General features: G+C 41.0%; 2 protein-coding genes across 11 annotated transcripts in view; one reads left to right on the forward strand and one right to left on the reverse strand.

The window, feature by feature from the left end:
* Window positions 1-849: 849 nt before the first annotated feature.
* fstl5 (follistatin-like 5) lies at window positions 850-89,139 on the forward strand. The gene is made up of 16 exons (XM_061685821.1): window positions 850-1,121; window positions 8,617-8,764; window positions 14,806-14,836; window positions 25,838-26,086; window positions 42,405-42,604; window positions 44,410-44,530; window positions 54,511-54,677; window positions 61,418-61,538; window positions 66,506-66,667; window positions 67,252-67,386; window positions 73,904-73,930; window positions 74,098-74,216; window positions 77,403-77,552; window positions 79,786-79,893; window positions 82,770-82,894; window positions 87,375-89,139. Exons 2-16 carry the CDS (start codon window positions 8,627-8,629, stop codon window positions 88,075-88,077), a joined length of 2,556 nt encoding a protein of 851 aa, XP_061541805.1. The 5' UTR covers window positions 850-1,121; window positions 8,617-8,626; the 3' UTR covers window positions 88,078-89,139.
* Window positions 89,140-131,271: 42,132 nt separating this feature from the next.
* Window positions 131,272-141,225, reverse strand: part of rapgef2b (Rap guanine nucleotide exchange factor 2b) — a 104,163-nt gene continuing 94,209 nt past the window's right edge. For 9 of the 10 annotated variants that reach the window (XM_061685113.1, XM_061685118.1, XM_061685116.1 and 6 more), the window contains 6 exons: window positions 140,496-140,663; window positions 140,139-140,291; window positions 138,919-139,111; window positions 138,102-138,586; window positions 136,280-136,709; window positions 131,272-134,894 (listed from right to left, as the gene is read on the reverse strand). In XM_061685113.1, coding sequence (XP_061541097.1) covers window positions 136,324-136,709; window positions 138,102-138,586; window positions 138,919-139,111; window positions 140,139-140,291; window positions 140,496-140,663 — 1,385 coding nt within the window. In that variant the 3' untranslated portion in view covers window positions 131,272-134,894; window positions 136,280-136,323. The remainder of the gene's footprint in view (window positions 134,895-136,279; window positions 136,710-138,101; window positions 138,587-138,918; window positions 139,112-140,138; window positions 140,292-140,495; window positions 140,664-141,225) is intronic. The other variant, XM_061685117.1, reaches the window with a different exon arrangement.

A 141,225-nucleotide genomic window follows, 5' to 3' on the forward strand; every position in this document is an offset into this window, starting at 1 on the left:
TCGAAGGTCACGGGCATTCAATGTTGGTTTTCGGCCTTGCCGCTGACATGCAGTGATTTCTCCAGATTCTCTGAACCTTTTGATGATATTATGGACCGTAGATGATGAAATCCCTAAATTCCTTGCAATTGTACGTTGAGGAACATTGTCCTAAAACTGTTGGACTATTTTCTCACGCACTTGTTCACAAAGAGGTGAACCTCGCCCCATCTTTGCTTGTGAATGACTGAGCAATTCAGGGAAGCTCCTTTTCTACCCAATCATGGCACCCACCTGTTCCCAATGAGCCTGTTCACCTGTGGGATGTTCCAAACAGCTGTTTGATGAGCATTCCTCCACTTTCTCAGTCTTTTTTGCCACCTGTCGCAGCTTTTTTGGAACGTGTTGCAGCCATCAAATTCCAAGTTAATGCATATTTGCTAAAAACAATAAAGTTGATCAGTTTGATCATTACATATCTTGTCTTTGTAGTGTATTCAATATAGGTTGGACATGATTTGAAAATCATTGTATTCTGTTTTTATTTGTTTAACACAACGTCCCAACTCCATTGGAATTGGGGTTGTATTTTGTGCACACTTTATGTCTGCATTGTGGCTCCAGTTGAGTTTATTTCAAATCATTTTTGGGGCTCTTATTTTCGGTCAACAATCCAGCTCTTTTATTCCCCTCTCTGGCAGCATCCTGCTCAAGGACAGGCTGCCTGATCCGCTTCTGTCGCCTACTTCTGATTGGCTCCTCGCTCCCCTCATCCCTGCCTCCCTCCCTCCCTCCCTCCCTCCCTCCCTCTTCCCGCATGACGCGCCGCAAATCTCGCCGGAGGGGGTGTGCACGCGAGTGGAGGTGAGCTCGGCGTTTGTCTCCTCACTGGCGCACACGCGAGCGGCGCGCGGCCGAGGTGAGATCGCAGAATCGTGCTTCTTCTCGGTAGGAGCTGTCCATCCGCTAACACCTTGCACGGAACACCGTTACACTGCACCGTTATTGGGAATTACCGTTTGTGGATTGTTTGAAGCGCTTACTTGCACTTCCTTTTTTTTTTTTTTTTTTAAATTTTACTTTTATTTTGCGTGTTGTGGATTATTTCTTTTTCTGGATTCTCCACGAGTGGACACACACAGGTAAAAACATGCATTTTTTAAATTGTTTTTTACTTGTTTGCAGTCCTAAAGGCTCAGAAGTGATCTTTAATCTTTCTTTAATCTAAATAATGTGATGTGTGTGCTATATGTGCAACCTCAACCTTCATTTATCATCCCAATACTTTGTGCATGTGTGTGTCTGTTTGTTGTGGGGGTGGGTGGGGGCTATATAATCCTTGAGTGACACAGTTTTGCCGCACAGGAATTAAGACTTTTGTTTTTATCTTGTATTTTTTTTTGGGGGCGGGGGGTGTCTGCCGTGTGTTAGTGTGAATGTTTACGGGGTCACTTGATTGTTTTGATGATATCGCACGGTGCAACATTTTGAGAGCGTTTTAATCATTGCAGCAGATGGTAGTTGAAGTGTTCGTGTGTGTGGCGTTTAAAGCAGATTAACTTCTCACGGACGACAACATACACCCGACATCTTTCCTACACTTGTCATGGTGAATTTCAGTGGTGCCTTGAGATAGGAGTTTAATTTGTTCTGTGACAAATCACCTTTCCCCTGAAATGAATGGTAATGCCATTCATCCATTCCTGCCCCCCCCCCCCAAAAAAAAAAGAACAAAAAAAACCTACAAACATTTCTGTAGTGTGTGTTCTAGTCAGGAAAATAGCACTCTATTACATGGTACTTTATATAAAAAAAGATACAGTAATAACATTATTAAATAGAATATAAAAATCGGTTTATACATCATGATGAATTCATTGCTGCTCCTTCTGGTGTGTACGACTTGGCCACTGGGAGGCAGTATAACACAATCAATCAGACAAACGACGACACGTTCCAGAGGATAAAGAATATGCCTGTCTACATGTGTTGCACCACCACATAGATGCTATTTGTTAGCCCGTCTAGGACATTTTGCATCATTTGTTAGCATTAACCTAAGAGGATACAGTTTGTTTGATGTTTAGTTTGACAGTAAAATTTAGCTGGTTTTGAGAATGGATGGAATTAAACAGCTTGAAGAATCTTCTTTGAAGATTTTCACAATTTTATGCTCATAAGTGAAAGCAAAAAAAAATAAAATAAAAAAAAGAAAATCTTCCGTCGTATTTTGAAAAAGTCGTAAGTCGGGTCACTCAAATCTCACTCAAAAGTATCTACTGGTGACCTATATACTGTATAAATGCAAAATCTCCCAAACAGGTGGGAAAATGTATTATGGTCCGATGAAACCAAGTCTGTGCTTTTTGGCCATCGTTCCAAAAGGTATGTTGGGCACAAATATAACAGTGATCTCATTACCAAAAGAAGAACATACCGACAGTGAAGCATCATGCCTTGGTGATGTTTTTTCTTCTGCTCGCCTGAGACAAGGTGAAGGGAATTATGAACAGTTCCAAATACAAGTCAGTGTAAGACCAAAACCTTAAGGCTTCAGCTAGGAAGCTAAAATATGTCAGGAAAAGCCTACCAGAATATCTGGAATGTATATTGGGGTTAATCAAAGGCAATTTGATTTGATTGATACCATCCCAGCAGCAACTAGCACCTGATGACCCCCGACCTCATCATTTAGGCCCTCCTCCATCTGCCCCAAAAAGAGCCCTGACAAGGAGCAGGAGTTCACCCGTCCTTGACATGGAAAATGCGCTTTGTTTGGCCTTGGCTCCATTTCGGCGTGGAGTAAGGAAGGTCACGCTTGAAGACAAAAAGCCTCAGACGAGGGTTGATCCTCCAAAACACAGCGAGGAGGAAATACAACCTAAAAACATGACAGCGTGAGACAAACGCTTGTTATGATGCACGTTAAGTCAAACATGTTCAAGAGCAACACCGCTTCATTCTGCTTCTGTTTGTTTGCCTCCAGCAGCAAATGTATGAAGGCTTACAGTATAACACAAAAGGAGACATATTGTGCATTTTTTTTTTTGGGGGGACAATTTTTCAACGTTCCCAGGTGTCTTCTAACATGTCTGACATTTTTCATCAAAATATCCCAAGCAACACATATAAAGGTCTACTTTCCAGCCTCTTTCTTGTCTTCCTGAAAAAGAAACAACTGGAAAAGGTGGTGTGACAATAACCCCAAAACCCCGCTTTTGAGCGATCCCGTCCTATTAATACAATATTTACACGCTGATCATCCAGTTAAAGGTGTTTGATGCTCTGCTGGTGAATGCGAAGTGTCCAGGTAAAAGGTCTGAAGGGGAAATTCTTCCAGCCAATAGTGTGTAAACACAACTCGGCAGGCCTATTAAAAAGAGCACAAAGTTGCACCGCCGGAGTCGTTTCAGCTGTAATGAGTGCGTCGTTCCCCCCTCATGTGTGTGTGTGTGCGTGTGTGTGTGTGCGTGTGTGTGTGCGTGCGCCGGCAAATGTGAGGATTTGGTGGAGTAAGTGTAATTAAAGCTGCGAGCAATGATACATTTACATTTCTCTGACTGTGAATCATTTGACAAGCGGGATCTTTGGTCTGTCTGGCTTCGGCACTTGCCGAGTTGAATTATTAGAGTTTTGTGTTTTTATGGCAAGTCATCAAAGGTCACACAAAAAGTATGAATCTTTGCAATTTAACGTCACCCCTGTCTCATATACATGGTTCAAATTTGCTAGCAATTGGACAAAATCTTTAAGAGCAGTTTATAGGGATGGGTACCTTTCACATTTGAACCAGTACGGTATAGGTTCCAAGCTACCTGGACTCGGTACCAATGTTTGGTACTTTTATGTGTTTATGTAGTAATAAATATGAATTTGTTGCGAGTTTTGTGTTTTATGTCTAGCCATCAAGCTTTGCCGCCATGCCCCGCCCTCATGCAATGACCGAAACAAAAATTGTTCGCAATTTCAAGAACTCCTTCACGCTGCATTCTCATCTTACATATTTTAAGCATTGACATTCTCACAACTTTTTATGCATCCTTAGGTCACTGGGACCAGTAATCCAATTGTCTCTCTAAAAGCTATTTAAATTGAGTATTGTTGTTTATCCCTTACTTTTTCTTTTCTTTTTTTTTTTTATTCTTTTTTTTATTTTACAGCGCATCCATAGGATTTTCATTTCACGGTAGAGTAAGCGGAAAATGCTCTGCGGAGAATGTTGCTGTTGGAGCATATTTCCTCTCATGACTAATAAATCTTTCACAAAGCACTTGAACAGCTTGAAACCGTGAGCTGGCGGTAAACAACATCTTTTGTTTTGGTGATAACTACAAAAATCTGACACACAAATGCAGGCGGCGGCACGGCGGCCGACTGGTTAGCACGTCTGCCTCACAGTTCTGAGGACCGGGGTTCAATCCCCGGCCCCGCCTGTGCGGAGTTTGCATGTTCTCCCCGTACCTGCGTGGGTTTTCTCCGGGCACTCCGGTTTCCTCCCACATCCCAAAAACATGCACGGTAGGTTGATTGAAGACTCTAAATTGCCCGTAGGTGTGAATGTGAGTGCGAATGGTTGTTTGTTTCTATGTGCCCTGCGATTGGCTCGCGACCAGTTCAGGGTGTACCCCGCCTCCCGCCCGAATTTAGCTGGGATAGGCTCCAGCGCCCTCGTGAGGATAAGCGGAACGGAAGATGAATGAATGAATGCATGAATGAATGCAGGCTGAGGTTTAGAACAGACCTCGCAATCCTGCTGTTATCCAGAAGCTAGAGCCGCCTAAACATTAGGTACTCTTGCTTTCTAATGAGATCCAATACGGTAGCTGTATAAAAAGAAATTATTGCAGTATTGTGGTGCACTGCCTTAGGCTTCATGGATAACATCTAGCTTAAACTTGCTTTGCAATGTGAGATTTTAGATTACTTTAAGTTTCGAACAAAACAAATATAGATAAAACAGTCGTGCTAGCCAGTCGTCCACGGTGCCGGCTGGGCAATTACGCATTATTGAAAAAATATGAATTTGTTATCATAACATTACAACTTGTCCCCCCCCCTCAAAAATAGGCACTTTTTAATTCCTGTGGCATTTAGGGATACAAATAGATAGCTGCATTATGCACAGTTTGAATGATAACGAGGATTCCACATACACCCACACTTTGAGAATCATGCACTTTGAGATGTCAAACACTGGTGCTGTTGCCTCTGTGACATCCACTTAAACATGCAAGGATTCGGCCATGAGCCAAAATAAACATTAGATGGCAGTTTTAATAAAATGAGGAAACATTTTGTGGGTGTTAATTAGGAAGAAATTGGCAGGCAGCTGAGTTGAGTCTCTGTGAAGGACGGAGGAAAATAGGTTGCACTAAAAAAGACTCTCGCATGTTGGATCGGATATTATTGCATATTAATCTTGTGGTGACATTATGAGTTAATCCCTTCAAATTTGAACAAGATTCATTTGAGCCCGAGCAAGCTTGGTGCAAAGAAATATTGGGTGGGTGGCACCACTCTGAAGTTTTCGCTAATTCAGCCTCAGCAGCCAGTTTCACTGAGCAACGTGGCATTGAATAGCATTGTCAATTATGAGCCTCAAGAAGCCATGCCCGAAAAGATACAGGAACTCTGCAATTTTGATTTGAAGCAGCCATTTTAGGGTCATTTTGACCATTTTCAGGGGGTTTTCAAAGAAACTCCCCCTTGTTTATTAGTTTGATTGCTACCAAATTGAACTAACTCGACAGATGGACAACCCTACATAGCAAGGGGATTTCAGTTTTTGTCCTAACCTGTGAACATCAACAACAATTTGGGCGGAACGGTGGTCGAGGTTCAAATGGGTACGTTCAAATCCGGGCTCTGGCCTTCCTGCGTGGAGTTTGCATGTTCACCCCGCGCCTGTGTGGGTTTTCTCCGGGTACTCCAGCAACCCTATCAAGGATAAGCGCTACAGAAAAGGGATGGAAAATTTTGATTGAATTCCGAATTGTAAATAGCCTTAGGCTGTAGAACTTTAAAGGTTCCACTGTAGGAAACTACGGTATTTGTGTGTGTGAGTATTTGTGTGTGTACACGCAGCCCAGGAGCGGCTTCATTAATAAGTCATTTAACACAAAGAGATTGATTGGGCCGCTGCCGGGAGACGAGACTGAGGGGAAAAAGTAATCCGGCTCGCTTTTATCTCCGCCACTGCAGCTCCAGCGAGGTGGCGAAGCAGCAGCTGCGTGCGCCCCTCCCGACGGGGAGGGCTGCACCGCAACGCCGCGAAAGGGAACGCAACCGGGAATTGATAAAGGTGCAAGTCAGTCAGGCGAGCAGAGAACTTTCACAGCATTTTGCTGCAAGCAATCCCCAGAAAACTTTGTATTTTTGTTCTGCCATTTTTTTAAGAGGCAAATAAATAATCAAAAAAAAAAAATACATAAAATGTTGAACTTTGCACAAGTAGATACAAAATGCTCCCAAGGTACATTAAAACATAAATATGTATATGTATATATATATATATATATATATATATATATATATTTCAACATTTTATGTACCGTAATTTCTCGTGTATAATGCGCATTCCCTCCCCCCAAAAAATGGTCAAAAGTCAATAGTGCGCAAAAGTCAATAGTGCGCATTATATTTTATAATATATCATTATACTTAAAAAATGTGATACTGTTGTGACACATTTGAAGTAAAGGCAATGAAAAGTATATAAAGTAAGTAAAGTATATAAAGTATAAAAGTATATATATATATATATAATATATATTAAAAAAAAAAATTCCATAACCCAATAGCATTAAATATATTTATTTAACCCAATAGCATTAAATATATTTTTTAATATCAATAAAAGTAAATAAAATAATGTAAGTTATGATACAAATAAAGAAAAATTAGGCAGATTATTTAAATTTTTAAAAATATTTTAAAATACAAATATATTATAAATAAAAACAGAGTCAACCCCTGCTATTCGCAAGGGATAGGAGACCGCATGACCGCAAATACAAAAAATCTGCTAATAATTGATGGTCATGATAATTGCCTTAAATAAAAATACCAAAAAATGTAAATAAGTGGGTGATCAGATAAAAAAAAGTGAATAAGTGGGGTGATTGGGTAAAAAAAAAAAAAAAAGAAAAAAACACAAATACAGTAAGTTGCGGTTACCGCGATTAAAAAAAAAAAAAAAAACACAAAAAAATCATCAAATAAGTTAATTTGCAAATGTCACACCGCAAAGATGTCAGGGTTAAGAATCTTATATTAATGTTAAATTGAAAAAATATTTGAATTTAAAGTCAATAACAAATGAATAACGAAAGATTTACAAATAAATACAGGTGGAAGTGATGCTAACCTAAGCGACACGTTTAGCTGTTTTTGTTTTTAATTGTTAGAATTCTTTTCCACACAGCTTCTCCAGTTCCGGTGAGCTGGAGCCTATGCCAGGAGTCAATCACAGAAAGCGTCTTCAAGCAAACATTTTTTTCTTTTTTCTTGTAATGAAAACATTTCAGAATTCCTCGTGTGGGACTTGAAACGGAAATTCCCAGTTAGTGGCGGATTATCACAGCACCTTGAACGCGGAACCCTTCAGAGACACAATTTTATTGCGAAGGTTTTAACACTCCAACCTGCAACAGTTAGCTGGCATCATTTATTACCTTATTTTGTTGTTGTTGCTTAATTGCATTTAAAAAAAATGTTTTTAAGCTTGTCCTTTTTCTTAATTCTGTGCTAATTAGCGGTCGCGTCGCAAATATGCCTCTTCCCAGTTGGCGGGCGTCTGGGGACGGGCGAGGGAGGAGATGCTATCTGGTTTGTTTTAAGCTTCAGATGGAGAAAGTAATTGCTAAATGCCAATGAAAAGTGTGTGCGTGTGTGTGTGCGTGTGTGTGTGTGTGTGTGTGTCTGTGTCGCTTTCATCTGCAAACTCCAGATGAGATGTTCAAATGTCTTATGGAAATTTGAATTATGTTATTCTTCACAAAGAGGATGAAGAAAGTTGGCTAAAATCGCAACCATGTGTGTTTGTTTGACTTGTCGGCGTGATACTTCTCATAACTAGCAATATTTTGTATGACGATCCCCATATAATTTTCCATTAGGATAAATCATCGAAACGAAGCGTTAAATACTGGGAAACACTTTGGACGGCCCGAAATTGTTACAGATGTGACTTTTCATCATAAGCTAAATTTGCAGGTTGGAGAATATTAGTACCCGCCACCGGTGCGTCGGGTTGACATGAAATCCAACATGACATTTGCTTCCCGCCATTTACATGCTTATGTTTCACACTTGTTGCTACATTACATTTCCTCGGCGCGATGACGAATAGAGCGGATACCCGAGGACAAGTTGAAAGTGAATTCTCTGAGTGCTCGTATGAATAAATGTGTGTGCTCGCGACCGTGGAATCTGGGCCTCATTAAATCGGAAAGGCCTTGCTTTAATTGTCTTAATCCTTCGTCTGGTTGTCGTCCCCCAATCTCCAGCTCCTGGCGACACGTCTATTTTCTTGTAATTGATTCAAATGCAGATCTAATCTGTGGGATAGTATTGATAGCCTTGCTTTAAACAGGCGCAATGGCTAATTACTTTTTGTTTATGTTTTTTTCTCGACAGGACTAGACCAATGGCGGCGGGCAGATGCTGGTCAGCGGCCATTTTACTGGCGGCGTTGGGGGCTCTCCACGCAGACGGGAGGGCCGACGACGACAAGGGATCGCCGGGGTCGCAGCCTTATCGGCCCGTCTTGAGATTCCGACATAAGGTATTGTTTAGCCGAGCGTTTTTTTAGCATTACGAATGGCTGAATATCTGACTTTTCAGCCATGAGTTATATCAATTTCCATTTCTAAATAGCAGTGGCATCACTCAAAGGAAAAAATGTGCAGCTCAGGCAGGACTGTTCTGCAAAAACTGGGCTTCGAAAAACAAGAAAAAAAAACCTTGGTCAAAAAAAACAACAACAAAGACTGGTGTCTTAAAACTAGAGCATATCTACACCTGCAGAATTATGGTATTTCTTATTTGAGGATAAACTTACTCATAACCAGTAATGAACTCTCAATAGAAAAGGAAAAAATGCTTGAAGCAAGTGAAACGCTTTTCCACAAAAGCCAGGTGAGAAAGAACTATCTTGTCAGACTAAGATCAAGCAGATTTACCCTTGAGTTGAGAATTTTAATTTTGTTATATTTGACTTGCGGCGGGGGTGGGAGCTGGGGGGGCGGCACTGTGTCACTACTTTTCTCAGCGCACAAACACAAATCAAATGCTCAAAATTGGAAATTTCCTGCAAGGGGTTCAAAAGCAGCAGCATTGTCATTAAAATAACAGAAAAGACGGCATGCTTGCAAAGGAGATGAGAAAGAGAGGCTGTTTTGAGAGTTTCTGCCCATTTCCATAAAAAAAAACAAAAAACAAACACATGCATTTGTCCAACCTACTCTTTATGAGTCAGAAAAGAACAATAGAAGATCAGATTCGTTCATCCGTATGTGTGCGTTCAACAAATTATAACTTCCTCAGTTTCTTATTCACGGTGACAGCAATTGAGGCAAGCGTTCAAACTGATGCGATTGCGCGTTAACAAACAAGAACCAAAAAAAAGAATGTTCTTGTTTTGTCTCGCGTATTAGAAGTGCTGTCTCTCATCGTATACCAAATCAATCAACGGAATAAATGTGCAGTTTGGACAGGACTGCAGTCGTTACTTTTCTCAGCACAAACATAAATCGGCAGCTAGGTTTTCAACATTTTCTGCAAGGGGATCAAAAGAATATATATATATATATATATATATATATATATATATATACATATAGATCACAGCTGTCATTAAAATTCTAGAAAACCCAAACCAACTGTGCAAGACATGACGGATTTCTGCCCTTTTCCAAACAGTTTCCACCCCAAAGAAATCCATGCGGATTTGTCCGACGTGCTCTTTATCAAGAAAGGAACCAGCGTCCATCCATCGATTTTCTTCCGCTTATCCGCAAAAAAAAAAAAATAATCTGCTTTGATGTCACTTAATAGCTGCGCTGTCACTCATTGGCTACTGCATCAATCAAATGAAAAAAGTGTGTCGCAGACAGGACTGCTGTATCGCTGTCATAACTCTTCTCAGCCCCAACACAAATCGGAAGCTAAATATTAGACGAGATCAAAAGCAGCAAATAATTTTTTTTTTTTATCTGTGGTGGAAGATTTTTGGTAGAGATTTTGTCCTTTTCCAACAATTTTCCAAGCAAAACTCCATGTGGGTTTAAAAAAAACAAAACGTTTGTATCCTGCTAAACAGCAGTCCCATCACTCACTAGCTATCAATCAAGGGGGGAAAAAACGTGGGACTCAATGTTGTATCATTGCTTTTCTTAGTCCGAAGCGAAATATTGGGCATTTTCTGCTAGAGAATAAAAAGCAATCACAAAAGAAAACACACACACACCTGAAATCATTGGAGAAAAATTACATTGTTGTTAGTGAGAATGTCTGCCATTTTCCAAACAGTTTCTATCAAAATATCCCAATTTACAATATGTAGTGTAAACGAGCTTGTGCTTGCTGTCGAAGCTAGCAGCAACGACGACAACAACAAAAATCTATTTTGAGCTCACGTAATAGCGGTGCCATCGCTCATTGGATGCCACATCAATCAAATGGGAAACTATGCGGCTGTGTCGGTACTTTTCTCAGTTCAGAAACAAATCTGAAGCTAAATATTGGGCTTTTTCTGCAAGAAGATGAAAAACACACTGCGACTGCAATGGCGGAATCTTAGATTGTTGTTCTCGTCAATTCCTGCCCTTTTACAAACAGTTTCCGTCAAAAAACCCCACACTGGTTTATCAACCAAACGGGTTTTGTCGTCTTTTCTTTGCGACATCATGCAGTGATGTCAACACATGAACAAAATGGGGGCAAAAGTCCAGCCGTGCTCACGCAAAGCCCTCCGGTGGGCCGGCCGTGCCGCATTGGCTGGGCTACACGGCTAATCCAGATTAACATGAGCTAAAAGGGGATGGGGAAGAGGTGTGTGTGTGTGTGTGTGTGGGGGGGGGGGGGTGGGGGTTCGGGGCTGCGAAGAAGAGGATGATTGAGATGAAGTGGCCGACACGCGAGACAACATACAACAAGACTGAGGGCTCGATTTTCGTGACTAGCGCAAATCCAACATTGCGCTCGGCTTAACTCTACGAGGTGACGGACGAGACCCGGTTGGGGTCATTTCTTGGACTTCCGTACCCCCAGCGAATTTCGAAGTGGGACGTGTGCGCCGGTGTGGCCGTCATCGCGGCCGACTTTCGAAGCCGCTTCTTTCATCCCTTTTCAAAGTGCTGCAGTAGTCTCGCATGAAGATGCCTCGTAAATATGCCGAAGAGCACGCCGCAAATCCGTGCGCGACCCGAGCATTGAACGATAGCGTTATTAAATACAGAATGTCAAAACGTCCGGTGACTTAAATATCTGTAGAACTTGTATCTTTATCTCCTCCAACGATCCTGTACGTGGGATGGTTTAAAAAATAGAATAATAATAATGCGTTGGATGTAAATAAACGCGTGCTACTACTCATCTAAGACGCAACATTTTCACATTACCCACAATTCCACTTTTTACACCCAAAAAATTCCCAGTGACACTTTCAACAAAATGCTTTCACATCATTCTCTTTCACTTTTAAAACATTCACCTCATTCAGAACTTCTTCAACACACATTCCCGTATTCCCCACATTCCACATTTTCCACCCACATTTTACTGTTAAAACACCCACATTCTCCCCCATTCCACTCTACTCTGCCTTCTTCCCCCTTGCTTCCACATTTCCTCCCCAATTCAAACCATTCCACTTACTACATGTTTTCCACATTCCCCACATTCTGCACTCGTCCTTGTCATCTATCTAGCGGTCATCATTTTGAACCCATGTGCTTATTAGCTTGGAATTGTATGGACGCTGGATATGATGTCGTGCACGCGACGTCGAATAAACGAAGCATTCTCTTCGCATGAACCCGAAGGACTCTTGGACTTCTGCGGAGGACGTGTTGGTGGAGTGAGTGGGTTTTACAAAGCGATACAGCCAAAGTGAGAGCGCATGAGGACGTGGGCGGTCATCCAGGGGTTTTGGCTGGACCAAAGCTGAGAGGCTAGCTATTTCGCTGCCCCCCAGAGGTCCCAGGGCAAATCACTCTGTTTAAACAAATGGAGAGTAAATTGCGCGCGCGCGTGTGTGTGTGTGTCATATGCAAAAACGTAATATCGCTGCTACCTGTGGAGCTTTGCCAAATGTCAGCTGCTCAACACTGTGAGCGAGGAGGCAAGAATAGCGCAGGGCCACAGGGGGTCACTGCTCTGCTCAGCCAGCGAGGTGGCGAACTTGCATATTTTCTGCCAAGCTCTGGCCACACCTTATGATGAAAAGTCCCAATTTTAATAATTTAGGCTTGCCCATATGTCTAGTGAAGTTACTTTTACAGGACAATTCCCATTAAATCAACCGTTGTTACAGCTACTATACTGTATATTTTTGTCTTTTGAAATTTTGTACCCCTTGAAATCGGTTTACAATTGTCACAACCGAACTTGGTCGAAACCCAAATACACGACTCAAACACAGAAACAGTTCAAATAATAAGCAGTTTAATGCAGGGGTGTCAAACTGATTGTCTGATGTTTTGCTTCCACCCAGAGGACCGTTATGAATGTGAACCTCATATTATCATATATACACAACAAATGGATGGATAACAAGTTTTGAAATCAGAGGCCAGTAAAAAACAGTGTTCAACTATTATTCAATTTGTTTTAAAAGTGGGATTGGTAACAAAATGTATCATCGTTATTAAAGGTGAACACAATTTGCGATATCGGTATTTAAAAAAAATTGTTGCTGCGTGTAGAATGCCGCGGAAATCATCTCTCGTGACTGGTCCGTTTTAGTCACATGCTGTGATGACGTACTCAGCGTTCCCCTTGGTTCCACATACCACCTACACCGCTGCCTTCTTTATCAATTTTGCAGCATAATTAAACATATCATCTGGTCATCTAGGTCCATTTGTTCTAGCAGTTCTAGCGACACCCCCGACTTGGAGGAGAACTGCAGTACATTTTCAAAACTAAGCGCATGGGTTGCGCTCGAGTATAAAGGCAAACTGCATGTGGGATAGCCGCAGTGACGTCAGCGCGGTCGCCGCCCACGCGAGTATAAAGAAGCCTTAAGTCAACTCGCATGATTACCTTTTGCGAGTCACATAAAATGATGTGGCGGGCCGCATCTGGCCCCCGGGCCACGAGTTGGACTCCTGTGCAAAAATTCACTTCAAAAAGGAAAAAGGGCAGCGATGACATCAAACACCAGATCACTTTATTTAAGGGGAAAAAAAGTGCAGGTGAAAACAATAGCAAGTACCAACACAACTCAAATTGCCAGCGATTTAACGCGAGAGAATACAAATACAGCCACGCGAGTTAACGAGAAAACAGGTGCAAACAATCAGACTGGCAGGAAACACAGGGGGAAGGGCAAGTTACCCGAAACGAGAGTTGACACAAATAAAACAGATGTGACAGCACCGCTGTTACAAAACAATGTCCACTTGACTCGGCGGCGTCAGTTCAGTCTTTTAGCTGTACAGATATATTCCAAGTTCTTACGGTCATTCCAAAAATTCAGTGTCTCCACTCCACCAGGGCAATTTCCACCGCCAACAACTCACAATTCCCAACATTGTAGTAAATCGTATTATATTGGAGTTGAACTGAATTGTATCTGACTCATAGGGAATCACGTCATATCGTATTTGGAGTGAATTCCATTGTGCTTTAAAGTGGTCTCGCATTATCATCAGAGTGAATCATTTCAAATAATTGTAGTGAATCGTATCGAGTTGAAGAGAATCCTTTTGTTTGAGCGTGTGCGTTTGTGTTTTCCATTGCTATTTTCAGCAGGCATTCAGCTGTGGCTGTTGATTATTGACCTGTTGCATAATGCATCTTGTTCTTCATAACACCTCCCCAGCTAGCCAGCCTAGAATTTTCTGTGCAGGAACAAGAACAAGTGTTGCAGAAATCAAATATTTATGGCAGCTTCTTCCGCATTCATGCATCCATCACACTGGTGGAGATGTTGCAACCTGACTTTTCCAGCAGCAGTAAATACACCCCTCCCTCTTTTTGCGAGTTATTTTCTGCTGACGGGTGACTTGTCTGTTTTTCCCTTTGTGGGGAATAATCAGATGCGCTGTGGCAAAAATGGCATCCTGTTGAGTTGTTTGGATGATCGTCGGCCCGGCGTTCACTCCCTGACTTCACTGGAAAACGGCGACTGAAAGGAGAGGGGAAATACATGAGGAGGTCCAAGACTGTGTTCATATATATATATGCATTAAAATGTACTAAATTAAAATATATTTAATGTCTTTTTGTTTTTTCATATTTTTTTTGGGTAGGGGGGGAAACCAACCCCGATAACTATATACTAACAATTATAATGGCCATCAATTATCTGCGCATTTTCGGTATCTGCGGTCCGGCCCAGGCATCTCATTACCTAAAATGGTCTTTGTAGGATTTGGCGTTTATAGCACCACCTGTTGCTTTATAATTAGAGTCACCAAGCCTGCTAATGCATTGACTTCAGTTTCCTCATGATATTATAACAGTACAGCTAGCCGGCCAGGTCTACTGTATGTAGCGTAGCATAGCAGCAGGACCTTGTTTACTCCGATAAATCGAGAAAAATTGCTGCATGTCTCCTGGCATGGTTTATTTTAACTCAGATTTTTCTTCATCCCGCAGGACGGAATCCCCGAGAGCTTAAACATGAAGGGTAAGTTTCCAATTTGTGATTCTCTCATTCATTTTCCAGCCTGAACAACAAATGACACGTGAAGGTGCTCGTAGGCATGACATCATAAAAAGTACAGTACTTTTTGATTTGGACTTGATTACTTCCCACCACTGCCGGTCTCTCTGTGCTCTCGCTATGGAATCAGGTTATCGAGCTAACTTGGACGTACTAGTAGTCGTCTTTATGTTGGCGTAGCAGCCAATTAAAGAATCCAATTTAGCAGAAGCGTCCACTGTCCTCTGTCTTGATGCCAAAGCTCTCTTTAATTAACAGAAAATTATATAAGCACATATGCAGTATGTATGTGGCTCTTTAATTAGCCGGTGAAGCCTCCCATAGGAAATCATATAAATTCTTTCATCCAAAACCTCGTAAAACCTTTATTAATTAAATATACAGGCAGGTTTTAAGTAGTTAAGGACTGTATAAGAGCACTAAGTACAAATGAAATACAGTAAAACTACTCACCCTTTGAAGAGCTGCCAATGTAAGCAAATAAAAGTCAAATAAAGTAAAACTACTCCGGTTTGGAGACGTCCAACAGTCATGTAAAGGTAGAACGGACAGGCAAAGCAATACTGTCACCTAGTGTTACTTTATAGGTATTGCTGGTCAAAACTTCAAATTGTTTTTTTTTAATTTTTTTTTTTAATGATTTGACATAGGCGGCACGGTAGCCGACTGGTTAGCACATCTGCCACATAGTTCTGGGGACTGGCACTCGCCTGTGTGGAGTTTGCATGTTCTCCCCGTGCCTGCGTGGGTTTTCTCCGGGCACTCCGGTTTCCTCCCACATCCCAAAAACATGCAGGGTAGGTTCATCGAAGACTTTAAATTGTCTGTAGGTGCGAATGTGTGCGCGAATGGTTGTTTGTTTATGTCTGCCCTGCGATTGGCTGGCGACCAGTTCAGGGTGTACCGCGCCTTTCGCCCAAAGTTAGCTGGGATAGGCTCTAGCACGCCCGTGACCCTAGTGAGGCTAAGCGGTAAGGAAGATGAATTAATAAAAAAAAAAAAAAAAAAATTGACATACATCTCTAAAGGTGCAAAATGGTCAGAATTAGCAAGAAGTGGTTGTCTTATTTTTCCACTTAAGAATTCCTGTTTTGTAAATATTAACAGTGTTAGCTTCTTTTTACACTTAAAACGAAGAGTTTTCCTGCTTTATGTCAACTCATTCACTGCTGTGTACGTTTATATTTGCCAACTGGACTCGAACCCTTCACTGCCGCGGATGAATATATTCGTCAAGTTTCTCATTTTTACACTTATTAGTTAAGTTGAATTATGTCGTCTTCTCTCCTCATTACTTGCTAATGTAGGACAAGCCCTTTGGTTAGATGATCACATGATGGAGTTTTCTCTTTAGCCGATTGCCAATTGATCACTTTGAAAAATAAACAACCCTTCCTCAAGCAGGCTGTCTAAAAAGTAAAAATAAATAAATAAATAAATAAATAAATAAATAAATAAATTTGGGAAAATGTCCTCAAACGAGAGCGAGAATCTCCTTCCAGACTGGACGTCACCTCACCAAGGTCGCAGCGGTAATTTTGGATGCTGCATTAGCATAACGTGCCCAGAGGAGAGGTCTCACTCTGGTCTGTTTTTGGCAACTAGTTTGCAGCTCCGACGTTGACGAGGACAGGGAGGAGCAGGAGGAAGAGGAAGTCATGAATAATTCAGGCATCACCTCGCACACACATGCCGCCTTCAGATGATTACACGAGGTCAATTGAGCCTTAATGTCTCTCTTTTTACGAGAAGCGTCCACCTCTGAGGCAGGATTTCACAGCAAAGTCAGACAATAGAATTCACGCTGACAACAACAACAAAAAACATCTGAACAAAGGGCAAAGATCCTAACCAAGGCTTTGTATGGATGGATAAATGCCCAACTCAAAGAAATGCAGCTATTTCCCCCTTCAGTCAAATAATAACAGACTGTGACTTCAAATAGCTTTATCGGCAGTTGTTAATCTGTAAAGCTGAATATAAAAAACAAAGACAAATCTAATAAAAGGTTGCTTAACATCTACCCTTTGGTGATTGACACAATGTAGCAACGGTGGGATCTGTAAAGCTGAAAAAGGAAAATAATTTAAAAAATGCTGGTGAATTTCCACCCTTCTGTAAGTGACAATATAACGGAGGTGGCATCTGTAAAGCTGAAAAACAAAAGCTGGAAACAAAAGAGTGTCATTATCCACAGTGAAAAGAAGTACTGCACTGACATTGGTTAAAAGGCTACTCTCCAAAAGAAAACTAAAAAAGCTAGATTACACTTTATAAATGCTCACAAGGACAAAGACCGTCATTTTTACAGACATGTCCTGTGGTCTGACAAAACTAAAATTGAACTCTTTGGCCTTAACGAGCACCATTACATTTGGAGGAAAAAAAGGGAAGCTTCCAAGCCTGAGAACATCATCCCAACTGTGAAATATGGGGGTGGCAGCAGCATGTTGCAGGGTTGCTTTTCGACAGGAGGGACTGGTGCATTTCACAAAATAGATAGCATCATGAGGAAAAAAACATTCTGTGGAAATACTGAAGCAACATCTCAAGGCATCAGCCAGTAAGTCAAAGCTTGGGAGAAGCAGACTACCAAACTGCATACAAAGTGACTCAAGATTACAAAATCAATGTTTTGGAGTGGCCATCACAAACCCCAGTGAACATTGATCGGCAGACCTGAAAAGGCATGTGCAAGCAAGGCCGCCTACAAACTTGGTTCAAGTACATCAGTTCTGTCAGGAGGAATCGGCCAAAATTGTGTTGTTGTTGTTGTTGTGAGAAGCTTGTGGAAGGATATACCAAATGTTTGACCCAAGTCATACAGTTTAAAGGTAATGGTACCAAATACGAATTAAATGTATGTTTAAAAAAAGCAAAAACAAAAACTCATTATTCTGGCACATCGCAAAGACAAATAATTTTAGAACTCCTAATTGACCTAAAACAGGAAATGTTTAGTCTGTTTTCATCCCAGACAGTGAGGGGAAAAAAGTGTATGTTTTTTTATATCTGGTTCCGACTGTAAGTGCTTTTATGTAATACAGCGAGTTTGTGAGCAATACGAATGGAGACGAATGAGATGCTTCTACTTTTTTTGTCGTGCACAAAGACAAAAAAAGGCTTGGCTGACACACAAAAGCCGAAAAAAATGACAGCCGTTTGCCAGCAGGCTCGCTAATTGGGAGTTCCCGCACCGAGAGCTCGTCACGAAGGCCTGACTCATTAGTTTACAGGCAATATTTCGCTTGGCAGACCACCCAAAGGCTGGCTCGCTATCCTTACTCTGCCCACCGTCACACCAACCAAGCCACACTGGCCTGCTGTGATGTCATAGTATTGCTGATTTAAATAACCCCGCCCCGACTGCAAAGCTCTCCGTCCATGTGTTGGCAGCTACCTGAGTCACCGTTTCCAAACGACACAGAAACACTATCATGTCAAAGTGACAAAGTTAACTTGGCTCAACTCATTTGGATTTTGAGAACAATAAAAACAACCGCCGCAAAAAGCAAAGCGTTGGACACAATAAAAAAAACGAACATAAAATTTAAGACACTTGCACATGACATGAACTCCCAAGACCAGAATAGGAGCTATGTGCTCCCTCTGCTGTGTTCCAGTTAAGAGGGGCTGACTCCAAAGTCAAGTGCAATACAGTAATCTAGCCTAAATATGATGAAGGCGTTGATTACTGTTTCAAAGTGATACTGTGTAAGAAAAGACTTCAGCTCAAAACCGTCTGATTTGAGCAGGGCTGTTGAGAGAGCCCCATCTGCATATTTTGACTGAAACATGGGAAATACATGGGCATTGCTGTAATTTATGAAAAACAAAATTGGCATCATGCATCTGCTTTAATATGACAACATCCATCTGTCAAAGTGAAATTGGAAAGATGTAATCAACACCTTTTCAGCGGCGCACTCGAAAGCTTCTGTGTTGCCGCGTTGAGTTTAAGTAGCAATTTGAAATGAAAAAGACACCGCAATTACGCGTGACAAAGCCGCCGCCGCGTAATTGGAGATTGCACTCGGTGAATCGGGAAGCGTTTGCCGCCGTGATCTTGGCCCGGGAGCCAATCGATGTGACTAATATGTTCAAAGACCAGTCTTAATAGCGTCTGAACGTGGCCTCCCATGACACATCCTCCGATGACATCTTGTTTGCTCGCCGAGTCGACTTGTTCGTTCGTGCTCCTCTCATATGCTAGCCTCCCTCCCTCCCTTAACAGTTTCATTTGGAAGCTTGCACAGCGTCACTAGGCAGAGGTTGAGTATTCCAACCCAACACAGTATTTTCGTATTTTGACGCACTCATTTTTGTATTTTTCATGCATTTTTGAAAATGGTTTTTAGTTCTCACCTAGTATTTTGAGTGTATCGAGTTAGTGTTTTTCTATATTTTGTCTCATATTTTATCCACTTATAATTTTATGAAATATTTTAGCATTTTCTTTTCAGTTATTTTTCATCTATTTTATGTGTAGTATTTTTCAATTTTCCTGGCTAATATTTTATTTGTGTTTTTTTGTTGTTGTACTTTTTGTTGAATATTTCTATTTTTTCTTCGACTGTTTTGTGTTTCGTATTTTTGCCATTGTCTGATATTGTTTTTAGTAGTATTTGTTTTAGGGTTTTTTTGTCGACTATTTTTGCCCAATATTATTTTAAATTATGTAATACTTATGTATTTTCTAACATTGGATTCGAATACTTTGCTTGAAATTGTGTAGTGTTTTAAAAAATATAGAATTGTATTTTTTGTATCTAATATTCTCTTGTCTAATATTCTTGTTTACTACTTAGTAATATCTAATATTTTTGTATTTTCTCTTAAATATTTTAGCTGTTTTTCATCTGTCTTTTTTTAGTATTTTCTTGTCTAATATTGTCATACCTTTGTCAAATGTATATATTTTTAATTATTTAATGTCGTAGGATTTTCTATTTGTGTCTAATATTTGTCTATGAATATATTTGCATTTTTCCCCAATATTGTTGAAGTACATTTTTCAAATGACCATTTATTTTATTGTCCAGTTGCTTTGTATTATTCAAATATTTAAATGTTGTAATTTTTTTCACGTGTGATATTTTTTTGGATTGTCCAACATCATCCCACCCATTTCCATTTCCATTCATTTGTGCTGTGTGCGAGCAGAGGTTGAATCATTTAAAGTGAAACGTGGCGACCCCCCCCCCCCCCCCCCCCACAGCTTGGGTACAGGTTGCACCTTTAAATAAGCGCAGCCATCTGCGCTACTCCCTGTGGTTCTGTCACCGACCGCTTCTCCGTTTCCAAACAGCAAGTCAGCAGGCATCGCGACACAATGACAGCTTTAGTGACCCGCGACGGACTCTGGAGCAGTGATGTTTTTATACGGGGGGGGAAAAAAATACATACATACCAGGAAAAGACAAAGAAGGAGAAAAGTGATTGTTTGCCTTAATAGTTTTCTTTTTTATCAAGTATACTTGAATTTTTTGTCTTATAGATTTTTGTACTGTAGTAGTGTTTTTAATCAAAAGGTTTGTTATTCTACTATTTTGTATTTTTCATCTAATATTCTATTTCCGTTTGTATGAAATATTTGTATTTTCATTTTCTCTAATCGTTTTGTCTTGTATTCTTGATTTTCTTTATATCTTTCTGTATTTTTATAATATAATTTATAATAGTATTTTTCATCTAATACTTTTGCATTTTTTGGGTAATATTTTGTATCTAATATTATTGTTTTTTTAATCTAATATGTTTTATACCTTTTTCCAAATTCATGTATTTTTCATTTAGTAGGTTTGCTACATTTCTATATATCATTAATTAATTTCTTGTTTAATATTTTTGTATTTTTTATTTCCAATATTTGTTATTTTTTAAACGTGTAATTTCAATATGAAACTTTTTAATTTTTTCTCATTTTGTAATTTTGTCTTTCAACTTTGTGTTTTTTCTAATGTTTGTATTTTTCATCATTCTTTTCATTTAATGTTTTCTAATATGTTAGAAATTTTTACAAAAGTATTTTTTCCTAATATTTATGTAATTTCTAGTATTCTAATTCTTATATATATATATATATATATATATATATATATATATATATATTAAACAAAAAGAGATGAAAAAGCGATATTAGAAATTACATGAATATTAGGAAAATAAATACTTTTATAAAAAATTCCAAAATATTGCGTTTTGCTCGCGTGTTTGTTTGTCCTGCAGTTTCAATCGGTTTAATTATTTGCTATGGCTTTTATAGAACAAAGCATATTTGTATAAGACTGCACACATTTGCGCGGGATAATCTCCTCAAACAATTTTGGGGACACAAGGGCAATTAGTCTAATTAGAACAATAAACAACAGTTGAAACAGATGAGTGCGTCCCATTTTCATTTATGGTCGACAGCATACATAAATAAATATTATTTTTTGGCATGAATGGAAAACCTCCCGGGAGGAACAAAAAGTAACACTTTTTAACCATATGAATCCGACGTCTATTCGAGCCGAGGTGTTTTCTTGTTTTTTTATAAGGCCTGAAACACACCCTCTGACTCCACTTCTGACTCAAAAAATTAGTTTAGTTGCATGTAAAATTAAAAATCCATATTTAAAAATAATGGATCCCCATTTCTGGCAAAGAAGTTCAGTTGTATAAAAATAAGAAGCCATTTTAAAAATTGACCCAGTGATTTATTGCACGTAAAAATAAGAGCCATACATTTTTTTGAATGGATCCCCACTTCTGATGTCACTTTTGAGTTTAGTTTACTTAGACACAAAAAAATAAAAGGCCATCTTAAAAAAAAAAAAAAAAAATTCCCAACTTCTGATTAAATTTTTTTTTTTTAAATTGGGCATTAAAATATGAAAGCCATATATATATTTTTAATTAGTCACACTTGTGATACAACTTCTGACCAAAAAAAGTACTTTTATTGGGCCTAAAAAAAAAAAAAAGTATCTGGGACATAAAAAAAGAAAGCAAAATTTAAAAAAAAGAAACCCAATTTCTGTGAATTTTTATTAAAAATATAAAACTAGTCTGCAAAGGTTTGGGTTCACTTACTTTCGACAACAATTTGCGTCTTTACTGTGTGACACGGTTTACAAATCCAACAACTAATTCGCACCAAAGAGAAAGCAAAGTTCGGTGTTTTCTCACATTGAACTCAATGGAGAGTTGACTTTTTTTTTCCTGGGTAGAAAAAAAAAAATCAATCAAATAAAAATTCCGAATCTGTGAGTTGGAAGTCATGAATGTTTCAAAGCCGAGCGAGTGAGCGGCGTTTCTCCGAAGGGACGGAGAAAGCTCTTACGCCTCAAATAGCTTCTCATAAAAACTTCACGACTTGTTTATGCCAGCAGGAGCTCAAGTGTTGTCACTGGTGCAGCAATTAGGAGGGCGGGACTGCGCGAAGGGGTTTGCGTTTTCAGCCTCGGCTTGATATTTGTCTTCGCCCGAGTCAAAAAAAAACAAATTTCCATCTTTTCTTTGTCGGCAAAGTGGCGGCATGTAGATTCTGTCGAGGCAGGGGAGGGTGGGGGAAAAAAAAAAAAAAAACACGGCCTGTGGCGTCTTTAATGAAAGACGCGCATATATTAGCGCATCTTTGCATGACAACAGATGCGCTAAAAATACACCCTCTGTGCACCCCAGCTGAGACCTGCAAAGTGTCATTGTCAAGATATTCTCTGTTCTCCTGCATGTCTTATTAAAGGCGTGTAGGTAAACAGCCAAAGAAAACGAGTTTTCTCCACTGGCCGGCAGATGTGTCCGTCAAATGCCAGCTTCCTCTTCAGACCGTGCCTCCACCATTCACGTTACCGCTTTCAAAGGACTAACAATGAGACTGCAGTTTACTGATATTACCTAACGGGTGAAATAGTTTTTGTATTATTGTAACTACTGTATTTTGCAAACAGACGAATAAGGCACAAACTATGGAAGAAGACGTCAGATCTAGCATTAAACAACGCTTCCGTTTGAAATTGTAATGTTCGTCATGACCAAATTTGCTTTGTACCGTCTCTGAGAGTGCTTGTCGCTGTTTGCAACACTAAACTGTAGAAGAAGATGTCAGACGATATGTAATGGCTTATGATGTTGTCACGGTTTGAAGATATAACCGTTTAAAATTGTAATTATCATTACTGCCACATGGAGCAAACAGACAAAGACAAACCTGAAGGACAAGAACAAGAATAAGAAAACAAAAAAATAATAATAAGAAGGAGACGTTAATGTCGTTTCTGCCAATGGACAAATAAAGAGAAATAAATACAAGAAGAACAGACCTACGGTTTAGCGATGTTATTGTTTTAGAAGAAAAAGAAGACGATGACGACAATATGCTACTGACCTCTGGTGCGATTTCAAATCGTAATCATCATTTCTGCCGTATTTAGCGTTTCTGGGAGTAAGCGTTTTTCCATCTTCTCATATCTGGTGTGTATTGCAGCAGCAAACAGAAAGAAGAAGAAAAACCGGAACCGCAACAAATAAAAACTACTTTTGTTGCACTTTCCCATAAAAAAAAGATGTAAGCTGCTGTTATAAACGATTAAGTATTCATTCCGATACAGTACAGTATATCCATGCTGTGCCACAACTCTTCCAGACAGCATTCATCTGCTCAATACAACAATTCCCCATTGTCGAACGACAAAATGTAACATCTGAATTTGCACCGAAATGTAATCTTCTTGGCCCAGCTACCAAACACACCAACAAAAGGAAGGACCACAAAAAAAAAACACAAAAAAAAAGAAATACCCTTATGGTGGTGACAAAATTGGGGCATTATGATCTTAAATGAATACTTTAGCTCTCTTCTATTGGACCTCATCGGGTAATCTTGGGGCACACTAAAGAACGTGTCACGGGGAAACAAACATCTTCTCCCTGATGTTTTCCGACGAGCAGACGGTCATGCGAGCGTCCCGGTGACAAATGAGGGCGCCCTTCAACGACCCCGCCGGTGGCGCGGGATGCTCGCCCCTGCCGCCTCGCACAAATTCGCAGAATAATCAGTACGCCGGAGAGCCGCCGGGAATTAATAAAGTGGCAAATTGACTGTCTCCATTCAGGTCACAGCATGCTTGTTTGTGTGTTTGTGTGTGTGTGTGTGTGTGTGTGTGTGGAAGGAAGACGTCATAGGTTCTAAATCGGTTTGCGTACACCAGCATGCACGCACCGGAGGTGAGGCCTGCCATGTTAGCGAGCGCAGCTAGCTATTTTTCCAATCTGAAATCATGTAAAGTCGGTTCAGTTATTTCATTATCCCTTCCAGCGTCTTTGTTTCTTTGTTACACCAAAAACTTTCACAGGTCATGCATGTTGGATCATCCAAAAACAAATAAATGAATGAGTACCAACTGAAAATGAATCCACTACAACAACGTGACGAACTGTTCAGTCATAATTTAGTTTCACCCGGTTGGTGTTGACTTGGACTTGATCTTAGCTCCTCAAGGTCTTCATCCTGACCTGGTTTAAATGCCTCAAAATCTTGGTCATGACTCGACCTCGACCCATCAAAGTCTTGGCCTCGACTTGCTCTAAACGCCTCAAAGTCTTGGGCCTCTATTTTTGTGACTGACGTAAATCCAGTAACTTAACCAAAATCGCATTAGACCAGCGGTCTACCTTGTGCTAGTATTTAGACGTAGTCTGAGCAGCCATAAATTTAGAGCACCAAATTGTCACTTTGCATGTCTCCATTTCCAAGGACGGTCCCTGTACCGTGCCAGAATGCCCAGCGGGGCACAGACTGGTCTGCCAAATTGGCAAACGTGCACAAAAATCAGGATACGTCGGGATTTGCGCCCTGCCGCCGATGCGCCATCAATAAAAATAGAGCCCTTGGTCTTAACTCGGTCTACAGGCCCATCTTATTTAAAAACTTGATTTTGAACATCCAACCAAAGTGTTAGCTGAAGTCAATAGTAAAATTGCATTTGTTTATCATATCACCACCATGTGTCAACTTTTCAAGCAAGAACCCTATTTATTATGATTTGACATCCAAGTTCACTTTCTGGTCTTATTTTGGAGAACATTTTCTTTTTGGTGGAATAACAAACGACGCACATTTGCTGAAACATTAAACCGTCATGAAAGCGAAGGCTTTTACTTTCCGAAGTGGCAAACACAATGTTAAATAATTCATGAAATTTCGTGCGGGGCTTCTATTTGTGTTTTGTTCCATGTTTCGCCATCCAAGCCTGACTTATTTGGAATTTACCGGCTAAAATAAAGTACATCTGGCGTAGGAAAAAGAAGTGGGATTGCCTTCAGACAGATTTGTGTCTTCTCTTATCTGTGATCATAAAGGCAACAAATCTGTGTGATTTGAGTGGACTTCAAGTCCCTACCACTGAGGAGTCTTTGTAGTGTGATTCAATAGCATAAACGGCAGATGTGAAAAACACAAAACAGCTTGCGTTATTGATGAGGGGAGTGAGGGATTCCCTAAGGATGACAGAATAGGACCAGGTCAAGAACAGCCGCTTTAACCATGTTTTTTCTGGCAAAACTTGACTGATCTTCACGTTAGGTCACCAGTCAGCCTGTCACTCATGTTGTTGTTGTTGTTGTTGTTGTTTCTGTGTTGGAGTTGTGACAATTTACGACTGTTCGAACCTTCCGAGCAGAGTGAGTGGTATTGGAGGAAATACTCAAAAAAGTCTTCATTCAAACAAATGAACAAATACGAAAATACGGTCTGCTCCTCAAATTATTCATCTTGACTCTGTCTCAACCCCTCAAAGTCTTGTACTCGATCGCGGCTCCTTAAAGTTTTGCTCCTAACTCCAAGTTGTGGCATTGAGTTGGTGGGCTGTAGGTAAATTCACCCCGTATGACCATCTGTCGATATTTTCAAAGGCACAATCTGACCCTCACCGACGTTGCACAAGTACACGCCTAACTGTTCCTTCCCTTGTGTTTTTCCAGGTTTGATGGTCCCCCATAGCGACCCGCGTCCATGCCAGCAGAAGTACTGCGGCCTGGGCCGTCGCTGCACTGTCGACCTGCAGACGGGCCAAGGGGAGTGCAACTGCTTGGATCAGTGCAAAGCTCACTACAAGCCCGTGTGTGGCTCGGACGGAAAATTTTACCCCAACCACTGTGAGCTGCATCGCGCTTCCTGCTCGGAAGGGCGCAGGATTACCATCGTTCACGGCGAGGAGTGTTTCTACAAAGGTAGCGGCTTGTGTGACCTTTAGCGAAGGATACTTGGGATTCGGTGGATATCGTATGCAATGATTTATGATGTCGATGAGGAGCCAACGTTCTGGTAGCCTTTCGGACTGGATTATACAGGGATTTTCACTAATTCTGGCAATATAGCAACAGGAGGCCTAAATGTCATTGCTTTTAGTGCTCCCAAATGATGTGATTTTGAAACATAAAACTACTGTATTGTATTGTACAATTTGGAATTTGACCCTAATATTCACGGAGCAAATCGGGTCTAAAGTCACCCAAAAAAAAAACTTCAAACTATCTGAACATACCCGAGGTCTGACAATTCAAATTAGGCAAAATGTTTTTTGCGTATATATGCCTTGTGCAAAACCTTGGCGTGATAGGTTACACCAGTCAACATAATGTGTAAAAATAAATAACACCAAGAAAGTCAACACCATCTCGATCATCACTTGTTATCAAAGTTTGGCTCGGCTGTTTTTTTTTGTTTGTTTTTTTGTTTTTTACACAGTGCTACGAAAAAATTACGTTTGACCCAGGAACTTGACTAGAAGTTGACTTTTCAATGTAGACCACAAACATTACACGCAAAAAGCGACACACTTTGGAGCGAGAATTGATCAGCAGCCAAATGTCGGCTGCTCTGCTCGTCTGTTTGGCATCCTCCCAATTGTCATTACTGTCTAATCTTGGGTGCTGCTGCAAGGACATCCCAATTCTGGCATGGAGATAGAGAAAAGTGCAGACTTGGGGCCTTGCTGACTTATGGACTGGATAAAACGGCAACGCTCCAGTAAAGTTGATGATGTGATTTCACACGCAAGTCAAAGGCTTTTTTATGGCGCTTGCTGAAACAACCCATTACGGGAGGACTCTTGACTGCAGTTAAAGTAGAAAGAGACGAGACATTGCGCATGTAATGTTAGATTAGCACAACGGGAAGTGTCTGGATATCAACCAGCGCTAAATGGACGAAGCAGGTGTCGATCAATCCAAAAGCGACGTGGTACTTGGAGTGAAGGAAATGATAACCTTACACAGGCAAATGTGTCGTATTTGAGCACTGGAGAAAGCAAATTGCTCATTTAAAAAGAAAATGGGAGCCATTTTCAGTCATTCCATTTTTTTTTTTTAAATGCCGTTTTTAGAGTTTTCGTGTTTTACGAGCAGTCATTCAAATTAGTTTATTAGAATAAATAATTATTTAATTAAAATGTACTGCAGAAATGGTAAATAACAGATCAATGTTTAAAAAAAAAAGTTCTTAAAGGTTAAATGCAAATGTATCTAATTTAAAAGTTAAAAAAAAAAAAAACTTAACTGTGTTTAGGTAGTGATTCTTTCTTGCACCAATACACTTGACATGAACTAATCTAGCATTGTACACGTGGTTCAAATTCAGTAGCAATCAGACAAAATATCTCAGGCAAGTTTATCTTTGAAGAACCTTCATAATAGTCAAAATAATGTTAAACTGGGTGCAGTGATCCAAAGCCGTAGACTTTCTGTGATTTTTTGGGGGGAGGGAATTTGCTTCTTTAGCCTTTTGTGTGTGTGTGTGTGTGTGTGTGTGTGTGTGTGTGTGGCAGTACTCTTGATAGAGATTACACCGAATTTTATGTTGCTAAATTGCACTTGACTGTAGAGTTTCAGTCAAAGTTTTCCATGCCTGCAGCGTAAAAATCTTCTTTCCAATCCAAAATGTCCACAGGCGCCTTGAACCAAACATGATTTTGATATCAGGACGTGCTCGTGCTTCCCAGTGCCTCAAACTGCGTCCCATTTACAAAGAAAATATGATAGTGACCAGATGACGAAATCCTCATGTTTTAATCCACAACGAGGCAGATGTGCTTTACCTTCTATAATAGATAACTCGCGGCCGCATTTATTCCCAAAGATAGAAAGCACAAAACAACACGTTATGCATAAAGCAAGACATTTGTACTGCCGTGTTTGTATGGGATTTCCATATTTGCAGTCCCTCTTTTGGCACTTTACATGGCCTGCAATCTAGGTGCAAGAGCTCGTGTTGCTCCTTTTGGTTCTGCAGCGAGACAGTTACACAAGGCCAAAACAGTTGATTTGAGGTGAGGTGCATATTTGTTCAATTGGGTGATTCATGTGAATTCTCCTTTTTTTTTTAGTTTGGGAGACGATTATTATAGTTCATGCACACAGTTAGTGATCTGATGTCAATGTAACTGTTTCTGATGGCTTAATTGAATTGTCTTTTTTTATTCTGGAGAGGACAGCAGACATTTACTTGAGCCAAGATCCTGTATATGTTGTACCGTATTTCCTCAACTAGTGACTGGCGATGTGTAATATACTCAACTGTAGATGGAGCAGGCATTTGTTCGGTGGGAGGCCTTTATTTTGGAACAATAGTATTAAACAGTATTTCAATTTAAGTCACGTTAAACTGAAAAGAGTGGCGAAACACGAGTTTATTTGAGGTAAAGTGAATCTTTGTTCAAATGGACAATTAAGGTGAGTTGTCCGATGTTTTTGCACCATTCTTATCTTGAAACGGAACAAAGGAGGTTTACTTGAGGGGAGGCGTTTATTTTAGTTGTTGCATGTCGCGATTTGCGGCGTGGTAACTTAACTTTAATGTGAGGTGTTTATTTCCTCAACTGTAGACAGGGCTGGCGTCTGTTAAATGGAAAGGCCTTCATGTACCACATTTTGTTTTGCTATTAAACTATTAAGTTATGTCAAGAGACTGGCATTCAGAAAAAAAGAGTGGAGAATAAAAGAGGACGTTATTTGAGGTGAGGCGTCTATTTTTTTTAAATGGATGTGAATGGTGTTATTTTTGTGTGTGTCAATTGTATGATTTTGTGTGAAAACAACTAAAAACCCCGGCTGAATGGTGCATATTTGAATCAAACAGAGCGCATGCTGCACCACCACAACAACAATTATGAAGCGCCGTAATTAGAATCTGGGTACGAAGGTGTTGCTTCAAATTCCCCAGCCTGCGCCACCACCAATACCAAGAACAACAACTTCAACAACAAGAAGCAGAGGCCACTGGAGAGCCTCCGCTATAACGAGGTGTCTGTCTGTCCGTCCCTGTGGAGATTGGGAGGCAGGGGGGGGGGGGACGACGACTTACTCTCCTTTAACGACCCAGTGGCACTTGGTGCTTCAACACATTTCACAACACATTTCAATACAAATTTATATATCAGGGATTGAATAACCCGGCTAAGTCGTAAACTAACTGCCTTGAAACTCCACCGGGACCAAAAAACAACAACCCATGCAAAAAACAACAACCCCACATTTACTGCAGACGGACGCAGTGTTGGGCAATAATAAACTTTGCCAGAAACAACAACAGGAGCGTCTGTAAGTGATTTTCAAGACATTGTTAGATGTGTAATGTAAATATAACATGATAAGTATGAATGAGCCGAATGGGAGTTAGCGTTTTTTAATTTTTGTTTAGCTAAAATGGTCAGCGCTAGCGCGCTAATCCTAATCGCGATTGCTAACCATTAGCATTTATCATTTTGCCGTCTCATATTCTGTATACCAAATGTACACCATACACTCGGTACCAACATCCATCTATCCATTTTCCGTAGCGCTGATCCTCACACGGGGCGCGGGTGTGCTGGAGCCTATTCCAGCTGCTTCTTTAGCCTTTTTGTGTGTGTGTGGCAGTACTCTTGATAGAGATTACACCAAATTTGATGTTGCTAAATTGCTCTTGACTGTAGAGTTTCAGTCAAAGTTTTCCATCCCTGCAGCGTAAAAATCTTCTTTCCAATCCAAAATGTCCACAGGCGCCTTGAACCAAACATGGGTTTTCATATCAGGACGTGCTCGTGCATCCCAGTGCCTCAAACTGCGTCCCATTTACAAGAAAATATGATAGTGACCAGATGAATAAATCCTCATGTTTTAATCCACAACGAGGCAGATGTGCTTTGCCTTTATAATAGATAACTCGCGGCCGCATTTATTCCCAAAGATAGAAAGCACAAAACAACACGTTATGCATAAAGCAAGACATTTGTACTGCGGCGCTTGTATGGGATTTCCATATTTGCAGTCCCTTTCTGGCACTTTTCATGGCCTGCAATCTAAAAGACATACATAAATACATAAGGAGAGGCATTAACATACTACATGAGAATGGAATCACAGATGGAACATTATGTTGAAAGGACGGAGGAGTTTAGCATTTCATTTTTTTTATGCAAAAAAATAAATAAAAGGTGCAAGAGCTAATGTTGCTCCTTTTGGTTTTGCAGCTAGACAGTTACACAAGGCCGAAACAGTTGATTTGAGGTGAGGCGTTTATTTTAGTTGCTGCATGTAGCGATTTTCAGCGTGATAACTTAACTTTACTGTGAGGCGTTTATTTACTCAACTGTAGACCACAAGTATACCATGCACTCAGTACCAACATCCATCTATCCATTTTCCTCACACGGGGCGCGGGTGTGCTGGAGCCTCTTCCAGCTGTTTTCAGGCGAGCGGTGGGGTACACCCTGAACTGGTCGCCAGCCAATCGCAGCAGTACCAATTTATGCAGTTTAAGGCCTGAAGTCTATTAATCATAAATGAGAATAAAATGCATGTTAGTCGTAAAAAAAAATATATATATATATATTTGTTTTCAACTATTACAAAAAAATGAGATTTTTAAAAGATACACATTTTAAATATGAAATTAAATTTTTTACAGGTTACTGCCCACGATTTACTTTTAATCTTGAAAAACTAGACAGCACATTGACTAATATGAATCATATATCGTATAAATGAGTGAAAAATTATACACTTTAGTCCCAGTGCTCATCTGTCAATGTGCCTATAAAGACTGCGTATTCATGTTTACTTTTATTTTGTGAGCCCTTCGACTTTGTTTCGTTTTGCTTGAATGAATATTTCATGCGAGGTGCATTGATTCGGCATGCCTTTGAGATGCACTCGCTCGCAAAAGAAAACACATATACCATTCGGAATCATTTACGCTTTACATTTCGATCTGACAAGCCTGTAATCGTATTTGCTTTTAGTCTGAGGCATGTTAGATGATGAGTGCGTGTGTGCGTGTGTGTGTGTGTGTGTGTGTGTGTGATCAATAGGCTTATTTATAGCACACTGGGCTTCAGACCTGACCGTATCGATTTGCATGTTCATTACGGGTACGGAATGGGCCCATTATTCCTCGCGCCGAGCCCAAATAATCATATGACAAATTGGCCGATTAAGCGTCTTGGATGTTTGTTCCCTCCCTGAAGCACCGAGTGAGACGTTCATGACGCCGATGCACTGAATTCATTGACATTCATGAGAGAAGATTCCTGCATAGGATTAACATGGACATAAGGTTTTCATTGATTGTTCAGGAAATGTTTGAGTCACATTTTTAACAGTACTGTCATACAAGTGTCAAACTTGAGTTAACCATTTTTGTATGTTTTTTTCCCCCCCTTAGGAAGTAATGGAAATAGAACTGAAAGCAGTTTCACGGTCATAAAACCTTCATTAAAGACTAAATAAAGTGAATTCAGAGATTTGTTTCTAGATACATTTACATTTTGTACTCTTTCTGAATCACCCTACAGTGCAAAATGTCATATTTTCTTCCTGAATATTTTAGCAGGCGGTAAGTATGTATTCGTTGTGCTAGCGAGAGGAGCTCGGAGGAGGAGCTGCACGCACTCTCTGCCGACGTGCCTCACTTCTTATTATTCCAGAGTTAATGATTCAGAGTCATTCCCTCAGATGGCTTTTCTGGATAAGTAGGAGTGCTGTGATTGCAGCTGGTAGGGCGTCTCAGAGTCTCCAAAAGTCTCCAGTGACACAGCAGAAAACGTTGCAAGATTTGTCACCAGTCACACCAAAATCCTGATAAATATCTGATATTCTAGTTTTGCTGCTTTTGGCTTTGCATCACAAGGCACGGCCGGCGGATTTAATGTCAGTATGTATTCAATGTGCTAGCAATAAAAGGTAAGAGGAGGTGCGCATATTTCTGGCTGTGTTATTTCTCTTTGCTACCACACACTTGAGGTGGAGGATGAGAGCTTTGACTGGGTCACTGCGCCGTGGGCTGATTCTTATATCAAATCTACGAATAAATCCACTCGACACTTTTTTTTTTCCTTTTTTTCCCCTATAAATTTCTTATAATTATCATTCGGACATATTAAAAGCTTCCCACATATCATAGCATGAGTTCAATCTCCACGGAGACCAAGCCGAAAGTCCAAGATGCTTTCATGATTGGTCTACTAGCATTGATAAATAAACTATTGTTTAGTCTGTGATTTATGTAGGGTTGAACATTTAAAAAAAACAAAAACTTTTTGTCATATGTTAAAACTGTCTATACTGTCCTGACAGTGGAATATTATTAAAATTATGTTTAGAAAAATCATTCATCATTTAAAAATTATTTTTAATTATTATCTAACAACTGGGTATGATGCGACAGCAATAACCAATGAGACAGGAGGCATGACCAAATAGCCTGTCAATCTTTTGCTCACATGCGCTGGTGTGGTCACGAGCCTCGCTTGGACACACCAGCCTCGTACAAAAGGTCACTGTTGTAGTTTCTTGGCCGGATTATTTAAATCTGACGAGCAACAAAAGTTAAAAGAAGGAATTGACAGTGCTCTACTTCAAGTCAAGTGTAAACAGTGTCATATACAGTACGCGGCTGTATATTGCTGGGCTTGGAAAACCACCGACGCTGATGTACGAACGAACAGTGACGTCACCGTTCTCACCGGCTTGTCGGTTAAGTTGATCACCTCTTATATTTTCAACTGCTTGTACATTCCAAAAATACATCAAACTGGGAATATTTTGTTTTTGGCACACGCGTGCGTTAGTGAGTTTAGGGGCTTTCTTTGGGCAGAGACGTAGTTCATCCATAGCTATCATGTCAACATCATCAAATGATCAAATAGAGTGTGACTTGCACAAAACGCTACATCAAGCCGTCATCTTCTTTTCGGATATTTTGTTTAACAGTGTGCTCATAAAAGATACACAACAACGTATGACTCACTCTCACAAGGCAACAGCATCGATTGCACTGATGACAACACTGGAAGTGGAAAAGAATGGATGGATGGAAAGACAGATGGATAGATAGCGGATAGCTAGCAAGATGGATAGATACGCAATTGGATAGATGGTGTATCCAGGTCAACAGGATGGTAAAATATTGGGAGTCCAGAAGGTGCATTGATGAATGGTTGGAAATCGAAATGTTTGCTGATGTATGGAGTCATCTGCCGTATTGGCAGCCAGCTCGGTTACGATGCCCTCCCATTTGGCAGCGGGAGGACAACAAAGTCATTTATCTGCAAGCTTGCACCCCAGGAAGGCAGCAAGTTGAGACCCTAAGGACTTGGAACAAAGCAACCCTAAAATGAATGCAATGACCTATATTTCCATCATTAAAATACAAATTACAGATCTATTGCATCAAAACAAAATGGGAAAATGACTTTTCAATTCATGTCTGGCAAAAACATCAGAACAGTAATTAAGCTTATGGTGATGAATTTTGGTCTCAACTGTAGCCACACCAAACCCCAGTTAATGTAATATTTTCTAGTTTAGCAGCTTTGAGTTTATTTTATTTATCTATCTGAACCCTTATGTTGTGTTCTTGTCAAATTTGACCGATTTCAAAGTATTATCTCTGAAAATTGTTATTAATTTGTTCATTTTTTGTCGTTTTTACATGACTGTCTCCAAAGACGATGTTCACGCAGATTAAATTGTCAAAAATGACGGGGGAGATGGTGAGACAACAATTAGTTTAAAAGCTGAGCTCATGTACGTCTTCATATGTCAGATGTATATATGTAAATGTTAAATATATACAGTATGTAAATATAAATCTTACATCTAAATGTTTTGTATATGACTGCAAGATAACACCAGAAACAGTTGTTAGAATTGTCCCCTGTCACTTTAAAAAAAAAAAAAATGTTTGAAAAAAAGAGTCGCTACTATTCACCCTATTTTAGGAACTATTACCATATTGCTCACCAAACCACCACAGCGGAGGTGATACAGAATATGAAAGGCACGGCTGCCGAGATGGTGACACTTCCTGTTCGCATCACCTCTTTGTCAAGCCGACGGCTTTAGGAGGCGATCGATGAAGGCTGAGGAGGACGCCACATGCGGTTCAGTGGATCTATAGGATTACATCACTTTACGCTCGGATGCATGGTGATGATGATGCTATGAGAGCGTGCGTATTTGTGTGCGTGCGTGTGTGTATGTTCACCTGCTGCTGACCTCAGAGAGGATTACCAGTCCGCCTCAAGAGACTTTGTGATAATCAATGCGTTTGCCAGGTCTTCTCCTGCAGCCACCGAGTGTGTGTGTGCATGCGTACGTGCAAAGATGTGTGTGTGTGTGTGTGTGTGTGCGTAAAAAGCCAAGAGCGATGTTTCGATTGCCTGGTTTCAAAATACTGCCAAAAACATAACAGTGTTATTAATGAAGCATTTTCGACACCAAAACGCACCAAACAGGCACGTGTACAGACATTTCTGGGGGCAGGTGCTCAAGCCCATTTAAAAAAAAAAAAAAAAAGGACAACCGTTGCCAAAATTATTCATACATTTAAAAAAAAAAAACAACAGTAGTATATGTTTAACTTGTGTTTTTATTTCTAACACAATCAACAGTCAATATTACAACTATTAGCAAAAGAGGTGACTATTAACAAACATCAGGCTATTATTTTATACAAAAATGAGACCAAAATACAGTAAATATTTTCTCTTTTTTTTAAATTCCACTGTTAGTAAACATATAACTTGTACAACTAGGTTGAAAAAACTAATTTAGATAGGGGAAGTAAAAACAAACAACTGTGATAATGTGGTTGCAGAAGTGCACACACCCTTTTATACATGGTGACACAATTAAGCAATCACAGTCAAACTAAAATGGGGGTCAGCACACACCTGCCACCATTTAAAGCGCTTCTAATTAATCCCAAATAAATTCAGAAGGGAGCATATGTACAATTTTCCCAACGACTCAAATAAATCCCCCTCATATATCAAAACACTTTGGGTGGAATTGATGACAGAGTTTTCAGCTGCACTGTATAAAATAGTGGGTGAATCGCATAGCATTCATCGAAGTCCCTCGCTGGTCCCGCGCAGCGGCGAACCTTATTAAGTCTTTAAATCAAGTGGCGACCGTGCGACATTCCATCCCAGGAACGATTCCTTCCGCCGCTGAGAAGCTAACGAACACCACGCCGGTGTTTTTGTTTCAATCGCTTCGAGTGCCAATAAAGTTTATTTATAGTAATCAACGCGCGGCTACTTTGAAGGAGGTCTGAGCGCCGTTACGAGGCAGCGCATTAAAAGCTAGAGTGAAAGATGCTGCTCGGGCCTTTGTGGAAGTTAAGACAAGTGACTAACAGTCGTCAAGCGGTCAATTTGACGACGCTGTTACTCACCACTAACGCTACCGACAGAAGCGGGTAGATACGAATTACTGCGCATTAACAGTCGTCTTCATTTCCTCATATTGCCGGTGCTTTGACTGTATTTTGACAGATCTCTCAAGACCCACAGAATTTTTTTTTTTACTTTCACCAGGCAAAAAAGTGATTTTCTTGCGTGTTCCCTTCTTTAGTCATCAGCAAGGAACATATATTGGCTTCACCAAAAACACTGGTTTCTGACCAGTTAAGAAAATGAATTAAATGACGTTTGCCGTTTTTTTTTTTTTTTTTTTATTAAGGCAAAATGTCATACACCAAGAAAAAAAACATTTCAAAGTTTTTCCCCCCTAAGTATTTCCTTTTTCAAATAAAATCATCTTTATTCAAGAAAAACTCAATTAAATATTACGAAAATAAAGTTTCAATGAATGTGTGCCTTGGCTGCCTAAACGGACTGACGTAAAATCGAAAATATTAATTTGTTAGTTGTGTGAAATGACATCTTGAAGCAACAGAGACCAATTGGAGAGCCACTAGTTTGTTCGAGTCCAGTGATTCCCAAAGTGTAGTACGCCCTTCTAGTGGAACGCCGGCTCCCTCTAGTGGTACGCAAACGAATCACTTCCCAGTTCAGTTGTATTTAACTTTAAGGTTCATTACAAACTGAATGCCTTTTGATTTTAAGAACCATTTTGTCGCGTACAGATTTTATTTGACTTTTATGTGCATTACATTTGAATAGAATCTTTTTGAAATAGTTTATTTCCTATATTTAAGCATGATTTTAATGTCGACACTGTGCAAAATGTTACAGTTGATTACAATAATACATTCTATTTTTTTCTGCCTTCAATGTGCATGTTTTGGCAGGCAGATAAATGCTTTGATCCATCAATAAACCTGGAAAAACGACATTCAGCATCTTGATTGGATTAAAGCGCCTGTCAACTCATCTACAGCGCGCATTGAGGACACAACTTTTACTTTTTAGAAAAAAAAAAACGTCTATTTCGCTTTTGATGGACTACGCTGCTGTATTTTAATGTTGGTCATGACAGAACTTGGAGAGTATTTTTTTTTTTTTTTTTTTAGGTGGCACTTGGTGTAAAGATTTTGAAAAACCACTGTTCTAGTCAACTAGTTTGCTGTCCAGTGAATTCAATGTGCCCTCAGCAATGGGAAGTTGAGCTCCATCCACATCCGACGGCAATGTTGTCGCGGTCTTAAAAAGGTGACACGCTTGAGCTTTTTTAGCGTACTGTAAACGTGCGGCGTCACCCATTGCGTTACGGCTGAGTTCGTGTGTCGCGGCCCACGTTCGCCCTTCGAGATTGCCGTCGGTGACCTGTGCTCCGGGCCGGTCCGGTTGTCACGGTGCTGATGGATGACGGGAGCAGCGGCGGCCTAGGCCACGGGCGGCTGGGCGACTCCAGTTTCACTTTCCGCTGCTGAGCCGCCAATTTTTCGTGACAGAAATAAAAGAGCAATGAGGGATTTTAATAGTAGAGCGTCCTTGGTTTACGACCTTGTGCATTATGCTGGCGATGCCACACGTCGCAAAAAAGGACATCGACTGCCTTGTAATAGATTTTCTTTAGCAAGAAAAATAATGTGAAAATCGGGAATGAGGTTATTTCTTTCAGTAAAAAAAAACCAACCTATTCTTCAATATTTTTTTCTGTTTTTCTTACTTTTTCTTTCTAAAAAAGTTGCATTATTTTTTCACAAAATCACAGACATAATAGAAAAAAAGTCGTAATATTACAAGCGTGAAGTCATATATTTTTCAAGTAAGAAATAAAGCTACAGTGCCGTGAAAAAGTATTGGCCCCTTTCTAAAATTCTTATATTTTTGTATAGTTTCCCCAATTTAATGTTTAAGATCATCAAACAAAAGTAAATATCAGCCATCCTTAGCAGCAACAACTGCAATCAAGCATTTTCTATACCTGGAGGTGAGTCTTTCACATCGCTGTGGAGATATTTTGGCCCACTCTTACTTCCAGAATTGTTTGAATTAAGGGATTTCAAGCATGAACGGCCTTTTTAAGGTCACGCTACTGCATTTCTATTGGATTCGAGTCTGGACTTTGACAAGGCCACTGCAACCTTCATTTTGAATTTATTTTTTGAAGTTGTCTTGCTGGTGTGTTTTGGATCATTATCCTGCTGCAAAACCCAAGTGCGCTTCAGCACAGATCAGAAACTGATGGCTGAATATTGTCCTTCAGAATTTTCTGTTAAAGAGCAGAATTCATGGTTCCATCAATCATGTTGAGTTGTCCAGGTCCTGAAGGAGCTAAGCAGCCCAGGGCGATCACACTACCACCGCCATGTTTAACTGCTGATACGATGTTCTTTTTCTGAAATGCTATGCTACATTTACGCCAGATGTAACGAGTCACACACCTTCCAAAAAGATAATCTTTCATCTCGTCAGTCCATATAAAATTCTCCCAAAAGGCTTGGTAATCATTTTTTTTTTTTTTTGCAAAGGTAAGACAAGCCTTTGTGTTGTTTTTGGTCAGCAGTGGTTTATGCCTTGGAACTCTGCCACGGATGTCATTTTTGCCCAATCTCTTCCTTATTGTTGTGTAATGAACACTGACCTTAACTGAGGCAAGGGAGGCCTGCAGTTGTCTTGAGTTCCTTTGTGGCCTCTTGGATGAGTCATTGCTGTTCTCCACGGGTAATGTTTGTAGGCTGGCCATTGAAGGTTCACCACTGTTCCATGTTTTCTCCATGTGGGGATAATGACTCTCCCTGTGGTTCCCTGGAATCCCGGGGCTTTAAAAATGGCTTTTGTAACCCTTTCCAGACTAATAAATGGGAATTACTTCTTGACAGTTCTGGGATTTCTTTGGATCGTGTCATTTTGATGCAGCTTTTTTACATATTTTGTCTGACCTGAATTTGTCAGGACAGATTCTGTTTAAATGTTTTTTTATTTTTTATTTTATTGAACAGGTCTGGAGGTAATCAGGCTCGGGTGTGATCACTGAAAATTAACCAAAAATTGTGATTAGCCACAGTTTTTGGTCTCAATAGTATGACCCTTTTCTCTAAAAAAAAAAAGTCTCTTTTTTCTAAAAAATAAAAGTAAAAAATACAATTTTGTTTTACATTAGTAAGATTACAACTTACCCCTGTGTAAGGTTTACGTCATTCTCGTAGTGTAATTATTTTATGTTCAATGTGTGCCGAATAATACGTGCGCTGCATGTTTTCATGACACAATGCGGCAAATGGACGAGACACGAAACTCCTGTAGGGACGAAGCGTGTTCCCTGTGGAATTCCACCCGGGACGGTCGATGTTTGTCACCAACAGGGTCACCATGACGACTCGTTGCAGACATTCTGCTGTAAGAAAGAACAAGACTGTATAATAACGTTTCACGTGCAAATAAATGTGCTATTACACGAAAGAGCTCCGGTGGGAGTCGTACAGCGGACGCGTGTTCAGAACCTTTACCTGCTTTTGTCTGTATGTATCACTAGAATTTCCCATTTCAAGCTATCTCATTTTGGTCTGGGAGATCAAATATGAAGTCATTTATCTTGCAGATACGGCTGCTTTTCGACAAAGCATACGATTTACGGCTTGGTCTCATTTCAAGCTCCCATGAACAGCTTTTGGAAAAAAAACATCTACATCACTATCAGACATTGATGTTTTGTTTCCGTGCCCTCAATGAATCAGGTAATATTATAATTTTTTATTGAATGATACACATCACAGGTGATTTTTCTTTTTTTCCCGTTTTGCTTCTGTTCCCTGAATAATTCACCTATGCATATTTAATTGAAATGACAGTGGATGCGTTGTAGTCTGGGTGATTCCACACCAGTCCTGTAAATGGCGCTGATGCATGTTACATAATGGATAACAACTGCCAAACGTAGCTTAAAAAGGTTTAGTTCATGTTTACATAGATCATATTTGTATTGATCAATAATATACATGTATTTAACTTTGGTCCGAAGACACCAGCCATAAAGAAAAGAAAAATCTTCGCAAGTTCAGCTTCAAACGATCTTGTAATCAAACCGTAGTTATGCTCGTTAGCGTAGCACACACTCATCGGCTAACCTGATTCTCCGGTTTGGTTACGTGACGTTCAACATCTAGCCGATTGGGGAGTTTGCCCCCAAAAGTCACAATCTTGCGAGAATGCATTTGTAATTTTGCAAGAAATCTTTTGATTTCAAGCCACGCAAAAGTATTTTTTCCAAGAAGTAGCCAAAAAGTTGTCATTTTGCAAAAATAGTTAGCTTTTTGGGAAGACCGTTGTAATTTTCTTACGAGAACAGTTTTATGTTCTGAGAAAAAGTATGAAAACTGTATGAAAAGTTTTTTCAGAAAATTTTGACGTAAAAGTTTTTTTTTAATCTTCTTTGAATGAAGTCGGTAGTATTTTGTTTAAGATAAAAAGTTTATTTGTTATGAAAAGTGGAAAATAATGTGAATGAAGATTTTCTTTGAATATGACAAGAATGACAAGGTATTTCTTCAAAAGAAAGAAAAGGAGTTTTCCCCCAGGAAAAATGAGAAAAGAAATTTAAGATGAAAAATCAATATTTTAAGGGGAAAAAAAATCTTAATTTTAGGAACTTTGTTATATTTCTTTAAGAAATGTATTTTCGTAAGTAAAAATATTTTTTTTTTTTTAGAAAAAAGTTGATTGTAAAGACAAGTCATTATTTTCCAGTAATTGTTTTTAAATAAGAAAAAAGATGCAATGTTACATGAAAATAATCCGATTTTGTCAAGAAAATAGTCGTAATTTTTTAAGAAACATTCATCTCACAAAAAGTCACATTTTTTCGAGAGAAAAGGCAGACATCCCACAAGATTACGCATTTTTTAGAAAAAAGTTGCAATGTCAACAAATTCTTGAGACAAAGCATATATTTTTTTCCCAATTATGCTAAATCAAATTGATTGAAAAATCTACAGCGGAACCTCGGTTCACCAACTTAATTCGTTCTGTGACACTCGTTTGCAAACGGTGATAAGGTGAAAAGAATGGAAATGCAAGAAGTCCATTCTAACCCCAAAACAAAGTCAGAATTACCTTATTTTTATAGGTTGTATCATCAAAAAATACATTTGGTAAGACATAGAAATACAGTCAGTGAATACTTTTTTTATGAAGACTAACACGGCGTGTATGCTAGCAAATCACTGCGCGACATCTTAGACTTTTCGCACACAGTACTGTTTGCGCTCACCGTGGATAACGCGAGCCCAAAATGGCCGCCACATTCCACGATGTAACGAGGCTTTTGCGTGCACTGTTAGCATGCAAATAAACACATCAACATCACGCCGGATGAAATATTTCACCATGTCTGCATTCACAGTACCAGAAATCCTCGTAATTGCGGCTACTGTACTTCAGAGCGTGCGCGTGCGTGTCTGTGTGTGCGCCGCACCGTGATGGCCGTGACCTTCACGTCCCCGATGGTCCGCCGACAGCCATTTATCTTTTATTCATTGTGCCATTTGCGAAGCACGCTGCCCGTCTGCCGCCGACGCTTGTCAAAAGAGTCCAAACAGTCGCGTCACGGGCAACCCAACACGAGATGCTGTTTTTTTTTTTTTTGTTTGGTTTGTTTTTTTAAACACCTTTCCCTGCCCAAACCTCAAAAACACACCGTGACGACATATCGTACTGTACCTGCACTGATCATTTCAAGACGACACCATCCCATAAGTAAAATGTGACCATATGAATTTCAATATTAAAGATGGAACTGTCTACCTGAACAAAAACTAAGGAAAACTGCAATTGTCAAAAGGATACAACACCCTTTTGCATATTTACAACTTAAAAAAAAAACAAAAATCTTTAAGATCCAAGCCAAATTCTTTGGTCTCGTAAAATGACTTGTATTTTTTTTTTTAAATATACAATATTCTCCCCAAAATATGACTTTATGCTTGTAAGATAATTTTTTTTTTTCCTAAAAGTTACAACTTTTTTCCTGGAAGAAATACTTTATTCTCGTAGGATTACAATTTATGTTTTAAAATTACAACATTTTTCACACCCAAAAAATCTGGCTATTCTTATGCCATTCCAAGTTTTTTTTTCTAAATTATGACTTTTTTCTCGAATCTGATTTAATTTTTGTAAAATGATATTTTTTGTCCTCTAATATATATATATGGGGCTGCAACTTAAAAAATAAAAGTTTGAAAGAATTCTCCAAAAAATAACTATTCTTGGCAGATTGGATTTTTCCTACATTACATTTTTTTCCCCAAGCAACGTAACATTTTTCTCCTTAGATTACAACCTTTTTCTGAGAACCTTCGACTTTTTATTTTCCTTGTAAAAGCTCTCAATCAATCAAAAAAAATCTCGACCACAGTTCACCCGTGGAGGTTAAAAAAGGTAACTAACCTATTTTGACAAAGTAAGGAGTAGAAAGTACAGATATTTATTTTCTAATGTTGGGAGTAAAAGTGAAAAGTCGTCTGAAAAATAAACACTCAAACACCTGAAAAATCTACTTAGGTACAGTAATAATTTGTACTTCATACTTCCCATCACTGCAAATGAATCCCGGATGATAAATCAGTCATTGGCCAACTGGTTACCTTCAACGTTTTACATGACAAAAGCACTGAGTGAAGATGTAGACTGCTAGATTAGCTTCTCACGCGAGCTGTGGCGTTTTAAATGACTTCAGTGGTTGAGATTATTTAGCGTCATTTAGGACTCCTCTTGCATGTTTCAAGAGTATTGTATTGTTTTCAACATTATACTGGTGAAGTGGACCGCTTCAGCTTTCAGCAGTTGCGTTTAACCGTCATCGCCTTTGCTCCTTCCAGGTGACAGCTGCAGACTGAGCGACTACCGGCGCCTCAAGGCCAAGATGTTGGAGGCGCACGACAAAAGACACGCAGTGACGAAGGCGTCGCGTGGGGCCCATGAGTACAACATGGCCGCCAGGAAGCAGCTGGTGAACGCCATGTTCAGAGGTTTCGATGCGGACGGCAATGGGCAAATATCAATGGACGAACTTTCACAGGTAATTGGAAAGCAATTCATTTTGAGTTAAAGCTGCTCTTCGGAAATTCAACCAATCCCCAACCGAATTTTAATCCGATACCATTAGCCTAATAGCGTAGTTGCCCAAGTCATATTTTAACACAACAAATTTAACAATTGCCTCGATTCAACGGATTACAGATTACCATATTATGGATGACTGTGAATCTACACATAAAGAATAAGCAACAACATTTTTAGCAAGCACATTAGTATTTTTATTGATATTGTGACAATAGGTTAAAAATGGCCTGGGCAATTATGCTATTAGGGTAATGATACAGAATTTGAAAATTGATTGTTTTCAAAGAAAAAAGTTACAATTACGGGAATAATATTGAATTAAAGTTTAATTAAGAAAGTCGTAATACTATGAGAATAATACAATTTCTTCTTCTTTTTTTTAAGTCAGAATGTTTGGGGCAATTATAGCTGGAATCTTCCGAGAATAAAGCAGTATTTCCTAGGCGAAGAAAAACTTTTATATTACAATACATGGTGTATTCTTAAAAAAAAAGTTTTTCACAAAAAAAGTCAAAATTTTAAAGATTTTGTTAATCTTACTTTATTTTTTAAGGGAAAAAGTCCTAATTTTTGAGATTTTTTTGTTGTTGTTGTAATTTTCCGAGCGTAGCGTTTCTCGAGACCCTTTTTCATGTATTCGAGCTGGAGTTTAAAGTGCCTTAATAACTGTCTGCCAACTTGGACATCTCATCATAATATTAACATATTTTACATGTTTTTGCATACACACACTGCACCGTGTGACAGCATGCGAGGAGTGAACGCTTGTTAAGGTAAACGGCAAAAGAAGATGCGAAAGTGGAGGGTGTAATTCCTCGACATGACCTTAAAGATGACCTTCACAAGCCTGCTTGATGCATTGTGATGTTGATTTGGTATGATGCCAGTTAGCCACATAGTTACAATGTTGGTCAGTTACAGTAGCTATGACGTACAATGTCGGTTATTTTGAGTCTCAGTTACGCTTTCTGTTAGTTGTGATTTCGGTTAGCTTACGATGTCGGTCAGTTAAAATGTTAGTTATTTACAATCTGTTAGTCTCGATATTGCCTCGTTATGATGTTGGTTCGCAGCTATGTAAGTTAGGTATGATGTCGGTTGGCTACAATGTTGGTCAGTTATAAATACAGTTATTCACAATCTCGCTTAGTTATGATGGTGGTTAGTTATGATGTCGGTCAGTCAGAATGTCATTAGTTTTGATATTGGTTTGCTCTGATGCCTGTTAGCTGCAATGTCAGCTAAATACGGTGTCGGCAAGCAACAATGTTGTCTGCTGGAAGGTTAGTTAGTTGCAATGTCGGTTGGTTCTAATGATTTTGGTCAGTTACAATGTTGGTTAGTTTCGATGTCGGTTTGCTACAACGTTGTTTATTTACAATATTTGTCACTGTACAATGCAATTCAGCTATGATGTTGGTTAGCCTCGGTGTCTGTTAGTTAGTGTCCTAATATAAATTGAGAAGTTTTTCTTGGGCAATGCCAGATGTCAAAACGATAGAACGTTTAACAAATATATATGCTTTTAATGATTTATTAGTCCAATCATAAAGCTATTATGAACACAATCTCATGGGGAAACCCAGCATTCCACATGAAACCAAGCTGCCGTCTTAACACTCTCTCTCTCTCTCTCTCTCTCTCTCTCTCTCTCTCTCTCTCTCTCTCTCTCTCTCTCTCGCTCTCTCTCTCACACACACACACACACACACACACACACACACACACACACACACTCTCACTCTCACTCTCTCTCTCAAGGTGAACAAGCGCCAGGGTCTGTTCAAGGACTCTGGCAAGTGCACGTTGTTGGATCTGTTAAAGTACAACGACGTCGACGATGACAAACGCCTGACCAGGGAAGAATTCTACACTGCCTTCGGTAGGCTGACCGTCTTTCCGTGGCTACCATGACATAATCATAAACATTGGGAATAAGATGCTGACGGGTATACCAGTAGTGCCATTGAGTTAAATTAATGTCTGTTTGTTATGATGTTGATGCACTGCATCAAAAACCGACATCAATATCACCACATGGGCTCAGGAACCCTTCAGAAAACCAACATCAGTAAATACAGTTCGGCGCTACATCCGTAAGTGCAACCTGAAACTCTACTATGCAAAGCAAAAGCCATTTATCAACAACACCCAGAAACACTTCGGGCTTCTCTGGGCTCGAGCTAATCTAAAATGGACTGATGCAAAGTGGAAAAGTGTTATGTGGTCCGACGAGTCCACATTTGAAATTGTTTTTGGAAATTGTGGACGTCGTGTCCTCCGGGCCGAAGAGGAAAAGAACCATCCGGACAGTTATGGACGCAAAGTTCAAAAGCCAGCATCTGTGATGGTATGGGGATGTGTTAGTGCCAATGGTATGGGTAACTTACACATCTGTGAAGGCACCATTAATGCTGAAAGCTACATACAGGTTTTGGAGAAACATATGCTGCCATCCAAGCAACGTCTTTTTCATGGACGCCCCTGCTTATCTCAGCAAGACAATGCCAAACCACATTCTGCACGTGTTACAACAGCGTGGCTTCGTAGTAAAAGAGTGCGGGTACTAGACTGGCCTGCTTGTAGTCCAGACCTGCCTCCCATTGAAAATGTGTGGCTCATTATGAAGCGTAAAATACGACAACGGAGACCCCGGACTGTTGAACAGCTAAAGCTGTACATCAAGCAAGAATGGGAAAGAAATCCACCTACAAAGTTTCAATAATTAGTGTCCTCAGTTCCCAAATGTTTATTGAATGTTGTTAAAAGAAAAGGTGATGTAACACAGTGGTAAACATGACCCTGTCCCAGCTTTTTTGGAACGTGTTGCAGCCATAAAATTTGAAGTTAATGATTATTGGCTAAAAACAATAAAGTTGATCAGTTTGAACATTAAATATCTTGTCTTTGTAGTGTATTCAATTAAATATAGGTTGAACATGATTTGCAAATCATTGTGTTCTGTTTTTATTTCTGTTTAACACAACCTCCCAACTTCATTGGAATTGGGGTTATAGTTACGACATTGGATAGTTATGATGTTGGGTAGTTGTGATATCTACTACTTACTTCGGTTACTATGTTGGTTAGTCCCAACATGGGTTAGTCACAACATCAGTTACAATGTCTACCACTTACTGCACATGGGCTACGTAATATGTCAGATAGTCACAACATTGGTGAGTTAAGTCATTTAGCTACATCGGATAGTTATGGCGTTGGTTAGTTTCAATGTTGGCGACTACCGTTGGTTACTCACTATGTCAGTCAACGACAACGTCAGATAGTTATGGTGTTTGTTAGCTGTGACGTCTGACATTAACAGCATTGGTTAGTTGCAACATTGGTTAGCTCGGATGCCGGTTGGGTGCAGCGTCGGTCAGTGTTACAATGTTGGTTAGTTACGACGGCGGATCGTTCCAATGTCTGTTACTTACGATAGCAGTTAGCTATTTTCCATTTTAATTATGATTGCAGTTAGATAAAAGGCAAGTAGTAACTGTCACTTACGTCAGTGAATACCTACAATGATAGTTCGTTACAATGCTGGATAGTTAGGCCATTTAGCTACTAACAGTGATGCCAGGATGCATTACTAGCTAACGTTACTGTAATATGACCACTTTTTAAATAGCGAGTAATCTAATGCATTACTATTTATAATCAGATTGAAGTTACTCATCCAAGTCGCTGTATAAAACATTTTGGTTAAAAATGCAATTCCAAAAAGGGATTGATAAAACTGATTGGCATTTTTATGTTGAGGCGCTGTTGTCGGCAGCTGCTGAATGTAACGAATAGAGTAATTTGTAATCTAACTTCATTCAAGTAATCAGTAAAGTGATTAAGTGACTTTCAAATCAAATAATCAGTAAAGTAACTGAGTTACCTTTTCAAAGTCACCGTGGCAACACTGGCTACTAAGTCGACGAGTTAGTGTTACAGATAGTTATGTTGGCGGTAATGATGTCGATGAGGTACGACGTTGGTAAGCAGGAACCGTGTCGTAACGGTACATCAAAGCATATTGACTTCGGTCCTGGGGGGCAGGCAGAAGGAGTTTGAAAGCGTAGCACTTCCCAAAAAGAAAGCAGGTCACAAAACAACAAGTCATTAAGGGCGACGCAGGTGCTCGGCGAAGGCAAACAGGCGTGCACCGTTTTCCCATCCTCTTTGTTCCTCCTCCACCTCCTCGCCACCGTTATTGCTTTCATGACTCTTTTTCCCAGCTGACATTTTGCAGCCTGGCTTGATATCTTCTGACGGGATCTCTTCTGACATTTGGCTGGCGTGACACATTTAGCGGCGGGGGTGGGGGGGTGATGGGTGCATCGGCAGAATCTCCTGCTGCCGCCTTCATCTTATCGGGCGACACAAAGTTGCAAGTGTGTGTGTGAGAGAAAAGCTCTTTTGGATCAAACTGCAAACAGTGTGAATACTGCTACTGTGTTGCCTGGCCACTCCCAGTTAGCATTCCTGCGCTTGAAGCTTCCAAAGAAGTCGACACCGAATTTCCTATTTGGGCCTATCACCAAAGAGACGCAGTGCTCCAATCATTCGCCGGGTCCGTCATTACTTGACGCCTTTCTCCTAGTAGACATGGCAAGAAACCAGATAGTGTCTACTTACGAGTTAAGTGCGTGAACAGTGGTGCTTTGAGATAGTGAATTGAACTCACTTCACAACAAGCAGCAATTTGCAGATAGAGAGCAATTCTTCCCAGAAGAGCCTTCAAGCGGTCGAAGTTTACTGTCAAACTAAACATTAAACAAACGTTATGTAATTAAAGGACTTTGCCTTAAGAATGCCCCCGCTAGCTAAATGCTAACACGTAATGATAAACGGCATATTTGGGCCGACGAATATCACCGGTTTTGAGGTGTTAGAACCCTTTTAGCAACTGTTCAGATGTTTTCATTTTAAGCCCCCTGAAATGGTCATCAGGAAGCACACACTAATATAAATCGTGTTTCTATTTATTTTTTTGGAACAAATGGCCACAGGTCATAAACCAACGGGCTGTTGTGTTCCTGATTGATGGCCCGGGTGGAATTGACAGCTGACTATCAGCTGCTGTATGTAACCTTTCCAGCTCTGCAGGCACCATCACAGACATTCACATAGCTAAAAAAAGAAAAAGAAAAGGGAACTACATGAAAATTTAACAACGAAGAAACCACTCGTTCCCATGGAACTCAAATGGGATGGATGGATGGATGGATGGATATATGAAATCGTTGTCCTTTATCTATATGTATATTTGTCCATTAACTCAAAAGTCTTAACACTAACAGATGGAGCAAGACATGTAGACAGAATATATTCACACATTTTTTATTTTCATTGTTTTTTTTTTAATTAAGTCTCATCTCCGTTCGTAGACACTATTGATGTAAAGATGTAAAAGACTTAACTTCTGAGCCCATTTGCATCGTCTTGCTAACCAAAACAGCTGCACGACATGGCATCTTATCTATATATGTATATGTCATATCCTGTGTGGCGACGGCATCTTCAACAGTGATTCGCGCTTCAGTAAAGTCTGCTATGCGCTCACTCCAGAATGCATTTTCATGCAACATGTCAGGCTAAAGCTCCTTTTTCACTGCCTGCAAATTTGATATTTTGTCAGAGCTGTAACAGAGGCGGGAAGGCGATCTCTTTCAAATAGAGATCCCGCAGCTCTAATACAGAATGGCGGCTACAAAGGCGAACCGGCAATTTCCCAGTTCGGGCTGCAGTAGGAGAGCCGTAACAGAAGCGGGACGGCACCTGTGAAAGGTTAGCCGTCGTCGCCAGAGTTAATTTCAACATTTTTACATGATAACGGCACCTGTCGGGAGCGTTCCCTTAACAAGGCGGCCCTGGCGGACCTTTTGTAGGGCTTTAATCTCCGTGCATTATTTAAAGCGGCGCCGGAATCAGTGTGCCTGGAGGAAGGCGACAGGCACACACGTCACGGCTTTTGATTACTTGACGTCGTTGATATCAACACTGATGGTTGAAAAATTGCTTGAGTGATGGCCCCACTGCATCGTGGGTAAGCAGATCACGTGTCATCCAGTACCACGTGTTTGTCCGCCCGGTGCGAAACACGAATTTCAACTGCAATATGCTGGAAAAGAACCGGTGATGGTTCCAAAGTAAGGTTTCAAGTCAAGATTTGGGTTTCAAATGAGGTTTTCAAGTTCAATTTAGTCAGGCTTAGGTCAATTAGGATTATAAAAAATATTTTTATTTGCTAAATGCCAGAATATTGAGGGAGGTTTTTTTTTTTTGCCAGTTTTTCATTACTTTCTTTCAAGTCAAACATTCATTCAAAAAAATAAAAGTGTGGTGTCTTTTTATATAGTGTATGTGCAAACATAAATATGTGGTTTCAACTGCATTTCTCCATGAAATCCGTCATAAAGCACAGCAAGAGACGAGATTATCACCTCTGTTTGTGATCTCATTCATTTTAACGAAGTGATTCAGGTAGCACTGTAAAAATGAGACTAATTAGTATTCTTTTTCAGACTGGCCCTTGGGGGAATTCTCGCCACAGCTTGGAAAAAAACAGAGGCGCTACCCAGCTGTTTTCCATTCACACGAGGCTGTTTTTTGAATATATATATATTTTTTTATTTGAAATGGACGTTATTATGCGTGTCGTGTTTAAGGGAGGGGACACAAATTAGTCCACAAGCGTGATTGTGCATTCTAATGCACGCTTCCATCTGACTTTTCTGGTTTAAGGCAGACTGAAGATGCTGAGTTGATGTTTGTACCAGTAGATATGGCGGTGGAGTTGTACAGTATGTTCCCAAATTGCAGGTGAGAAAGTAGCTGGTGATTGGTGGAGAACCAGGAAGTGAGCATGGGTACATGCATGGCGGATGTCCAGTGCATCTGGAAGGTAGTCACAGTACTTCACTTTTTTTAAAAGAAAAAAAAGTCCAATGTATTGAATGGAGAAACAAAACGGTAGTGTCAAAGTATCAAAGGGGGACTTTTGTACTGAGTGAAGAATGTGTGCTTTAGCTACAGGTGTCCTTTTATCTATATAAGCAGCTCGGAACAGGGAACTCGAAGACGTGAAAGCAACAAGGGCAGGTGAGACGATGTCAACATGTGGGCAAGTGTTGCTCTTTATTTGGTCACGGTACACCACATCAAAGCCCAAAATACACGAAGGGAAGACAAAAGGGAGTGGAGCGCTTCTGTTCGAAACTTGCTTCTGTCTTTGTCAGAGATGTGGCATCAAAAACGTATCTTATATTTCTTCTTCTTCTGGGAACCGAGAAGCTCTCGCAAATCAACCGAGCCATCCAAGATCAGAGAAACCTCTTTTCTGATGTCGCTGTCTTTTTTCTTCTTCTTCCATTCCCCGCCTGCATGCCGACATGAGGAAAAAAGGCTTTTATCTGCACTCCGAGGCGTCAAACTGAGTGTTCGCGGGTAGCTTTGGTTGTTAATAATGGACCTGTCTGTTAGTACCACGAGGCGACTGGTCGAAGGAGATCATTTGTGGAAAGGTCAACAGGGTTTGGATAAAAGAAGATGTGCGTTAAGCAACCGCACTGTCATTTTTCTGCATGTCGACAAAGCGCTCGCGGCAATTTTAAATGTGACCGTGCCGCTGTATTCTTTAGTCGTGGTCCTTAATGGCCTGTTACAGGTTGATCATCCGAGGTCGATCTTATCCCGGACGGGTTAGGTCGAGTCATTTCTGTCTAGAAATCATAAAGAAGGACCGATCCGTGATATGCCGAATGTCACGTGACCAAACCTGGGAAGCAGGTTAGCTGACTTCCTGTGTATGCTACGCTAGCAAGCATGACTATGGTTTGATGACATGTTTGTTTCAAACCGAACTTGCTAAAATGTTGTTTGATTTATGGCTAGGATATATATATATAGCAAATGAAAAGTGCTGAACTCACATTATGAGTCACATTCAAAAGGCTTAGAATTAGGAGGGGTTCAGGATTTGGGAGTTTTGGAACCTATGCTCTTTCAATGGTTTTGCTTTGGTGCCATTTTGTGGCAACTCAGTCCCAAGGAACTATGTTGAAATGATTTGAGGTAGAGGTTGAAGTGCCTGTCCCATCTATAGGGCTAGGCAATTGTAAACTTTTGTTGTGGGGAGTCATTTATGTGCTGATTTTTGCTATTGTGTATATTTGGTGTATTTAGCAATATTTTTATCTCTCCCTTAAGGTCGAAGTCAACAGAGGCCCCGTAATCAGATGCCCCTAAAGCAGGGGTTCTCAAACCTTTTGGATCCAGGAATCCTTGACAGGAGAGACATTTTTTTCAAGGACCCCCCCCACATATTCCTAACGGCAATTATACAGAACTACCATATGGAACCTTAATTAACATGGGAATTGAAATGTTGCAATGTTATGATAACGAATTCATTTTTATTTTATTTTTTTCAAGAAAAAGGTATCTTTAACAAGAACGGACATTTTGTTGGCATAAAAAGCGCATTTTCCCGAGTGAATTTAAAAACGTTATATTTGTAATATTCCACTTTTTATTCTGGACTCTTGTGATTTTAGTTTTTCTTTTCATGTAATTTCTTCTGCTTTTATGTTGGGATTTTATCTGGATTTTTCTCTTTACTGACTTGCCTCGCGTATAATTGGTGCTACGTAAATGAATTTAGCAAATCATTGGCGATAGCGTCCGCTAGGTAGCACATGAGGTGCACTACGTTTGTTTACGGAGTCAACGTGCGGTGTAAGCGCGAACCAGTTACAGTTCCTTTCTCCTAACTTATACGTTCGGGGAGGGGAAAGTGAATACGGACAAATATCCTCTCCGAGAAGCTTTCCAGGCGCCCTCCCTCCGGGGATCAGCGGCAAATGAAGTTTGCATACCTGTCGCATATCCTGGCGGCGTTAGGCGACAAGATGGCGGTGATTGAACGGTTAGGGGATGACATTATGGGAATGAGATTTTGGATCAGCTGATCCACCAGGCAGCATCCGGCAAGACTCGCTTTGCCGGGATTTCGGTGTCCGGGGGGAAGAGGCGGCAAATGGACTGGCCCGAGCTCTTTGGACAACAGATCCAATTTCCTTGCGTCTTTACCGTCTAAATCTGGGCGAATGTCGGATGTGTGTTACTAGCCCAACGGTAAATTTGTGATGTATGCGCGGATTACAGAACATCATAGTTTGCTTTTTTTCTTATACACATTTGACTCTTTTCTCAGAAATAAGACTTTACACTGGTTAGATTTGGATTTTAATCCCATAATGCTACTTTTAAGACTGGAAGATTTTCCAGAACAAAATAAGTACAACTTTACAGTTACGAGTTTATTCTGATTTGGGGTTTAGAAAAATGACATTTAAAAAAAAAAATGTTTTGGCTTTTTTTTCTTATAATCAGTTTTTTTTCTCAAAATTGCATCACCATTCCCGTAATATGACTTTTCTTTTCCTCCGTTCCTCCTTTTGCCTCCATAACTTCATTTTGTAATATTGCTATTTTGTAATTATTTACGAGTGAAGTTGTACTTATATGATATATATATCATATATGATTGTCGTTGTACATTGGTCAAACTCTTGGTATAGAAATAATAGATGAATTAACTTTTATATCGCGAGGACAACTTGCTGAGGCTCTATCGCTGACGTTGGATCATCAGAATATGACATTTCTGAATCATTACAGCCGTACATGAACTACAACAACAGTAGTTCATGGAGAGGTGATGGAGGTTTCGACCACCGGGTGCTATTAATCCTCTAATTTCGCTGTGATCCCACCGCCGATTTGGTCGGCCAAGTGAGAGATTACCGGTTTTAGCTGTGAGCCTCACTGTTCTCTCTGCACTCTGCTCCGATTGGCCAGTTCGGCTCACGCGGTTCGGACGAGGTCGCCGACACGGGGAAGGTTCAGCGGGAAATGCTGAAGAAAAAAAAAGCGTCTTTAGCGCTTTGGATTTTACGCCTTCAGGAGCACAACTAATGGAGTCTGTTTTTGGAGAGAAGGCTTAGAGAAGGCTTTATTCCTGAGACTCCCGAGTCACATAAAACTACTCAAAGACTCCACCCAGCGGACTTGGAAACAGTACATCCTTGGACCTTTTTTCTTATTAGGAGCGCAGTGGCAGTTTTGTCACATAATAGACAAACGACACACCTGAAATACAGCAGTGTTTCCCACATATACATTTATTTGTGGCAGGCCGCCACAAATACATGTTGACCGCCACTAATAGATAGATTGTGTATAATAGATTGTGCGTCTGCTCTAATCTGTCTGCTCTCATCGATACTTTCCTTTCTGATACTGCAAGTATCAAAAGTATCAAGATTTTACTATCCAGGCTCCATGTTCTAGTATCGGAGGCGTCGACATTTCAGACCATATCGATCCTTCCCCACACGACTCCGGCGGGCGTTGGCGGCCGTCTCGTCACGGCACACCCTGTGCGGGTTTTCTTGTATTTGTGTGTATTTTTGCTTGGTAACGCCACTCCATGTTGGGCAAAGCCTACGTACAATTGTCAGGATCTTCTGGGTTTCGGATTACGCCGCGAAAGCACTACTGTATTACGGGAAGCAAAGCAAAGCAAAGCAATTTTACTTATATAGCGCATTTCATACACAAGGTAACTCAATGTGCTTTACACGATTTAAAAGCATTTAAAAACAAAGAACAGCTTATAAACATTTCAAACAAATGGAAAAAAAAGAAAAGAAAAATACAATTAAAACAGCATACAGTGCAAGAAATATCATTTAAAAGTGGAAATGCTCTAAAAAGCATGGGAAGCGAAAAGGATCTTTGTAAAACAAATAAAGATATGCATATACATATGCAACTGTTAAGTCACCTGTCCACCATTAATATAAGACCACTTATACAGCGTCAGCGTCCTAATTAAGTTCTTCATTAAAACTATTTTTCAATGGGTTCCAACTGAAGTATTTAGTTGTAATTTGACAGATTGCATGTTTTGAAAGCAGCTAAATTGTGAATAAAAATCAAGTTCTGTTCGTTTGTTAACGAAAGTGTTTTCTATTTCTGTATGCTGATATAATGTTAAAAGTTATGCTGCTAATTTACAGCATTTATGATAAGTGAAAAAACAGAAGACGTTTTGCTTTAATTTGAAAATGTCTTTGTTTCTTTTAAAATTATGTACAAGAAACTACTCGTTTTGTAAGCCACTGCTTCATATTTTTACAGTAAAATATTTTGCACATATAACTTGAACCACTCAATCGTTTTTTGTTTTTTTTTATTGCTGGCACTGTCACAAACTTGGGTCAAAGGGTGACCATTTTGGGACATTCTGGAGCTTTACTTTAGTGATAATTATGATAGTGTTTAGAGTAAGAGTTTCAGTTTTAGAGGTCGGGCTCAGAATAGGGTTCGGGTTAGTTTGTTGAAAGTGGTTAGGGCCCTAAACATTTATCTTCGAGTCCAATTCATAGCCCAAAAAGCCTGATTTGTGCGCCATTGGTCGATATTCTTCAATTGTTTAGGGATAATTGTCCTGTGTCTTAGCAAGAGCGCAATTCATTTTGAATGATTGAAGTCAAGATTGGCCTTGGTCCAGGTATACCTCGCGGAAAATTCCCTTCTTCAAACGTTCAGCAGTTGTTACATTATTTACCTTCTCTCCCTAATTAAATTGCAAGAGCAACATCGTTATTTGATCAACTAACCTTGTATTCATTAATAATCATATTTTGGGCCTGTCAGGATGGATTTGACATCGCGGGTCTCTATTCTGAGTTAGTGCATGTTTCCGATGGAATGCTGACGTAATCAATATCCGCAAACATCAAACAACTTTACAAAATCAAACTTGCCGTCCGTGACTCCGCACTGTCCTGTAATCAACAGACGTGTACCAGCTGGAGCTCGCGGACCACCAGAGGGTGACGGCGAAGACGGTGACGGTGGGCCAGAGCGCCGCGCTCACCTGCGCCATCACGGGCCAGCGCCGCCCGCCCATCCTGTGGAAGAGAAACAATCAGTATCTCAACGCCTTGAACCTGGATGACATCAATGTAAGTCTGATACCGGAAACGCGTCGCACGATTCCAAATTCATTCTCGTGGAGTAAAAAAAATAAAAATAAAAATACATTGAAATTGTTCAAATATAACATTTTTGTTTCCGATTTAAAACATTTTCTACATTTTTTTTTTGCATTTTGATTTCCCTGGAAAAACACCTTAAGACTTGGACAATAATGCAGCATGACAATAATGCAGCATGTCTTTTGCTCTTGCGCTGTTCTGAGATGACTGGGAGGGAATTCAGGGCCCGGGAAAGAAAATGAAGGTGGATACCGAGGGGGCTTCAAAGAAACATCACTGTGTGTGTGTGCGTGTGCGTGTGTGTGTGTATAAGCCTCAGTGAGTTCAGTGCAGAGGAGATACCAGCCAAGACGACCTTTTTCTTACATTCCCACTGTGTGTGTGTGTGTATGCCTGATGCATAATAAAGTCAACAGTGTCGCAGCAGATAAAGGGAGCCCCAGTGAAGCCGCCGATGTAAAACATTAAATCTTGATGACCCTTCAAGTGAGTCGCCCAGCTGTCCGCGGTCATCCTCCAACACTCCGGGAAACGACGTGATGCAGTTAAAAACGCTCCATTTTCACACTTTATATAACGCGTTGAGAAGTGTATTTTAAAAAAAAAAAAAGAAAGAAAAAAAAACTCTAGACGTAACAAAAAGGGAGACGTCAAGACAGATTATTTCTTCAGGCCGCTCTGAAGGATTTACGTGAGTGGAGAAAAAAAAAGAAGGTGCGAGGGTTTCTGTGAGGTTGCCAAACTTGAACGATAAATGGTTTTCTGTCTCCAGCAGCAGTTAAATGAAAATGTGTGAAAAGTCCTAAACCGCTAAGTGTATTGGAAGCGCTAGCTAATGTGTCCAAATTGAATTTAAAGGGGAATTATTATGGAAAATGGACTTACAAATACAAATAGTCAGGTCTTTGGAGTGCCTGTGCACTCATCAAGTGTGAAATTACACAACCAGATCAATCTTTTCTTAGCTGCCTATTACTGAAAATTGGAATTTTGCCAAATTGTGATGTCATCATCACACAACACCGATCCGTACACTGAGTTTATTTGCCCGTGACTTGGCTGCGAGGCTTGGCGAAGATCCGCCATTTTCAAGCGACTACACAGATGTTGTTTATTTTTGACTTGTTGTTTTTAAAGTTTTGTTTTTTAAAGTTTTGTATTTTTTTTTACCAATTTTTCTATTTTGCAAGACAAAAGCTCAGCCGAGCTGCAGCATTGTTGGGTGCTCTGATTAGCTTCTGATAAGCGACACATACTTGATTCTTCAGTAAAGTTGTCAACGCGGCGAGCCCGATTTTCTGAATATTGCTGTACAGTGTAGTATTGCACCAAGTACCGATACCAGTACCTTTACCTTTAGTGGTACCAGGCATTATAATGAACAAGAAATTGAAGAAACAAGGCTCTTCTAATTTTTTTTTCACGACATTGTATATCATACATATCCCGTTTATATAGACGTACAATTTTGTATCCAAACACACACCTATTCGTCATGTAATATATATATGATATAATGCAGGCGTTGATCTAATTATTTAAAAAAATGACTAACGTTAAGAAAAAATGAGCACCAATCAGAAGCAGGTTTCCTAGGGAGGATTTGATGAGGCCCTGAAAAAGGGGAGTGCGACAACCCATTCATAATTTTTGTCAACAGTGTCTTGATTACACTCACATCCACACGCCCCCCCCCCCCTCCCCCCGCGGGCTAATTTAAACTGTCTCTGTTGGCGTTTCGTGCTAGCTGACGGCGCGCTAATCCCCGTGCGTACGCCGGTGACAGGAAGTTCACCGGAGCCTCGCCGCGTTACGATAAAACGGCTTATGGCGTAATTCCACGCAACGTTTCTGGCTGTTGCATCATCACTCAAAGCTGTCAGCCCGGCAGAGCCGCGCTGATTGGACGACACTCAAGCACATTTGTGTGACTGAACGGCTCTGATTGAACGAAGGTCGCTGACCCTGCTGCTGGTGTTCCACATGCAGATTAGATAGGAATGTTAGAATATATAACAGGCTTTTTTTTTTTTTTTGGGACTAACGTAAACCTTTGTTTGCCCCCTTAGCAGATTCAATCTCAGGTTTGTTCTCTATTGTGCTCGACGTTGTCGTCACATATAAAAAAAACAACAACAAAAAAACAACCTCATTACGCATTAACAAGCATATTTGTGGTTGGATGAAAGTCATAAACACAAGTTGACGTACCGGTATTTGTTTTGAAATCGAGAAGGGTGACCGTAAATCAAGCATTTACTTGAAGAAAAAAAACGAGCCACTGAAACGGAACATGAACAACGACATTGAGGAGTGAACACATGTCAGATTCAGAGGGGTCATGGGAATCTACAAGAGCAGGCTGCTACATGTCTGGTGAAGAAGCACTTGGCTTCTCTCCGTGGTCATTTTTGTTGGTTAACTGTCAGCAATTGTATGTTTGTGAGGAGGGTGCGTTTTATTGCATTTTACGGTAATATGTCATATTTGTGTGTTTTAGTCGTTATTGTCCTAATAGTTGTGTTTTTGACTTATATTTTCTCTATTTTTGCCATGTTATTTTTTTTATTTAGTTCCCCTTTATATAAGTATATTTAAAGTATTCATGTATTTTTCATCTAAAATGTGATTTTTCAGTTTATCATATATTAGAAAATAAGAATATATAATAATATTTTTGCCATTTTTTAAATATTTGTATGTAATGTTTTATGTATTTCAATTTTATTTTATATTTTTTATTTTAATTTTCTGCCTTATATATATATATATATATATATATATATATATATATATAGTTTTACCCCAATATTTTTTTTGTTTTCATATCTGAGTATTTTGTTTATTTTTGACTTGTTGTTTTTAAAGTTTTGTATTTTTTTTTATTCTAATATTTGTGTGTTACTTCCTAATATTTTTTGCATGATAGAGTATGTGTGCATTTTATTGTAATATTTGTAAATTTTTCTTTCTAATTTTTGTCTATTTCTTTTGTCCAAATGTTTTCCCTAAATGAAATATACACAACATGAGGGGAAAAAAATATGCAATGTTAGAAAAATATGCAAAAGTATGACTAACCAATTTGAATATATGAAACTGAAAAGAAAAAGAGATGAAACTACACAAATATTAGGGGAAAAAAGAAATACTATTATGAAAAATATACAAATATATGTTTTGACTTATATTTGTGTCTTTTCTTTGTCTGGTATTTGTGTACTTTCGGGCTAATTTGTATTATGTTATAGTGCTGCCATAATTTTGATCCCCCCCGCCCAATATTACATTTTTTTTTCTCTAACATTTGTGCCGAGATATACTTTAAAAAGACAACTTCAGGTTTGCCAGTGTTTATTACAGTCATAGAGAAATATTGCCACAGCAAAAATGACACTTCCCATTTGAAGCAGCAGACTGCAGTTAAGGTAATGAAAAAAGGAAGATTTGCAGCACGACTCTAATGTGTCGGCATCTAAAGGAAGGTGAAAGGAAGTGACTTGCTCAGGCAATCCATCACGCAGTCCTTCAGTCTGTGAGCTTGATGAAGGCCAAGTGGCGCAAACGTGTTCCCTCCTGATTTTGACATTAAACATTCATGTGCACATCACAGAGTGCGGTGAACTTAAAAGTGCAACCAAACAGACCAAAAGAATATCTTGCAAATTTGACACATCACAGAAAAGATCACAACGTATGTGAAATCAGGCTTCAACACACATTCACATGCTTTCAGCTTTCAGATGCTGGGTGCTTGTCGCCGAATGCTCTGAAAATCCCGCCTCCCCGGAACTTTCAGCTGTCAATCGAAGACGTGCCTCTTCTCACAGCTCCTCCTAAGTGGGAAAAGAAGAATTCACAGCAATTGTAAATACTCTCACGGGCCGCAGAGAGGCATTCTGGGGCAGCCACCCCTTCAAGTTCATGAATGTGCAAGTGGCAATTCTGCCGAATGGCCACTGCATGGAATAAGGGCGCTTGGTGTTTATATAGTCAGGTAGGGCCACATGCTAGAAAGTATACGCCTCAGCCCGCTGATGTCACGGGCTAGTTTTTAGTCCTGCCCCAAAAGAAATCCAGCCAAAAGAGATGAAGATAAAGAATCGAAAGCTTGAGCTCAACGATGCAGTACTACATTGTTCTCAGTCTTTGCACATATTTTCAGGACTTATCTTCAAACATATTTAATGTATTTAGAAACAAAAGAAGGATATGAGTTTGGTTGCACTTCATTTTGTATTTTACCCAATATTAATGTATTTTCATCAAATATTTGTGTATTTTTCATCTAATAGTTTTTATTTTTCATCCATCGATTTTTTTTTAAATTCTCAATATTTGTGTACTGTATGTATTTTTCTGTCTTAAATTTTGCCCATAATATTTTTTTTAATTAAAAAGTGGCATAAACAGGTTCTCGCCTGATTGCGGCATAAAACAAGAGCAAATGGATGGCAACGTTCTGGCCGAGGGGGAAAAAAATTAACAAAAAATTGAAAAAAAAGTGGGGGAAGAAAATCTGCAACTAGGTGAATCCACAGGTGCTGAACCACAAGTATGCGGGGGTCCACTGTTTTGGATTTCCTTAAATAGAACATATAGCACATTGTGTCTCAAATGCTAACGTTCACACACAGACATTAATTTGCTCAACAAAACAACAGCACCGACCAGTTGCGGCAATATTTCTGTGACTGTAATAAACACTGGCAAATGCTGAGAATTTTCTTTTTATTTAATATAAGACTGCATCAATGTGAAAAGACAGAAATAAAATAGACAAATGTGGGGGGGGGGGGGGGGGGGGGGGGGGAGAGAGAAAAATAGGAAAATACAAATACTTTGCAAAGATATACAAATATTATACAAAACTATGGAAATACAAAAATATTTGATTTAAATAAATGTCGGGAAAAATGTGGATTAAAATACACAAACATTATAAAAAGTACAAAAATATTAGATTTAAAAACGTTAGGAACTATTTATATTAAGGACATACACAAATGTTGGAAGAAGAAAAAAAATATTTAAAATACCGCGTATGTTAGAAAAACGAAAAATACAGCAAAATGTTTGGAAAAAATACAGGAATATGGAAAAAATATTAAAGAATACAAAATAGATGGAAAAAACGACTACAATTTGGGAAAACTAAGACTTAAGACTGCACAGCCTTGTTCAAATGCCAGGTCGTGTGAACTATAACCTGCACAACTAAAGTAGTAAGTAAAGTACAAAAGGTAAGTAAACAACCAACAATGATAATGTGGTTGCATAAGTGTGCACACCCTCTTATAACTGAGGATATGGCTGTGTTCCAAATTAACTAATCACACTCAAACTCAAGTTAAAGGAGAGTCAGCACACACCTGCCACCATTTAAAGTGCCTCCAATTAACCCCAAATAAAGTTCAGATGTTCTAGTAGGCTTTTCCTGAGCGTGCACACAAACGTTATTCCTTACAGTTAGCTCGCGACCAGTGCAGTTTGTACCCAGCGTCATCTAGGATAGGCTCCGCCCCACTCACAAAGGAGGATAAGCGATATCGAAAATGGATGGATGGACAAAGGCTAATCCTCACGTGTCCTGGAAGGCAGTCCGAGCATGACAACGACAACATGATTAATTAATCTGCTTCGTTTTCCATTGCTTAAACAGTCAACATCAACAACGGAACGAACAGAACACCAAACATTTGCTAACACAGACAAAAGGCTCTGCAAGCTAATGAGCTTGTGAACAACGCGCCGAGGTCGCCTGGAAAAAAAGAAAAAAGGAGGAAATTTGTCCGCCTTGAGTTAAGAGTGGTTTGCATTATTTATCCAGTTCCCGAGGAATGTTTTACGTTTTTGACAAAAGCGAGCGTTGATTGTTTCCGACATGAATTCCCTTGTTTTGCAGGAAGATGTCTTTAGTGCTCCGGGAAGTCTTGGAAGTAATCACCTCACATGAATTATGGTTATTTTGTGCTTCTTGTGTTGCTGACTTACCCTCGTCGCACATTCCTTTCATTGTATACGTAGACCAGTGTGGCCAAGCCTTAGTTATTTGAAACATTTAACACTAAAAAACTTAGAGCAGAAATTGTGGGGAAAATAGTGATTTAAGTAAGAGGCCGTTTTTTTTCACATTTCTGATGCTTTGATGATAAATCAGAAAATACACAATTTAGACGCCGTCCCTCTAATGCAGTGATTGGCAAAGTGTGGTACGTGTACCACTAGCGAAACGCGAAAAAAAAAATCAGAATTAAATCAACAAATAACATCTGCAACATTTAAAACATGCTGTAGACGCAAACATAACAGAATGAAGCTTGTATGCATACATTTTAACCCAGTACATTCTATACTTTAAGCACACTACATTTTTGAAGTACAGTTCAGTTGTATTTAACTTCGAAGTAGAGTACAATACATTTGAATTTAAGCTTAAAGAACTGTTTTCACTTATGTGCAAAAAAAAAAAATGTGAAAAGGAGACTTTGTAATAGCGACCTCCCAATGTCACTGTATTTTTGAGAAAAAAGACAAGTCGAATAATTTTTTGTAATATGTTTAAGTGTATTTCACACTTGATGGGTGGTCAGACACTCCAGAGACCCAAATATTTGTATACAGGCCATTAAAAAGTCACTTTTCAATACCATGTCCATGCCTTGAAAGAGGTTTTATAGGTTTCAACTAGCTGTGTTCGTTTTCAGGACTTTGGCGACGACGGCTCCTTGTATTTCACCAAGGTGACCACCACCCACACGGGCAATTACACCTGCCACGCCGACGGCTACGAGAGACTCTTCCAGACGCACGTTCTCCACGTGGACGGTAAGAGGCGTCAAATCATTACTTTTTGTTCTTGAGCTTCTGAATCAATTAGGCGGCACATGTAGCAGATGGCCCATTCATCATTCGGGCCAACTTAAAGATGGATTTTGCGCTCCGACTGAGCGCCTTGGCAACGCTACGGCAGTAGTCTCCCAACGTTTATGGCAGGGATTTACAAGGTATTTACACGAATAGAAAGCTTTCCGACGGGAATCCCAAACATCTGCTGCCGTTGTAAATCTCACCCTCTTGTTCGGTCGCAATACAAATGCTTTACTGTTGCATTTTTGCCCGTGGTGTTCTTTTGATTAAGAGCCAGTCTCTGAACACATTTGCTGATTCTGAATTACAGAGTTAAAGCAATTTTCCAAGTTTTGGTCTTAAGAGTAGTTATAAAATAGCACCACCACTGTGTGGGATTGACACAGAAATCCAGCACACATGTTCAACGTGACAAAACCCGTGAAAATCAATAAAGAACCTACGCTATGAAACGCACAGATCGTTAGCCATTTTTCCGTAAAATTGTAATTGATGTCGACCCAGAAAGGTTTTGGTATAGCCTATAGAGGCCACAAAACCTTAAATAATCATGCTTTTATGATAGCGACAGTTACTTCACTTTCCATTATTTCCTCCGGGTTTTAAAGTGAGAAGTAAACCATCAAGTGGGAGGTTCTAATGTACCCATTCAAAAGTGAAACATCCCACTTGGTCTTCATTCAGCATGAGGTGAAGGGTTTAGCTCCTTTGCTAATTGGGCTAACTTTGCCAGTGAAATGAGCTCTTTTGAGATAAAGGTCACGGCTGTAGTGTGGAATACCTGCTTTCCGTCTGAATGAGCTGGCACGGAGTGGGGGAAACTTCTCTATACATTTGACAGACAGCTGCTTCATTAGCATTCATTCAAAGGAGGATCCCCGGGAGGTTAATTGAACCACTACTGGGAGACGACCAATTGTTCTGTTGATGAAAACGACGACGCCCGAGAGGGAGCGTTGAATCCCAGTCGTAATTGATTGCGGAGCGGAGCTTTTCAGCGTCACCGCTATGGATTTCACATTCCGGGGCGGAGACGCTATCGCCGCCGATAGGCGACGTGACGTTTTCTAAAACTCAATTAGGCAAGAGAACTCAATGTGTAAGTGGATTTGGAACGCTGTTCATAGTCGCCGACGTAGGAGACTGTGACGGACTCTATTGAGTTTAAAGTGAAAGTGGAGAATTGTTTGAGTTTCATATGTTTTACTTAATATAATAATGCAAAAAAAAACATTTCCTGACTGTAGAAAAATGTTTGACTTGACAAGAATATATTTTTGGACTAAAAAACAATTCTTAACTGAAAACAACTAAAACAAATTCTTAATTTAAAAAAAATGATTATTTTTTTAATTATTTGAATTTAAATAAATGGCAATTCAGTTCATATTTTTTTTATTAACTTTAAAAAAAAATACTTCAAACAATGGACCTAAAATGTTATTTAACTTCACAATTTAATTGTACATGTGACGTCAATCACCCAGGTTTCAACCTAAATGTGAGCGGGCCAAAATCTGATTGAATATCAATTATTTCAACAGAAAACAAGCTTAAAATAGTAAGTCTGTTTTGGGGGTATTGTTTTCCCAATATTAGACACTCCAGGTCCTTTAAGACCATTTATTTTCACGACCAGTTATACTGTAGTATTGTACAGTTTATAAACGCTTTTTAGCCACAGAATTAGCACATATCCTAACATTTGTCATTTGTTTCATTTCAAATGGGATCATTCGCTGTACCTTTTAACGTAATATACAACACATTAGTATTTGTATATTTGAGTGCATTAGTTAACCCCACACACGTTTTGTACAACTGAAGATTGTCTCTTCAAGAATGCTGTAGTACAGAGTAAATAAGGTAAACATGGGTGTGATAGATAATACATCACTTCATTTGTCCTGCTATTTTTAGTCTCGAACTAAAATGCCTTGCGTTACATAATGTGTGGTAATACCGTAAGAAAAACATGCAGTTGGATGTTGAAATGCCAGTAACGACAAGTTCTCAGTCTAAAAAGTTGTATATTTGAATGAAACGTCAATAAAAGTTGCGCTAATTGATTCAAATAAAACACAGTTAGTGTATCAGAATTGCAAGAAACATTATCATGTATGAAGTATTTGGTATCTGTGAGTACTCAAATGTTAGTACTTGTACATGGTCTGAAAACATTTGCGTTGGTGCCACCCTAGTATTTTTACAGTTTTGTGACAGTTAAACATGTTAAACCGCTACCTAGAACATTGCATGACAGTTAAGAAGGGTTTTTAATTCACTCTACATTATTTCCACTGGGGGAAATTGTTGTATGCTTGTTTTATTTGTAATTTTTTTCCTCAGCTTTTTGCATCTGCCTGTTGTACAGGCGGAGCGTGTAAGCGTCCGCGTTAACGTGCGTGTTGTGATTGGCGGCGCATGTCTCAGAGCTACCTGGTCTACGACTGGCCTCCAGCTCCTCTGGATGATCGAAGTGTCTGCTTGGAATTCCACAGTTTGAGAGCAAAAACACCCTGCTGCGTGTGTGTGCTCGTGTATGTGTGCAGACAGTGCCCTTGCTGAGTGATTGACGAGAGTCTGGTGAGCTGCATGAAGGGCCTGTCAGCAGCGCTATGTCGCAGTGGGCCTGCAGTGCACGTCTTATATATTTCATGTATAGAGCTCCATACAGGAGTAGACGAGGCGAGCTCGAAAAGGCTTTTCGTCGCTCTGTACAACATCTCATAAATGGATGGACTCAAGCGCACCGATCGCAGAAGATCCTCAACAAGAATTCTTTTTCCAGTGCAGTAAATGTGATGTTTCATGATGGCAACTGTTTCAGCATGGAACAGGTTATTTCTGTCCCATGGGGACAAATTGTTTCAAACACCACAGGAAAGAAAAAAAAACAGGTTTTTTGTTTTGTTTGTTTGTTTGTTTTCTAATGGTTTAGTTTTTTTAACTTATCTTCTCAAACTCCTGACATATTTTGGTTTTGGTTTTTTTTAATGTAAAAAAAATTATGTTCAAACCTAAATATGTATCTTTATTATTTTGTTTCAAAGTCACTCAGTACTCAAAGATATAATAATTTCTTTTTTTAAATAAAGGAACATTATTTTGTATTTATTTATTTATTTTTACATAGAATGAGCAAATTTCCATGTAAGAAAGACATTTGTGATTTTAATTTATTGAATATATTATTTCATTTTAAAAATCAAACTCATAGAAGGTACGTTTTTATTTATTATTTTTTCATTTTATACCATGAAGGTAGCTAAACCATTTACCATTTTTAAAATCCATCTTCTTAAACATTGAATTTTTGTTTTTTTTACTTTCTGTAAGCTTCATTTATACTTTTTCTGTTATCCATCCATCCATTTTCTGAGCCGCTTCTCCTCGCTCGGGTCGCGGGCGTGCTGGAGCCTATCCCAGCTGTCATCGGGCAGGAGGCGGGGTACACCCTGAACTGGTTGCCAGCCAATCGCAGGGCACATACGAACAAACACCCATTCGCACTCACAGTCACACCTACGGGCAATTTCAAGTCTTCAATTAATGCATGTTTTAGGGATGTGGGAGGAAACCGGAGTGCCCGGAGAAAACCCACACCGGCACGGGGAGAACATGCAAACTCCACACAGGCGGGGCCGGGGAGTTGAACCCCGGTCCCCAGAACTGTGAGGCAGATGTGCTAACCAGTCGGCGGCCGAAATGAATCCTTGACATGAAATTGGGAAAAACTTTGAAATCACCCAGTTACAAATTGTGTTCTTGAGTATTGTGGGCTGCTTTTGGTTGGGGTCGCATCATTGCAACTGCATAACGGCCTTGGCGTTGTGTTTGCGATTGTTAACGGCGGCCCATCTGTATGACGGCCAACACACCAACGGGACATTCCAAAGCCCACCAGTATGTGACGGTCCAGATGGCGGTGGCGGCCATTCCTGCAGGTCTTCATCCACCTGCCATGTACACAATGCATAAATGCATTTGATTATTATTGTATCGTGCTGCTTGGAAGTTCAGTATGCGTGTTATGCCATTGCCACAGGGTAAAGACTTTGTTTCTAAAAGTGTCAAGTCAGCTGCTAGACACGCTTCGTCTGCCTGCTGACAAAAGGTTGCGTGAAATCGATAGGAAGCAGGGAAAAAAAAGTCAATGACCTCCTAATGCTTCTCTCGCCCATTTATATGCATGATTTGTATACACTCGACCGTATGGGACCAATGGCTGCAACGAAACAAACGAAAACATTGATCGCGCTCTAAATACGCCACTCTACAGCTTACCTAAAAGGTGATACTAATGGAATACTCATAGTTTATTCAATTATACTGTAAATTGCAAGTGTACAGACCTGGCTCAGCTCTTACGGTGGTACAAACATGAAACAAAAAGCTGTAGTACATAGTACATTATCCTACGAGTATACAGCGGGCACTGTTGCGCTCGCTGATGGTCCTGGCAACTTGTGGTCAACTTAAAGTATTACATTGTGGTGATGTTCCCAGATGTATCAAATGAGATTACTCAGTAAGGTGTCTTTTACTTTTATGAAAAGGAGCCAGTTGACTTTATGTGAGTCATTGCTGTCACATTAAAATCACACAGCCAATAAAGCTAATTGGAGCAGAGATGTGCTTGTGAGTAACCGAAAAAAAGATGGGATGCATTGAGTGCGCAATAAGTCAACGGTGATATAGCAAGGGATTACAATACTGTAGAAATCCAGGAAACATTTGCGGTCTCGCTGCACCACGATGCAGCGAGACCGCAAATGTTCGATGAACTCGAGCTAGCGGCCGAGCGCTGTATTGACGAAATGGTTTCAGATCTAGAAAGCTCGCATCAGCTTCGACTTATAAAAGGTCGTAAAGGTTGTGAATACTAAAGACGTTTTGTGGTGATGCCGTCTTTGCCGCCACAGTTCCGCCCGTCATCCGGGTGTACCCGGAGAGCCAAGCCAGGGAGCCGGGCGTCACCGCCAGCCTCCGATGCCACGCCGAGGGCATCCCCCGCCCGCAGCTCACCTGGCTCAAGAACGGCATGGACATCACACCCAAGCTTTCCAAGCAACTCACCCTGCAAGGTACCACTTCTGCAGTATACCAGTCTTATTTATTATTATTTGTTTTATTTTAACCCCGCAAATTAAAACTGTAGTGTGATTTTATTTTTGTTCTTTTAATTTCGTGTCATTTTCGAGTGATTTATGTGCAAATCTGGGGCGGGGGGAATTGAAAGTGGTCTTTTTTTAACCTGTGCAATTCAGGGAAGATTTACAGTCGTCTTATTGTAACCTTTGGAGAATTTGAGGTACTTTTATTTCAACCTGTGCAATTTTGGGGGATTTTAGGGTACTCTTATTTTAACATGAGCTATTTTGACGGGTATTACAGTAGTCTTACCTGTGCAACTTTTTAGGAAATTTACAGTAGTTTTATTTTAACCTATGAAACTTTTAGGGTATTTACAGTAGTATTGTCAGTTTAATTTGGGGGCAGTTAAGGTAGTTTATTTATTTATTTTTTAACCTGTGCAACTATAAGGGGAGAATTAACGTAGTCTTATTTTATCCTTCACAATTTTGGGTGGGATTGAAGGTTGCCTCATTTCAACCAGCACGACTTTTGGTCGGAGAAGCATAATACTTTGCGCATCCGCTCTTCGCAGCTAATGGCAGCGAGGTGCACATCAGCAACGTGCGGTTTGAGGACACCGGCGCTTACACCTGCATCGCCAAAAACCAGGCGGGCGTGGACGAGGACATCTCCTCGTTGTTTGTGGAGGACTCTGCGCGCAAAACCTGTAAGTCGCCGTCAAGACCTCAAATGGAAATGTCCGCCCTTGATTTCCGGTGCACCGGCGCCTCGGTGAGGAAAATAAAAATTTGCGGCAGAGCGCATCGACAAAGCACAAACAATTGGCACACTGTGAAGGACATCTTTTGTGCCAGTTAGCAGCAGATTTGTCGCCGTCTGGGTCACAAAAGACCATTTAACAGGCCTGGAAAATAAGTCATCTGCTCCCAAACGTACTATATCGACAGCAAACTGGAGTGTGGCTCTCATGAAAAATGTTTTGACCTTCAGAGGCAGTGATATCATATTGTGTTGTTCAGATCTTTGCTACCTGCTTGCTGAATTAGCTAGGGTGTTAAAAATAGGTTTAATTGGCTGTTTTATAAGGAAAGCAGCCTTGAACGAGTGGGTTAAAGACTGTGTCAGATATTGAGGACAAAGGATGCAGTAACATTGAAACTGGCGACAAACGGAATGAAAAATTGACATCACAACTACTACTCATTTAATTTCACTCACTGGATGAGAAACTAAGTTTTTTGTTCCCCCCCATGTCCCTTTAGGGGCTCCGTAATAAAGCATTATAAGTTTAAAAAAAATAAATAAAGTCTTGACTCACCGTCCATTGTTTGCATAATAGCTGTGACAGGTACAGATAAGATGTTAGAATGTCTGGCCCGGAAAAAGAAGCTTTTGTAATTCACATCCTCCATTCATTAATCCCTCAAAAATTAAATAACCTGTCAATTCAACCCTGAGCTAGACATAGTTATTTAAAAAAAAAAGAAAACACAGGCATTCATCTAGCCATCTAAATACGGGGGTCCTCGGTTTACGAAGGAGTTCTGTTCCTACGGTGGCAACCAAACGTATCATAGACCATTACTAACCTACGCTAATGTCGTGATAAAGTCATAATTACAGTCAATATTTGTTTGAATAACTGCTTCTTGGCCATAATTGTGAAACAGTCAAATAGAAAAACAGTACCGTAATTTCTCGTGTATAATGCGCATTCCCCCCCCCACCCCCCACCCCAGAAAATAATGCCAAAGATTATACATAGGTATAGGGGGAAATGGGGGGAAAAAATTAACATTTTATAAATGTATGCCGCCATGTAGAGGTTATGAAAAGCTGTACACTTTGAGTCCAATATGCCACTGCCCCCTAGAGGTTATGAGAAGGTGTACACTTTCATTCCAATATGCCACCGCCACCTAGTGGTAATGAAAAAGGTGTAGCCTACACTTTCATTCCAATATGACAGGGGTAAGTATGACTGCATATATGTACAGTTGTGCTCATAAGTTTACATACCCTGGCAGAAATTGTGAAATATTGTTTTTTTTTTTTAAATATGAATGATGACTGGACAACAACCATCATTAATTTATTCATGGTTATGTTTTGTTTCATGATAATGCTTTTCTGAAATGCTTGACCGTTTAATTTGAATCCCATTAAAATAAAATGAAATGTGTTTTGCCTGGCCCTTCATTTTTTCTTTAAAGAATTGTAACCATCTTACAAATTCTGCCTGGCTAATCAAACATATGAGCACAACTTTGTGTTTTCTCATTTACTAAATAAAAGTAGTGCTGTGAATTGTGTTTTTTAACAGTGAAATAAGTGACAACACCGTGGGTGACTTCTCGGGACTCTCAGACACTAAACACGGTCGTCACGATTATTCAATTTTGAGACATTAACACCCACCACCTAAACTTTAATAGCGGTTTGTGCGCAAGGGATGTTTGTCTGTGTGCATGTGTGTGTTTTGGGAAGCTTAATTACCCTGAGGAGCGCCACCGCATGCTGACAACTGTTCTCCAACCCCCAAAGAATGAGTGACATTTGATAAAAAGGTCACTGTTAATTAGTGCCCGCCGTATTATTTAGAAAAAATGCATCCAAATTGGAGTGGAGTAGTCTTGGAATAATGTTGTTTGCTGACATATTGACTGGACTTATTATTCAAATAACCGCTGGCATTTAGAACTCATGCGGAGACACTCAAGCCCCTTTTCACACAGAGATCCTGCAAAATGGAGGCATGACACAGCATGTTATCTACATAACTACAATCTTATTTTAAGAAGTGCAACTTTTAGGGGATCTGTGCTGGCCCGCGGGCGTCTACTAGCTCCTAGCGCCGGTGGGCTGGCGTGAGGTGGCGGGGCTGTCCAATTTGACATCGCCTCACTCCGTGCCGCGCATGTGGGTGCACACGGCGGAACACTGTAGCCCAAATAACATAAAACACACAACACTTCAGGGAAGATGTATTTTTTCAGGTTGTAGGCATAGCATGATGGCTAACTGCACACCGTAGTGGTAGAAATTGCCGAAGGTTATTATTACTAAGGAACTGCCAAGGGCCGACTCATGCCAGAGAGCTCAAGTGCATCACCGGGCCCTTTTTTAGCCACGCTCCCAAAAATTCAGACAAGTGAGAAGGTGAAAAAGAACAAACATGAAAAAAATCCTGAAAAAAACTTTTGGTGTGTTTATGGTACACTTCCAAAAAATATATATTTTCATTACAGGCATCGCAAGCTTACCTTAAGGCCATCATCGGGCTGTAGCAAAGCCCCGCTCATCAAAGTTTTGGCACACCGGTGCTTGTGAACCACCGTCTGGTCTCACAACTGCACTAAATCCTCCCCATCAAACTTTATGACTCACAGTGAAGGTCTGTTAGATAAGAAATGACCTCAGCGGGAGCAGAACACGACGTCTTGGAAAGCTAGTGGGCTGACGTCGGGCGTTGTACTGCAAAGCTAAATACCGAAACAATGCGCCAGTCTTTGTTGCATTGTATTGTATGGAACCTGAAGATGGGCCAAGAGCTTCTTTTCTGTCTTTTTTTTCCTGTTGTTAAATGAGCTTGATTTGATTCAAGATATCTCATTAAGAAAATATTGAAATAGTGTTAGATATGTTTTAGTAGTTATCATTTATTTGCTTAGCTTGCATTAGTATTTTGCATTAGTAGCTTGCATTAGTATTATGGACAATATTTAGATAGAAAGATGTCTCGCCTTCAACAAGATGACTCAGCAACATTTGATGGAAGGGCGCCTTGACCAAGGACGTGATCGGATGTGGTCGGGGATGGGACAGGTGTCGTCTGGTCCCATGTTTTGTGTTGTGTCTTAATGCTTAGAACATTATGTCTTGTAGAACCCTCCTATTTTCAAATAAATGTAGGAGCGACGGGGGAGATTGTTTAGAGCGTGTTGAGAGGCTGTAACCTGAACAATCTCCCATGCGCCCTCCTCATGAGTAAAATGACCAACGTCTTCATTCCTTTTGTGTTTATTCATTATAATGTTTATTCATTATAATGTTTGGTGAGATAAATCCAATTCAATGCTTTCATTCAGCTTGGCGGCCTCTCTTATCCCGACAGATAACTGACAAAGACAAGGTTCCATTTAATCCATACTCATTTGGTTCAGTGCTCAACTGTTTTAGATGGAAGATTTGTGCTGTTTGTGTTGGATTGCACAGAACTGGCAGTAAAGAAGGGAGGGAGGGGGTGGGACACACACACACACACACACACACCACCACTGTGAGACACAACTGGGAGCTATTCTGTAGTCAGTGCACATATTTTTAAGTTTCTTACTACATGGAGTTTGTTTGCCAGGATGCGAAGACAATCATTTTTTTTTTTTTTTTTTTTTTGTTCCTTCCTTAAAAGACACAAATCAGCCCTTGACAATGTTTCATTAAAGGGCACCCGATATGTGTTGCGACGTACCATGGTGGCGCTACACAGCGGCACTGTGTGTATACCCCACAGTTTGTGAAACAAAAGCAGTGCTGATGACAACTATACTAAAGACGTGAAAGTGATATTTGTTCATGACTGATGATAATAGAAGAGCTAAAGCACGTTCTACGAGGCAAAAATGTCCACTTTTAGATTTATTACCCTTGCCGAGAAAGTTGTTTATTCCTTGTTTTGGCCCACCAACCATTTACATTGTCGAGAGTCCTGTTATATTCATCGCATTAATTTAGCCATTTTACACGCTAAAATGGGTATTTTACGTCAAATAAAGTTGATATAACCCTTCGTCACAAAAGAGTCTCGAAGCACTTTGCAGGACCACACTTCACAAAAATACAGTGTTATTTTTACACTGTATTTTGTGTCTTAAGTCAAGACTTAAACTATTTCTACAATGGTCTAATTTCACTCTAATATGATCAAACTTTGCAGTCCTTGTCCAGAGTCTTGCGGCAGCATTTTGTACTAACTGTTACCTTTTACTGCTAAAGATGGAAAGACCAGAAAGCAGCATGTTCCAAAGGCCAAGGCAAGACGTAACAACTGCACGAAGTATGGAGTCTGCGTAGAAACGGCCATATCCTCGGGATTTTGTGAAGATGGAAAAAAATCACGTTCTAATAATGTTCTTGATGTTGATGTATTTATGCATTTTGTTTGGTCAAATTAACACAAATGATTGTTGAATTTATTGATTGTAAATAATACAATAAAAGATTCGTGAAATAAATACTTTTACGTACACTCGGCGCTTGACATTAAAACCCACCGACAACGGTTTCAGCAGCAGCGGGTAATAGCGCCCCTCCCACTAGACACTTTGGCAGGTAGAAACCTTTTTTTAAAAAGTGACAATTGAAGATATACAAATATCAGTCATTCCAGTTTACATGGCCTACACAGTTTTTGTAATGCAATTCACAATGTTATCGTGGCGGTTTGAATTTTCTTGCGCCTGCAGCCTCAGAATGATTGCCACTTCCCTTCTCGTTCATCTGTCCCATTGTCGTCTTTTTCATTCACGCCCACAGCCATTCAATGAACCAATCACAACTCGTCTTTTTGCCCCGCGCAGTCCAAATCAGTCTTCCAGAATGTCATATGGACTGTCTTGGAAGTGCCGTCTGACGAAAGCGTTGCCGGAGTTTTCGCGTTATGTTGTTGTTCGTATTTTAGTATTTTCCCTTTTTATGATAACCAGTGCGAGGGATGCTGATTCTGCATAAAGTTCTTTTTTTTTTTTGCTTGTGGCGTTCTCGGCGTTCACGGCAAAGTCAGCACACACGGTGTTGTTTTTATTTCTTCAAATCTATCTGTGCAGCCCAGTACCGCATGGCCAGCGTCCCTGTACCGGTCCGCAGTTGGGGCCACTGACCTAGCCCATCTGTCCATGTAAAAATCGAATGTGGCCCCTGAGCACCAAAGTTTGCCTACACCTGCTCTATATCCTCACTGAGCTAATTACCGCCAGCGTAGTATGAGCGGTCTGTCCTGTGCCAGCCGTAACCTCGTAACCTTGCCCCCCGAGCATGACGTCCCTGAGCTTTGGCGTCCGGGACAAACAGCTATTACGAGCGGCGAGAGCCAAGCGATTGCCCGCCGCCGTTGTCCGCCTTGTTTTTGCAATATGAACGCTGAAGTTGATGTATGGGCCCCTTGCACGCGCCCAACAGCCGCAGTCTTTCCGACCCCGGGTGATGAATAGCATCAATATGGCGCTCGAGCAACTCCACTCTTTTTCCGTTTTGTTTCCATCCCTGGCAAGCGCTCACATGAAGGCTATTGTTCTTTCCATTTTCTGTCCGCCATCTATTTTGCTGACGACACAGTGCTCCTTTTGTGACGCTTTTTAATGAGCTGCAAAAGGTACGCAAGAGTGCACGAGGGTGGGGTGGGGGGGGGGGGGGGTGGGGGGGCACTTGACAAAGCACTTTTTTGCAAAGATTACACCCGAGCCCCGCCGCTTTGTCTCTTTCCCAGCACTGTTCTGCAGGAGAATGAGCGCAGGAGGACAGATTAGCATCTGCGCCAATTGGCCCGCAAATTGGACAGCGTGTCGGAAGATGGGAGCGGGTTGACGGAGGGACGGGCAGACAATAGGCAGCGAAGGTCGTCGTTAAGGACACAGTGTTGAATTTGCATGGAAACCAAGTTCGTAATGCCGTAGTAGTGTAGTGTGGCAGTAAACTCAACTCACTTTGCAACAAGCAGCGGTTTGGCAGGGAGCAATTATTAGGCCACACCCCTAAGAACAGAAAGATGGGCAATTAACCAACGTTAATGATGCATCAAAATCACCTCAGCCTGAAAGATGATGAATTGATCTTTCATACTTCTATAGTAGGACTGTGGTATATGCTGCACAAATGTGCACGAGCTAGCCACAGTGTTTGTCTATGCTTAACATACATTTTTAGAATAAGAATTGTTTGTTGTTCATGCGCAACATCGTGAGGGCAAATACCAAACAAGGCGGCCTAGCTGGTCTGTTGCTTTGCTAGCATTTCAAGCTCACGCTAAATCGTATTGTAGATTTCAGCCAGCATAAACACAGTTGGCTGTCTGAAAAAGCATCCTTATTTCCGAGCAGAAGACTCAATTATCGGTTGCACTGGATAGCGGGAGGGGCCGACCGTTCCTATAAAAGTCTCACAAATGTGATGTTATTGATTGTGGCGTTCTACATTCAATGTTCTCTTTCTCTTTTTCTCCCTGGCAGTGGCCAACATTCTGTGGCGGGATGAAGGTACGGCTCCATAGCTGCATTCATTAAAGTGGCTTAATTGAATTCCTGTAATAGGGTTAGCCAACTGTGACAAGAGGGATTAAATGATTTGACGCCGCCTTATTTACTCTATGGTGTATTGTGCAGGGCCTATTTCACCAGGCGGGTGATGTTCTTTGTTGTTGCAGGGCTCGGTATCGGAAACATGTTCTACGTGTTCTACCAGGACGGCATTAAAGTCATCCAGCCGGTGGCATGCGAGATACAGAGGCACATCAAGCCCAGCGAGAAACTGCTGGCTCTGAAGGTGAGATGTACTCCAAAACCCTTTCAAGAGTGTCCCCTGGAGTGTTAGGAAAAATAGATAAATCAGATAGAATAGATAAATAAAATAGATTAAAATGTCTCAAGGACCCGTGTCTAAATTTAAACTGAAAGACGGCCATTTTGGTGTCAATCAGTCATTTTGGGTCAAATCCAAAGGCTCCTATTTTGACAGGCTCCTATTAGAGAAGAAAACTCAGCCCTCGACACTAGTTCCATCGATCAACACCAAATTGGGTGGAGATGTCTACCATAACAGTACGTATGAAAAGGTCTCAAGAACCCACATTGGAAATTGTACAAGAAGTCATCAACTTTGGTATAAAGCAACCATTTGGGGCAAATTCCAAGGGTTCATACTTGACGAACTAGGGAAAAACAACTCGGGCACGGACAAGTTTAATCGATCGACACCAAATTGGGTAGCTACGGCTATCATGAAAGTCTTCTTTTCCTTTGGGCTTGTCGCCACAGCGCGTCATCCTTTTCCATGCAAGCCTATCTCCTGCATCCTCCTCTCGATCACCAACTGCCCTCATGTCTTCCCTCACGACATCCATCAACCTTCTCTTTGGTCTTCCTCTCCTCCGAGAGCGAACCTCAACATCTTCATCTCCGCCACCTCCAACTCTGCTTCCTGTTGTCTCTTCAGTGCCACTGTCTCGAATCCGTACATCATGGCTGGTTTTATAAACTTTGCCCTCCATCCTAGCAGAGACTATCATGACAGTATGTACGGAAAGGTCTCAAGGACATGCCTAAAATTAAACACGTTCTGCCTTTGGTTTGAAGCAGCTATTGTAGGCGAATTCGATCCCTCTCATACTTTGACTATATCCGACTATGGAAGGTATACTGGATGGATAGGCAACGCTAAACTGCTCAGCTTTTTGTCTTTGCTGTTGAACTTCGGTGGTGAATGGAGTCAAGGTTTGAGGATCACTTCAATGATTTGCCATGGGAAGCAAGCAAAAAAGAAATAATAATCAGTGCCCATAGCCATTTTCAATTGGAAACATGAATTGAGTGAACTGCTTTCCTTTTTTCTTTTTTTTTTTTAAATGTGCTACATTGGTAGAATGGCGATATTTTCTGTTTTTACATAATCAAGAGTTGTCTTGTTTGTTTGAATCTAGCAACAAAGATGAGGAAATAAGACCAGTGCACTAAGGATTTTGATAAATTCAAAACAAAAATTCAAAACAAAAATAATCTAAACTGGTGGCTTGTCCAAGGGAATTCCATACAGAACAAAAACAAGCATATTTAACTCACGCGCACACGTGCCCACACGATGTTGAGGTGATGTGCTGGGACGTAGCAGCCACCCCCGTTCACACCTCAGCTGTACCAACAAGGCTGTTGCTGGTAAAGGTGTATCCATCTTTTTTAGAGCCACTGACTAATTTGGATCGTCGATGACTACTGTTGGACATTTGAGTGCACGTGTTTGTGTTGTATGACAAGAACTGAGTGAAAATATAGACTGCTACAGCTAGCTTCCATTCATGTTGCCTTGTTAGTGACGAACTTCATGTGGGGAAAAAAATGACTGATTTAGATCTTCTGTGACTCTTGTCGTGCATTTGAGTGCATCTTTTTGTATATGATTGTAGATATTCGATATGAATTGATATTTATTGAAGATTATAAATGTACAATATAAAACAGACCCAGACAAAGCTGATTTACATGAAAACCAGATTTCTTTAACAATTATAAACATCACAAAGAAATATTTTTTTCCTGTAATTATTTAAAAATATATAATAATATTCAAAAAAAAAAAGAACCCACTGTAGCAACCTGACTTGATTCTCCTTATCCAGCTTCCAAGAATGTGAGGCAACTTTAAGACCTTGTGCATTTGTCTCGCCAGTGTAATCATCGGGTGCATACTGTAGCTGGTATGACTTTTCAACTTCCAGTTGTCAAGGTTGTAAACAGTGATACGGTTTCATTATGCCACGACTTAACACGTTTGGAGTCGTAGAAACGTATTTTACAGTCAACACACTTGCTGTAACTTTCTCCCTGGCATTGTAAAGTCCAGGCAGTGCTTCCTCTGCCAAATATTTCCTACTGGGCAACTCATATCCGGGGTCCAATGTAGTGAACAAATTCATTTGGATCTTCTGTGACCCTTAGCGTGCATTTCGGTCCTTTTGTTTGTGCTGTTGGAGCTCTAAATAAAGATATAGACTGATACGTTAGCTACTCTCTAGCTTCCATTCCTGTTGTTGGCTTGCTAGCCAGATGTGGTAGTGACCAACTTCTTGTGAACAAATTACTTTCATTTGGATCTGTGACTCCTGTAGCCAGTGCCTTTGAGTCCATCTGTTTGTGATATTTGACTAGGAGCACAAAGTGACAACGTAGACTCCTACGTTATCTTCTCTCACTAGCTGCCATATGTTGGTATTAACATTTGGTGGACAAAGGACTGCTTTTGGCCTTATGTAACTGCTGTCGTACATTTGAGACCACCTGTTTGTGATGTTTGACAAGATCTCAGACCAAGTATAAATGTAGACTTCTACCTTATCACACCAGCTGCCATATGTTGGTATTGAACAGATTTTGGTGAACAAAAGACTTTGCCTCGGAACTTCTGCGGCGGGTGTCACCCGCTGTTTGAAAAGGAGCACTGATGTCGACTCCTACATTTACATTAGCTTCTTGCACTAGCTGCCATCTACTGCTATAGTTCATAAGTCAGGACATTAGTACCAGTGTAGATTTACTGCCCTACTACAGAGGACAAGAGCGTCGTATGCCCGTTCTTAACCGAGACAAGCTGGCCAGGTGAAGGTACCTGTCACCGCACTGCCTCTGCGGTTATAAATACACACATGAGGCATTAATTCCAACACCCCGGAGCCTTTTTATTTCATCTCTCCTGGCCGGGAGCCGCTCTAAATCGCTCCACAGAGTCGGGAACAGACGGCTGGGCAGAGGATAGCAACGTCGGCCAGCCAGGCGAATAGCTGCCAGGGCCTGGAGGCTGAACATCCGGGGAACGTGCAGGCTTTGTTGTGTGGATTATGTGGTAGAAAGAAAGGAGGGGAAAAAAAAAAAAAAGCTCATTCGTCACGAGGAACAAACAGGAATACTGTTGATAAGGTAACTGCCAACTGTCTTGTGTGTGTGTGTCTCTCTCTTTCTCTAGGAGGAAGTGTGTCCCACCTCAGAAGACGACGAGGTGCAGAATTGTGTGTGGTCAGCGGCAGTCAACGTCAAAGACAAATTTATATACGCCGCGCAGCCCACTTTGGACCGTGTGCTCATCGTGGACGTCCAGTCGCAGAAGGCTGTCCAGGTAATTCAATTTACATATTAACACACAATTAACATGAATTCATGTCACTAGTTAAACAGTTGGTATGCAGTCAAACATAATAAGCCAATGCATCATTTAGCAAAAATGATAACTTATATAAAATACATTTCTTTTATATAAAAAGTGTATAATTTTTTACATTATGTGTTCATTATATTTAGTTTTATGACATATTTTATTTATAGAATTATATTATCGGTGAAGCTATATATTATTTTTATGATGTTATTATGTTCTATATTATTATAACATAATATTGTTATGTACAGTGGAAGCGCTACAGTTTGACAACCCCGAGGTTGGAGGATTTGGAATTTGAACAAAACGTCGACACTCGAACCTCCGTCACGAGTGACAATCACACTATACCTTCTGAGTCCCCAGTTTTAGGAGCATTGAAGGATTAATTGCACGTTTTGCTTTTTTTTTTTTTTTTTTTCTTTTCCCAACAACCTCATTGTGACCCTTCTCAGTCACACATGGTGCCATCACACTCGTTATAAAAAGGCCTTTTTCCTTCCCTGGGAGACTTTTTATTTTAATTTTTTCCATTGAGGCTGCCACTCAAAGTAGCATCCAACATGCTTGTTGTTGTCGTTTTTTAACTAAGTGGCTGTGAGTGCCGTCGTGTGTCGGTGGCGTTTCTAGGCGTGTCTCGCATCCCCCGCAGATGGCTGTTTACGCCTCGGCGGCCTCACGGGGGAGGAGAGCCTCCCAGTCGCCGCTAAGCAGGCTGAGCTCCCCCGAAAACTGTCAGCAGCTCATTTATTCAGGCCGCCTGGAGGTTGAGCTCCACCGCGTTATATTAGCAGCTGTTAATTAAAGCACCTGAACCTCCCGCTGCATCCACTTGCACACACTTTTACTGTGGTTTCGTTTTGTACTAAAGTGATGACACCAGCAATGTAACACTACCCAGAACGGGAATCAATGAATAATAAAATCCTAGATGTTGGTTGATTCCAGTGGCGGGCGGTGCATTCTGACTTAATGCGCCTCTTAGCACCACCACCATCACGTCGCAATTAGAGAAACCATCAATACTATGCAAAACGCTCTATACAGTAACAGCATGCAACTGTGCCACGAACATCCTCTGGAGCAGTTCCGAATCAATATTTATCTAATTACATAATAAAAAATGTAAATAAAATACATATGGCACCAGAGATGCGGACTATTAAATGTATTAATGTGTGTAGCTCATTACAGATGTGTTTTGCTTGTCGAATATATGAAATATGATTGTTTAAAAAAAAAAATTTAAAAAAAAAACAGTCCCATTGCTAATATAGTTTAAATTACATCAGCAAACTACTGATTCTGAAGTCCCGGGGCAGATTAGATTGACATAGCAACAGAGGAGCCGTAATCTGATTGGACAAAAATAACATCCACATACATGTGCAGCCAAGAGAAATGCTACGAAGTGAAGAAAATAGAGATGGGGAATAAAGTGGAATAAAGAGGAATTTTTTTTTTTTGGGGGGGGGGGGGGGGGGCTGATGCAGTAGATACTCCTCTCCAGTCATGTACCTGGCAGTAGTGTCTTTTACAGTACAAATATAGGGAGGATCATGTCCACAAGCATTGATAGCAAATGCAAAATTTCCCACAAAATTGTCACATCGGTGCCCTAACAGAAGATTTATTCGCTTATGCATTCTTAGCTAGTAACCCAGGCTCAACTTAGCTCCTCCCCAATACATATTTAAAAAAAAAGATTTTAGAACAGCTGAGATGAAGCGCTTCAACAGACTGTACTTCCTTTACACCAGTTACTATTCTCTTATTAGGCAGGGCTTTGCCGTCCTCTTTTACAGAAAGACCAAAAATAATCAGCCGAGAAAAGGGGTGTTATTCAGCAAATAGCTGAGGATCGATTCGACAGAATAAAATGCGACTAGGTAAATTCATAAATAACAAAACGCAACTAGCAGGGGCTTCACTATATCTGAAAAAAAAATGTCAAATTACGCGAACTTGAGACAGAAAATCAACAGCGTGAGATATTTCTGGATGCGAAAGTAGTCAGGAGGAAGACAACAAACCGCAACACCTGTTTTCTCCCAACAGCGGGATGAGAAGAATACTCCATAACAAATAGACCTTTCTATGTCTCCCTTAGCTACGCTGCGTGTTTTCTACAATCAAAAGCCGTGTGTATGTGTGTGTGTGTGTGTTTGTCTGTGTGTGTGTGTGTGTGTTACAGACGGTCAGCACTGACCCGTATCCCGTCAAGCTGCACTACGTCAAGTCTCGAGACCAGGTGTGGATCCTCAGCTGGGGGGACAGGCAGAAGAGCTTCCCCACACTGCAGGTAAAGGAAAGGAAAAGCTAAAGCTTCCATTTTAGTTTTGATCTTTTTTGTTTTTTTTCCTATGGATGAGAGAAAACAAGTAACATTGATATAAAAACACATTTAGATCAGGCACTACTGTAATTTCCCCATGTATAATGCGTGCCCCTAAAATGAGGAATTCCCTTCTACCTTTGTATAATACGCACCATTGATTTGCTTGTATCCATGCTCAAAACATTAAGTATTATCTGCATTTTATTAGGTTTTTCTAGGTATTTCAAGGCATTTGTATTTGAGTTATCATATTAGCAAAGAACAAAGACGGTGCTTGACTCAAATCACTGCTCAATGATATGGTAAGTATAACATTTTAATAATGCTGAAGCGTCTCGAATCACCACGGGAGACGCTAGTTCGTTAATTTTAGGGTTCACTGTGAAACAACAAAACACAGCTACTGTGGGCTGTAGCCAACGCCGGAAAAAAGCAAAAAAAACAAAGCTAAATAAGCTTTTCTCTGATAGACTGCTGTTATTCCTAATTTAAATACGGAAAACACCTTTGCTCTGATTGGCCTTTGGTGATATCGCGGCGTCTTGTGGCACCCAAGCGATCATAACGACGTCGCGTTTGAATCCTTTGATGTGGGGTCTTACTATCATGGTGAAGCAGAATTCACCAAGTGTTCGTTGGATTGTTGGCCCACTCATGGGGAACATGAGCTGAAAGGAGCCGTGGATGAAAATAAAAAGCGGTATTTTGAGGCTAGGCCGGTCCTGCGGTCCCATTCATTTCAACATAACCGGCGCATGATGTTCATTGCTTGCTTACTCACAATTTGTGGACAATGACCGCAGGCTTCGCTATTTCATCCACTGTTATATTATAAATTATCACTACTGCAGTTAAGTATGATGGTCAGACAAAATAATGTATGTATACTTTATAGACTGTATTTGTATGGCTTGGCGGCAGCTGAGACGCACTCGTTTAAAACCTGTAAATGCCGTGTTGCCGAATTATTAGTACTTGAATTATTAGTAACTATGTCACAAACACACGAAAATCTGATCCAGTGGTTTTGCGAGCCTTAGATCGTTTATTGTAGTCGACAAACCGCATAGATGTTCGACATAAATAGACTAATTTTGATCTACTTTATGCAGACGAAACCGTCTCCAGTAAATGCATTAATCACAGGCTTTACTGAACTCATAAGCATAATCTCAGACGCTGAATTAAAATAGCATCAAGAACAGTAACAGTAACAGAACAGTCCAGCCTAGAAACAGGTCTAGCACACGTAAACGTGAGAAGAGAGGGAGCGAAAGAAAGCCAACAGTGAGTACTTGACTGCAGGGTTTGGCTGGTATCCTCGATCACGGATGATGAGTGCCCGTAAAAACAAACAAAAATTGAGCAATATGTCAGTGGTTGAATATTAAAATATGAACAAGAATTTCCAGAGATAAGAATAACTTTTCCGTTTTCGTTCAACTCTGGATGGACCCTTCCGGTTGGAGTGATGAGGAGGCTTTGTTAAGACAGTCACATCTCACTCAAAAAGAAATTTAAATAAAAAGAGGACCGTAAGAAGTTTGATTAATTACAAAGTTTTGCCACCAAATTGAGACATAAGCCCTCAATCACCAGTAAAATGCCGATGGAATATCTCTGGACATGTGAAAGGAAGATGGCGCCCATTTCCATGACTTGAGAGAAAATACTACAACCCCAATTCCAATGAAGTTGGGACATTATGTTAAACATAAATATAAACAGCATACAATGATTTGCAAATCGACCTATATTTAATTGAATACACTAGAGAGACAAGATATTTAATGTTCAAACTGATCAACTTCATTGTTTTTAGCAAATAATCACTTGTTCCCAAAGAAGTGAACCTCGCCCCATCTTTGCTTGTGAATGACTGAGCGATTCAGGGAAGCTCCTTTTCTACCCAATCGTGGCACCCGCCTGTTCCCAATGAGCCTGTTCACCTGTGGGATGTTCCAAACAGCTGTTTGATGAGCCTTCCTCAACTTTTGTCACTCTTTTTTGCCACCTGTCCCAGCTTTTTTGGGAACATCTTGCAGCCATAAAATTCTAAGTTAATGGTTATTTGCTCAAAACAATCAAGTTGATCAGTTTGAACATTACATATCTTGTCTTTGTAGTGTATTCAATGAAATATAGGTTGGGCATGATTTGCAAATCCTTGTATTCTGTTTTTATTTATATTTAACACAACGTCCCAAGTTCATTGGAATTGGGCTTGTATTTCATGCTGTTAAATTACAGTTCGTCCATGTTAACCGAGCCTCTACTGTTAATTTGCCTGCGAGGGATGACTCTGTTAATTTACAGCTATTCATTAAAAATACTGTTTTGTGCTGTTAAATTACAGTTATTTACTGTTATTGTTAAATAGCCAATTGAACTGTTCATTTACCTACAGGGGATGACTATTTAACGGTATTTTAAAATTATTATCAAATACAGTAATATACTGTTGTAAATTCACCATAAATTAACAGCACTTCGTTACAGTGTGGCTTTGCCATGTTTTTCTTCCAGATCAAACTCTATTTTCCACATTCCAAAAAATGTGCATGTTAGGTTCATTTTAGGCTGTAAATTGTTTGACTGTGAATGGTTATTTGTCAATATATGTGCCCTGTGATTGGCCGGCAACCAGTCCAGGGTGTACTCGCTGGGATAAGCTCCAGCTCCCCTGCCACCTTAATGAAGACAAGCGCTATAGAAAATGGATGGATGGATACCATCCAACTTTTCCTCTTTGCCATCACTGGTACTCGTCTGAATAATCAAAAGAAAAAGCCAACACACGTACTCTATCTCGGTGTTAACCTTGTCAAATGTCTCCACAGGTGATCAGTGAGGCGAGCTTGAGGGTGTCCCACCACACGGTACACACGCAGCCGGTGGGCGGACGCTTCGACAGGGCGGACGACTTCTTCATCCCCTCGGCCAGCCTGATCGCGGACAGCGTGAGGTGCGCGAGTACACGTCATCCACGTACACTCTGGGTTTTTAGTCGCCCTTGGGAATGCTGAGGTGGTTTGTTCGCTCCCATCTCAAACTGGCCTGCTTTTACCCGCCTGTCTGTCAAGCCAAGAGCAGGTAGGCGGTGTAATTACGTTGCCAGGCATCTGGCGGGCAGAGTCCAGCACCATTACCGCGTTGACAACCTCACCGAGCAACAAAAATCAGTGCAGCTCTGCTTAGCTTTTGGCATTGACATGATAATGGGTATCCCCTCCGAGCCCACACTAAAACAAATGCTGCTTGTGCGAAGCAAGCGGTGGCTAATTGACCACAAAACAAAATTCATAAAAATGGAAATGAGAAGTCAACCAACATCTGACTTTTGGGGCAGAAGTTATGATACAGCTCTTGTATTCATCACATTTGATTGAGCCTAATGTTGCATATTATGTAACATACAGCGTATTGTTGTGTCCTTAACCATCATTCATAGACGTATCCACATGAGCAGACTTTCAGTCAAATCCCGTCAGTAAAACCGCACTGCTAGTTCTTATTTCTAAGCCTTTGGCTTCTGTCAAGAAGAACCAATCATTGCGCGGGAGACAGAGCATCAAAACAAGCAGAGCGGGATGTTCATTCAAATGTTTGGGGGAATGCAAGAAATGTCCAACGTGATAGTTTGGCCCTGTTCACAAATCAAAGCATTCAAAATCACATCATGATGAATGGTGCGGTGGTAAAAATGCAAACGAGGCTTTGTCTGAGCATTTTATGACTTATGCTTCCATAAATCAACCACTGTTAGGAAACGTCAAGCAGCATCTGTCAAGTGTAGCTGAAGAAACACGTTCCTTTTATTGCCGAATTAGGGGGGACTGGAAAATACACATGGTGTAGTTATATAAAATCAATAGGGTTCACTCCTTTAGATTTGAAGGAAAGTTTGAAGGCCATCAGTTGGGACTGCTCGAGCACCCAACATAATCACTGATCGATTTGAAATGTGATTGCAGCAACTTCAACCATTTTGCGACACCTCATTTAAAATCAATACAATTCAGGCTTGGATACTGGAAAAAAATCCATGAAATGTAGCACGGGTTAGTATCATGACTTGTTATGTGCCGAAGTGGTGCAAAAACTGTCAAATGGATGTAAGCTAAAGCTAAATTTACACTGTAATTCGGATGATGTAAATAAATTGAATAATGTGCGCCGCTGGTTAATAAAAAGTTAACTTTCCCTGAAGTGTCTTTGTTATGTGGACCCACACACAACAGCACCGAGCGAGGCACCGGTCTAGCGAGCTCACTAGCTCGTTACCCCACTAGCTCGTTAGCCCGCAGACTAGCGAGCGTAATAAACAGTTAACTTTCCCTGGTCCTCACACCAGAGACGCCGTACACCAAATAACACATCACAGGGAAGATGCATTTTTTTGGGAGTTGTAGGCTTATCTTGATGGCTAACCGACTCATGCCATACAAATCCGGACAATTGAAATGGTGCAAAAGAGTTTAACGCTATATCTCAACAATCCAGTACTAAATTATAATAGACAATGACTGGTGACTTTAATTCTCACTAAAGCTCACAACACAAGTAGATTTTCACATTTCCCTTGTGACAAGAAAGGAAGGCAATCAGATTCAATTGCACTGAGCATTTCCAAAGACATGGTGCCCAGTTAGATTGCAATAGCAGCGTTTGAACAACAAGGAACAAAGTTTTGACCCAAGGTATGTGCTTCCAAGACGCCTTGCCTCACCAGTACAATGAAAAGAGCGTGAGAGCACAACAAATGCTGCACATATTCAGGGATGTCAGATTGATGTGATTGCGTCACAATCATGTCAGCGCTTTTAAGGAGCAATCGGTTTGTTTTATTGCCGCCAGTCCCCATATATTGGTATGCACTTTATGAAATGACGTGACATAACTCACCCTGTGGACCACTGTGGGACCAGTTTGAGGACCACAGATCTAAGGATTGTTCCAGCCTGTCAAACCAATAGTTCCTCACTATTGTTAGCGACGTTCCATCTTTACATCCATTTTCCGTACCGCTTATCTTCACTAGGGTTGCGGGCGTGCTGGAGCCTATTCCAGCTGACTCTACGCGAGAGCTGGGGTTCACCCCGCTTTAGTTCACTTATTTATTTATTTTATTTACTGAAGACCCAAGATGACGAACCCAAAGCATGATTGAAATTATAGATTTGACCAGCGTTCTGTCCATGTAAGATTGTTTACAGCCCAATAAATCTGTTTCTTATCTGTCCGTGACGCATACAAATAAAGAGTTCTGGCGCCCCGTCACATGACGCAATCTGTGGATTGATGATTACCTCGACAGCGACGTTGATCACGTGCTCGCCATGTGTGCCCCACTGGCTGCCGAATGTTCAAACAGCATAAAAAGATGATAAATGAAGCCGAGATTGAGACGCCCGTTAGCCTCCGTCAGAAGCATGCATATCTCGCGCAGCCGTCAGAATGTAATGTGCCATTAGCAGATTCTTTGGAGTTTTTAAAGGTGTGTTTTTAAATGATACATGCATATGCAACGTCTTCTTGTGACAATGGAGGTCAGACGGTTGCTCAATTGAAGAGCATCAGGGGCCACGTTAAAAATCAGACAATGGATTTTCTACAGTCTTACAGTCCAGTTCTCAAAAGTCAAGGTATACATTTTTATTGTTCTTAATGTTATTCAGTGGGTTTACTTCGATGGCATCCAGAAAATTGTTTGGGAGTATTCCCCTAATCCTCAAAGTCTGAAGACTTTTGGGATTCTGAGCCTTTCAACTGATAGAGGTTGAAGATCAAAACATACTGATCTTTGATCACCTTGGGAATCGCATCATAGGTATTCAAAATGAATTGGATTCATGCTTAGATAAAGACAAACTCTGAAACTTGGATGAATGTCAGTAAGGTGTCTGAAGGCTTAAAGAAGTTGAATTTTCCCATTACAGAATGAATACATGCTTATTGTATACTACTCTAAACCCGTAAAGTGTATTCCTGAAATTAACGCAGTCATTCGCAACCAAGTGATTTTTGACTAAATATAGCGCGTAGTTCACTTTGAGATCAAAGTCAACGCTGTTATCAGTCCATAGTGTAATAGTACAGTATAATTATTTTTAATATAGGAGTAATAATAATAGGCATAATAATATATATATAATAATGTAATAATAAAATAAAGAAATAATAAAGAAATAATGTAATAATGTTATGTCAATAATTCTTACAAACAACAGTATAATTCGCCTTCAGCATTAAAGTCAGCCCTATGATCGACTTTGTTAAACAAATTTGTAAACTGTTGAAAGTTAGCAATTTTGTCTTTGTTTTTTGATTCGGTTTTAAACAATGGATTACCGGATGAAGTGTCATTCTTAAGCATAATGAAGGTCTACTTTTTGGAAACTCAATTTAAGGTTTTTTAGGTGGAGAACCTCTATCCAACCAGAAACATTATGAACCAGGTCTGAATAAGCAGATGCAGCAGTGTCGCATTGCAGGGACAATAACTAATGTTCCTTAGCGCTAGTCTGTTTGCTTGAATAAATGTATATGTAATTTAAAAAAAAAAAAAAAAAAAAATGCATTATCACTTTTACTTCAGCCTCGTGCATTATTCCTCTGGATGGGATTCTACGTGCCAGTATACTCAGTGCTGAATGTTGATGTTGGTTACCCCTACGTAATTAGAATTAAGCTCGGAGGCGTCTCGGATACATGCGCAGAAGGATTAGACGTAGAAGAACGTCAGAAGATCAGAGTCAGGACTGATCCAATTCTGGTGATTTGTCACTCAAGAGTCACAGCCCGGCGTTTGTAACAATGGTGACGGCTGACTTCTATGTATAGTAATCCAGTCCTACTCAGTGGCCGCAAGTGTGAATATTTGTCCCTCTTTCTATGTGCCCTGTGACTGACTGACGACAAAGTCCAGGGTGTTTTCCAACTTTTAAAAAACACGGATAAATGGGTGAATGGTCTAGTATATGACCCAAGTCTGTAGTTTTTACTGCCGTTGTCTGTCATTCCAAAATATGATTGGGATCCATGCAAACAGTTGAAACGAAGTAGCAACTGGTCCAGTCATCACAGGATACTGGTATGAGCACAGAGATAATAATGCATACCACTTTTCAAGGCACTCAAAGACACTTTACAATTGCACACATTGTTCATTCACTCCACAGTCACAACCTGTGTCTGACAAACATTCCACCACATTCATTCATGGGCAAATATGAGTTAAGGGACACAATGACACAATGATGACATGCACATAGGCGGGGATACGAACCGGCGACCTTCCGGTTGCAGGGTGTTCACTTTACTGCTGCACCACCCCATGATGTCAGGATGACTATTGATTCAATTGTCTGGGTTGTTTCTCTTGATGATGTCAGGATGACTATTGATTCAGTTGTCTGGGTTGTTTCTTGTGAAATTGCCAACAGATATGGCCTCATCTTTCACGAAAATGAGCCTGTCCTACACAAGATCGACTTGGAGACGATGGCCTACGTGAAGAACATCAGCCTACGGGACTTTAACTGTGTCCCCAAGTCAGCGGCCTACACCCAGCTTGGCGGCTACTACTTTGTCAACTGCCGCTCGGACTCCGCCGGCGCCACGCAAACTCAGGTCATCGTGGACAGCGTGACAGACAGCGTGGTCGGGCAGAATCGCGATGTCAACGGAACGCCCCACGTATCCCCGGATGGCCGCTACCTGGTCACCGTTGACGACGATGATGGCCTGATGCGGATCCAGACCGTCTCGGAGCACGGCGAGATCGGGGAGCCCTTTGACATCCACACCAACTTGCACATCTCCGACCTGGCCTTCCAGCGCTCCTTTACTGAGGCCCACCAGTACAACGTGTTCGGTAGCTCCGGCCGCCAGACGGACGTGCTGTTCGTGGAGTTGCGCACCGGCAAGGTGAAGATGATCAAGAGCTTGAAAGAGGCCATCAAGCCCTATGAGTGGCCATGGAGCGCCAAGAACCGGGCGGTGGTGGGCGGCGGGACGTTCGGCCAGTACCTCATGACCCCTTCCCGTGAGTCCCTGTTTATCCTGGACGGGCGGCTCAACAAGCTTAACTGCGAGATCACTGACGTGGTCAAAGGCAACGTGTTGGTCTGGGTTGGGGAGTCTTAGGAACGAGTCGAGTTCTGGGACTGTTTCACTTAAGTTCACCGCGGAATTGCAAAATTTTGTGAGGGAGAATGTCAAGTATTTAAAAATGCTAATTGACCATTCACGTTATGAGATGTAAAAGTAATTGGAGTCATGAATATATATCTCTTTGCTGTACCTTTTGAAAATCGATGGACCTTTTGAAAAATCCAACACAGATCCGGACTGTCACTCGTAATTTACCCCCAGCTTTTCTCCCGTGCCTTCAAGGAAAATTAATGTCATTTTTTTCCAGCCCCTTAACTTCAATGCTATGTCATCTATGGCTTGATCCTGTCTGGTTTGAAATGAGACTCATTACGGTCAGACACTCACTAACCTTTAATAGAGAATTATAAAACAGCATTTGGTAAATTCAGATTTGATTTGATTTTTTTTTTTTTTTTTTTAATTCTGGCCCAAAGCAGGAAAGTCAAAAGTCGCTTATTTTAGCTTTAGGAAGGGAATTAATACATTACTTCAAAGAGTGTTCCTTGAGGAAGAGTCAATAGAGCACCAGTCCGTTTGAAGGATTAAAACTTTGGACCAAACAAAAGGGAAGGAAATTAGACTAGACTAGGCTGTACTGTATCCTAGTGATATTAGAGATTGTTGTGCGCTACTTGTGGTATATTGTGTTGAAGACAAGGTTGGATGATGACAATGGACACCTTTCTATGCATTAACAATCCCAATGACAACTGCATCTGAAAAATTTACAATGGACTTCTGGCGTGTTAATAACAAATGAAAACTGTCTTTCCTCTCTCACCATATGTCATGCATCACCCTCACTTTTGCTGCCACATTACGTTCTCTTTGTGTTTCTTTAAATCCAGAGCGGCTGGTTCAATTGGTTCATTCCGATTGTACAGGTAAAAACACAAGTGATGATCGTTCACTGAGCACATAGCGATCACCGCTTTCCACGTCCACAGTAGTCATGTCTCGTATGTGTCCCCCCCCTTGGTGCGATTGCTATTTATACATAAATACAAACAACGCTTGTCATTTTACCCAACAATAAAATCTATACCAATGAAACCCAGTGTAATATCTGTTCTTTCAATCATGACTGCAATCTTGCCTGCTAGGTGGAACACAACTCAATTTAATGCCTGCCGGTTATCATGGCAACAACACTCATGCTGAATAGCCATTCATCTGGCAGCCAAGGCATGTGATGTAATGTGTGATAATAGCACAGGAGATTGCAATTACTTTGGAAACGTTATTATTAAACGGTAATAATCCTGACCTTTGGCTCAAGACTGGCATAGTGCAAATCGATGGAGCCATGAATTCTGCCTGAAAATCCTGAAGGAGAATATTCGGCCATCAGTTTGGGACTTCAAGCTGAAATTAATTACTTTTTCAAACAGGCCCAGGTAGCTTTGAAGATTTTATTTTCCCCTTAATAAATCACCATTTAAAAGCTGCCTTTTATGCTTACTTGGGTTATCGATGTCTAATATTTACATTCATTTGATGATCTTAAACATTAAAGAGAAGAAAAACTGCACACAAAAAAGATCGAATTTGAGAACGGTGACAATACTTTTTCATATTATTCAGCACAGTACAAAATGCTGTTTTTGCTGACAAGCAAAGTAATGAGATAATTTTGGAGAAAAAGGAAAAATCGCACTGTTTGTGCACAAAACGGAAACTATTCCAAACCGTGGCCCAACGTATCGTGGTTTTCATAGACCATCCCAACCATACTTACGTATGTCGCTAAACTTCCCATAGCTGCATACACCATATAATAATAACTGAAGAATGCAACTATTTTAGAAATTGATTAAAATGGCTTGATTAATCAATAATTATGCACACCCGCAGTAGCAACCTAGTAACTCTGGGCAAATCGATGTACAGTGATCGATCACTATCAAACCACGACACTGCAAATCGCTCTCCCAATAACATCACAGAACAGATAAATCACATCAAATCGGGCTGAGATAAAAACAAAACAAAAATGTTTTGACGTACAATATTAGTTTAAATTGTTATTCACGTAAAAAAAATATTTAAAAAAGCAATTAAACTGAAGGAAATGTTCAGTAGCCACCTTCATACAAAATGTATCCAAAATACAAATAATATATGCTGGATTTTATTTTATTTTTTTCCTTTTTAAATGTGAACCTCAACGTGATCTGATTAATCGTACGACTGCCCGGGGCTGAATAAGAGGTATCCGTCTAGATTAAAGTCATATGCTACATTTTTAATCCCTAATTCATTCAGCCGCCAGCGGCGAACACATGCGGGATTTAAGGGCGCTTGGCAACAGGCGCTGCCTTACATCTCATAACTCAGAAAATGTTTTTTTTTTTTGCCACACACACACACACACACACACACTCAACTCTTGAATTAGAGCTTATTACATTTTGCAAGTGTAGAGATGTGGTGACACGTTGGCATACTGTCGAGTGTCTTGCCATAGAAAGAGTGAGGAGGACAAGAAGGGAAGAATGCGGAAGAGAGAGAGAAAATGGAAAGGTGAAGGATGTGAAGAATAAGAATATTAGAAGTAGAATGAGGAGCAATTCGTGAATAATAGGGAAAAGGATGAGGGGGAAATAAGGTGAATGAAGATGAGAAAGAGAAGAAGGATTTTGGTAGCGGGACTTCCTGTTTTTGCTTAGATACCCGTATGCTTGCTTGGTCGTTGGAGCCAATATTGATGAGCTTTTTGTCAGCACATGGCCAACTTGTTTGGGGCTGGTATTGTGCACTGAGTGAGGATTTACAGGACGAGGTAAGGCTCTGATGCAGGCTGGTACGCAAGTCGACCTGGGAATTTGCCGGCTTCTGTCGTAGCATCAGTTTAGCTCCCGAAACTCACTGGCCACGCCCCTTTGTGTTGAAAGCGGGGTGCATCTAATTAGCCGAACGGGGCGAGCCGCAACTGCCGTGTATCAGAGGGAATGCGTTCTTGACCTACTCGCAATAGGTGAAAATCTGAGATAGTAGACGACGAATAAAAAACCCTCACAAACACATTAGTGTTATTGTTAGTAAGTTATTGAAATGCACTTTTGGAACGCAAAACTGCCAAAGAAGGGAAAACCGGTTATTAAATTCAAGGCTTTACTTGTTTTTTCCTCCCTATACTGTGAATTTTTACATTATTTTCTATTTTAAATATGAAAATACATTTTTCGAGTTAGTTTAAGCAGATTCTTTTTGTTTATTCTTGTAATTTAGGTAATCAGACCACAAAGGCTTCACATATTTTTTTTGCTCCCACTGTATGTTAAACTGTACAGTATTAGTGTTTGACAGATGTACACTCTTTAAATTAAGAATTCTTAATAGTCTATAGAAAATAAAATCTAAACAATTGAAGAATTAACCCTGAGCCAAAATCTCGACGTCTGAACACGGTTGTTTCTTTCCGCTTATCGTTACAGGTATCCTCCTGTGGTGACATCACTAAAAAAGCCAAAGAAAAAGCCAAACACACTATTAGGAATGTGTCCCATAACGTTTGTCCATATTGTTTCGAATGTACAAATGATTTAAGAGGTTCAATCTAACGAGATTCATTTAAGCATACTGGACAGGAGGACATGCTATAAATATTATATATATATATATATATATATATATATATATATATATATATATTCCACAAAAAATCTGCGAAATAGCAGCGGTGTGAACATTGCACATGCCAATTAAAGATTTTTTTTTTTTTTATGTTTACAATTTTTTTTAGTTTGTACATTTTTTACATTATTTTTATGTGCAGGCCGTGTCTAATGCAGAAATATTGCTTTAGCGCCATCTTAGGGCCAGGAAACCATGTTGAAGTGAAGGCAGGATTTTCATTGACTGAGGCCATGGCCTTGTCTAATTAAAAAAAAAAAAAAAAAAAAATGTTTTAATATTTTGCCGCCTTCTTGTGGTATCTATTGGAAAATACGAACTGTAGCGTACGTCAACGACTCACGGATTTTTGTTATTCGCAGCGGGGCTCGGTTCCTATCACCCGCATATAGCGGGAGTCCACTGTACCTCCAAAGTCTTCATGAAGTCATTCTTCGCCCGCCCATCCATTTATATTCTCAGCATAGCCACGCAGGCTGGTGATTCATATTAATATTCCCGCTGGCTGAGGCTGAATATCCCTTCATAAAACAGCCATGTGAATGGAAAGGAGGTGCGGGCACTTCCTTAATTATCTATCGTCGGCGCTTTATCTAGTCTCGGTCACACGGGCGGGCCCCAATCTCGCCTCCATCGGGAGACGTTAACTCCGGCGCGGGCTATTAGCTGGTCGGCGAGACTAGGCCGCTCCATCATGTCGGCTCCGTGACGACTGATTGAGGCGTCTGATTGGTCGTGGCGCTCCGTGCCGACGGCGAGTCGGAAAAGATTTTCTTTCACGTACATAGAAGTAGATTTGTGACGCCAGGCAACCAAATATAAATACGGACGGGTGGGTTTAATCTGAATGAACGACAGGATGCTTTTTTTTGTTTGTTTTCATTAGCAACTGTGTGTGCCAACCCAATTAACACCGGGGAGGAGGCAGCACAGTGTTCGCTATCTACTAATTAAGTTCACAGCAAAACGCCGTTGAGACAAACTGCTACCGCTTTACTAACATAGCCGTGCTAACATTGTGAGGATGCTATTAGCAACAAATAGACACCTACCAAAAAAAAAAAAAAAAACAATTAAATTAGATTAAATAAATTCAAAAAAGAGTGTAAACTGTGATTATTTCCAATCATAGACCATATTGTAAGAAGTCAACTGCTGAGCACATTTGAACTTGATTGCGAACAAAAACAACAACAAAGCAGCACCTAAACAACAGATGAATTCAAGTCAAGAGTCTCACGTTCTAAACGTGTTTCCCGCACAAAAGAATTATTTTACGTAATGTGGCGCTAATTAATTGTTGCTAACCCCCAAAAAAAGCAGCACCTACCAAAACACATAAACAGTCTCTCAGATTAATTCAAGCGTGGACTCTTATCGCATATTGTAAACTATTTCACATTGCCATATTAAATGGGCAGGGGTGCCAGTATTAGCCATGATTGTATTAAAAAAAAGACACTTTATTTTTCGTGTTTTAACGAAAGAAGAATTTTTTTAGACAAAATACAGTGATGGCTTGGTGCCAATGTTTTTTTTTTTTTTTAGCCATGACTGTTGTTATGTGGAGTTGTTAACCAGAAAAGCAGCACCTACTGAGACACAGAAAGTCTCTAAACACTACATAACATAAACAAAAGAAACATAAATCTCAGAATTACAGCATGTTGGAAATGAGATACCCGCAAAGTTTTCTTATGTTGTGGCGACGCCATCTTAGCATTAATCGATTGTTGCCAACCAAAAAAATGGAGGCACATAAACAGTCTCTCAGATGAATTTCAGTATGGACTGATACTGCTTGTTGTTAATGAGTTCCGTGTGCTGTATTAGATAACCATATTTCATGTGGCGATGGCAACTTTAAACAACAATTAGAAGTTTTATAACCAAGTTTTTTTGTTTTTTTTTCTCCTGCAAATAACTTTCAATCGTACGGACGCAATGCATTTGCAATCCTTTTGCTCGATGAGACGATGGCAGCAGTTTTTTTTTTTTTTTGTTCCTTGTGTCTCGCTGACATTTTCATCTTCCTATTATGTCGTTGCAAATAATGAGCTCCGCCGTCTTGACTTCGCCGTCTCGTCCCGTTCGCCGGTCATCATTCCCTCCCTATTACTGTCTTATTACTCACCACATGGGTACAACACTGACTGCTATGCGTTGGCGTATTGCACTTTAAAACAGTTATTAGACCCTTATGTTCTCCGATTTGTTTTAAAACAATTTTTGTCCCATGGGAAATGATGTACAGTCAAATTATTGTAGGCAAAGTATTAATCTCTCTCTTTCAACTGTCAGACAAGTTTAAAAATATATATATTTTTTTTAACCACTGTATAATAACACTAAAATAAAGTATCATCTGCAACATATTGTTACCTACTGCCGATGTATAATATATATTAAATACAGCAATAATAATAAATTTAACGATAATAACTAAAACTGGGAATTTGTTAGTAATGAGTTGACGAATGTACTAAATAACCGTGAAAAGGACACTTCTCATCACTTTTATCTTTGTTCCGTTCAAGTGATTGTACTGTATGTGCATTAATGCATTTATTTATTTCATTTGTTTTTGCTTCTAACACTAATTTCATGAATTTGATCAACTACAAATGCTTCTTTGCTGTGCTGTATTTATTCCCTAGTATGTATTGTAACAACGTGCAGGTATGCAGTGTTCGTTCATTCTCTGCGATCGGAGGACCTATCTACTGTAATTCCGTACACATTGGCGCGCATTCCACAGTTCTGGATTTACAAATGATGTCTGCAGAAAAATAAAAATAAAAATAAAAATAGACTCGGTAATAATTTTAGGCTTGTTTTCTGATTTGCAGCCACATTTTGGCCCACCCACATTTTGGATGTGTCAAGTGCAGAAGGTGAGGACATTTCCTCATTGAAGTATTACATATATTCCGCGGTGTAATTGTTTTCCTGTATTGAAAGTGTAGATGGTTTTTTTGGGTTTTTTTTAAAGACAATAACGAGTGAAAATAGTGATAGTGAAACATTTGAATAGGCTTGTTTTTTTGTTTTTTTTTACATTGCCTGTTGAAATGCCTCCTTGAGGAAAGAAAACAGCCTCGTCATCGCATACGAGGTAAGTGTTTGCAGATTTATTTCCACGTATATAAACGGGTTTTGTCAGCGCCATGTTGTATTGTTTGCATCACAGATGCCTCAAAGACTTTTGAAAAGAGTTCCTTCCTCTGGATGACAACGGTGTTTCTGTAGAGTGCATGGTTGCATGACAGATGTACACTCGTCAAATAAAGTATTCTTAGTAGTACATATTAAAAAAAAAAAAAAAAAAAAAAAAAAAAAAAGATTTAATCTTGAGCCCAAATGTCGATGTCGTATCCCCCTGTGGTGAAATCACAAATAAATCCATACTTAAAGTTAACACACACAATTGGGAATGTGACCCATAACTTTTGTCCATATTGTGTTGAACGTACAAATTAATTAAAAGGAACTATATTCATTTAAGCATACACGAAAGGAGGACATGCTATGTGAAAAAAAAATACACATTTATTCAGTTTGACCTGACTTGCTTGTTCTTCGTCTTGACATGTTGTGTCGTTGTCGTCTGGGACAAAGTCACGGCTCGTTGCGCAGTGAGACAGCCATATTGAATGTGCGTGCGTGTATGTGTGACACTGTGATGATGTTTTATTCGCAGAGATGTCTGGTGTGTGACTCTATAAGAGCTTCCAACTCAACACAGGAGAGACACGACTCCACACGAAATTCCATATAAGCACGCTGCTGTTACATGTGAAAAAAAGACAAAAAAATGTCGTTATTACCAGTAGAAAAAGGCAATTCCGATGCAATGGACCAAGCACGCAAAAAGCTCGCATCGCCCCCCCCGAAACCATAAAAGAGGCGGGCCCCCGGTAGTGTCGTTTAAAGCAGTGGTCCCCAACCCCCGGTCCGCGGACCGGTACCAGGCATTTGTTACCGGGCCGCATAGAAGGAATGACCAATTTATATAATTTCCGTCGGGAGATGGGAGAAAGTTCTAGAAAGTCAACCATCACTGCAGCCCTCCAGCAGTCGGGGCTTTATGGCAGAGTGGCCCGACGGAAGCCTCTCCTCAGTGCAAGACGCATGAAAGCCTGCATGGAGTTTGCTAAAAAGCACCTGAAGGACTCCAAGATGGTGAGAAATAAGATTCTCTGGTCTGATGAGACCAAGATAGAAATTGTTGGCCTTAATTCTAAGTGGCATGTGTGGAGAAAACCAGGCACTGCTCATCACCTGTCCAATAAAGTCCCAACAAGGAAGCATGGTGGTGACTGGTTGCAATCGAAGAAAAGATGAATGCGGCCAAGTACAGGGATATCCCGGACAAAAACCTTTTCCAGAGTGCTCGGACGGTTCACCTTCAAAAAAGACAATGACCCTAAGCACACAGCTAAAATATCGAAGAAGTGGCTTCAGAACAACACCGTGACTGTTTTTGAATGGCCCAGCCAGAGCCCTGACTTAAACCCAATTGAGCATCTCCGGAAAGACCCGAAAATGGCTGCCCACCAACGTTCACCATCCAACCTGACAGAACTGGAGAGGATCGGCAAGGAGGAATGGCAGATGATCCCCAAATCCCGGTGTGAAAAACCTGTTGCATCATTCCCCAAAAGACTCATGGCTGACATGCTTCGTCAAAATGCCTGTCAAAAGGCTTGAGAATTATTAGCACCCTTTACACACCTTATGTATACCCTATTTGTATAAAAGCCATTAAAAGTCAATTTTCCATATATTATACCCATTACAAACATAGTCGCATCATTTACTAACATTTTCAGAATACATGCAGGTGCACTCCAGTCTTGTAGGTGGCGGTAGTTCACATTAAAGTTGCTACGAAATACCAATGCTTATGGATCTGGTGGTTTACCGCGACACTTGGCCCAAATACAAGCAGACTGTAACCACAACGAACGAAAATAAATTCCACGATCCACACCAGAATTCAGTGCACACCTCACACATCTCGCCTCATGTTTTCATGCTTGCAGGAGGTAATGAAGCATAATAGTGTGCGTGATGAATACAAAATGCAATCATGCTAACAGCGCATATTTTAAGGCTTCACTGGTTAGTTAATTGCCGCGTACAATATACCACTAGATGAGGCATCTGGACTCACCAGGCAGTAGACAATAAAATAATGAACAATAATTATAATTGGGGCATTACAATTCCCCTGATGGGGAGGTTTTACCCTGCCTGAAAACGACACTATTTTTCCACCTTTTGTTTTTAGTTTTTTTGGGTTCGAATGGCACCAATCTGAATGGGAGGTATAAAGTTGTCCCGCTCCAACTTCACCGTCTGAGCTAGTTGGGGCAGGATAGTTCTTTCTCATGATGTTCACCTTGGGGCTAATGAATTTTGTTACCGAAACTAGGCGAGCGACTCCTGTTCTTGAACAACTTATAAGCTAAAAGGGAAAAGCGATAAGAAAAAAAACAACAACAAAAAAACTGAGAAAGCAAAGACATTTTTACTAGCAGAGGCAGGACTTGATCACCAAACCACCCATGTTGACAACAATGCTGTGAGCTAATGCTAATCTGTGCTAACACTACAGCTATGCTTACCCTTTTGGCTTTGACGTGATACTGTTTCCCCATGGGCCAGTACTTGAAAAAGGCAGCTCTTTGAGCCCGCCGAGCTTCCACGTCATCAAGTGGAGGATGCGGGATTGTGTAAAATTGCCAAATAGTGAAATCACAACTGGGCAAATTTCAGAGGAACAAAATATTTTCCTGGTTGTTTAATTTCACACTTGATGGGAGGGTAGTCTCCAGAGACACAACTTGGCGTAGTACCAAGATTGACCTGTGAGACGCAGCATTGTTCCAGAGGGCAGCCAACAGTTAACATTTCCAATTGACGGCCTGACCCCGATTGTCGAATGCATCATCGGCTAGCCTTCTGGTTCACGTCCAATCGCGAAGTCTGTCATTTGTCACCGGAAATATTGAACGGGTTTGGCATTTCTGATCGTCAGGCCCGAACGTGTTCCAATCAGATCAGGGAGTAAATAAAAAAATAAAATAAAATAAAATCACTCACAACAACTTATCTTTTAAGGACATCTGAGAAATGCTCGAACGCGGCCTGATTGTCAGCATGTGCGTCGCCAGCTTCGTAGGAGAACCTGCGGCTGCTTTGGTGGCTCTTCAATTGAACGTGAGGCTCATGAACGAGAGAGGCTCGTAAACGGTAAATCCTCCATCCACTTGACACCTCGCGCGTGAAACGCTGTGCCGTCTTTCCACTTGTCACCTCAGCGCGTGCCGCCTGATCGCGTCAAAGCCTCAGCGATTGCCGAACGGAGACGAAACCGGCAGATAACATGAAATGAAAATACAGTCGGACATGTTGCTAACGTAGAAGATGCCCAGGGTTGAATCGAACACTGACGAGAACATCTCCAGTCCCAATTACGAACAGAATTCAAGTGTGACATCATGCGAGACTTCCGCAAATTTCGCCAGACCGATTTAGCACAACATCTAATCCGCTATATGCGCAACGTCACGTGACCAAACCCGTTAACTGACTTCTTGTGGGTGCTCCGCTAACGAGCATGACTCATTTGATTACATGATTGTTTGTAGTTGAACTTAAAAACATGTATATCATCTATTTTTCCAAATACTATACCGATGATATATGTCAACACAAAGGAAGTTTACACGTTGTATATTAGTTAGTATTAGTTATATAGTTTTTTTATACCCCATTGAACTTCTCTTTATACTTCTATGACATCACCTAAACAATGTTAATGTATATTTGACACCTTAAACCGAGGGTACATCTCCACAATGGCCAGGTTTCCAACCTTATTCACGTTGCAAATGTATTTTTGAATTTCCAAAAACCTGTTCTTCCTCTCCAGGTACTCCGGCTTCCTTCCACATTCCGAAAACATACATGTCGGGCTCATCGAAGACTAAATAGTGAGTGGCAATGATGGTTTGTCCACGCCGTCTACGCCCTCCGATCGTCTGGCAACCCGTCCGGGGTTTTCCCCGCATCTCGCCCGAAGTCGTGCCGGGCTCCAGCTCGCCCGCAACCCGAATGAGGCCAAGCGCTACAGAAATTGGACGGGCGGATGTCCCTCACATTTTGACATTCCGCCTCTTCAATAACACACAAATAGTTGCCGTTTATTTTCCAAATTCTGTACAAGCAGTGAGATTTTTCCTGAGAAGAGAACACATTTACTCAGTGTAATCAACAAGACTATTTTCTGCTTTCTTTTCCTTTTCTTTTTTTTGGTCCTCCAATTGCCTGATTAGAAGGGTTGGAGCAATCATCTTGAAGGAGCCAGCCGCTTCCCAGACAGAGTGAACGTATTCTGCATTAGGCGTGATTACAATGAGTCCCGCCAGCCTTTCTGAGACCACATCACTTTGGAAACAAATGAAGCCTGCCGCGCTGGTGGGAGATGTTTGGGTGGTTTCATTATTTCTTTTATGCTCGCTTGTTATTTAGCTTAAAAGGTGTCTGTATATTTTTCCTGTTGATATTAGGGTGTTTTGGTAATTGTTCTTAACAGAGAGATATTAGGCATTTCTTCCATCCATCCGTTTTCTACCGCTTATCGCGGGGGCAGTAGCTTTAGCAGGGACGCCCAGACTTCCCTCTCCCCGGATTGATTCTCATCCCAGCCGCTTCACACTCGGCTGCGAATTGCTCCAGTGAGAGTTGGAGGTCACGGCTTGATGAAGGCAACAGAACCACATCATCTGCAAAAAGCAGAGATGCAATACTGAGGCCACCAAACCGGACCCCCTCTACGCTTCAGATGCACCTTGAAATTATTTCCATAAAAGTTATGAACAGAATCAGTGACAAAAGGCAGCCCTGGCGGAGTCCAACCCTCACCGGGAACGCGTCCGACTTACTGCCGGCAATGCGGACCAAACTCTGACTCCGGTCGTACAGGGACCGAACAGCCCGTATCAGGGGGTTCGGTACCCCATACTCCTGAAGCACCCCTCACAGGACACCACGAGGGACGCGGTCGAACGCCTTCCTCAAGTCCACAAAACACATGTAGACTGGTTGGGGGAACTCCCATGCACCCTCGATGACCCTGCCGTGGGTGTAGAGCTGGTCCACTGTTCCGCGGCCAGGACGAAAACCACACTGCTCCTCCTGAATCTGAGATTCAACTTCCCGACGGACCCTCCTCTGCAGCACCCCTGAATAGACCTTACCAGGGAGGATGAGGAGTGTGATCCCCCTGTAGTTGGAACACACCCTCCGGTCCCCCTTCTTAAAAAGGGGGTCCACCACCCCAGTCTGCCAATCCAGAGGCACTGTCCCCGATGTCCATGCGATGTTGCGGAGGCGTGTCAACCAGGACAGCCCTACAACATCCAGAGCCTTGAGGAGCTCCGGGCGAATCTCGTCCACCCCCGGGGCTTTGCCTCGGTGACCTCAACCCCAGAGGTTGATGGTGCACTGCTTCTCCCTCCTGAGACGCCGGAAGGTGGACCAGAATTTCCTCGAAACCGAATAAAGAAGAGGCATTTCTTTCATAATTTAAAACAGCAGCCAAATGACACTCAACTTGTAGTGTAGCGGATGCATGTACAAAATGTGGCACGTGCAGAGGGCACCTCAAATACATGTACCCACCACCTTGTTGACAACAACATACTATCCATCCATCCATCCATTTTCTGAGCCGCTTCTCCTCACTAGGGTCGCGGGCGTGCTGGAGCCCATCCCAGCTATCATCGGGCAGGAGGCGGGGTACACCCTGAACTTGTTGCCAGCCAATCGCAGGGCACCTACAAACAAACCATTCGCACTCACATTCACACCTACGGGCAATTTAGAGTCTCCAATTCATGCATGTTTTTGGGATGTGGGAGGAAACCGGAGTGCCCGGAGAAAACCCACGCAGGTCACGGGGAGAACATGCAAACTCCACACAGGCGGGGCGGGGGGGGATTGAACCCGGGTCCTCAGAACTGTGAGGCTGACGCTCTAACCAGTCGGCCACCGTGCCGCCCAGCGCATACTAATAAAATATTTAAAAAAAAAAAAAAACACACATCAGAAGCTAATGTTCATCTGTGCGTTCAAGACAATTTGGCTCTGCTTAAATTACGGCTTTGAAATTATCGTTTCAGACCCTTTAGTCTGGCAGTTGCTTGAAAATGGTGGCTATTCGCACAGCCTCGCTGCCAAGTCATGGGTGGAGAAACTTAGTTTGGTGGGGGTTGTGAAATAAATTAGCAAAATTTAGAACGACTCGCTCAAAGACACGTTTTGGATAAGTGGGGAACTCACTAAAGCTAACTAAAGATTGTTTTTCCTATCATGACGCCGTTAAAGACAGTAAATTATGACGTTTGCTGCAAACTTTCTGGGAAAATGGTTGCTGTATGGTTGCTGTTCCTTCTCGCACAAATATGAAATAATCGTTAAACTTATCCAGGTTTCCTATATACTAATCCATTAACTCTAATAAGATTCATTTTATGACCAAAGCCGTCGATATTGAAGCCCGCTAAAGCCGCTCGGAAAAACAAAGCTATGATAGCCGCTGAATATTAAAAGAGGCGTCGTTTCATGAAAGTACTTTCCATTCCGATTTTAGAGGTCCCTCTCTGTGCATGCACTTTTCCGAGCGGCGCAAATGATTTCCCGCCTGCCCCTTTGCAGGCGAACATCTCTACCCATCACGCTGATGCAGCTATTAGCTCGGCACTCCATACAACATTTATCAGGCAAGCAGAACAGGCGAGACTACTTCCCGTGGACTTGCTTCAGACAAAGGGGCTTTTACATCGCAGCCGTGTGTTCTGCTCGACTAGATTCGTCAGCCCGCTTCTTCTTATTTTTCACCTTTCCCCCTCGTCAGAGCTTGACCCGAACCGAAAAATAGAAGTATAGCGGCCAATTGCAAAAGAGACAAAAGAAAGAGCCGCAGGGGGTTGAGGGCAGCTAGCGTATCCTTCCCCTTTTCATCAGATTCCGTTGATAAAAATGAGGCGGAAAGTGGACTTTCCTAAGTTTCCAGAGCCCCAGGCTGCCTGGAGAGCTGCTCAATTAGCGAAAACAACGTCAAAGTCTGTTTGCAGAGGACAACCAAGAGAAATTGAAGCTACAAGCAGCAATGAACGGCCCATCGCAGCCTCACGGACCGAAGTCGGAAGATTCACAAGTTATCGCAATATGTGTCTGCTAGTAAACATTGGCACTTAATCTCTTCCTTTCTCCCAAACAGAAAAGTTTTTGAACGAGCCCTGGAAAACGGCCACTTCAGTTTGACTGCCATGTCGGCACAGTTAATCTTAGTATTCGCCATCCAAGCAGTGTCGGCTCATTTTGCTTTGAAGAACAACGAAGTCTCGCGACACTCGAAATGAAAGATGTTTTTGTTTTTTTTTTCCCATTACTTTGCTTTCGTCACCTGCTGACTACCTTGAACTGTTCTCAGCCATTTTTAGCTGAGCGCCATTTCGTCATGATAACGTCTTGAAATTCTCCAGCGATCCGATTAGATTCATTGTAGCTGTGGACACAAATACTTTGTGTGTCACTCCTTGCCAAGACTAATGTTTGTGCGACTGCTACTACGACAACTGTAACGCCCCTCTAGATCACGTTTCCGCTATACTGCAGAGTTTTCTGTTCAACATTTTGAAATAAGTTTACATCTTTAAAACGTCTGCTTAGACCAGTTTTAACATGATTACAGCATGTGGTATGTGCTAATTTAAGACTTGAACAATTATTTATTTCTTTTAAGTTTTATTTATTTATTTATTTATTTCAGTCGATTCGATACGTTTTATTATCGCACATTTGTTTGTGTCCTGATACATTAACGGTGCATTCAAAAAGGGTAGCCGTGCGGTGGATGATGTGCCTTTAAGGGGCGTGGCCAAGTGAGTGACATCAGGAGCTTGAGTCAGCGTCACTCCTTGCGAGTGTTCTCATTTTGATTGTTTGTCCCGCTAAGTAAAAAGTTGCAAAAGCATCGGCGACTGTGGCTCGTGAATCTATCAAACCATTGTCCCCAGCTATCTCTGCGAGACGAGCCCTTTTCAATATCTGGTCACTGGGTAATAAATCAATGTCGATTAATGACATCGCTACAACCTCGGATCTGGACTTTTTGTTACTAACTGAAACGTGTTTAACAGAAAGTAGCTGTAATGCCATTTTAAATGAGGCAACACCAGCAAATTGTATGAGCTTTTAATCATGTAAAGCACATTGCGCTACCTTGTGTGTGAAATGCGCTATTTAAATACATTTGCTTTGCTTTGCCTTGCCCACATGCGAGGGCATCGCAGTACCTTCATTGGTACTATAAACGGCATTTCCGAGGCTCACGTACATCTCAAAATTTGGCTCGCAACACCAAGGAAAATAGATATCGAAACAACCTAGCGAGTGCTCGTAACGAGAAAAACTATGACGTCGGAGCACTCCACATTTCAATCTAGATTTGCACCAGTGGTGGTCTGAGAAATAACTCAAAGTATGAATGAGGAAATCACTGTACGACGACAATTACTGACACTTCTTCAAACGTTTGGAATTGCCGTGTGATTTCCATCCCAGCCGTCGCCACACAAAGCGGCCGGCGCAAACTCGAGTCGAGTCTGAGACTCTGAGCTCGCCCCGACCAAATTACAGATAATAGACCGGATTTAATCACCGACCTCATTTCCATCAGACGAGAAGTTTTATGAGGCGGAGTCGGATCAACCAGCAAATTGTATGAGCTTTTAATCATGTAAAGCACATTGCGCTACCTTGTGTGTGAAATGCGCTATTTAAATACATTTGCTTTGCTTTGCCTTGCCCACATGCGAGGGCATCGCAGTACCTTCATTGGTACTATAAACGGCATTTCCGAGGCTCACGTACATCTCAAAATTTGGCTCGCAACACCAAGGAAAATAGATATCGAAACAACCTAGCGAGTGCTCGTAACGAGAAAAACTATGACGTCGGAGCACTCCACATTTCAATCTAGATTTGCACCAGTGGTGGTCTGAGAAATAACTCAAAGTATGAATGAGGAAATCACTGTACGACGACAATTACTGACACTTCTTCAAACGTTTGGAATTGCCGTGTGATTTCCATCCCAGCCGTCGCCACACAAAGCGGCCGGCGCAAACTCGAGTCGAGTCTGAGACTCTGAGCTCGCCCCGACCAAATTACAGATAATAGACCGGATTTAATCACCGACCTCATTTCCATCAGACGAGAAGTTTTATGAGGCGGAGTCGGATCATTCACATGCAAATGTCTTGTCGGGCTTTTACCGGAAATTCCCAGCAGCGCAGGCGAAGAGCGCCTCCGAATGTCGATTAGAGACAACCGCACAATGACCGCGGCTTCGGTTGTCTGCGAGCAGGACAATTGTTGCGCTTCATCTGGGAGACTCAAATTGAGTCTCCTGCTCGACAAACTGACGAAGTGGCGTCCGGTCGAGAGGTCGCGTGCGGGCTCGCCAGAAGGATTTATGCACTCGTCTCTTTGAAGAGTTGCCTCAGTCACTGTAATTGTCTGACCTTTGTGGACTAATTGCTTGTCTGCTGCACAGCGTTTTCTCACGGCTGCTGAAAGGCAAAAAAAAAAAAAAAAAAAAAAAAAAAAATCAAGCATCAACAAGGCCGCATCGTTTAAAGTCAGAATCAGAATGTCGCTCGATAATTCCCTTACGACAAAGACTTGCTCTGCTACTTTTACAAACCGTGTTCGACTCAGGCGGCACGGTGGACGACTGGTTAGAGCGTCAGCCTCACAGTTCTGAGGACCCGGGTTCAATCCCCGGCCCCGCCTGTGTGGAGTTTGCATGTTCTCCCCGTGCCTGCGTTGGTTTTCTCCGAGCACTCCGGTTTCCTCCCACATCCCAAAAACATGCATTAATTGGAGACTCTAAATTGCCCGTAGGTGTGAATGCGAGTGCGAATGGTTGTTTGTTTGTTTGTATGTGCCCTGCGATTGGCTGGCAACCAGTTCAGGGTGTACCCCGCCTCCTGCCCAATGACAGCTGGGATAGGCTCCAGCACGCCCGCGACCCTAGTGAGGAGAAGCGGCTCAGAAAATGGATGGATGGATGGATGTTCGACTCAAAGTAGACATGATTAGTGTTTATTCGAGGGCTTTTTGGATTTACAAAAAAACAATAAATAAATCAAAATTCAGTATTATCCGTAAATGCAGATGACTTGATTTTGGGAAAGAAATGCACCAGAAGTGCGCATGTACATGCAAAGAGGAATGTAACTTCCACTAACAACCCAGGCTAAACCTAGCCCCTCGTCTGACATACAAAGATCTTAGTAGTTTGGCATTGGGGGGGGGGGAAATGCAAATAGGTGAAATTGTAATTAGCCAAATGCAAATAGGCGGAACACGTTGAACTCAGTCAACAGCGAGCATGGATGCACAAGACCATCCCTTCTGGGAAATGTACAGTGCATCGCTGATGATGACACTCCACAGTGAAAGTCTTTTTTTTGCGGCTCACCACTCCAAGCGAGATTGGATCCCCAGCAGCGGCATAAATAACCCCGGCCGGGACTCGGGATGGCGCCGGACGGCAAATAAGAGTGACATCGCAAATAGAGCAACTGCGTCTGTTCAAGTGCACCGCTCCTGACGCAGTGCCGTGAACGCGCCCGACGAGAACGAATTCCGCAAAATTCAGCCCCGATGCCGAGAGAAACATAGTAACAGATGCAGTGAGATGTCGCCCGGTATCTTTCTACTTCCTACAGCTTCACAATATTGTACTGGAACACTTTCAGAATGCACAGTGAGGAATGATGCAGCCAAGGTCAATCATTACTGACACTAACATCCCAACGTAATTTGATGCTTCCTCACATGCAAGTGCACCTTACTGGTGAGTTTTCCGCATTATGAGCCATTGTTCAATTGATTTTCCACCTGTAAAGGGTGGGGGTGAAAAAAAAATACATTTGTAAATGTGTCACGCTGCAGAGAGAGTGTTGTTAACAAGCCTGCCAAATTGAGATGAATACAACAATTGCAAAGTAGCGGCCGCCGAGCACTGAGCAATGCGGCCGAACCCAACTGAACCGTCACGCGGCGTGCGTCGTTTGGCAACCGAGTTTGAGTCGGCCACTGCTTTTGCCCCGATTAAGAATTTGAATGGCCGGCGCACCCCGTTGCAACATCGCATTGATTACAGCCAATGAAAATGCACATCAACTTTCACACATGCTAGAAATACATCTACAGGTTTTAATTGCGAGAGACAATGCCCCACTGCCCCCCCACCCACCCCCAACCCATATAAATACAGTACATAAAGCACCAAATATTGTATTTTACAACAATACTTCACTATATTTCTAATTTCTAATGTGCCTGCCTGTGGATGAAAACGTGAAGCTTGTGACCAAAACGTATGCGACCTCGCTGGGTACTTTCAAATGAATGGAGCCAGCAGGCTCTTTGAAAATCTTTTGCTTTCATTCCCACATCCACTCTCTTGAGCAACACGCTTCTTCTTTAACCATTATTCCATTTTATTTTTATTTATTTTATGGTTTAAGAAATGTGATAAAGGACAGTACACTGTATATACAGCCTCAAACGCCTATACAGACTCACTGTTCAGGAGGTCCGTATATCCGCTCACAATGTGCGGGGGTGAGTCGGCAACACTTATTTTTATGCGATGATACGGTCCGATAGGGTTCGGCCGCAGTGTGCCGCAGACCTACAAGATGAAGCTCCAAAATTATGAAAAATGCACCCCGTCGTCCGGCTGCAGGACCGCATGGATGTGTCCGCTGAAACAAGCCCTGCTCGAGCGTCACCCGTCACTCAAATACATTCATTCGTACATTACGTGCTCAAAATAGTGAGGTGCTTCATAAACAGTTAACTCTCCCTTAAATGTCTCTGTTGTGTGGTCCCGCACACAACAACAGTGAGCGATGACGTATTGACTTACTAGCTCGTTAGCTCTGTAGCTTGTTAGCTTCAGGGCTAGCGAACATCATAAACACTTAACTTTCCCTTAAATCTCTTTGTTGTGTGGACCCGCACACAACAACAGTGAGCGTTGAGGTATCGACTTACGAGCTCGTTAGCTCAGTAGCTTGTAAGCTTCAGGGCTAGCGAACGTAACAAACAGTTAACGTTCCCTAGTGTGTCTGCATTTTTTTTTTTGTCTGTGTGCGAGGTTTTGGAGCATTGGACGGACCCAACACCGGTCCGCTCAGACATGAGTCCGCTAGCGGTTGATCGCTACTACATCGTGTTCCAAATTATTGTGCAAATGATATTTTTCTCTTATCTTCCTAAACAGTCGATGCAAATAATCATTTTCAAGACATCAGCTGTTAAAGTATAAGTCAAATGTTTTGGTTCGCTCCATGCGATGCATAACAACAACGGGAAGATGCATTTTGTGGGGTTGTTGATATAGCTACATGGCTAACTGCACGCTGTAGTGGTAGAAATGGGCCAAGGTTTTATTACTAACTAACTCGCAATTGCCACATATGGCGCTTGGTATTTATATAGCGGGCCAGGGCCGACTCATGCGGCGGGCCGGTTGCGTCAGCGTGTCCCGTTGTAGCCCCGCCCCTCAAAAATCCGGACAACTGACATGGTGAAAAACAGTTGAACACTCTGGGGCAATATTTTTGTGACACTGCCGTAATAACTCTGCGAGGGGGCGACTTAAACCAGGTTGTCGTTATCTCGCAGACACACGCAGCTGGCGTATTCAGCAAAAAGGGGCTGTCTGCTCCGACATAACCCCGACGCGTTTAGTCCACGGTAGTCCAAAAATCTAAATTCATAGTAACAAAGAAAAACAAGGAAAGAAAACCCTCACCACTACAAAAAACATGACGGGACACCAACACAGACCGAAAGAACGCAAACAAAGTGATGAGACAACGAGGCTCATTTGGACGAGCAAGGAGGGAGCTGATTGGTGGACAGCAGGAACAGGGCTCACCAGAACAGGTGGAAATGAAAACATGAAGATGAACAACAACAAGGAAAAAAGACGTAACATGGAACCAAACTAAACCAGGGCTTCTCAACCGTCAGCCCGTGACCCGCATGTTCCTATCTGAAAACACACGTACAGTACATTATATGTTGAAACACTGCTTCAAATTAGTTTGATATACAGCCAAAAGCATCTTGCTAGTCATGACACCGCTAGCCCGAGGTTGAGCTGCACTGTGTTTGTTTACGGAATAAACTCATGACTCCAGCGCAAGTGTGTGACATTTCATATTCTAAACCACAAAAACACCGATCATGACAGATACATCTCGACTTTTGTATGTCGGGCAGGAGCTAAGTTTAGCCCGGGTTGTTAGTGGAGGTACGTGTTTGCCGTATGTGCATGTAGACGAACAATTTCGGTGCATTTTTTTTTTTAAATCAACTCATCTGTAAGTCCTTCATTTTTAAAGGTAATATTAGGTGACTTTGAAATTATATAAAAGCATTTTGAGACCGTAGTTCGTGGTATGTTTACAGTTTAAACTGTTATTAAAGGCAATTATAACCATTTTTGGTGGCCGTTAATTACTTGCGGTTTACTATAATTACACTTACTACCTAACGCGTCTGTTTGAGGGTCGTGTGTATTTGTCCTAATTGGATGACACTCCTATTCAAGGAAAAGCTACTATTTGAGAAAATAGGGTCATTTTAATTTGGCGATGCCAGAAACTGCTTGACACTGACTTAATCGTGTCCTCTGTTGGTTGCCGACCAAGGACACTAAAGCTTCCTTAATAGGTAATAGATATGTGAATGTTGGCAGTATTAAATTCCACACGATCTGTAAAATTCTGAAAACTATTTATGATGCCCATTTTTTATTTATGTATGCAGGTAGCAGGGGGACAAACTCCACTATAAGCGCTAATTCATCAGCGGAGTCATTAAAGCTAACGACTGCAGCATAGCTACATCAGCATCTTAATGGCCTTGCACTACCGCGTGTGAACCCGCTCAAATGTATTGTTTACACATGAAGTAAAACACCCAGCAGATAATAAATTTTTACACAGACACTCCACCTTCAATAATTATTCATCTTTGGGGTCATGTAATAATGCTGAAATATGAATGCTATTTCCCCAGTGCTGCAGATAGGCTTGCATATTTACTCACAAATAGGCAAGATTATGAGAAAAAGAAGAGAAAAAAAAACCCAAGAGCTCAATAAGCGGAAGCTGACATGTTAAATTTCAGCAAAATGATTACCTGCGGCTTGAAGTACAAATAAAAAAGTCTGCTTTCACTTTGCGGACAAAAGCGCCGATAGATGTGTGTGTGTGTGTGTGTGTGTGTGTTTGTGTGTACAGCACATACAGTACTGTACATTCTTTTGTTTGGTGCAGCGATATTATGCGGTCTACATAAAGCACATCAATGTGTGTGTGCAGGCACTTGCAAATCCATTTAGTCTCGCGAAGCAATATCGCTTTGTTGGATTCTTGTGCAGCAAAACGCACCGTGCAAATGAGATTTGTGCATCTTTATGAGACGGAAATGCCTTTCAGGCATAATGACGCCACCACACTCAAGGGTACAACAGCAACTTTTGTTGTTGTCTTTTTATCACAGTGGACCTAATGCTGCGTTGGATGGTCATGGAAAACAATTCTGTGAGCATTACAGTGAACCCCACCAATGTGCGATTCGCTATTTACAGATAGACCTGTTTGCATCTTTTCTGTGCAACCTGTCCTCAGCTATTTGCTAAAACCGCTGATTTACAATATAAATGTCAGACTTTAAACCGATCTGATTGGCCTGATCGGTATCGGCCGATAATTAGCATTTTATGCTGATCGGCTCCGCAAAAGACATTTACTCCACGTTGCCCGTCGTGTACAGTATATTCGAATCCAAAAGCTAGTTTATTTGAAGCATTGTCGCGTGTCTTGTGACGTAGTGCTGTGAATATGTGGCCACCAATAAAGTTATGTTTTAAAAAAAAAAAACATGTTGGCGATGTGGGACAGACAACAAGTAATGCCCGGATCAGACTACAAGACAAATGTGGTCTTTCACGGTTGCACTATGTCAGACTACTGCCATAAAATCGCAAATATTCCGTTAACAGCGCATCCCGTTGTTTACGATCACTGGGCTTTATCACTCGTTACATACATTCGTTACCATGGAGACGACAACAATAAGGGATTGCGCCGTGTGTTTCTAAGACCAAAATGGGGGAAAACGTGTGCTGGTGGTCACCGGTGCTCGGGAGATTACATTCATTTAAGTCTTGCTTGAGGGATGTTCACGTACTTTTAATATGATACCAGAATCAGAATCATCTTTATTTGCCAAGTATGTCCAAAAACACACAAGGAATTTGTCTCCATAGTTCGGCTCGCAAGCAGGCAACAAAACGTTATGTAGCCTAGCAAGCTAGTGCTAGCACTAACGGTTGTAAGCGAACATGCAGGCGTTCATGCTCGAAGGTTTTGGTATGTGTGAAATAATTGAATTACAACAAAGTAAGTAAATCCTATCGTCTTAAAATGGGGTTGTCATGCAAATTTTCAGTAAAAAAAACAAAAACTAAATAAAAACAGTCCACAAACAGTTTCTCATTCAGATTTCTAGGATGCAAAACTGAAGACGAACACTTTTTAAGATTCACCGTGTGAGATCCAGCAGAAACACACAAGAGATTGAAATCAAACTCAAACATCAGAAAGGAGGGGGAGGAAAAAAATGCTAAACAACATCTTGGATGATGGAGACGTTATTCTTAATCCTTTTCGCGTGGGTGCATTTTTTCTTGGCCCTCATCTCCGAGTTTACCGTTTGAACGTCTGCCACCGGTACGAGATGACATTCGTACGCACACACGCACACACACTGCACGTTAGTTTTCAAAAAGGTACGGTTTGATTATAGTCTCAGTGATTCAAACTATTTCATTAGCGCGCTCCCGTGACCAAGGTCAATTATTGGAAGAATGCCCGTAAATGCATTTACATATTACTCCACTTTAAAACTAATCACATCTATTTATGCTTGACGATCGTGTTGTTATATCAAGAATAAAACAACAAATGAGGGAGGTTAGAAACTACTGACTAACAGGTATTGCTCCGATTCTTCTACCTGGTTAGGTCACGTGTCTAACTTGGTCACTTGTTGCCAGGCTGCCAGGCCAGGTTTACGCCAGCCGCTGTTTGAATGGCAAATTAGGGGTCCTGTACAAAAAAAAAAAAAAACAGATCACGACTCTGGCTTTGATTTTTTTTGTTTTTTATATATAAAAGAAGCATCCCTGAAAGGCTCAGTTGTTTATTAGTTCAACAGTTTAAGAATGTTTCTCAACACACAACTGCAAGGGATTTAGGGATTTCATCATTTTATGATCTGTAATAGCATAAAAACACTCAGACAATCTGGAGAAATCTCTGTACGCAAGCGGCAAGGCCAAAAACCAATGCCCGTGACCTTTGAACCCTCAGGCGGCAAACCATTAAGAACTAGCATCATTGTGTTCAGGATATTGCCACATGGGCTCAGGGACACTTCAGAAAACCATTGTCAGTTAACATAGTTCGTCGCTACATCTACAAATGCAAGTTAAAACTCTACCATGGAAAGCGAAAGCCATATACTGTAACAACAACATCCAGAAATGTTGCCGGCTTTTCAGGGCCCAAGCTTATCTGAGATGAACTGACACAAAGTGGAAAAGTGTGCTGTGATTTGACGAGTCCGCATTTCAAATTTTGGGGTGAAATCACGGAAATTATATCCAAATTGTTATCAGCGCAAAGTTCAAAAACCAGCATCTGTGATGGTATGGGGGGGTGTTAGTGCCCATGACATGGCTAACTTGCACATATATGAAGGCACCATTAATGCTGAAAGGTACATACAGGTTTTGGAGCAACATATGCTGCCATCCAAGCAACATCTCCTTATTTTCAGCAAGACAATTCCAAGCGATATTCTGCACGTTACAACAGCGTGGCTTCATAGTAAAAGAGTGCGGGTACTAGACTGGCCTGAGCTGAATCCCATTAAAAATATATCATCATGGTACATTTGTTTAGTTTTAGTTTTACACAATGTCCCACTTTCATTGGAATTGGGGTTTGTATAAATAAAGGCCTCTGTATCTGCTGGACACTACAGTATTTGTGGTACTTGTTTAGGGCTTTCCTGAGTATATTGCCCTCAAAGTGTATCCGAACAGACTCAGAAAGTAATTTTACATACTGTACACATTTAGTCACAGAGGTCACTGCAACATGAATATACAGGACAATAGTTAGTGCAGTGTACTGTAGTTCTTTTGCATCAGCGAAGTGCTTCAACTGTATTTAGCATGCATTTATAGCGAGAGTCTGCGTGAGCCACCAAATTATTAAGGACAGCCACCATTCTTAACATGGTTCGACCGAAACCTCTGGCGAAAAGGCGAGCATCATTATCTTTGCAAAGATAGCAACTTTGGATTTCATTCGATCGTGCAGGCGTCCCTAGCAAAGTGCCCACTGTCAGTGTGTCGCCGAAGGTTCGAAAGTGTTTCCATGGCAACTCAGCTAATTGGCCGCAACCTTGCAGCGGCATCCCGCCTGTCGGACGTTTTCGCCGTGTCGCCGTTGACCCTTTTCACCCATCGCTGCTTCGGGAAGCGGATGGCCGCCTTTCAAGCGAGGGATGTCGTTCTCAGGTGAACCCGTCCATGGGAGCGGTGGTGCCGTGCGGAAAGAAATATATTTCGTGTAGTGGTTTTCACATGAATAAAGAGGATTCTGATTCTGAGTCTCATATGTGGAGGAAGACATGGAACGTTAGCGGGTCCCCTTACTAAATACAGAATGAGCTGCTGAAAACCACTCATTAGTTCCCCCAGTACGTGGGATGATTTTAAAACATCTAAAATGATGACAATAATAATGACGCTTTCAATTAATGGATTTCTACAAATTTTGGGGGGGACAAATTTGAGGAAACGAAGAAAAATAAAGACTCACTTGCACAGTTCTCCAATTACAGTAGAGGCAAAATGTGTTGTTTGTCACTCTCTGTCGAAGTTTACCGTAAAACACACAAAATGAAATGAAACATTGTATATTCCTCCACCAAACTGTGCAACCAAACCATATCATTTCCTCAAACAAATATCTGCTCGTTTAATGTCAACATTATGCGAAACGCCATAGACGGGCTGAATGAAATTAGCATTTGAAACTGATTTATGCCTTGCACGTATGTGACATATTGCAAATCACTTTTGCAATTTAACATTCTTAACTGTCAAACACATTTCAAAATACGTTAACCACTGTTAAACATTCAAACAAATAATAATAATAATTAAAAAGTCTAACAGCTCACGTTCTTTCTTTCAAAAGCACTTCTCTTTTTCACTTTTAAGTGTCCCATAAGCCCCCAAAAGTCAAAGGAGAGCAGTGGATGCTTTTCTGTATCCGGAAACATTTTGTCCTTGATAATTTGTTCGGCTAGCAGGCGTCGGATCCACAGAAAGCAAAGGAGTCGAAGCAGTGCGCCTCCATGGTGTTCTGCACAGCGTTAATGCACACTGTCAGCTGTCTGCTCCACTGAAGACGCACTAAAAGGCGAGCGGGCCTGCGGGCGCCGGGGTCTTTCCTAACCCTTTCTCGGGAGACGAGCGTCTCCTTTGCTGACGCGCGCTTTGATGCCGGCTTTAGCCTTTGGAAAATGTCACCCCTAATTACGCGGGAAATCCATCTCCGCCGACCTCCCGCCCACCGCCAGCTAAAGGAACTCCTCGTGTTTTGTCATGTCCTGCTCTCGCCTATCACGATCAGCTGGCTGCTCACATTCTGTGCAAAACAACTCCGACGGTTTGAGTTGCTATCCAAACGATGTCATTGCAGCTACTCGTTGGCAGCTAGCGAGAGAATAAAACATTGCAGCAATGAAACCGTTGTCGTCAGGCTTTCGTTTGACGGAAATGAAAGTAATGACAAATAAGCGAATATTGATCGTGTTTTTCTTAACTTCTAGGCGCATCTAATTACCATCTAATCGAGGGGTAATTTGTTTAAGCTCTCATCACGATTAAATGCAATTTAAAAATACAAAACAAAATAAAAAACACACACGTGTGCCAACACACGACTAAACCTTAATTACATCAAGGTTATCTTAGCACGTATAATATTCCGCAATCTCATATCTGTCCACAAGTACTCTCCTTAAGTTTGCCAAATTTACACGGTTCCAGAAAAGTTTCAAGAAGCCATGCATGAAAAAACAAAGGAAGTTGGCCATTTTGGTTCGAAGCAACCATTTTAGGGTAACTTTGGACATTTATATTCGTATGGTTAATATGCGCACTTTTCCAAGTGAACTCTGACTTATCAGAAGATTTCCCGAAAGGTGCGCATACGCACAGTTGGATAGATTGGATTTATTTATTTATTTTATTTTTTTCAGACGCCATTTGTGCATACGTAGGTATTCACTTTCAGTAAGAATCCTGCGCACTCCTTGAAGAGCGAGGCCCCAGGACACTCAAACTGTGGAACGCATTTATTCGCGCTGCAACAGGCACTGTTGATGGTTAGCATGTAAGGGAATAATTTGCTACTATCAGTGCTGTGGTTGCCGTGCACATTTCCCCTCATGCAATCGCCAACCATAACGCCATCACACCATTTGCCTTTATGCGAAATAAGTTGCTGACGCTGTTAAAAAATAAAAGACTCCTTTTAAACAACTTCTCACAGCGTGCGCTTCCCCTGCGGGACCTGTTACGGAGTTGCATTCGAAGAATACCGGTGCACCATTAAATCCGCAAAAGGAGAGGGTGTATTTTTAGCTATTAAAAAATGGAAAACAAATTCTCTCCTCCTGTATTTTTGTCTCCCCTCCTCACCCTCACCAAGCTCCATTAACTTTATATACGGCATGAATGGATGAAGCGCGCCGAGCCCGAGGAATCACGTGTCACGACCTCGGCCGCAATGCTGACAATTTGCATTCCGTGGAGTCGTGAAACATGCTCGTAAAATATTCTCCCAGCTCCGATAGAAATGTATTACGTCTGCACGAACGCGCTGCTTGAAAACAGCGTCAATAAAGAGCACCAAGCAAGGGCGTTTGCACTTTATTTGCACTCTCTCCACCAACAGGGGCGCAAAGTTCGGGTTGTGACATTGTGAAAAGTTTATCATCACATTTAAAACTTAAAACATTGGACAAAACAAAACTACTCTTGGCACAGTAAGCTTTTTTTGTTGGAGGCTATATTCACCGTTGGCAGCCAACAGGGGACGAATGTGTCCCAAGCACGACCGCTTGGAGTTTTTCATCAGCCGACTTCCCACTGAGCTGACAATTAGTCTCTCAGGCAAGTTGACTAATTTTGACTGTGGGTAAGGGGGCGGGGAGAGCTAATCACGCTGAATGACATTGCGATATGAGTAGGGTTTGCTTCAGGCATGCACAGACTTTCATTTCTGGTTGGAGCTTTTTTATTGCAGACATTTACGTCATGAAGCTCGAGATGGATGTTGTGCATTAGAGCCGAGCCGATTTTGGCTTCAAGATTTTGTTTCGTCACGTTTCGCAATTGGGCGTCACCCATCCGTCTGGTGTACGCCGTTTAAAGTTGTTTGCGGTTGGATATTCGCCTCACGGACGAGCTCATCTTCGAAGGATGCCGGGAAGTGGCCGGAATAGGCCTGAAATGGCAAATTGTGGCAGACTGGACCATCAAATTTCATGTTACTAAGTGAAACTGCCTTTGACCTGATGGAGTTGTGAAGTTTTATATTTTATCAGTCGTCACACTTGGCCAGCATGCTCTGCCACACGCGTTGACAAAAACTAACATTGCTCGCAATTTAGCATCACCCATCTGTCGGGGATGCGCAGTTAACATTTGGTAGCGATCTGACAAAACCTGTAGCATCATCATTAAAGGACACCCGGAAATGGTCAAAATAACTCAAATTCTGTGGGTACGGAAAGTATTCAGACCCCCTTAAATTTTTCACTCTTTCTTATATTGCAGCCATTTGCTAAAATCATTTGAGTTATTTTTTCCCCCACATGAATGTACACACGGCACCCAATATTGACAGAAAAAAAACAGAATTGTTGACATTTTTGCTGATTTATTAAAAAATATAAACTGAAATATCACACAGCCGTAAGTATTCAGACCCTTTGCTCAGTATGTAGTAGAAGCACCCTTTTGAGCTAATACAGCCGTGAGTCTTTTGGGAATGATGCAACAGGTTTTTCACACCTGGATTTGGGGATCATCTGCCATTCGTCCTTGCAGATCCTCTCCAGTTCTGTCAGGTTGGATGGTGAACGTTGGTGGGCAGCCATTTTCGGGTCTTTCCGGAGATGCTCAATTGGGTTTAAGTCAGGGCTCTGGCTGGGCCATTCAAAAACAATCACGGAGTTGTTCTGAAGCCACTCCTTCGGTATTTTAGCTGTGTGCTTAGGGTCATTGTCTTTTTTGAAGGTGACCCTTCAGAGCACTCTGGAAACGGTTATCATCCAGGATATGCCTGTACTTGGCCGCATTCATCTTTTCTTCAGTCACCACCATGCTTCCTTGTTGGGACTGTATTGGACAGGTGATGAGCAGTGCCTGGTTTTCTCCACACATGCCACTTAGAATTAAGGCCAACAATTTCTATCTTGGTCTCATCAGAATCAGAATCAGAATCAGAATCATCTTTATTTGCCAAGTATGTCCAAAACACACAAGGAATTTGTCTCCGGTAGTTGGAGCCGCTCTAGTACAACAAACAGTCAATTTACAGAACACTTTGGGGACATAAAGACATTGACAAAAAACAATTGTGCAAAAAGATGCAGAGTCCTCTAGCACTTAGAGCAGTTCGAACGACTAATATTGCAATAGTCCGGTGCAATGACCATTGTGCAAAGGGCGCTGAGACTTCAAGGAGTGTATGCGGTTTAAAGTGATACCAGATGGTATCATCATACCAGAGAATCTTATTTCTCACCATCCTGGAGTCCTTCAGGTTTTGTTTTTAGGAAACTCCATGTGGCTTTCATGTGTCTTGCACTGAGGAGAGGCTTCCGTCGGGCCACTCTGCCATAAAGCCCCGACTGCTGGAGGGCTGCAGTGATGGTTGACTTTGGACGTTGGGTGGGGCTGTAGTGCATATGCAATATACATATGCAATTACGTTACGTCACGATGACTGAAATCAAACGGGTTAGCCTTTTTAAGAGAATAAAACAAATGCGCAGTTCTCTCCTCGAAAACCTCCACCATGGCCAAAGAATGTAGATCGGCACCAAATTATACTTTCATGGATACTTCCCTCAGTCATCTGACTGAATGACATCATTAAGATTAATTTGTTATTTCATAAAAATGAAGGGAAATAGTGAAGAAAAAAATCAGCACTTGGGTTATTGAAACAAAGTACTGCTACTCCCCCCAAATACAATTTGATAAAAACTGAGCTGCGGGTAGCATATGATAAAAACATGACATAGCGAGGTAACAGTAACGATGTAACAGAGCATCGAAGAGGCATTGTGATATAGGACAAGGATGTGACATCGTGCAACGACTTAGTTTAATGACTTATTTTAACGACGTAGTTTAACGGCGCAGTGTAACGACTTAGTCCAACGACACCATCTAACGACAGTTTGACGTAGTGTGATATTTATTTACCGTAATTTCTCGTGTATAATGTGGATTTACCCCCCCCCCCCCCAAAAAAAAAGAAAACGTCAAGAGTGCGCATTATACATAGGTATACAGGGAAATGAAAAACATATTTCACATTGTATAAATTTATGCCGCCATCTAGAGGTTATTAAAAAGCTATGCACTTTCATTCCAATATGCCACTGCCACCTAGAGGTTATGAAAAAGGTGTAGCCTCCACTTTCATTCCAATATGACAGGGGTACATATGACTGCATATATGTACAGTTGTGCTCATAAATTTACATTCCTTGGCAGAATTTGTGAAATATTGTTTTTTTTTTTAAAAACTGAACAACAACCATGATTAATTTCTTTATGGTTATGTTTTGTTTAACGATCATGCTTTTCTGAAATGCTTGACAGTTTAATTTGAATCCCATGAAAATAAAATTAAATGTGTTTCGCCTGGTCCTTCATGTTTTCTTTAAAGACTTGTACCCATCTTACAAATGCTGCCTGGGTAATCAAACATATGAGCAGAACTGTGTGTTTTCTCATTTACTAAATAAAAGCAGGGCTGTGAATTTCAAAATAAGAGCAAGTAAATAAAAAGAAAGCATTTTGTGTTCAAATTAAGTGCTTAACTTCAGAAGAATTGTTTGAAAAAAACTAACAAAATACAGATAATACTTCATGTTTGATCATATGGGTAGAAGCAAAACCATGCATTGTAGGTAGAAGGGTTTTCCAGAATTTTCAGGTCAACTTTGGGGGTGCGTATTATACATTGGTGCGCATTATACATGAGAAATAACGGTATATTCTCACACTGAAAGTGCTTCACATGGTTAAAATACAGAAGCACAAACATACATTTAATACAACCTAAAGTGTTTTTTTTTTGTTTGTTTTCTACAGAAGAGGAAGAGCTGAAATAGAAATGCATTCTAAAAGCCCGCCAGTGCAAGGACGACAGAACGGGAGTAATGTGGCTGAACCGATGGGATCCCGACAAACGCCTGTTGTGAAGACATAATGTGACAGCGGCGTAACAGACGCGGCGTAGACCATGACGTGGCCCAGATTAGTGACGGTATCAATTCACATGGATCTACATCAATACATTGTCCGTATCTTTCTTAACATTTTTATCACGTGTTTCCCCAATTAGAATGCTCCATAAAACCTCCTCATTAAAGCTAAAAGTGCCGCAATTGAGAGCTGGTTCTTGGGTTCTGGGAGTGAAAGAGTGGTTTACTCATCTTGGTCTTCAGTTGCATCATCGACCCAAAGCACCTTTAAAGCCGGATTCCTGGAGCCATATTGGAATGAGAAGCATTCTTTTTTCTCTCCAAGTAGATTGTTTGTGGAAGAAACTTCAACTTCTTGCAACGTTCATTCCAACACGCCGATGCTACCAGGCAACCGCTTCCCGAGACGCACATTGTGCCAAACAAAAGCGAGTCAATTAAGAAGCCGCCGCTTGCCACTTTTTAAAGCTTGCAACGTGCGCGGACCTGTAATTCTCAGCGGCGTGAAGTGAATATTTATTAGAGAGGGACACGGTTCGGACGCTCGTTAGTGGGCTTCGCATTGTTACAGTTGAAAACATGCGGTGCGGTCATGGCTACCACGAAAGTACACGACAAAGTACGCAAATTGAAAGAAACGCAGCATTTTCTTCATAAGACCTTTCAATAGCGTTGATGTTACTTTATTTCATGATGGCTCTAGTGTGCTAAAGGAAACTTGCAGTCTGAATGAGCACTAGTAGCGTTTGGTGACTGAACATGCTTTATTACCAACTGATTTAAAAAAAACAAAAACACATATCATGCTGCATTTGGCAAGATAAAGTTTGATCACTGAGTACACACTTAGTTACAGCGGAGAAACGCCAAGGTTTGTATGGGAACGTGTATTGTTAAAAAAATAAAATAAAATACAAAATCTTTACAATAAGAAAAGCAATTTCTTCCAATAGTCCATTATTTCATAGCGGAGAAGCAAATAGCGCAAAACAACGCCATCAAAGGACACAACAACATTTCGCACTTTACTGGCAAGATAATGAAGTTGCATCACTGAATAGTCGATGTGACCACACATGCCTAACAAAGCCCGAGGTTCCTCTGCGCAGATATTATATTTAGGAAAAAACGTCACATTAAGAAAACAAACAGCAGAGGCATCCTGTACTGAAGTTTCCCCAGCGATACTTAACTTTTACGAGCTCATTATTATGACGCGCAAAGGCGGCGGTCGCGAAGAAACTGAGAAGAAACAACCAATTAGCCAGTGCCTATCTGGCGGCGGATACAGTGGCGCAGTAAAGAATTCAACGCCGCCATAAATTCCATACGCTGACGCAGATGCAAATCGGGTGAGCGAATGGAGAGAGTACAGCTGCGCTGTTTTTCAAATTGTTCAAGCGCTGCCACGTTTGGGGGATTTGCATGATGAGCGTATTATCCATTTTCAGCGGCAATTAATGATAAACTGACATGCGGTTGCTCCACAATGTTGTGTGCATCCAGATTTGCTTTCCATCTTTTCTTGCACTTCCCCCAAATAGTCATTTTCATTTCATTTTCAATTTCAGTTTCACTTGGCTGGAGTTGTCTTACATTGCTAATGGGGTTTAATATTCCAAAAACGCGGCCTCGCAGCCACCAGTTTTGTGTGTGTAATTTTTACCTTCCCGGTCATCTCCATAACCGCACTAATAATATGAGCACTCGACCACGAAGAAGCCATGATGGCAGTCATAAAAATACCAACACACTTAGTATCTGTAAATAACAACAAGGGATCCGTTCAGGCTCAACTCGAGACGAATGGAGTTTTCCAGGAGGAAGATGACGCGAAAACTCGGAGGAAGATAGCCCTGACAGGAGGGAAGGTCGGAATTAGGCGCCCAAGAGAAATTCTGCGTTAATCACCATGGTAACAGACTCTGTAAATCTCACCTGCTCGCTAGCAGGTCAGGCAACTTATTCTTATTATTTTTTGTTTTTTTATGTCAGTGTTTAATTGTACGGAAACTCCTCATTTGAGCACTGAAAGTAAAAGGAGTGAGATTTTAACCTTCCCGGTCCCTCAGTCATTGATGCGCCATCCAACACAGAGAAAAATAAATGTGCGCACCTACTTTTGGCCTCCCCGTGACCTGCAGCATGTCTCAATGATGCCGTTTACTGTGGACTATGTGACTTGTGGACTCTTCCAAATGTTTCAGAGGGCGTAATGTGTTCGTGTAGTCGAGTGAAAACCCCGGGACACGACTAAAGTGTGAATTTAAACAAAATTGTGTATTCTTTTTTGTATTTTTATTTTTTTGTAGTGCTGGCATTAATGTGGAAGAAAATAACATTGCTAAAAGATTGAACTGATTATATTTCACGGTAAAGTCTAATTTCAGGAAGGGGGGGGGGGGGGGGGGGGGGGACATGCAAACAAATGTTATTTTTCCAGTGTTCAAGGTGGTTCAAATTAATGTTTGAAATTATATTTATTGATTATGCAATGAGATTAACGTGCAAGACACTGTGCTTGACCGAACAGTTCACTTTATTGTGCGTGAATACATTGCCTGGGGACGCAAACGGCACCGATCCAGTGAAGACTGGCCCATATATAGCTATGTGCTTGGATTCAAAGCGCAGTTCCTCTTGGCATCAGTGCGTCACTCGGTAGTGCGTCGCACCTTTGCTACCGTGTCGCTTCTCAGCCCTCCGCCGCCGCAGCGTGGTTGCAGTTTGTTTTTTCGGAATATATATCCGGTCACTATATTTCCACGTTCGAACGTCCAACTCCGAGGCGGATGTAATTCACTTGGCATCGGTTTCCATGGTGAATCGACATATTGGGGCTCCATTGATGACGTCTTTTTAGCAAGGGCTGCGCATGCGCTAATTGGAATCAGCTGTTCTGCACCCGAATAAAATAAAAATAAAATGCCTCGCGAGGCATTTTAAGCTTGTTTTTACAGATGATGGCTTTTGTCATTTTTACACGCAGTCGTTATACCAGTTCTAAAATCAAAACTACTTACGGGCTCGCGGGCCTATTTTGTTGCTTATTTTAATACACTGAAGTTCTGCGAATCCTCGAAGGTGCGTTTTTAATTATTCCACGTTCCATAAATCACTGGTCGTGTCTGGGGAGAAGAAGAAAAAATAAGTCAGCATCTGCCTAATGGGTGACGTGATGAATTTTTCAGTCGACAGTATGAACGGCTGGAAAATGAGACGGCGAGGCTCTTTTAAAGTTTTTTAAAAAAAACATTATCCACTGTAAACTACAGTAAAAATACCCATGACAAGAAATGGAAAAAATGAAAAAAGAAAAAAAACCACACATGGTGTTTCCTGTACATCATTTAGTTTTTTAAAACCAACAGACGGGCCAGGTCATTTGTAGATGTGTTTTGAGTGTGTACGTGAAATATGTAAATAGTTTATTCTAATGGTGAAATACTTATTTTTAAAGGGTATTACTGTATTCATAATCAAGTCAATAAAAGAAAGACTTTTCTATTAGACGACGCCTTGTTGCCATTTGAGGGCGTTTCAGAGGGAGCACAAAAACGGCGAATCGGCGATGATGCGATATGCAGCAATGCTAACGCTAGCAAGACTTTCGGTGTCCGCGGTTATTAAGCGACAGCAAAAATAGGAAATCGCGGTCACCGTGGCGTGGTTTGTTACAAGCGTGCTTTTGAAACTGTACGTTTGACCTTGAATCTAATATCACATATTATTGCTTTACTTGAACATACTTTATTTGATAGCAATCTGATTGGATTAAAGCCCTCTTTTTCTTTTCTTTTCTGTTACCGCAATCTTTTGAGCAAAAATAAAGAAAGAAAGAAAAACATTTAGAAAATGAAGGATTCCATTATGCAAACGGTATGATGTATTGTTTGTCCTTGCGCTGGAAAACATTAAAAGAAATGAATGCCGCCAAGGAGGTGAAAAATAATGAGAGCTGGACAAAATGTGTTGGAGAATAAATGAATGCAAATGATCTTCGTATACGTGACCTGGCATAATATGCATATAAATCTCACCGTATGCAAATGTTTTGCTGCCTTTCCGACTTTAAACACGTTTAGGTGTTCATTTCGCGATGCTAAATTGGAACTCCCAAGTCCATGTGAACTCGGAGGCCCCGAGTAGCTCATTATAACAGCGAGCACATACACTTTTTGGTTGTCACTGACATTTTCTTTTGCAAATGAACATTTTAACTGCCATATAACTCTTAACGCTATTTCAATAAAAGTGAAAATAAAAGTATTCACCCCCTTTTGGAAATCCCCGATGGACAGAAGTCGCTTTCACGTAGCCAGCAAATTTCCGCTATATTGGAGTGTCCACCTCTGGGGGGGGAAATTTCTGCTCGACAGGTAAGTTTATCACGTATTTTTGAAATTTCATTTAGTAACATTTAGTAGGTATGTTACTAAATCCAAAAAAGCAGCTGCCAGTATCTTTCTACTTTGCTGTGCTGGCAAAATTGTGTTTTGTCATTGTTCCGTGCAAGCTAATGCTTGTTCTTCTCCCGTGATCTTGTTGAGAAAATTCCTTTTCCACCTTGTTTTTTTTAGTATTATTATTATTATTATCATTATTCAAATGAGTTTTTTTCTGCGATTCTGACAAATATGAACATTTTCCTTCATTTCTGCGTCCAAAATCACACGTTTGTCTGTGAAGTTTGAAGCAAATCCGACGATTCGCTTGCGCTCAGTGTGGCACGGAATGAGATGGCCACTGAAAAATCGCCAAACGGCCTGTTTGAACATCACATTTTCAACTAGTAAGACTAACATGCGGGCAATTTTCTACCGAAGAGTCAAGATTTCGGTAACGCGTTTCCGAACGATTTACATTGATTTCTGGACAAGTCAATTTGGGCCAATTTGCGACATAAAAAGTGGCATAAAATCCTTAATCCTTCTCCGATTCCTACAAACTAGGACTCATTTTATGCGTGTTTCAAACCTCTACCTTGATATACAGGTGATCTGGATTTTTTTTGTAACATATTTTTCTAACACTATTCCGAATAAGTCGTGCTACCAATGTAGCAGCAGTGGCTAACGTAGGCTTGTTAAAAGTGCTAACGCTAGCTTGGTATCGCTTGTGCTGCTATTATGTCGAAGCTGGACAGTGTTCTATCACGACTCCACACTTTCATAATCACGTGGCGATTATGAACGCACATTTGAGAATCGCTTGCGAGCGATTTTGAAACTAGCGACTCCCTCTTGCGTATCGCGCAGGCATTTTGAGCCCGTCGATCCCGTCCTATGAAATGATTCGCAGCCTTGGGGGAAATCCTGCCGAATTATTTCTGAAGCGGCGGCCGGAAGCCAACCGAAGCCTCTCCGTTCTCATTCGCATTCACGGACGATACATTTCGCCGTGCTTTCATCGCGGGGAGGGTCTCGCAAGGCTTTGAGAGGAGATAAAGAACAATTGAGTCAAATGAAGTGAGATGCTGTGTGCGCGGGGCTGATGAGGTGATAATTCACCGGCAGGAGGCTGCTTTGAGGGGATTAGAAAAAGAAAAGGAGAATGATATTCTCATGAATCTCATAGCAACTTTGAAAAGATGCCAACATGGGGTTCAGTTGTTGCTACTTGTGTCACTTGCTCTTGCATCAATTAACGACCTGCCTGAAAGCTGCATTTTTCTATTATTTTTTTGTTTACTGTACTCTAAGTGCCTCATTCAAATTGACTGCTTATACAGTGAAGCCCCGTCCGTCTATGGCGCAGGATAGCGTCCATCGACCACACCCCCAACATCTACGAAATCGAAAGACCACATGAAAAAAACATAATTTGACCCGTCCCACGTACTTTAAACAAAGCGTGTTTCACTTCAAGCTGTTTATTGATCGCTCCCTGTTGATGTTTACCGTAAAAGTGCTATTGTTGTTTGTTTTTGTCTGCGTGACTGTATTATACTGGCTCCTGGTGACCAAGGCAGGCACACCAGAAGGAGCAGTACAATGAATTGAATTGCAGCATTAAATCATGACAATCAGTTTATTTCTCTACATTGTATTTAATTTCTTTTTTTTTTTTTTGGGGGTTGCTGGAACAGATAAATGGCATTTCCATTCATTTAAATAGAATTAAATTTGTATCTCATGGCACCACTGTATATTTAAACACCAAAATAGTCAACCAAATAATATTTCATCTAAAAAAATACAATTAAAAAAAAAAAGGCTGCTTAGCTTAATGCTAACATATACTTAGCATTGAGTCAGTAGAGGTTTTGCTTTAAATTAGAGGGAATCAATCTCCCGATGCGATTTGCTCTGACCAGGCCCGGACAAAGCCGCGATGGGCGGCTGTAATTAAACTTTAATTGGCGCTATAAGCGCAAGCGTTTGGAACTTGAAAAGCTGCAGGACTTATTTCAAGACACCTTTGAAGGAACGACGCGCTCGTGTGAGGGGAGAAAAAAGGCAGCACATTTTGGAGCCGGTCTGTGAGAAAGCGTTGGGAAATGACTCCACACACTGAGCCTAATTAGTTTCACCCCAAAAAAAAATCAAATAAAAAAAAAAAAAAATCAAAGAGGGTAATTAGTGTGGATCCAGGACGCCGGTCTGTGAACGCTGTCCCAATGACATGAATAACAAGCGATAAATCACGCCGCGCATCGCCAAATAGCAGCAAAAGAGGTCTTGCGTGTTGAATTTATAATCAAAATCTAGAATGATTTAAGTTAGTTAAACATGACAGTTTTGACTGGGGAAGAAAAAAGGCTTACTCACAATTCCCTTCCAGTCCCGTAGGTGGCAGTAATGCGGAGTACAAAATGGCTGCCAACTGCCACACACAGCAAGCTTCACCAACCCAGTGCTGACCACACTTGCCCCAAAGTTGAAAAAAAATCAAAACTCAAGCTGAAATTTTGAAAGTGTCTGCATTATACCAAACACCTTCCCCCAGTAACTTGAACAAACTATTATCCTTGACTTTTGATTTCAAAAAGATGATTTTCATCCATCAATTTACTGTATGATGAGGCGATGAAACATTGATACGGGTTCAGAGTCACAGTCGCCCTGAGGAAAACGTAACTGCCACTTGGCTCGCAACAAAAATGACCCCTGCCCTAATCTCTATCTTCAACTCCAAAGCTGTGCTGATCTGAAATGCAGTGCTGCCATCTACTGGCGTCTGTTTGTTACTACAGTTATGTAGAAGCTTGAATTTCACAGACGAGCCGGGCCGAGACCCTCTTGAACGCTTACGTGTTGGAAAATGGAATTGATGAATATATTTGTCAGTGGCAGTGGACGCTTGGACTCCAGTTGATGAATATCAATGTCAACGGCAGCAAATGAGTTCGTTTAAAACGTTAATACACCACAAACTCTGGTTGAAGAAAAAAAAAAAAAAAACACAACTTCATATCGATTTAAACTCCTTATACATTAACTTAAAGCTAAATGGCTAAAAGATTACAAGATTTAGCAGAAAGAAAGATGCATCTGAAATGGACAAACGCCCCCGACATAAAAAGCTTGCATCTCCAGATGTATCGCTTCAAAAATACTTCCTTGACAAAGATTACTGTACTTGTGGTATATTAAAGTGTTTCACCAGTTTCTGATGAATCAACTTTTTTTTCCCAAATTATGCTAACGTCCATTTGTTTTGGTCGAATTGTGCTCCGAGAATACTGTAAGACACTGAACGCTGCAGAAATGATGCATGATGTAAATGTTTGTTTATTGTGTTACGATGAGCAAGACGAAATATTGTTTTGAAAGCTCAAACATGTCAGCCGTGTCCTCTAAAAACGCAGCGTCAGCGCATTTTTCCAACTAAATTGTTCCTATTGGGATTGTTAAAAATAGTTGAAGCCCCATCTGCCGCCCCACAGTGCGGGCACGCGCCCGCGAGGGTAATTAGGCGACAGGCCAAAGTCGAGCGTCCCCCCTCGAGGCCGCCGCCCGCGTCTGTGCCGCGCTGATAACATTGACGCGTGGTCGCCTGGCGCCACGACAACGGCGGCGGGAGGAGCAGGCTTGGCGACCGAGACGGCCATGATGGATGAAGAGAATGTTTGACCTTCCTCGAGCCCCAAGCGTTGGAAGCAGCCAAACTGAATGCACTGTCACTTTTACAGTCATGTGATTTTTTTTTTTTGGGGGGGCTTTGGGTGATACACCGGGTACACCCTGGACTGGTCGCTCGCCAATCACAGGACACAAACAATTTCGACTCGGATGAACCCAACACACACCCGTGTTTTGGGAATGTGGGAGGAAGCCGACGTGCTCGGTGAAACGCCACGCAGGCGCGGGGAGAACTTGCAAAACCACACCGGAGCCGAGATGCCAAACCCAGAAGCTCGCGCCCGTGCGGCAGACATGCTAGCCGCAAGGCCGACGCGCTGTGCAAGGCTTCATTGATGTGTTTTGATTCAACTTCATTTCAGACAGTGATGAGCCCCGTTTGTTTTGATTGTTGTTGTTGTTTTTCTGATACAAATTTCAAAAGTAAAAAAATGGAAATGTGCACATTTTTGTAAGATAGCGATAAGTGTATTTGAACTCACCAGATTTAGAGCAGCAATAAATACCCATGTTTTGCTGCAGCACATCTTTTTTTTTTAAATCACAAAATGTGGGTACGCGCTTTTTTTCATAGCAATGACATCTTGATGTTTTGGGGATAGTTAAAATGCACAAAATGAAGATACATACATGTTTCTGGACAGTGATGATTGTTTTGATTTTTTTTGTCAGATTTTTTAAAAAAGTAACAATGTCTGGATATGCTTGCTTTTTCTGGACACCTGATTGGTTTTATTTTGTTTATCTGGTTTTAAAACAGGCAATATTTGGAGATGCATGTTGTTTTTTTTACAAAAAACAATAAAACATTTTTTGCTAAAAAATAAAAATGTGCCAAAATTTGGAGATTGTTTTTTTCTGTTTTGTATAACAATCATACATTGTTGTTATACATGTTGTTGTTAAAAGAATGTCAAACAAATTGGAGATATTAGATGAATGCAATGTTAGCCCTTTTAAAAAATAAAATAAAAATTCATCTCCAAATAATAAAAGTTACAAATTCTGGGAATGCTTTTTTTTGGGGGGGGGGGGGGGGGTGACAGTAAGGATACCTGGGAGGTATTCCAGAAAGCAGCTGGACTTGAGTTCTGACTTGACTTCCCCTGAACTCAAAAACTGGGTTCATTCAGCTGATCCCAATTACTTCAATCAAGTCCAAGCAATAAAATCTTAGTGAGGTCCAATCATGGCCGAGCAAGATAACCCTTGACTGTCGGAATGATATTTTCATATTTCATTAAACTGCTTCCAAGTACGCTTTTGGACGCCGGATTGCACTTCAATGAAAATCAGATCATTTTCAAAATATATTCCTATACGCTGCAATTTAAAGTGCGGTTAAATGTTAAGCTCGTCAAGTCAGAGCTCAGGTTTCCATTCGGAGCATGTTGAAGCTGCTCGCTGGAATGGCCGCCTGACACTCACGAACGTCATCTAACGATGCCGTGTCGCTCGCAGTCTGAACTTTTAACTCCTTCAGTTGAACTTTGGACTTCCTTTGATGAAACCTACTCCGCTCACATCTGGCGAACCTTGTATTTTTCCTGCTGAACTTTCCACCTCTTTTTCTTCCACTGCACCTTCTGCTAATGAGGCCACAGTGCTCTCCTTCATCCAGAGAAAACGTTCAGATATACAGTCAATGCTACAGTGGGGGATGGGGGGACTAGACTGTCAGCCCATCCAAGTGAAGTCAAAGCCAAGAAAAAGGTAACATTTAATGCAATTAAAAATAATTGTCCGCATCATACACACATACAGATTGAGCTCCTTTATAATGTCCTCAAAATGACTGAAAGAACATGCAGATAAAGCTCCACTAATAACGTACCTAAATTCAGCACAACACTTTTAATGAGCCACTTTCACATTAGCAACAATCATTTAAATTAGCTTAAAAAGTTGACGATTACGGAAGTTCAATGCTCATTTTAACTGCAGGATGCAAGCCCACGACTGCTATTAATTTTTTCATTTGCTTTGTGTTCGCCTTGCAAAAAAAAAAACTCAAAATGATGTATTGCATCTGAGTGCGTTCTACATTTAATAAGGAATAAACAAATAACAATGCGCTGCAAATTAAACCTCAATTTAAGACCGTTGTGCCTCTGCAGAGTTAAACATTTGGATTTCCATCAGGTAAACAACAATAAGTAATATATTCTATAATGAATTACAGAAAAAGTAAAGGCAATAAGCATCCTGGAAGAAAATCGACAAAACCCAGCTTGTAGTCAAGGCAAATAACGAGTACACAAAAAAAAAAAAAAAAAAAAAAAAGCATCGGCGCTGATTGGCCACACTATATATCAGCAAATGCACTTGACCGCCAACCACGCAATCTTCATTTAAAGCGCTGAAGTACACTGGGGACTGCGAATCGCAAAAATCCGTAGATAATTGATGCTCATTATAATTACATTAAAAAAAATAAGTCAATAAACCCAAAGAATTGTTGAATGAGCAGGGCTTTTCAGGGTTGCTTCCCTCCAAATTAAGAAGACGACGATTAAAAAAATAAAGAATAATTATTTGTTTTAATTGGGGTGGGGGAATGAAAAATCTGCGGATTCGTGCCGACCCGCGAGTATCATGGGGGTTCACTGTCACCGCTGATAGTTTGGCACCATTGTCACTGGTGCGCCCTTGCCAGTGTTTTTCCACTCACCCCTCCACTGTGCCCCAGACAGCCACGCCCACCACACGCACACACGAACCGCCTGCTGTCTGTTGATAAGCCCCTGTTGTTAAGCGTTAGGCATGGCGCCCTCTGGAGGCCAAGTGGGCACATCACACCGTGTTGACTCGTAATTAGCCACAAGAAGTGCTCCCGTTCTTTGGTTTGTTTGCTCACCCATCCATCCCGGTGTCACTCACACCTTTCTGTGCTTCATTCACTTATTTGGACATTTAGATGTCAATGAAATTCAAATTTGTCAGAGTTAGGCCTTACCTAACTGCACGCAAATTGGACCCATATAATAATATGCATTTTTCTTACTTCTGAACAATTCAGCCTTTCGGCGATGCTCCTTTTACACCCAATCATGACACTCACCTGTATCCAATTAAACTGTTCACCTGTCGAATGTTTTAAACAGGTGTGTTTTTTTTGTTTTGTTTGTTTTTTTGTGAGCATTCCGTAACTTCTCATCTTTTGTTGCCCCTGTCCCAGCTTTTGTGGAATGTGTTGCAGGAATCACATTCAAAATGCGAGCATATTTGCAGAAAACACTAACATTCATCAGTTTTAACACTAAATACCTTGTTTTAGTATTGTATTCAGTTGAATGGAGGTTGATAAGGATTTGCAAATCATTGTATTCTGTTTTACACAACATCCCAACCTCATTGGAATTGGTTTTGTACATCAGTGGCCAAACCTGGAAGAATTTATCAAACCGGTTGGATGTCAAAACAGCTCATTTCAAATGCACTGCAAACTCTGCCAACAACATCGCGGATACAAGCGGCCCAAATGAGTTTCAGCCACAGGGTGTCCGGGCTCTCCCTTGGAGAGGAGAAGCTCAGCCATTCGGGAGGGGATCAAGACTTGAGTCGCCGCTCCTCTGCATCGAGAGGAGCCAGGAGAGGTGGCTCGGGATTCCCCGGAAGAGTTGGACGAAGTGGCTGGGGAGAAAAGTCTGGGCTTCCCCGCTTAAGCCGCTGCCGTCCGTCACCGCGACCTGACCTCGGATAAGCGGAAGCAGATGGATGGATGCAACAACAACAGAATAGAAAAATAAATCCACAGGGACTAACTGTATGCAGGATTTATTGATTCCCAGCCTCATACAAACTGGATGTTGAGGCATAAACATAATACATTTGAACAAAAATAGAACCAATATTTACAATTATTGTATTAAAAATACAAAAAAAAAAATAATAATAATCAAGCGACACAAAGTCCACCGATTGTCTTTGTAAAAGACATAAAGTGTGAGTCATAGTAGAGGGAAGGAGAACATCACCAGCTAAAATGTACACAGTATCATCATCATCACCACAACAGTAGCGGTTCTACCCACGACACCAAACCGACACCTTTTGTGCAACGTCACGTCTCCAAATGTGGCCCGTACGAAACTAAGCAAAAACATATCACAATTAAAAAAACAAAACAAAAAACGTTTTTTTTTTAGTGTTATCGCAGTGGAAAACACTTTACGCCCCTCAGTCTTTTTTTGTTTTTTCCCTCTTCATCTTTTTCTCCAAAACTGATCAATGTGATCAGCGAGAATCTGTGAAAGAAGGACCAAAGAGAAAAACATCATTCTACCGAGGACTCTTAGCGCCACACAGAAAAGAAAAACTATTCCTTTAGCAGAGAAGTCATAAAATTACAACAGTAAGTCAAAATATCACCAGAAAGCATTAATCAATTACAAATCAGAAAACTACCGGAAAGTTGGAATATTACCAGAAAAGCAAGTCTAAAATGAGGAGACTCAAGTTAACAATTAGCAGAAAAAAAGTAATCAATTTACAAGAATAAGTCTGAAAATTAGCAGAATATTCCATGCACTTTTTCCTTGTTAATTTACCGTTTTTTTCTCGAGAAATTATAACTCTCCCCCCCCCAAAAAAAAAAACCCTGATATTTTGATGTCACTTTTGTAAAATTACGGCTTTTTTTTCTTGGCTATTATTTCTTTTACTTTTATTTTTTATATTCTGATGTCATCATCCTCGCAGAAAAGGTTTATTATTATTTTTTTTTTTAAACAACATTACTTAATCGGTCGGAACGACTACGTTCAAAATAGTTTTTTTGTTGTTGTTTGTTTTTTAGTCCGATTACAATGTCATTGTTGGAAAATAATTTTCCCTATAAAATGTGTTCTTTATTCCGGTGAAATTAAAACTTTAATATTGGAATTTTTTTTTTTTTACAAATATCATGATTTCTTTCAGGCGGCACGGTGGACGACTGGTTAGAGCGTCAGCCTCACAGTTCTGAGGACCAGGGTTCAATCCCCGGCCCCGCCTGTGCTGAGTTTGCATGTTCTCCCCGTGCCTGCGAGGGTTTTCTCCGGGCACTCCGGTTTCCTCCCACATCCCAAAAACATGCATTCATTGGAGACTCTAAATTGCCCGTAGGCATGACTGTGAGTGCGAATGGTTGTTTGTTTGTATGTGCCCTGCGTTTGGCTGGCAAGCAGTTCAGGGTGTACCCGCCTCCTGCCCGATGATAGCTGGGATAGGCTCCAGCACGCCTGCGACCCTAGTGAGGAGAAGCGGCTCAGAAAATGGATGGATGGATGATTTCTTTCATTAAATGATTTTTTTTTTTTTTTTTTCTTGTAAAATGTTTTGAGTTCTTTTCCCTGTTAAATTAAGACTCAAAAGTTTCACTTTTTACTCCTTGTAATATTCTTGGCTCTTTGTTTTGTTAACTTACAATTTGTTCCCTGTAAAATTACAAATTTGTTCCCAGAAAGCGGCACGACTGGTTAGCACATCTGCCTCAGTTCTGAGGACCGGGGTTCAATTCCCGGCCTCGCCTGTGTGGAGTTTGCATGTTCTCCCCGTGCCTGCGTGGGTTTTCTCCCACATCCCAAAAACATGCAGGGTAGGTTCATTGAAGACTCTAAATTTCCCCTTATTTGTGAATGTGAGTGCGAATGGTCGTTTGTTTCTATGTGCCCTGCAATTGGCTGGCGACCAGTTCAGGGCTTACCCTGCCTCTCGTCCAGAGATAGCTGGGATAGGCTCCAGCACGCCCACGACCCGCGTGAGGAGAAGCGGAACGGAAGATCAATGTTCCCAGAAAAGTGTAAAAACATTTTCCGCTAATATTCTGATTTTATCCTTGAAAAAATATGACTCCATATGTTGTAACATAATGATCTTTATAATGGTAATAGTATTGTTTTTTCCGCTAGTATTATTACATCCCTAATCTTGAAAAGTTGGGACTTTTTTTCTATTATGATTTTGTTCTCGTGATGATGTTTTTTTTCCTGGTAATATTCTAAGCTCTTTTCTCGTTTATTCACAACTTGTTCCTGGTAAAATTACAACTTTGTTCTTGGGAGAAACAAACAAATAAAACATTTTCTACAATAATATTCTGATTTTATCCTTGAAAAGTACTACTTTTTTTCCCTGGTAACAAGGATTTTATGATCGAAATATTGCGATTCTTTTTTTTCTTTTTTTTTTTTACACTAACATTACACCGCTATTCTTGGAAAAATACTTTCCACTAAAAGCTGGGTTATTATTTCTCAAATTTCCAACCTTTTTTCTTGACTATTCAGATCTTATTCTCAAAGCATTGTGACTTTTTTCTGGTAATATAAAGTTTTTACGAACATACAACCCCAATTCCAATGAAGTTGGGATATTGTGTTAAACATGAATAATAACAGAATACAATGATTTGCAAATCATGTTCAACCTATATTTAATTGAATACACTATAAAGACAAGATATTTACTGTTCAAACTGACAAACTTGATTGTTTTTTGCAAATAATCATTAACTTCGAATTGTATGGCTGTAACATGTTCCAACACGGTCATGTTTACCTCTGTGTTACATCACCTTTTCTTTTAACAACATTCAATAAACGTTTGGGAACTGAGGACACCAATTGTTGAAACTTTGTAGGTGGAATTATTTCCCATTCTTGCTTGATGTACAGCTTAATTAATGAATTCAATTAAATATCTTGTCTTTGTAGTGTATTCAACTGAATATAGGTCGAACATGATTTGCAAATCATTGTATTCTGTTTGGCGGCACGGTGAACGACTGGTTAGAGCGTCACCCTCACAGTTCTGAGGACCCGGGTTCAATCCCCAGCCCCGCCTGTGTGGAGTTTGCATGTTCTCCCCGTGCCTGCGAGGGTTTTCTCCGGGCACTCCGGTTTCATCCCACATCCCAAAAACATGCATTCATTGGAGACTCTAAATTGCCCGTAGGCATGACTGTGAGTGCGAATGGTTGTCTGTTTCGATGTGCCCTGCGATTGGCTGGCAACCAGTTCAGGGTGTACCCCGCCTCCTGCCCGATGACAGCTGGGATAGGCTCCAGCACGCCCGCGACCCGAGTGAGGAGAAGCGGCTCAGAAAATGGATGGATGGATGTATTCTGTTTTTCTTTATGTTTAACACAACATCCAGCTTCATTGGAATTGGGGTTGTATATATAGTTTTTGAACTAATAGTACAATTTTATTCTTGTAAAAAGACAAGCTTTTGCCCTTAAATTAGTGATATATCCTGGTAACATTTCAACCTCATTAGCTTAGTTTGTCATTTCCGTATGGCTCGAAGACTCCTTGGCATCGACCCCATTGGGAGCCTTATTTTTCTTCTTTTAATTCCTTCGCCACCGCAGTATACAAAAACAAAAACAACAATAACAAAAAGTCCTTCAGTGAAGTCCCATTATTATGGATGGCAGGGGGTGTCCACTTTTTGGGGGGGGTAACAGATAAAAGGTAGGACGAGGCGGGGCTGTGAAGATGTAAAGGAAGCGTTGTGGAACAATAAGGCATTTCACTCAGCTTGTTGAAGTCGGGCTTGCGTGGTGTGATGTAATGAACGTGCAGTCGTAAGGCGCTTTGGACATTCACGCAAACTTGACTCATGAATGACAACGAGGGCCACGATTGACAGCTTTCCAGTCCTCAGGGCGCAACAACCTGTTTTTTTTGTTTGTTTTTTTAAGACCCTCCGTCCCCGTCCACTTTTTTGTGCTTTTCGGACGCCAACCGGCGTCCCCGCAGAAGACGACGCGGTGCCGCCGCCTCGTCGTCATCGTTACCCTGGCGTCCAGGAGCGCGTCCGCTAGGTTTTGTGCTGAAAGTGCTCGTCAAATGTGTCTTAAGTTTTGTCCATTTGTGTTAATACTGGCGTCATTGTTCCAACATCCTGCAGTGGGTCAGGAGTGCAAAAGAGTTTGATTGAAAGCGTCCTCAAAATGTCTTCTGCTTGTGGTTTTTGTTTTTTTTGTTCTTTTTAGTGCAGATGAGATGTCAACGTTGTTTTAATTTTCTAAAATGTCTTTAAATCGTCCAAAAAGTGCCAGGCATTTGTCATCTTTCACCTCCTCCTCTTCTTCTTCTTCACAGTATTTTTCTTCCATTTCTTTTTTGCATGCAGGGTCCGTCAACGCCCCATGATGCTTTAAGGCGGCGGGGTGGGAGAGCAAGAGGAGGAAGAGCCAACAGGAGGAATCCACCAATCAGGAGGCAGAGCAGGCACGTAGTAGCTTGAAGATGCGAGTCTATTGGTCGCTCGGAGGGACGTCGAAGATTTTATTTTATTTTTTCCCCCTTCAGACCGCCGACACCTGCTCGTCATCTGCAGAGAGGAAAAGAGAGTTGGGAGGTCGTTGAGCACTAATTTGGAACATTTCCTTTCATTTCAAACCTTGAAGCACTTTGAGATCTTTTACAAAATGGACACGTATTAGAAGATAATGTCATCCAACCACCTGTGGCGAAGGCAGGATTTTGCCCAAAGTGTCCACGCGTTCACACAGCACAACACATCATTGTCTTATATTCATATTAAATGGGTTTTTCTTTCCCCCCCCCCCCTGGTAATGTTAGGACTGCATCGTTGTAAATAATACTTTTCTGGTAATAGTCCGATTTTACTCCTGTAAAGGTTAGATATATTTCTTCCTCTAAAATTGGTTTTGTCTGGTAATATAATTTTATTCTCATTACACTGCTTTGTTCTCTTCTCGTAAAAAAGCCCTCCCCTGCTTATTTGTGTTGTTTTTTTTAAATGATCAGGGAGCCTTCAATTATTTGCAGATTTTCACGATTAGTTGTCGGGCTCGGTCAGTTCCTTTCCCAGGCAATGGTGGGGGGCCACTGTATTCAGATTTTCACTTAAAAAACAAATTTGGTCTTTTTTTTCTTGCATATTTTTTTTCTGATGATTTTCTGATTTTATCAATCTAAAAATTTTGCTTTTTCTTATTTCTGAAAAAAAATCGATTCATATATTATTCTCATAAAATACATAAACCCCTTTTTTTATTTTGATCTTTTTCACAGCACTATTATGAAATTATTGTCATTAAAATATATATTTATTTTCTTGTAAATGTATATATTTCTTCTGGTAATATATTTTGTTTTCATTAAAATTTTGATTTCAGTGTGAGAATAATCTGATTTTATCTTTATAAAATTCTGAATTTTTCCTTGTAATATGCTAATTCTATTCTCAAACAAAATAAAAATATCTGCATATCTAAAACTAAGACTATTTAAACAATGAAAATAGCGTCTTCTATTGTTAACCTATTTTTTTGTTTTATTAAATCCGGTTGATGAGTGTGTCATTAACTTATGTCTCCACTAGGTGGAACAAATCATCGCCCCAATCCTTTTGTATATTGAAACGTATAGAAAAAAAAATACCATCCAGATATCCTGAATGGGATACATGAAGGTCCTCTATAATAATCATTTTGGCAATGTATATTTGCATCTTCACTCATGTGTTCAAGTAGGAATCTTACTACTAACATAATCAGACAGACTCCATCCATGGTGCCAGTGGGTGGGGGATGTGTTGGGGGGGGGGGGGGGGGGGGGGTGCAGTGGGTTGTGGGGGGACACCGTATGCCCGTGTGTGTATGTGTGTGTGTGGGGCGGGGATCCAAGTGTGTGGACATGCACTGAGGTGGGGGCATGTAGGAGGGGGCTATCTGATAAATCGGTCTTTACCTGCCACGGGGTTTGGGGGCGCCCCCCCCAATTCACACACACAGTCACGGTCGGAGGGACCGGGGGGTACGCTGCGCCCTCGGCTTCCTCAGAGCGACAAGTTTAGGAGACTCACCCTCCTCTTCCTCCTCCTCCGCCGCCGCCGCCTCGTCGTCGTCGCCGTCGTCCCGGCCGCGCCGTAGGCCGCCGCCCCTCCGCTTGGATGCCGCCTGGTGGGCCTGGGAGTCGGGGGACTGCGTCACCATCCGCGAGCGCTGTAGCGCCGTGGTGTAGTCGGGCGGGCGGCGGCTCGACGGCGTCGGCGCAGCGGACGTGGCGGAAGCGGGGCCGGGAGGGGGCGGCGACTGCCCGTCCGCCAGCTCGGAGATGGTCAGCGCCGTGTAGCCGGGCGGCGTCGGGGGAGGCTCGCGGTAGCGCCCCTCTTTCCGGGCTTCGGGGACACAACAAACAACACATTTAGCACTTTTGCTGGTAATATTGGGATTTGATTCTCCTAAAATAACAATTGCTACTGGTACCATTATGATTTCATTTGAACAAATACTTTTTTCCCCCCCCCTTCTTAAAATCAGTTTTTTTTAGGCGGAGTTGGGGTAATATCGTTAGCCTAATAGCATAAATTGCCGATATTGTATTTGAATTAACAAGCACATTGGAATTGTTTTTATTGATTTGTTAAAAGGCGGCACGGTGGACGACTGGTTAGAGCGTCACCCTCACAGTTCTGAGGACCCGGGTTCAATCCCCAGCCCCGCCTGTGTGGAGTTTGCATGTTCTCCCCGTGCCTGCGTGGGTTTTCTCCAGGCACTCCGGTTTCCTCCCACATCCCAAAAACATGCATGAATTGGAGACTCTAAATTGCCCGTAGGCATGACTGTGAGTGCGAATGGTTGTTTGTTCCTATGTGCCCTGCGATTGGCTGGCAACCAGTTCAGGGTGTACCCCGCCTCCTGCCCGATGACAGCTGGGATAGGCTCCAGCAAGCCCGCGACCCTAGTGAGGTGAAGCGGCTCAGAAAATGGATGGACGGATGGATTTGTTAACAGTAGGTTTAAAATGACAAACTATTAGACTAATGGTATATATTAAACAAAAAAAAATTCCCTGGCATTAATAGGATTTTATGTACAAAAGTTTTTTTTCTGATTGTTTTGCAATTTTATGATAATAAAATGGAACTTTTCTGACATTCTGAATTTATTCCCATAAAAAGATTACACCCTTTCAGCTACTATGACTTTTTTCCTGAGACACTTTTTCTGCTCATATAATTTAACTCTCATAAATAATATTTTAAAATCTCTTAATATTACACCTATTTTTCTGGTAATATTGTGCTCTTGCAATCATAAAACTATGACTTTCTAGTAATATATTTTATTTTTGTAAAATGACAACTTTTTTATTAAGTAAAACTTAAACATTTTTTCATAAAATAACCATTTATTTGGTTTGATTTAATTCATGTAAAATTGCCTTTTTCCGCTACTATTATGTTTTTAATCAACTAAAAAGCACTTTGTTCCCCCTTGCAATAAGCTTAAATTTTCAGGGGGTCATATCTTAATTTCATTATAATTTATTCTAGTCATATTCAGATTTCATTCTTGTAAACAACAATGGTAATAATATTGTATTATCTTAAAATTATGACATAAAATTACTTTCTTTTCTGGTAAATTATGATTTTATGCTTGTAAAATTCTGACTTTTCCCTCTGAATATTACAAGTTTTTGCCAGTTAATATTATTATTTCGTTAACTTCCCAGTTAACATGGATATGGGCAGTTAATGTGTCAATAGGGGCATTGAGACACGCACACATGAGTCCTTTCGAGGCGGCATTGACGGGCGAGGGCGAGGGCCGTCCCATCTGCTTGGCGTCCTCGGACCCGGTGGACGTGATGCTGCTGGTCTCGGCGTCGGCGTTGACGTCCTTGCCGCCCCGCCTCTTGATGGTGCCCGTGTCGCCCTCCGAATCTTCGCCCCAGTAGGCAGCGGACGACGAGGAGCCGGCCGACGCCCAGCTGCCCCGCGCCTGCGCCGCCCACAGCATCGCCTCGGGGGCGGAGTGCGGGAGCCCCCCGCCGAAGGCCAGCGTCTCCCAGCTGCGCCCCTGCTGCATGGTCTGGATGTTGTCGTGGGAACCGGACGAGCACGACGTCCAGGAACCGCGCCCGCTGTCGGCCGCGTCCAGGGATACGCGGTCGCCCTGATCCTGGGTCAGCTCCTCTGAGCTGGGAGACGAAAGCGCCGTGGGGCAGCCCGCGTAGATGCCCCGGCAGTCCTGCATCGACGAGTATGACCTGCGACCAAAACAATATAATACAGTAATTCCCCCACAACTGAATTTCCATGGGATGGGGAACGAGCCCTGCTGCAAATAGTGGGGGAAAAAAGAAAGAAAATAACGATTGAGAACCCCTCCCTTAAAAAAAAAGTTGATAACTGTCTACAGATGTCACAAGATGGGGTCAAAGCATGACTTCTCTAACCAAGATGCCACATGATGGTGCCAAAGCACTACTTTTCTATGAGACACTACTACACAGGGGTGGGCCTGTTTAGAAAACAGCTGACAAGAGACATGAGCGCATAGCGTACGAACGAACGCATTGACTGCGGTGCGGTCACGCACCCGAGGCTGTACTGGTCGGGGTCGGTGGCGGCCCTCCGCTCCAGACGCGCTCCGCAGCCGTGGGACTCGGCGACGCCCACCGAATGCCTCAGCCGCCGCTCGTCCTCGAAGGACAAGTTGCTGAGCAGGCTGGAGCGAGACGACATCTCGCTTTGACCGCAGTCCGAGTACGAGTCGCCCATGCGGTTGTAACCTAAAAGACGTATGTCGCAAAATAAGTTACCCGACATAAATGACAGGGATGCTCATTATTAGCCGGAACGAATATATTAAAAACAGTTACAATATCAATAGAAAATAAAAATGCAATGTCAAATGTATGAGTTGAAATAACAATATAAGCTAATAGTAAAGACATGGGGAAGGAATCACAAAAGCAACATTGAAAAACTAAAGTAATGACATATTATTCTTGTTAAAATAACAAATGAAAAAAAAAAATAGACATTTGATTTGGATTAAAATTTAAATAAAAGCAAAATAAAAAATAAAATGTGTCACTGTAATTAAAACAAATCTACACATCTCTAAAAGCTAAATTTAAACAAATAACTGAAACTAAGCATTTATCACTTCACTTAAAACTAAATTAATTTATTATTCTTTACTCTTCATTTATTATTCTAATTCAAATTTATACTACTAAAACAAAGTGACATTCCCGGTTTTATTCTGATTAGAAATAATAGCCAAATATTTTTTTTTTAATCACGAAAGCTTATGAATTACTGTAATTCAAATAAATAAGAAATATTTGAACAACAATAAATCATGAACACAAATGCTAAAACTTAAAAAAAGAAAAAAAATCTAAATGCAAAACAAGAAAATCATTTTGACTAGAATAAAAACTGAAAATAAATGAATAGGCAAAAATTCCTTAAAATAAATGTAAATATTAAATAAAAATGACTGATTACATTACAGGCTAGTTACAATTAGACAAGCCACCAAAAAGTTAAATAAAAATAATGTACTACACGAAATAAGAAAATACACAAAAAAACAAAACAAAAGATGATGTATGAAATAAATGCTCAAATAAATGGGAAGTCATGATATAAGTACATACGTAATTAATTGCAACATTTCCAATATTAGTATCTCAGCTCTGCCAATCCAATTTGTTTGTGTTTGAACATGTTTATGCAATCGTGCAGTACACAAAGACGAGCAACAGGGGGTGTAAGTGTACCACAGTGGCAGATCAGCGCATTTACCCTTTTTGGGGGAGCTCTGCGGCGAGCCGGGCGGCGAGGAGAGCTGCGAGGAGGCGTTGGATGGCGCCGAGTCCTCGGGATTCCGGCGATGGCGCTCGGTGGCCTCTTCCGACAGAGACAGGATCTTCTTCAGAGACTGAGGGGAGCTGGTACCTGAAACCACCGCCACCAGTTAGCGAGGGGCAAACGCACACCCCAACCATTTACAAGTTGGACTGGTTTTGACTTCCTTTCGCTGGAAGGCTCACTTGACCCAATACATTGTGCATGTGCGTATCCACTCAGAATATCTATATTCATACAAATATGGCACGTATAATTTCTACTACTACTAATAGTGATGATGTAAAGTCTTACCAAAGGGAGGCAGGTCCTTGACGGGCACCTTCTTGCGCGATGGGTACAGGGCCACGGCGGGCACCTGCAGGGCCTGGGAGCCTTTGGCCAGCTGCCCCCTCTGCTGGCTGGCCGCTCTGGACACCACGGGAGACGTGTCGGCGCGACGGACCCCCGAGTTCTTGGGCACTGGGTGCGCAACATCAACACTTGTTGGCGGTGCATAGAGTAAGATTGTCAAACATGCTGAAAACAATCCAATGTACTGGAGGTGGTCACATATGCTAAGAAGTTACAAAGGAGTGTGTGTGTGTGTGTGGGGGGGGGTCTACATATGAGCTAATCAGGTTATCTGGGAAAATTCAACTTGGATATTTTCCAGCTTCAATTTGTATGTAACATTCAACTTTTAAAAAAACAACAACATTGCAACATTATTATTATTATGACTACTACAATTTTAAATTTAAAAAATAGTGTGACGATTTTTCATGAAACTTTTTGGGGGGGCAAAAGAAATTGTCAATATCTTGTCAAATTAAACTTTAAAAAAAAGTTGGGTTATATCTTACAACTTTTTAAAAAAAGAAAAATAGTGTGACAAAAATACTGTGACAAATTTTCACTTAACATGTTTTCCATAAAAAAATACTTTAAAATAAGCAAATTTTGGGGGGAACTTTTTCTTCTTAAAATAAAATATAAAAATAGCCAATATCTTGAAACATTCAACTTTTAAAAAAAGACTGAC

Source organism: Phycodurus eques, chromosome 9 (genome assembly GCF_024500275.1).
Source record: "Phycodurus eques isolate BA_2022a chromosome 9, UOR_Pequ_1.1, whole genome shotgun sequence".
NCBI classification, from domain to species: domain Eukaryota; kingdom Metazoa; phylum Chordata; class Actinopteri; order Syngnathiformes; family Syngnathidae; genus Phycodurus; species Phycodurus eques.

Bases quoted from the DNA above. Each gene is read 5' to 3' on its own strand.
- fstl5 (XM_061685821.1), top strand. From the start codon at position 8,627: ATGGCGGCGGGCAGATGCTGGTCAGCGGCCATTTTACTGGCGGCGTTG. The intron at 8,765-14,805 runs GTATTGTTTAGC...TTCATCCCGCAG, and splicing joins TCTTGAGATTCCGACATAAG to GACGGAATCCCCGAGAGCTT. The intron at 14,837-25,837 runs GTAAGTTTCCAA...GTGTTTTTCCAG, and splicing joins CGAGAGCTTAAACATGAAGG to GTTTGATGGTCCCCCATAGC.